The sequence below is a fragment of the Bos indicus x Bos taurus genome, chromosome 4 (assembly GCF_003369695.1).
Source record: "Bos indicus x Bos taurus breed Angus x Brahman F1 hybrid chromosome 4, Bos_hybrid_MaternalHap_v2.0, whole genome shotgun sequence".
Classification (NCBI taxonomy): Eukaryota; Metazoa; Chordata; class Mammalia; order Artiodactyla; family Bovidae; genus Bos; species Bos indicus x Bos taurus.
Genome location: NC_040079.1, coordinates 54,352,816 through 54,496,994, shown reverse-complemented (window position 1 = coordinate 54,496,994; position 144,179 = coordinate 54,352,816). Strand labels below are relative to the sequence as shown.

General features: G+C 48.6%; 1 protein-coding gene across 4 annotated transcripts; it reads right to left on the bottom strand.

Annotated features, from left to right (window-relative positions):
- Positions 1–43,920: 43,920 nt before the first annotated feature.
- Positions 43,921–105,989, bottom strand: ADCYAP1R1 (ADCYAP receptor type I). 4 transcript variants are annotated; one of them, XM_027539474.1, is made up of 17 exons: positions 105,535–105,989; positions 94,084–94,222; positions 92,215–92,320; positions 76,432–76,539; positions 74,369–74,389; positions 73,089–73,130; positions 70,546–70,655; positions 69,814–69,911; positions 69,218–69,350; positions 68,160–68,313; positions 67,668–67,728; positions 67,053–67,122; positions 62,778–62,869; positions 55,289–55,372; positions 51,802–51,931; positions 50,334–50,375; positions 43,921–48,829 (listed from the first exon to the last, which is right to left on the bottom strand). In XM_027539474.1, exons 2-17 carry the CDS (start codon positions 94,183–94,185, stop codon positions 48,641–48,643), a joined length of 1,542 nt encoding a protein of 513 aa, XP_027395275.1. In that variant the 5' UTR covers positions 94,186–94,222; positions 105,535–105,989; the 3' UTR covers positions 43,921–48,640. The 4 variants fall into 4 exon arrangements, with proteins under 4 accessions (XP_027395275.1, XP_027395277.1, XP_027395276.1 ...); XM_027539476.1 differs by having other exon boundaries at positions 55,289–55,369; positions 105,535–105,840; XM_027539475.1 differs by lacking the exon at positions 105,535–105,989 and adding an exon at positions 105,045–105,157.
- Positions 105,990–144,179: the final 38,190 nt, after the last annotated feature.

The window sequence follows — 144,179 nt, the reverse complement described above, 5'->3', positions numbered from 1 at the left end:
CAGACAGACAGCACCAAGAAATGGATCCAGGCTTCCTGTCAAACCACAATTCTACACCTGGGGCAGGTGGAATAGTTAGCCTTTGGGATCTGCTGGGAAGACAAAATGGGAAGGAAACACACGGCAGTGTACTAGTAGCAGTGACCAGTCATACCAGTACGAGTCAGGGTGGTTCTGCAAGTTGGCTGCTCCATGCAACCAACCAAGTTGCAAGTCTTTCACCCCCAAGACTTGCAGAGGATTTTCACTGCAGTGATCCCATCCATGGGTAAAGGGGACAGCATCAGAAATTAGTACATTGTGCCTTGGGAGAATGTGATCATAAAATTGGAGAGGTGGTTGGTCAATATACATAATAGATGACTAATCTCACTCATTCATTCACTTTCTGGGCTAGCCACTGTGCTAAATACCAGAAACACAAGAATGAAGAAAACTTAGGCCACTTTCTTTGGTGACAATGATCTAGCAAAACAAGATAAGCTCTTGTTTACAATATATGGTAGGGGCCACAGTAGAGGCATGAAAAAAAATGTTCTGTGCCAACTTAGAGAAGAAAGCAGCTAACTCTATCTGGGGAAAAAGCAATGGTCAGGAAGGCTGCACAAAGAAAGTGACATCTGAATAGACCTCATATGAGATTAGTTCACCAGGTTGGGCAAAATATCCTTCCCAGGACGCAAGGATGCACCAAGCTTGGAAACAGAAGGAATAGCATCTTCAGCCTGTCGTTATAACTTCACAACCTTCCTTATCAGATGACTTGTAGCTCTGATTGTTGTCTCTCCTAAAAATATGCTTTAGGTCACTCATAAGAATTATTTGGTTCATGCCAACTCTTGTAATCACTCATTTATGGGCCAGTAATGGAATGAGCAAGATATTATAAATCCTCCCTTTAACTTACAAAAGTACAAGAAAATAAACTTTTAAGGTGTGGAGCCGAAATTTGTTGTTGTTTAGTCACTAAGTCATGTCCAACTCTTTGTGACCTCATGGACTGTAGCCCGCCAGGCTCCTCTGTCCGTGGGATTTCCCAGGCAGGAATACTGGAGTGGGTTGCTATTTCCTTCTCCATGGGATCTTCCTGACCCAGGAACTGAACCCATGTCTCCTGCATTGGCAGGCGAGTTCTTTGACACAGAGCAACCAGGGAAGCCCATGGAGTTAAAATAGCCACTGTTAAAATCCCTTCCAGTCAGCCCTTAGGTGCATCAGAAGAGAAGAAATATTTGTGGTCAAGTAAAGGCATTGCATTAGGATTAGGGGAGACCTGAATATAAAATATAAAGCACATATCCTTCTGACCATCTCACTTTATTGCAAGAAGAAGGAGATTATCAGTAGCCAGAGTTTTCTCATTTCCCACACAAATTTCCACTTACCTTGGGCAACCAGCTTGGATTGTTCTGTCATGCCATTTTTCAGAAAAGGCTCATTACTTCCTTATCCCTTCTTGTTATGCTCCCTGAAAAATTCTATTTTTATTTCAAATGCTCATTTGGGAACTTTAAACTTTGTTTTGCTAACTCATTTGTAACTGAAGCTGAAAAACAGCATATGAGTCGAATTCTATAAATTTTCCTCCTAGCTTCAAAGACATCTACTCCCAAGAGCTTGAACTCTGGCACTTTATACAGCCACGTGCTCAGAATGCTTCAGAGGACTCGGGGTCAAACTTTCTGTCAGAATAGCATTTTGAGCTGAAATAGTCCCACAGTCACAATGGGGGCCTCCCCGCCCTTCTGTCTGGATTTTTTCTGGCCTCACCCAGCCATCCTGGTTCCCACAGTGACCCCAGCAGAAAAAAGAGCTAAAAACAGAAGTGAAATATAAAAAGACTGTGGATGTTCCCTCGTGATAGTCATGCATAGAAGCTGCCAAATAATAGCATTTATTCACTGATCTCGGGGTGCCAAGTGTAGGGAATACCATGACAAAGAAACAACTAAGTCTGGGCATCATGGTGTAGGCATTCCTGTAAGGAAGACAGAAAATGTATACCATCATGTCAGTTACATAATGAAATGTAAAGCTGGCTAAGTGGGCAGAGTGATGGTGTGGGTGGAGCCTATTTTTGTTCAGATGATCAGGGACAGCTTCTTTGAGGAGCCAATATTTGAGTGTAGATGTGTCTGAAGGGAGGAAGAATCCAGATGAATATCCAAGAGAAGTTGCTGCACCACCTTCTGAGAAAGACAAGTCTGAATGCCTAAGCCCAGAGTCGGGGGACAGAAGTTAAGGGACTCTGGTTCCCATTAGTGACCTGCCCAGGCAGAAGCACTCCTGTTAAATGGTGGTCTACTTACTGTAAGAACTCCCAGTCTGCATCGAAAAAGTGCTTTGACTAGGTCAGTGCTTAAGATGAGTAGGGTTCATGAGTGCTCAAAGCATCCAAGGGATAGGAGTGATTCTGAGTTTCTAAAACCAATCATCTATCCCAAGGAGAGAAGACTCCATTCAAATTCAAAATGAGATAAACAAGATGGTTATCGGCATGTGTTTTCAGGTCCATGCCTTAACCATCCCTGGACCTGTCATAGGAAAGTCAGGCTGATATTCAAATGGAAACACCGAGTCAACAGTAAGCTGTGAGTCTGGAATTTGGAATAAAGATCAGGGCTATCCTTATGTATTTGAAGGCACTAATATGGATATGGTATTAACAGCCAAGGAAATCCATGAGCACACCCACCATCCTGCAAACAAATAGTGAAAAGAAGACTTCTAGTCTGCTAGAGCAGATTTCCAGGGCTGCCCCCATCTCAGTTCAGTTCAGTCGCTCAGTAGTATCCAACTCTTTGTGACCCCATGGACTACAGCACACCAGGCTTCCCTGTCCGTCACCAAACCAACTCCCGGAGCCTACTCAAACTCATGTCCATTGCGTCGGTGATGCCTCCAACCATCTCATCCTCTGTCGTCCCCTTCTCCTCTCGCCTTCAATCTTTCCCAGCATCAGGGTCTTTTCAAATGAGTCAGTTCTTCCCATAAGGTGGCCAAAATATTGAAGCTTCAGCTTCAGCATCAGTCCTTCCAATGAATATTCAGGACTGATCTCCTTTAGGATGGACTGGTTGGATCTCCTTGCAGTCCAAGGGACTCTCAAGAGTCTTCTCCAACACCTCAGTTCAAAAGCATCAATTCTTCAGTGCTCAGCTTTCTTTATGAGAGAAAACCTCTCATGTAGTCATGTCTCACACATGACTACAGGAAGAACCATAGCTATGACTAGACGGACCTTTGTTGGTAAAGTAATGTTTCTGCTTTTTAATATGCTGTCTAGGTTGGTCATAGCTTTTCTTTCAAGGAGCAAGCATCTTTTAATTTCATGGCTGCAGTCATCATCTGCAGTGATTTTAGAGCCCCAAAAAATAAAGTTTCTCACTGTTTCCTCATCTATTTGCCATGAAGTGATGGGACCGGATGCCATGATCTTACTTTTCTGAATGTTGAATTTTAAGACAACTTTTTCCACTCTCCTCTTTCAGTTTCATCAAGAGGCTCTTTAGTTCTTCTTCACTTTCTGCCATAAGGGTAGTGTCATGTGCATATCTGAAGTTCCCGGCAATCTTGATTCCAGCTTATACTTCATCCAGCCCAGTGTTTCTCTGCATATACTCTGCATATAAGTTAAACAAGCAGGGCCCCCATCTACAGGTCAGCAAAAGGCAAGGGAGAATGGGAATATATAGCCAGTGAAGAAAGGGGAAAATCACCTCATTTAATGGAACCAAAATGAAAAGGAATTCAAAAGGTGGGCAACGATAATTCTGACAAATGTTATTAAGGGATTACTTAGAACTGACATTTGAATTCAGTATCATGTTCTTTGGTGATCCTGATGGCAATTTGGTTATATTTAATCAAAATACATATTTATTTACACACACACACACACACAGAAAGTCAAGCAATTTCACTTATATTAACAGTGTGTAATCCAGAGTAGTTCCCCCATTGTCACATGGGGACTTTTAGTAGGATTCTCACTGTAGCAACATTTAGGGGGAATAAGGAATTGGCAATAACAACAAGAAAATGAATAAATAAAATAGGAGTTTAAGCAGGAAGAAATATAATATAGCAGTGAGAATAATGGACTAAATAATGTATGCACTTTGGATAGATTTTTAAAAATTGAGTGAAAATAAAGTAAGAAAAAGTTATTTAAAGCAAGAAATAGTTAGATTTAGAACATGAAATATTACTAAGTAAATTTTCAAATGACAAACTCAAAACAACATGACCTATTTTAAAAGAATATTAGGAAAGTATACTGAAAGGACATAGCTTGAATATACGCACATATGGGTACACATGCAGTAAGAATAAAATGATGAAGGGGGAACAATATTAATAATAACCACACCAAAGAGATGCCTTACATTGACCAATGATGTTCATTGCCATAAACTGTGGAGTCTGATGAGCTCAGTTCTGTTCACTTGTGGCCCTACCACACATCCTTGCAACAGGAGGTAACAAAGCTAGGAAACAAAGGACAGAGTGAGAGGGCAGTAATTTGTCACAAACTCATTCACTTTACTGGCATCACCATCCCAATCATCTCCCTCCTGTCTTCCTCTTCTTCCTGATCTTTCTAAAAGCACTTCTGGTCAACCACCACTGCTGGCTGTGTCTCCACCTTTGCCCACTTGGGGCCGCCTCAGATGTTCCCAGGGGAAGTCCCCCTCTTGTTAGGGCCCCAAGCACACCCTCTGTATACCACCTTTGCATTGATATTACCAGCACTCACCATAGTGTGTGTGATTATCTGTTTCTACCTTTACCTACCTATTCTGGGCTGCCCCCAGAAGTTTCAGAGCCTGGTTAGGAATTTTCCCAGGGATTCGTCTAACATTTCTCCACTAATTGAGAACCACATTTATTCTTTACCCTTTAGCTTTTTCACACAATGCCTGGCACATCTGTAGCTGTAACTTAATTTTAGATTTACGGTGTTATGGATAGGTTTATGGAGTTTAGGTTTAGGTTTATGGATTCACAATATATGCCTCAGATGGACAGATTAGTAACAGTGGACAAATGATACCGTATCTTTCTTTTAAAAGCCTTTATACTATTGCTTTAATAGTTTTTGAAAAGTGATTTCTGTGGGGGAAGAGACAAATTTCCCATACAAAAGAATTCCAAATCACTGATGTAGATAGCTGGCCCTCAGGGAGGAGAAGCACAACCCCTTATTTTTCACACAATGCCTGGCGCATCTGTAGCCGTAACTGAATTTTAGGTTTACGGTGCTGTGGTCTGCGCATAGTGGGTTTGGAAAATTATATCTTGACAGTGCTAAAATCTGACAAACACTGAATCATCTAGTTATCAAGGTCAATGTCAGCAGTCATAAATCACATTGATAGACTGTTCCTTGGTAATGATGTAATTAAAATAGCACTTTACCTCTATGATCTTCCTCCCAAAGCATATAATCCCAGTCTGATCACAAAGAAAGCATCAGACAAATGCCCAAACATCTGGCAACTGTTTCTCAAAACATTCGAGGTCATCAAAAACTGGGAAAGTCTGAGAAATGGTCACAGCAAAGAGAAGCCAACAGAAACATGATACCTAAATGTAATATGGTATTCTGGATAGGATCCTAGAACAGAACATTAGGTAAAAACTAAGGAAATCTGCAAGGAGACCAAACAAGTCAATCCTAAAGGAAATCAACCCTGACTATTCATTGCCAGAACTGCTGCTGAAGCTGAAGCTCCAATACTTTGGCCACCTAATGAGAAGAGCCGACTCATTGCGAAAGACCCTGATGCTGGTAAAGATTGAAGGCGAAAAGAGAAGGGGACAGCAGAAGATGAGATGGTTAGATAGCATCATGGACTCAATGGACATGAATTTGAACAAACCCTGGGAGATAGTGGAGGACAGAGGAGCCTGGCGTGTTGCAGTCCATGAGGTTGCAAAGGGTCAAACATGAGTCTAAACGATACCATGACACAAGGAAATCTGAGTAAACTATGGATTTTAGTTAATACTAACATACAAAATACGTTAGTTTCTCTTGAGAAACCTGTACGCAGGTCAGGAAGCAACAGTTAGAACTGGACAAGGAACAACAGACTGGTTCCAAATAAGAAACAGAATACGTCAAGGCTGTATATTGTCACCCTGCTTATTTAACTTATATGCAGAGTACATCATGAGAAACACGGGGCTGGAAGAAGCACAAGCTGGAATCAAGATTGCCGGGAGAAATATCAATAACCTCAGATATGCAGATGACACCACCCTTATGGCAGAAAGTGAAGAGGAACTCAAAAGCCTCTTGATGAAGGTGAAAGAGGAGAGTGAAAAAGTTGGCTTAAAACTCAACATTCAAAAAACTAGATCATAGAATCCAGTCACATCACTTCATGGGAAATAGATGGGGAAACAGTGGAAACAGTGTCAGACTTTATTTTTCTGGGCTCCAAAATCACTGCAGATGGTGTCTGCAGCCATGAAATTAAAAGACGTTTACTCCTCGGAAGGAAAGTTATGACCAACCTAGATAGCATATTGAAAATCAGGGATATTACTTTGCCAATAAACGTCCGTCTAGTCAAGGCTATGGTTTTTCCAGTGGTCATGTACGGATGTGAGAGTTGGACTGTGAAGAGAGCTGAGCGCTGAAGAATTGATGCTTTTGAACTGTGGTGTTGGAGAAGACTCTTGAGAGTGCCTTGGACTGCAAGGAGATCCAACCAGTCCATTCTGAAGGAGATCAGCCCTGGGATTTCTTTGGAAGGAATGATGCTAAAGCTGAAACTCCAGTAGTTTGGCCACCTCATTCGAAGAGTTGACTCACTGGAAAAGACCCTGATGCTGGGAGGGATTGGGGGCAGGAGGAGAAGGGGACGACAGAGGATGAGATGGCTGGATGGCATCACCAACTCGATGGACATGAGTTTGAGTGAACTCCCGGAGTTGGTGATGGACAGGGAAGCCTGGCATGCTGCAATTCATGGGGTCGCAAAGAGTTGGACATGACTGAGCAACTAAACTAAACTGAACATACAAATATTTGTTCACTAATTAATATACCAAATATATTTACATATAACAAATACACCATAATTATGTAAAATGTTACTAATGGGAAACTAGATATACAGTGTATGGGAACTATGTACTATGTTGTTAGTTTTTCCATAAATCTAACACTATTGGAAATGGAACAGTAATGGAAAGTAAACAGTAAAGTAAAGAAACAGGAAAGTAAACAGTAATGGAAAGTAAAGTCTATTAAAAAATAAATTGAATTTCTTAAATTGATGCCAATACAGTAAGAACAATGGCTACGTGCTTTCCATTATTATTAGGGTTGTTGGCCCATAACCATTGGCTACCCTCTCCTCACCCCTCATCCAGCCAATTCAGCCCATAGGTAATGAACATGGTCACTCGTCTATAAAGCTGATACAACCAAAAAAAATTGAGAAATAGATGCTGAGGAAACAAAGTGACCCTCTGGCTCTTAGAATGTAGGGCAGGATCAGGACTAGAAAGCCCCCCAGCAATACAGTGAGTGTATGAGGTGAGTCTCCTCTCAATGGAAAAGAGATCCCAGCTACTTTACTCACTAGTAGGAAGGAAATGTAATTCCAGAGCGGAGTAATAAGAGAGAGAGACCAGGAGAAACAGAGACAGAGAGAGAAAATAGAGATAATGTATTAGTAAGGGTTCTCCAGAGAAAAAGAATATATGTATATATATATTGCACATTTTTGCAAAGACAATCACATGTTTCATTAGGATTAAGGGAGATCTGAATGTGAAAGCAGTCTATAAACTGTGATAAATTATTCATAGATCAGTCAAACTGTGTGTATATGTGCTCAGACATGTCCGATTCTTTGGGACCCCATGGACTATAGTTCATCAGGCACCTCTGTCCATGAGATTTTCCAGGCAAGAATACTGGAATGGGTTGCCATTTCCTCCTCCAGGGGGATCTTTCCAACCTAGGGGTCAAACCCACATCTCCTGCATTGGCAGATCTTCTTTAACATTCAGTTCAGTTCAGTTCAGTTGCTCAGTCATGTCCGACTCTTTGCAACCCCATGAATCGTAGCACGCCAGGCCTCCCTGTCCATCACCAACTCCCGGAGTTCATTACTGCTTCCTTATTAGCATCTTAAAGTAATCAACAGAACCAGTATACACTAATCTACAGGCTCGTAGCTAACAAACCTTTGCTGATAACAACTAAGAAACCTCAATTTGGGAAAGCCACACTGGGAAGTCCAAGCAAGTTACATAAGGAGATTACAGCAAGTTAATGTAGAGTGATATTGGACACTTAGGCAAAGAGACTGTCCTTCCAAAGCAGATCTGAGAATTAAGCAAGGGGGAAAAAAAGCTGAGTCAGAATAGAAGTCATTTTTTTCATTAGTAGAAAGTGTTGGTTTTATTTCTTTTTTCTGGGTCGTTTCCTGCAAGAGAATGGACTGTTAATAAAACAGCAAGATGGTACTGGTATTTTATGTAGTGTTAACAGAAATATAGAAATGTAATCATTAAATGCTTAATGTGAAACTAGTTAATAAAACCAAACCCTCCCTTTTCCCAATAGCTTTTCAGAAGTTTTCTGCCAAAAAACAGTCACAACAGATAGCACTGAGAAGTATGCAGTTACTATGCAAGCCTCACTCCTGCAGTTAGCTGACATCAAAAGCATTCAGTAGGAACAGAGAGAGTGGCTTTGGATACTCAGAAACAGAGATGAGATTTTGTGCTTGGAAATGTGACTGCTTTTGATCTCTATGGTTTCCATTTTGTCGCCTGGTTTTGCGGCTGTGTAGTACTTGATGGTGTTAGGCCAGGATCGAAGGCGAGAGAAATGCAAGCTTTGTGAAAACAAAATGATCATTCAGAGACTTCCCTGTTGAATATTGCAAAACTCTAGGGGAGGGGTGCTTAAGAAAAGCCGGCGAGGAATCCTCATCCCTCCATTCCAGTCAGTTGCTCTGTTCTTCCTATCTTCTCAAGTTCCTTTAGGGAAAAGGAGACATCCACTAAGTGCCTCCTCGCAGAGTCTGAAACACCTAGCAAAGTGAATCCCCGAAGGTTAGATCTAGATGGTTCCTACAATCAGAATGAATTGGTTTAATAACTTTAATTGTTAAGAGTATTTTTGTTTTGCTTTGTTTTGTTTTTCTTTCTTAAACTAGCTGGTTCCTGTTTGTGAATGAATGTTTCTATCTGTTCCAGCTTTCTTCTCTGCACAGAAGCTGGAGGAGGTCTTAAAGCAGTATTTCATAAAGTTCTGTGGGGTAATGCGTCACCCTTCTGAGAATCTAAATCTCAGGACTCTTCAGATCTTTTCATAGAATTGTATGCACACATACACACATATGAACACACACATATGGATTCCATGTAAAAAACTCTTGCTGCAAATAATTTTCCCCAGTTCCTCATATTTTCATAGTTTCATATGTTTGGTGTACATTCCTATAAGCTTATACAAGTTGCAACAAAATTAAACACATTTCTAGAATCCCTGCTGGGATCATTCCCGCAGGCATAGAAGTGCAGGTCCGAGTGAGGAAACGGCACTAGGTGTGAGTAAATGGGGCAGCACCGTCCAGAGGCGGATGCACGGGTCTGGGTTCCCAGGCTAGCTCACCCGCTAGCCTGGCACCTTGGGCGAATTACTTTGGCTGTTTCCTCAGCTGTGTAAAGAAGATAAGCTAGCACTGCCTCACAGGATAGGTACTGCCCATCCCTGCCAAGCTCTCAATAAAAGTTTGCAATTATTATATATGCTTTAATTAACTCAAACTATGCTTCCTTTATTACTTGGCTACTCTATTCTCTTTCTTCTCCTAAATCTTAAGATTTGGAAACACAGATTTATGAGAAATGGAAGGGAATGGAGACTCCAGTCCAAGGATAGCCCAAACATGGGGTTGTCCTGTCTACCCAGTGTTTCCTCTAGGACAGCTAAGATCCCTGGTCATGCTACCCTGCCATAAGACCCAAAGCTACCCTACCATGAGGTCACACAACAGGAAGACTTGCTGACTCTTTCCATCTTGGGACAGGTGTGTTTATAAAGGCCCTTCTCCTTTTATTAAACTGAAATCTTCCTGTCTTTGAGCCACCGGTGTCTCTTTAGAAGCATGCAGAATCAGTCTCATTTTCCTTCCTGCATAAGAAGTGTCCAGAAAGCAGCACAAGTCCATATTCATCTACCCATCTCAGGCTCCATGCACAGGATGGGCTGTGAGCTGGTGCTCAGATTTTTATTTAATTCACTAAGGTTTTAAAGATTTGGAAGTAGCTATGAGGTACCTCCAGAGAAGGCAACGGCAACCCACTCCAGTACTCTTGCCTGGAGAATCCCATGGATGGAGGAGCCTGGTAGGCTGCAGTCCATGGGGTTGCTAAGAGTCGGACATGACTGACCAATTTCACTTTCACTTTTCACTTTTATGCATTGGAGAAGGAAATGGCCACCCACTCCAGTGTTCTTGCCTGGAGAATCCCAGGGAGGGGGGATCCTGGTGGGCTGCCGTCTATGGGGTCGCACAGAGTTGGACACGACTGAAGCGACTTAGCAGCAGCAGCAGTATGAGGTACCTCCACAGCCTTAAGTATCCCTCTTGAAATCAAACTTTCCAATTTCTTCAAAATTCTTCATTAACACGATTTCTAGACCACCACCATCTCAGTGGTCCTACGATTTGAGCACAACATTCCAGGTGCAGTCTGGCTAGGTCAGAGAAGGAACATCAACATCCTTGTTCTGTTCACTTCATGCATCCACTTGCACTTATTATTTCTGTCCCTAAGAAATTCTTGGAGTTCTAAAAATGGGAACTGTATCTAATACAGCCCAACACACTTGACTATTGATGTATCTCTGCATTCCCTTTAGGGACAAGCTCTCCTACTTCTTTCTAAGTCTGTCTTGGCATTAGTTTCAGCTCACGTGGATCATCATTTCATTTGCTGCTTCTTGCTTTGGGCACTGAGCTTTTTTAACTTTCCTGATTGACCTAATCTTTATCTAAAATTAATTTAAGAAAATAAAGTTTGTTTTCTTCCTTTCACGGTTGTTCCTTATTCCTTTCTATGTCTTATTTCTTCCAGTTGTCAAGCTTTCTATGTCTCCCATCAGTTGATGGCCAGCGTTTATCTCATCCTCCCTTTTGGCAGAAGATGGCAGCTATTCCCAGAGGAATTTGGCCTTTGGATACTAATCACCAGGAACGACAAGGTTAGGAGAGATAAAAGGAGAAGTATTTTGCTAACTTGAAATTAAAAGAAACAAAACCCTGCTTCCATACTTCTGCAGGCAAGTCAGCTACACAAATGCCTGAAACTTTGCGATTCTCCGAAGGAAGAGCCGACAAGTTTAATTTCAGCACAATCCTTGAAAGAGCTTAGGGAGCTCAGGATAACTGGTGCGCTGTAAACCCATGATACGACAGGACAGGAGGGGTGGGCATTCCCTAATAAATATTGATATTGGCCCTCAGATTTTCACATGATGACGGTTTTCAAAGGGAGAGTCTTTTATCTGAAGGATCAGATTGACAGGTAATGTTTTAGAAGCTCTTTCATCAACAAAATGGGTGGAGAAACACTGGCATAATTAACTCATTTAGCTGCTGTTTTTTTTGTTTTTTTTTTTTTAAGTTTTTCCACAACTCTCAGTTCACTATTCTCTTTCTGAAGTAAGTTCCATTTCCCAGGTGGTCAAAGAAGGTCTACGACTTCTTCAAGGTCAAACTACAAACCAGCGGGAGGTCTGAAGTCAGGCTGCTTCTGTGGGACTGCGGTTGAGTGAGAGAGGAGCATGGGGAGTGGCAGGTGTGGCCTCCACGGGGAAGGTGAAGGTCTAAGGGCAGCCCGGGAGGGGGCCAATGTGAAGACCCTCAAGGAGTAAAATCGACTGTCCTACAGTCTGTGCGTAAACACTTGTGAGGAAAAGCTACCAAAGCACCTCAAACCCACAGATTCCTCTCACTTACACAATTTCACAGAGAACAAACACAAAGCTGGGAGAAACGCAGAGTGCAACCTCAGGGAATCTCAGTGGAAAGCAGAAGGGAATTCAGGTGGTGTTTTCATCTCCTCCTCCCTAGAAAGTTCTGATTCTGGAAGAGAAAGAAGGCTGAGGTAAGTAACCAGCTGGACTGGATTTTAAGGTGCCTCCTACAACGCCAACATGATGACTACTGGCGGGAGTACATCTAACAGAAACTGGGAAGACATTGCTGGCAAGAGAATTCTGAATAAAGGGGCTTTAAATCAAACAAGACCGAAGAGCGCCCACACGACATGGTAAAAACAGAGTCAATAGAAGACAAATTCACATTCACGTACAAAAGAGAAGGGCATTTCACTTCTGCAGAGAACACAAAAATCCTAAACTCTTAATACTGTTGCTTTTATTAAATCTTTGTATAAACAATTGGTAGGATGACTTGAATGCAGCAGTGTAACAGTACATACATTTCTCCTTTCAAATGAACTTTATTTTAACAGAACCAAATGAGATAATGCATACAAACAGCCTGTCGGCTAAAACTCTGTTTATTCACTTATTAATTTATTGATTCTATGAAGACTGACTGCTCAGCATTCTGTGTTAGATCCTGTACTATAGACACTGCAGCTACTTAGGAAAACTAAACATAACTACTTCTGGCTCTTTTAAAGCTTACTTGCTAGTAAGGTCTCCGCAGTACATGTCATGTCAGAAAGAGAATTGAACTCAAAGAGGGGGAAAAATTCCTTTCTCTATTCTGAGATCCACTCCAGGATCCTCCATTGATTTATGTCCATTTATTGTCCACCAATCCTGTGGTCATGTATGGATGTGAGAGTTGGACTGTGAAGAAGGCTGAGCGCCGAAGAATTGATGCTTTTGAACTGTGGTGTTGGAGAAGACTCTTGAGAGTCTCTTGGACTGCAAGGAAGTCCAACCAGTCCATTCTGAAGAAGATCAGCCCTGGGATTTCTCTGGAAGGAATGATGCTAAAGCTGAAACTCCAGTAGTTTGGCCACCTCATGAGAAGAGTTGACTCATTGGAAAAGACTCTGATGCTGGGAGGGATTGGGGGCAAGAGGAGAAGGGGACAACAGAGGATGAGATGGCTGGATGGCATCACTGACTCAATGGACGTGAGTCTGAGTGAACTCCGGGAGTTGGTGATGGACAGGGAGGCCTGGCGTGCTGCGATTCATGGGGTCGCAAAGAGTCGGACATGACTGAGCGACTGATCTGATCTGATCTGATCTGAATTTGTGATAATTCCTCAGTCTTTCTTTGTCTTTCATGATCTTGGCCATTTTGAACTAGGAAGTTATTTCGCCTGAAGTTTACCACTTAGGGTTTGTCTGGTAATTTCTCATAATTATACTGAGATTATCCATTTTTTTAAATTTTATTTTATTTTTAAACTTTACATAATTGTATTAGTTTTGCCAAATATCAAAATGAATCCACCACAGGTATACATGTGTTCCCCATCCTGAACCCTCCTCCCTCCTCCCTCCCCATACCATCCCTCTGGGTCGTCCCAGTGCACTAGCCCCAAGCATCCAGTATCGTGGAAGATTTGGGAGAATGGCATTGAAACATGTAAAATATCCATTTTTATAAAAACAATTAGAAGTGATAATGTTCTCTTTTCAGTGCATGATATCAAGGATTATCAAGGTGTCAGTATGTCTTATTACCTGTTTGTTAACTGATTCCCTGATTTAGTGTCTACTGGGTCATTACAAAGTCACTCTCTTTTCCCTTTGTAATCAATAAATTTCTTGGGGAAAATACTTTGAAACTAAGCAAATATCCTGTTTCCCCTCAAAATTTCATCCAATGGATGTTTTTAGCATCCATTGGAGACTTTGCTTACAGTAAATATTATGGTGTTTGTCTAATGGTAACTTTCTATTGCCTTATGTCTTCTACATTTTTCAATATTTATTATTTATTTTGTCTAGCTGAGTCTTCATGGCATGCAGGCTTAGTTGGGATATGTGGGATCTTAGTTCCTTGACCAGGGATCTAACCTGGGCCCTTTGCACTGGGAGCATGGAGTCTTATCCACGGAACTACCAGGAAAGTCTTCTACATTTTAAAATTAGAGTTTTTCTGCAATATAAGGAAGAGCTATCCATCTTCCCATTTTTTAATTTAGCCAATGATTTATTTGTATCAGTATGAGTTAATAGTTATTTATTTTATTCTGTGGGTTATAACCCAATATGATCATTATTTATTTTGTTGCTCAAACTGTTTTGGATATTGGGAGCACCATCTGATTGGCTCTTGTGTCCCAGAAAAAAAGACTTCTTAAAAGAGACATAAACATCACTATTAAAGAAAAGATTTAAACACCAAAAATGAAACAAACTATATTTATCAAAAGAGATCACTAAGAGAATGAAAGGTAAGCTACAGAAAAGAAGTTTTTTTGCAATAACTATTACATCCAGAATAAGTAAAGGACTCCTAAGTCAGTAAGAAAATGTCAATTGACCACGACTGGAATACTTGAAATGGCACTTTGGGAGGGAAGAAATTCAAGTGGCTAATAAACACATAAAAAGGAGCTCAACCTCATTAGTAATCAGGGCAGGACAAATTAAAACCACAATGAGATGTCACTACACATCTGCTGGATTGCTTTAAAATGAAGTACAACCACTTTGGGAAAAAGGTTGCATTTTTCCACTACCTATAAACTGTTATGTGTTAATTCTATTCCTATACCTTACAGAAATGTATGCTTATGTGTGAGATATATATACACACACACACATACATGTATATGTGTGTATACACATGTATATATACATGTGTGTATACATGTGTATATATACATCATATATACATACATATATGTATATACATGTATATATGTGTGTATATACATATATATACATACATGTATATGTATATATATGATGACATTCATAGAAACACTATTCATAATAGCCACAATAATTATAAATAACCAATTATCTATCCATGTTGATGGATAAGGTATAGTACCTTTATTTAATGGAATACCATATAGTAATGAAAACGAATAAAATATTACACATAATAACATTGATGAATATTAACAAAGCACTAGACAAAAATTATATATATATATATATGTGTGTGTGTGTGTGTGTGTGTGTCTATACACACACAGAAGTAGTGATAAGTGCTGTGGTGAAAAATGAACTAAATAAAAAACTGAAAAATAATAAAGATGTAGAAGGTAGATTAGCCATGAACCCTGAAATTACACAATTTTAAATGTTTAGTGAATTATAAAGTATAAACATGGTAGAAAATGAAGTACAAATGATGTTTTTAAAAGAGAAGATATGTAGTAAAAATAAAATGATCATAAATCAATTTATTCAATTATTTAAAATTAATAATCATATATATGGTTATTACTCATAAATATTAAAATCACAAAATTAATAATCTTACAATAAAAACAAGCCCAGTAATTTCTGTATAATTTAATAAATTACTATTTTATATATTTTAGTAATAAAGTCATTCCCCTTTGTCTCTCTTTATCAAAACTTTCTTGGCAATTTCCTTCCATTTATTATTATATATGATTTTTCAAGATCATGTTGTCACGTTCCAAAAAAGGCACATATTTCATAAAACTTTTCAAATATATGATTATTAATCAGCTCCCCTTGAATTTGATGGCCAATATCCTTTTCTAATTTCTAACTCTGTCTCTGTGTTTTCTTTTTTCTTGACAAAATCAGCCAAAGACTTAATTATTTTACTTTCTCTTTCAGTGAAATAACTGTTGGGCTTGTTTATTGGTTTTGCTTATTTTCAATAAAGAATGTTAATTTTTATATTCATGTTTATTATCATTTTCTTGTTTGCCTTAATTAACTAGCCACAAATTGGGACATCTTCATGACTCCCAATAGTAGCTATATCTGTGCAACTCCAGACGCTTCCCAGAGATTACTGTAATTGTTCTTAATGTAAGATTATTAATTTTATGTTATTATAACAGACCCAACCCCTGGTCAGAGGACTCTGCACATAATTCAACCCATCCTGTTAACTTATCCTCCTGTCCACATTGATTAGTCCAGGTAAAGCCAGTCTGGATTCATCAGAATTCTCCCGGATTTGCTCTAGCTCTGGGGAATGTACCCTAGTCACTATAGTATTTGACTCATTTCAATGAAGTGAGGTTATGCTATAGTGCGTGCATACATGCATGCTTGGTTGCTCAGTCGTGTCCGACTCTTTGCTACCCTGTGGACTATAGTCTGCCAGGCTCCTCTGTCCATGGGATTTTTCAGGTGAGAATACTGTAGTGGGTTGCCATCTCCTCCTCCAGGGATTAAACCCAAATCTCCTGTGTCTCCTGCACTACAGGCAGATTCTTTACCAGCGGAGTCATCAGGGAAGGGCATGCTATGGTAACAAAGCTCAAAATTTGTTTCTCACTCAAAGTTTTCAGCACGTCCATAGCACTCAAGGGAAACCTCTCATAATTTGTACCTTAAGGATCCCTGTAGCTTTGCTTCTTAACAAAGCACTTCCAGGGTCACTGTGCAGGGGAGGAGAGGGAAAAAAGAGAACTGTTAAGTACCTCCAGCTAAATGTGGTTTGTGTCTCTTCCATGTAAAGTTCACGGACAACATGCCCCCAGACTAACTGCAAAGGAGGCTGGGAAATGTCATAGTCCTTTGTGCAAGGAAGAGGCCACAGAGTAGTAAGTGCATAGGGGCTTTCTCTGCTATAGCCACCAAGACGGTCCAAGCCATGTCCCCCACCCTGGGAGAAACCCTCTGTACATTGAACCAGATTATATGGGCCCTTTCAGGTCATTTTAAGGTCTTTGGAGGATTTTAAAGAGAGGAGTGTTATAGACTGAATTATGTTCCCTCAAAATTCATATTTTGAAGCACTAAATGTGATTGTACTTGGAGATAGGGTTCTCTTGAGTGGTAATTAATATTAAATGAAATCATAAGGATGAGACCTTAATCCAATATGACTAGTGTCTTTATAAGAAGAGGAAGAGGCACCTGAGACACACACAGAGAAAAGGCCAGGTGAAACAGAGCCAGAGGCAGCTACCGGCAAGCCAACGAGAGGTGTCAAGAGAAACCAGCCCTGCCAGTACCTTAGTCTAGACTTCCAGCCTCCAGAACTCTGAGAAAACAAATTTCTGTTGTTTGGGCCACCCAGTCCGTGGTATTTTGTTATGATAGCCCAAGCAAACTAACACAAGGAGTGACATGACCTGACTTCCACGTTTTCTGCTGGCAGTCATTTCTTCCCCACCTTCCCCTTCAGTGGAGGATGTCTCACTGTAACTCTACCAAAATCTTCATCTCTTACTTACAAGGATCTTGGTTTTTTTGGAATGGCCTAATCATTGGAAAAGACTCTGATACTGGGAGGGATTGGGGGCAGGAGGAGAAGGGGACGACAGAGGATGAGATGGCTGGATGGCATCACCAACTCAATGGATGTGAATTTGGGTGAACTCCGAGAGTTGGTGATGGACAGGGAGGCCTGGCGTGCTGCGATTCATGGGGTCGCAAAGAGTCGGACACGACTGAGCGACTGAACTGAACTGAAATATGGCCTGATTCTTTGTGGTCTTCTTTCAATCTGCCATTTTAAATCTTGCATAAAATTCCTTTCTGTTTCTGGCATGGGAAAGCATCTTCTCTAGTTTCCAAAGCTGTCATATTTTAGCCCTATTTTATGTTCAAATAGCCATTTCACTGAGAATCTACAAATATGGTATTGTGTACACATACTTCTTCAGTTTTCCAGGAAGTCTGATGGACCGCCTATTTAAATGAATATTGGCTATAGTAACAGATTTGTTAAAAATTTTTTGATGTAGCAAGGTTATGAATTTAATAGTCTTTCTAGTTTATGAAAATCTTCTAACCTACCTGGTAATGAAGCAGCAGACAAACAACATCTGGGCAGATATTTATCTTGTTAAGTTAAACATGCACCTGGCCCCTTAATTATCAACTGTAATTGACAACTTCATCATCGCAGAGTACTTTTCTGTCCATGCCACAGTGGTGCAAGTAATTAGGTAATAATTAATGATTCTTTAAGTGCATTATTTCCTATGAGCTCAATTTTCACTATATGTGTATTTCAAGAGCAACAACTCTGCTTGTTTTGCCCTTATAGATAAATGTTAAAAAGAATTAAAATCACTATGCTTATCCTAAGTATCTAGAGGATCATCTATAATCAATTCTGACCTTTTATCTACTCCATGTAGTGCTTATTTTATTTTCATTCAGCCCTACCAAATAACCATAAAGTATCAGAGCTAATTGTAGAGACCAAATGAATATACATTCACAAAGACACTTATTACTATGTTACACATAATAAGGAAACATGTAAATATATAAATGACCAACACTGGACAAAGGATAAGCAAATTTATGGTACATGAACTAAACAAAATATTATGCAACATTTTAAAATAATTTTGAAGACTATGAAAAATTTCTTAATAGATTCTGATTACAATTATATAAAATATGTATGATGGAAAGCAAAAAATGAAAGGAAATAAGCAGGTCAATAAAGCCTACAAATGAAAATGATTTTACTAGAGAATAGGAAAATGCATGTTTTATTTTTAAAATATTTTACTTACATTTCTGAATAGGTCATACATACCCATAGTACAACATCCCAAACATACAGAAGGATATGTTCAATGTCTGCCTTGAATCTGTCATTCAATAACCTTGTCTCATTCCCAGAAGTAACTTTTGTAGAAAGTAGTAACTTTTAACTAGTTTTTGTATGTATTCCAGACAGTTAATGCATTTATAAAAAGTATATATACATGTTTTTTAACACAAATTGTAGCAGTAATGTCATATTCACACCTTGATATTTTCATTCAATACATCTTGGAATAGTTCCATATCATTACATAGAAAGCCACCTAATTATTTTTAATGGCTATGATGTTTTATTATGTGAATTTATCATAATTTATTTAACCATTCTGTATTCATGTCATTTAGGTTTATTCCAATCTTTCACTATTTGAAATAAAATGTTCCAGACAAAAGCCAATGTGATTCATTTAAAATGAAAATGAGATCAGACTTCTGATTTGAAGATAGCATTATAGAGTTAGAATTTCCTCCTTCATCTCCCCATAAGTCTTTGTAAAGTAAAAAGAACAGGAAATATAAACATGGAACCCATAAACATTTTCTTTGTAGCAGTGGATAAAGAGAAAAACCTTACAGATATCTATCCATCTTAGGAAATTTATCTATCTATCTTAGGAAAAAAGATAAAAGTAAAATGAATTTATATACCAAATCCTGGATCATAAAGAAAAATCTACCTTGATACAGAACCCATACTTATCCTCCATGGAAACCTTATTAAAAATCCCATCCAGGAAAGTGATATATACTTCAAATTTTAGTAATTAGAGGTTTATGCTTCTGATAATTACATAGTAACTGGTTTCAAACCAACTTTCCCACTAAAATCAACCAAAAACAACACTTGGAATATGCTTTTAAAATATGTATTTGAAAGTTCTTGAATAGCTACAAAACAGTGAAGATTTGCAAAAACAAATCCTGAAAAGAATGAGTTTGCAATGAGGTGAGCTTGACCTTAATTTCATACTGCTTTTCTGATCAAGGAATTTGATGATTCACAAGTGGTGGCTAATAATAGAGAAGCTGAGCAAGTATTTCCTACACTTCCATAAGACTTCGGGCAAAACAAGTAGAGGAGGGACCCTAATAAACACCGAAGAATTTCAGTTGAGAGCCCTAAAGGATCTGTGTTGCAGAAGTAGAGATGAACCTGGAAAATAGTCCATCCCTTATAAAGACTGAAGCCTAGTTTCAAATTAACTCATTACCTGACTGGATTAAAATAATTCTATCCTACCCTGGATGTCTATCAGGGCAAAACAAACCCTTTCTAGGTATAGATAACACCATCCAGACCATCTCCAAAATATTTTTATATCCAATGTAGGGACTTAGTAAAAACTTGTTGCTACATCAGAAAATAAAGCCAGATGGTATAAATCATGAGGGAAAAAAAAAAAGAAAAGAAAAACAGGTAACAGACACTGAGTCACAGGTGAATCAATATTGGTTTTATCAGACACTGTTTTTAAAATCAGTGATTATTGGTGTTCAAGAAATTAGGTGACAAGATGGTAGGTTTAATTAGAGAACTGCAAACAGTACAATAGAAAAAATAGAATTTTAATTTAAAAACTAAAGTTTAAAACTCAAAAGTTGTGTTAATAGCAACATACATTATATCTACACACAGATACATACACATATATGTAATATATTATATATAATTATTATATATATGGTATATGTGTTTATATGTGTATACATACACACACGTGTGTGTGTGTGTGTGTTCAGTAGTGTCTGACTCTTTTGAGATCCCATGGACTGTAGCCCTCCAGGATCCTCTGTCCTTGGGATTCTCCATGCAAGAATACTGGAGTGTATAGCCATTCCCTCCTTCAGGGGGTCTTCCCAACCCAGGGATCAAGCCCACGTCTCTTTTATCTCCTACATTGGCAGGTGGGTTCTTTATCACTAGCACCACCTGGGAAGCCCTGATTGCATGTAGAATATTTTAAAATTTACAGATAATTAAGGAAAGTTATGTCCAACCTAGATAGCATATTCAAAAGCAGAGACATTACTTTGCCAACAAAAGTCCATCTAGTCAAGGCTATGGTTTTTCCTGTGGTCATGTATGGATGTGAGAGTTGGACTGTGAAGAAGGCTGAGCACCGAAGAATTGATGCTTTTGAACTGTGGTGTTGGAGAAGACTCTTGAGAGTCTCTTGGACTGCAAGGAAATCCAACCAGTCCATTCTGAAGGAGATCAGCCCTGGGATTTCTTTGGAAGGAATAATGCTAAAGCTGAAACTCCAGTACTTTGGCCACCTCATGAGAAGAGTTGACTCATTGGAAAAGACTCTGATGCTGGGAGGGATTGGGGGCAGGAGGAAAAGGGGACGACAGAGGATGAGATGGCTGGATGGCATCACTGACTCAATGGACATGAGTCTGAGTGAACTCTGGGAGTTGGTGATGGACAAGGAGGCCTGGCGTGCTGCGATTCATGGGGTCTCAAAGAGTCGGACACGACTGAGCAACTGAACTGAACTGAACTGAAGTAACAAAAATTAGAAAGTAAAATTTTAAAATATTATGCCATCTTCAAAAGTATCAAAAAACTAAACACCAGAAACAAATCTAAGAAAAGATGTCATCTCTTCACAGAAAACTATAAAATTTCACCGAAAAATATTTTTTAAAAAAGAAGAAATGGCTTAATATTATCATGTTTATGTTTTGGGAGACTCAATATTGTTGAAGGTGTCAGCTACTCACTCCCAAATGGACCTAAAAATGCCAAGAAATTTCAGTCAAAATCCTAGCCACAGTGCTGGGTCAACTGAATAGCCATATGGAAAAACAATGAACATTGGCTTTGACTTCACATTATAACCAAGCGTAAACTTGAGATGAATCAAAATCTTTTAAAATGATTTTTAAAAGAACATTAAAAAGACATGTAGGAGAACACATTCATGAAAATGAGATAGACTAAGATTTCTTAAATAGAACCCTGATAGTAACCAAGAGAAAGTACACAAGAGAAAAAGATTAGTAAGATGGCCTATATTGACATTAAGAAGGTCTATCCATCAAAAGATTATATTATTAAGAGAGTAAAATTGAAAGCCACATAGTTGGAGAAGATATTATCGAATATATATAACTCTCAAGAGATTTGTATCCAGAAAATATTTTTGAAACACCTCAAATCAATACAAGAAAGGTTGTCAACTCAATAGAAAAATAGACATAAAATTTGAGCTGGCATTTAAAAAAAAAAAGATAATATCCAAACTGTCCAAAGAAATACATAAAAATATGCTCAGTGTCATTATTATACAGAGAAATGAATATTGAAACCATAATGAAATATACTAATATATACCCACAAGAATAACTAAAATTTTAAAGATTGATGCTAAGTGTTGGTGAGCAATTTTAAATTCCATATACCGCTGGTGGGAGTGTTACATTGTACAGCCAGCCACTTTGGAAAAGTATTTGGCAGTAGCTACTAAAATTTAACATTTACATACCTTACTATGAGGCATCCCTGGTGGCACAGTGGTTACAGAATCTGCCTGTAATGCAGGAAATGCAGATTCAATCCCTGGGTCAGGAAGATCCCCTGGAGGAGGGCATGGCGACCCACTCAGATATTCTTGCCTGGGAAATGCCATGGACAGAGAAGCCTAGCAGGCTACAGTATATGGGATCGCGAAGAGTTGGGTACGACTTAGGGACTAAACAACACCACCTTCCTAAATCCGTGCTGTCTGATATTTAGGAGATGACTCTTCCAAGTTCTGTGTTCTCATCTGAAAAAACAAGGATATGAAACAAAAACATTCCTACTACATAGGGGTTGTTGGGTAGATGAAAGGTAAAAATCTAATGGAAAGCTTAGAACTGTGCTTTGGTATGCAAGTTTAATTCATCCATTTATTTGTTTAAGGAAACAAATGACTGTGATTACTTCTAGTTTATTTTGGAAGGATCACAGCATATCAATATTTTTTCTACAAGAGGCCTGGACAAGAAGGCCTGGTTCAAATCATTGGCTGAAATTGGGCCTATTCATTCACTAAATATTTCTGAGGTGCCAAAGTTCCCACCATTGGCTCTCAGTGACCCTGAGAATAAGGTCTGCATTGGCACCAGCGGCTTCGAGAACTGTCCATTAGACATGGGAACAGTCTAAACTCCTGAGTGCAACTCTGCCCACTTGGGTCTCTGGCCACCTCTCCCCAGCACTCCTTCCCATCATAATAAAACCCTTCCAGTGCCTAGAAAAGCCATGTTCTCTCACCCCTCAGCTGCTTCTTCTCTCACAGGGTTCTCAGCCTCACCTCTAGTGACCTATGAGGGTGGATAATTCTTTGTCTTGGGGACTGTCCTGTGCATCGTAAAATGGTCAGCAGCATCCCTGGCCTCTCCCCACTAGATGCCAGTACCACCACCCCCGCCCTCCAGGATGTAACAACCAAAACTGTCCATAGACATTACCAAAAGATCCCTATGCAGCAAAATCTCCCCTTGTTCCCAGCTGGGATCCATTGCTCTGTTAAGAATGCCTTTACCCACACTTGCCTGGCTAACTTCAACTCATCTCTAAGATTTCAGGTTAGATGTTACTGTTGAATCCCCAGTGTCAACACCACTGCTGCGTTTAAACACACAGGTGATCAGACAAAGAGCAGCATCAATCAGTGCAGATGCACAGAAAGGGAGGGCTGAGGAGGCAAATGTGAAGTGAACGGGTGATTGGTAGCAAGTCGCATAGGAGGGTAAGAGTTGTGTAAGAAAACAGGATGAGTTTGAGGTTCTTGAAATGATTGGGTTATGAGAGTGTAATGAATCAGGAGGGAACTGGAAAGACAAGATTGAGGTTGGAGAGGAAGGCAGAAGGAAATAACGAGTCAAGTTTTTGAAACAGTAGAGGTGCCTGTGGAACAGCCCAGTGGGGGTGCTCAAGAGAGGTGAGAGTCGTGAGTAGTTGTGGTTTTATCTTCTTTCTTGTCCAGAGTTGCATCTATGTCCTTAGAGGGCCCACAAATTCCCTCTCCCTCCCCACAACCCCAATCCATCACACACACACACAAATACACACACACACACACACACACACATTGTTTTCCTCCTTCAGAATCATTTAAAATTTGCTGCTGGAATAAACCTATATTTTAAATGGGGTTGGGATGCAGTGAGAAGATGGAGGGAAATGTAGGAGAAAGAACGACAGTGGCAGAGAGGGGAAGCCGTCTTCAGATCCTGCCTTCTTTCTCAGAGGAAGGACCCGCAGAGCGGGCCCAATACAGCACTTTAATCTGAACAGCTGGTGCCATCTTGTGGCTGATTCTTATAACTAGCGGAACAGTTACCTGCTCTGAGGACCAAAGCCGGCAAAGGCAGCCAGAGGGGAGGAAGGCGGAAGGTTCGGGAATCAGCAAAGGAGATGGGAAGTGATTGGAAAGGCAGACATGAGCTATTCTTCAGGGACCCAGGATTCATACATCCAGCTCAGAACAGGGCATCTTAACTATATTCTGGCTGCCCACTGGGTGTCTGCCGCCCTTCCCTTGGGAGGCCGGCTTCTCAGAGCTATATTATTGCCCTATCACATTAGTGCTCAGTCGCTCACATCCGACTCTGCCACCTGAGGACTGTAGCCTGCCAGGCTTCTCTGTCCATGAGATTTCCCAGGCAAGAATACTGGACTGGGTAGCCATTCCCTTCTCCAGGGGATCTTCCCAACCCAGGGATCGAACCCACGGCTCCTGCATTGCAGACACATTCTTTACTGTCTGCATATACAGACAGTAAAGAACTCCCAAGGAAGCCCTATCATTGCCCTAAATCCTCCCCAGACCCCTGGTCCCTTATCTTTGCCTGATCAGAAGATTACTCATGTCTGATTGATGTCCCTTTCTGATGTTTTCTTCCTGATTATTAGCAGTCTTTATTACTAGTGCCAGGATATAGTAGTTCTTGTTTGGATATCCAACAAGCTTTTAATTAGAGAAGCAACAGGAAGAGATATTAAGCTGTATTAATGCAACTGGAAACCCAGCACAGCTAAAAGAAAGATAATCTCATAGATAACAGCACTGTTGAAAATTACAGGGAACAGCTTCCAATAAATAACTAAATGAAAATCCCATAGAGGGTCAATTGTTGTTATTTAATATTTGCAGCAAAGCACAGCACTTAATAATGCAGCTGTTTCTTATCCTTGTGGAAGGCACATAACAAGAGCTGGGATTTCCAATTTAAATCTTAACTCTGGTTCTTTTTAAGGGCTCCAGGTCCTGCAATAATGAGCGTAATAAAAGTCTGTCTTAGAAATAATCCTTTCACTGTCAACTCCCAGAAAAAGGATCTCTAAGATGCTTTTCATCTCAAGAAATGTCACAAAAATGACCTTATAGCAGGACATCAGATAGACACTGAAATAGATTGTCTGCAAAAATGGTCACAATTATTCTTCTCCCTATATTCATTCCTTGAGTCTCGACTGGCTTTGACTTGTTTTGTCCCCCCAAAGCTCAGTGGAAAACACTTGCCAATTCTGAGTCTGGATCTTACAAGGCCTTGTGTGCCTCACCTCCATGTCTTGGAACCCTACCAACTGCCAAGCAAACTGTAGGCAGCCTGCTTGGAACTTACAAGAACACAGAGCAGAGACAATCATCCCAGCAGAACACCATGACACATGGGAGAACCCTAAGATGAGCAAGATCAGATCAGATCAGTCGCTCAGTCGTGTCCGACTCTTTGCGACCCCATGAATCGCAGTACGCCAGGCCTCCCTGTCCATCACCAACTCCCGGAGTTCACTCAGACTCACGTCCATCGAGTCAGCAATGCCATCCAGCCATCTCATCCTCTGTCGTCCCCTTCTCCTCCTGCCCCCAATCCCTCCCAGCATCAGAGTCTTTTCCAATGAGTCAACTCTTCTCATGAGGTGGCCAAAGCACTGGAGTTTCAGCTTTAGCATAATTCCTTCCAAAGAAATCCCAGGGCTGATCTCCTTCAGAATGGACTGGTTGGATTTCCTTGCAGTCCAAGAGACTCTCAAGAGTCTTCTCCAACACCACAGTTCAAAAGCATCAATTCTTCTGTGCTCAGCCTTCTTCACAGTCCAACTCTCACATCCATACATGACCACAGGAAAAACCATAGCCTTGACTAGACGGACCTTTGTTGGCAAAGTAATGTCTCTGCTTTTGAATATGCTATCTAGGTTGGTCATAACTTTCCTTCCAAGGAGTAAGCGTCTTTTAATTTCATGGCTGCAGACACCATCTGTAGTGATTTTGGAGCCCAGAAAAATAAAGTCTGACACTGTTTCCACTGTTTCCCCATCTATTTCCCATGAAGTGGTGGGACCAGATGCCATGATCTTCGTTTTCTGAATGTTGAGCTTTAAGCCAACTTTTTCATTCTCCACTTTCACTTTCATCAAGAGGCTTTTGAGTTCCTCTTCACTTTCTGCCATAAGGGTGGTGTCATCTGCGTATCTGAGGTTATTGATATTTCTCCCGGCAATCTTGATTCCAGCTTGTGTTTCTTCCAGTCCAGCGTTTGTCATGATGTACTCTGCATAGAAGTTAAATAAACAGGGTGACAATATACAGCCTTGACGTACTCCTTTTCCTGTTTGGAACCAGTCTGTTGTTCCATGTCCAGTTTTAACTGTTGCTTCCTGACCTGCATACAGATTTCTCAAGAGGCAGGTCAGGTGGTCTGGTATTCCCATCTCTTTCAGAATTTTCCAGAGTTTATTGTGATCCACACAGTCAAAGGCTTTGGTATAGTCAATAAAGCAGAAATAGATGTTTTTCTGGAACTCTCTTGCTTTTTCTGTGATCCAGTGGATGTTGGCAATTTGATCTCTGGTTCCTCTGCCTTTTCTAAAACCAGCTTGAACATCAGGAAGTTCACGGTTCACAAATTGCTGAAGCCTGGCTTGGAGAATTTTGAGCATTACTTTACTAGCATGTGAGATGAGTGCAATTGTGTGGTAGTTTGAGCATTCTTTGGCATTGCCTTTCTTGGGATTGGAATGAAAACTGACCTTTTCCGGTCCTGTGGCCACTACTGAGTTTTCCAAATTTGCTGGCATATTGAGTGCAACACTTTCACAGCATCATCTTTCAGGATTTGGAATAGCTCAACTGGAATTCCATCACCTCCACTATCTTTGTTCACAGTGATGCTTTCTAAGGCCCACTTGACTTCACATTCCAGGATGTCTGGCTCTAGGTCAGTGATCACACCATTGTGATTATCTGGGTCATGAAGATCTTTTTTGTACAGTTCTTCTGTGTATTCTTGCCATCTCTTCTTAGAGATGAGCAAAGTCATTCACAAATCCATGGGAGGGCCCAATAGCAAACAGAAAGTGAAAGTGAAGTTGCTCAGTTGTGTCCAGCTCTTTGCAACCCTGTGGACTGTAGCCTCCAGGCTCCTCTTTCCATGAACAGGCAAGCATATTGGAGTGGGTAGCCATTCCCTTTTCTAGGGTGGGGGGGTCCTCCAGACCCAGGGATTGAATCCAAGTCTTCTGCATTGTAGGCAAATTCTTTACCATCTGAGCCACCAGAGAAGCCCAGAAGAACCACCCAATTGATTTCAACCCAAATTGCCAGTCTTCAGAATCATGAGCTAAACAAATGCTGATTGTTTTAAAATTCTTTTGGAGTGATTTGTGATACAGTTGTAGCTAACTCATAAGTATTATTGCTAAATTACATCTTAGAAAATTTATGTTTCCTGGCTGAATAGGAAATCATTAAGAAAAGACATTTGAGGATGGACCAGATGGACTGAAGGAAGTTGGCCTTCCTCATTCTGCCTCTCAGAGGACTCCTGATTTCCCTCTGGAGTCACCCCACCCTGGCCTGGAGTAACCCCCATGTAATCATTAGTACATTCTAGTTAAGCAGAGAGATAAAATTTTAATAAACTACAATTCTTGTTGTTCCTATACTTACTTAAATTGTTCTTTATTTCATACCTTATTTATTGTAACAGGTGATTTTTCTTACTCTAGAATTATTTGGACTGCAGTTTATATCATTGTCTACTATCAGACCAATTTTTGTTTTAATGTCTCTTTTAAGATATTTCTCACCTGCACAAAATCCTTCAGAAGCCATTTCCTTCACACGAAATCCCTCTGAAAATAATATTAGTAAAAATAAATTTAAAGATTGATAAATTGGACTTTATAAAAAATTTTAAATGATTGTTTTTCTAAAAATGCTATGAGGAAAATAAAGACAAGCCACAGACTGGGAAATGCATTTTTAAATCATGTATCTGATGAAGGATTTATTTGAAAAATGTGTGTTTTTTACCACTCTAACAACTCAATAATAAGAAAACATCCCAATGTTAGAGGAAAAAAGATACAAACAGATATTTAACCAAAGGAAAGAGATGAATAGCAAATAAACATGTGAAAAGTTGTTTGTCAGGATAATTCATTAGGGAAATACAGTTCAAAACTTCAGTGGATATGACTACACACCTATTAAAATGGCTTCAAAATAAAACTAAAACTCAAAAGGATACACGCACCCCAATGTTCATAGCAGCACATTTACAATAGGCAAGGTTGGAAGCAACCTAAGTGTCCATCAACAGATGAATGGATAAAGATGTAGTATGTGTGTACAATGAAATACTCAGCCATTAAAAAAAAAATACCATTTGCAAAAACAGGAATGGACTTAGAGAATATTATACTAAGGGAAGTAAGTCAGAGAGAGAAAAGTACTGTATGATATATCACTTAAAACAAATTAGAGAATATGACAAAAAGACTCATAGAGAAGAAGTTAGTGGTTACCAATGGGGAGAGGGATGAGAGGCAGGTCAATATAGGGATAAGGGATTAAGAGGTACAAACTGTTTTGTATAAAATAAGCTACAATGATATATTGTACAGTTCAGGGAATATGGTCAATTGTTTATAACAGCTATAAATGGAACATAATCTTTAAAATTTGTGAATCACTATATTGTACCCCTGTAACTTACATAATCAGAGAAGGCAATGGCCCCCACTCCAGTACTCCTGCCTGGAAAATCCCAAGGACGGAGGAGCGTGGTGGGCTGCAGTCCATGGGGTCGCTGAGAGTCAGACACGACTGAGCGACTTCACTTTCACTTTTCACTTTCATGCATTGGAGAAGGCAATGGCAGCCCACTCCAGTGTTCTTGCCTGGAGAATCCCAGGGACAGGGGAGCCTGGTGGGCTGCCATCTATAGGGTTGCACAGAGTCGGACACAACTGAAGTGACTTAGCAGCAGCAGCAGCAGCAGCTTACATAATATTGTATATCAACTGTACTATAATTTTTTAATTAAATTAAATTTCAATTCAATTCAATTTAAAAAATAAAGTGGAGTATTGTGGTATGCAACTATTATTTCTGAATTGCCTATTTCTCCCTGAATTCTTTCAATTTTGTTTCATATACTTTGATATTCTTTATTAGGTTCACATACGTTTATCCTTGGTATATCTTCCTGATTGACCCTTTTATGCCCCTCCTTATATGTCTATTTAGGTAATATCAGTAGAGCCACTCCAGAATTCTTGTGGTTGCATTTGTATGACACATCTTTTTTCATTCTTTTACTTTCAATCTGCTTATTTCTTAGAACCTAAACTGTGTCTCCTATAAGCAGAATATAGTTGAATCATGTTTCACAAACTGAAAACATGGCAGAAAATATTTTGGCCAGAGAGGGATTTAATAAATGGGGGGCGATGGTACCCTCAGTTCCTTCCCACCCCTGCTGTCTGCCAGAGAGTGCCAGTCAAAACTGGTGCCTGAAGACAAGAAACAGATAAGTTCTACACTCCACCCACCAGACACAACTTTCAGAAGCAGAAATCAGGAAAGTAGTCACCTCAGTTAACAAGGAGAGGGTGGGACAAACTGAGAGAGTGATATTGACATATATACACTATATACAAATGGGCAGTTGCTCAGTCATGTCCAACCCTTGGCTACTTCAGGGACTGTAGGCTCCTCTGTCCGTGGAATTCTCTAGGCAAAAATACTGGAGTGGTCAGCCATTCCTTTCTCCAGGGGATCTTCCCAACCCAGGGGTCGACCCTCTGTCTCTTGCATTCACAAGCAGATTCTTTACCATCTGAGCCACCCGGGAAGCCCCAAAGGCCACAATACAGCATAATTTGAGGAACTGAAGTGCAGAGAACAGAGCTTCCAGGATCGGATTGTCAATCAGGATTAATCAACACTAGAAAATGGGGGTCAGGATATACATATCCTCAAGATCAGCCCCTGGTTTCCAAAACCACGCCAACAGGAAGTGAGTGAAGTGTAGCAGTACCCGGTGGAGGGACATCCTGAATCTCGCTCTCAAATGCAGCCGTGGAAAACAAGGCAGGAGGGGATCCCTTCGGCAAAGCTTGAGGTCGGCCAGGTGCGGTGAATTGTGGGTCGCGGGGAAGAGGAAGGCACAGAGGGCCACACGGCTCTGGGAGTGCCATCCTTTCCAGAAGCATGGAAGAGCATGAGCTGCCTACAACGTGCTCCTGTTTACCATAGACAACCCATCTCAGCTGAGCCAGCCCAGCCCTAGGCCCGCCATCTCCTGAACCGCGTCTGGCCATCTGAGACTAGCACTAACGGGGAGGCACTGAGATAGGGTGGAAACTGCAGAGATGATCATGGGAAAGGACCTGTGTGATGAGCTCGAACAAACAAACAAGGAAAAGTTAGGGACACTCAGAACATCCACGGTGTTTGAGGGCATCTGCGTATCCAGCCCTGAATCACAGGTCCTTGTGCTGCCATCAGAGATAGACCTGTGCAAAGGGAAAGTCGCTCAGTCATGTCTGACTCTTTGCAATCCCATGGCCTATACAGTCCATAGAATTCTCCAGGCCAGAATACAGGAGTGGGCAGCCTTTCCTTTCTCCAGGGAGCTTCCCAACCCAGGGATCAAACTCAGGTCTCCCGCATTGCAGGTGGATTCTTTACCAACTGAGCTAGGGTCAGGTTAATCATGCAGCTGGTGTTAAGAAATAAATCAGCTTAACAGAATCAGCTTAAAAACCAGCTCAACAGATTTTTAAAAGAAAGCTACTTTTAACTATTAATAAATCGATGCTGGGTGGTAGGGATTCTGAGAAAGTATAAAACAGAGTCCTTCTTCAGAAACACGGAGGGAAAAACCAGCGTCTGTGGGCTACTTTGGAAATTTTAGGTGGGTGAGCGGGGATGGATATTTTATCATCATAGCAATTGGAGTTGGGGTGCAACTGGCATTTACTGGGCAGGGGCCAGGGACAGTAGACATCCTGTAATACATAGGGCAGGTGCACACTAAAAATGAATTGTCCCATATCCTGCACAACTTTCCAACATCCTAACAGACCTTTTGCCTTCTGTTATGTAGGCAAAACATGTAGGTTTTTACTTAAAACCTGGGCCGACTGTAGGTTACATTTAAACCTGGACCAGGAACACAACTCCTGTTTATACTTAAACACAAAGTATTTGGACTGCAATTTCAAAATTCATTGCATTTTCTCAGGAAGCCAACTGCTTTGTTAATCAAGGGAGGATTAAAGTCTCATCAAAAACCTTACTGAGATTTGTTCCTATTTTTAGATAATCATGTCAACGGCAATAGTACTGCCAGTGGTGTCTGAGTCATTGGCATAGCTCTAAGAGCCTGCATTCTCAGCTGCTGTATTCCTAGTGCTAGGATGGATAAGGACAAGCATCTGCCTCTTTCTGTCAGCGAGTGTCATTTGAGAGCATTTCCTATTGAACATATATCATTACAGTTTGCTGCTGCTGCTGCTAAGTCGCTTCAATCGTGTCCGACTCTGTGCGACCCCATAGACGGCAGCCCACCAGGCTCCGCTGTCCCTGGGATTCTCCAGGCAAGAACACTGGAGTGGGTTGCCATTTCCTTCTCCAATGCATGAAAGTGAAAAGTGAAAGTGAAGTCGTGCAGTCGTGTCCCACTCTTTGAGACCCCATGGACTGCAGCCTACCAGGCTCCTCCGTCCATGGGATTTTCCAGGCGAGAGTACTGGAGTGGGTTGCAAGTGCCTTTTCTGTCATTACAGTTTAATGCCCCTTTATTTCACCCTCATATTGCAGTTAGACCATTATATAATTCCTTTAAATTAAATACATATATGTGCATACTATATGTATATGTGTATGTATATGTACATAGGCATGTAGGGCTTCCCTGGTAGCTCAGTCAATAAAGAGACCACCTGCAATGCAGGAGACCCGGGTTTGATCCCTGGTTTGGGAAGATCCCCTGGAGAAGGAACTGGCAACCCACTCCAGTATTCTTGCTTGGAGAACATGGACACAGGAGCCCAGTGGTCTTGTCCATGGGGTCACAAAGAGTCAGACGTGACTGAGCCATGAACACTTATGGGACTTGTGGATACATACATATAGGGGCTTCCCTGGTGGCTCAGATGGTAAAGAATCCGCCTGCAACGCGGGAGACCTGGGTTTGATCCCTGGGTTGGGAAGATGCCCTGGTGGAGGGCATGGCAACCCACTCCAGTATTCTTGCCTGGACAATCCCATGGACAGAGGAGTGTGGTGGGCTACAGTCCATGGTGTCCCAAAGAGTTAGGCACAACTGAGAAACTAAGCAAAGTACAGCATATATACACACAGACACACATGTATACTATTAATTTCATTTTAGGAGACTAAAATGGGTGCTTCCGTCATTATGAGCTACATTCTGTGGCAGAAATGAGCAGCTCTGGGTTAATCCCTGTGACTTAAAACAGCCCAAGTTTATTTCCAGTGCAAATTGTAGGTCCATATTGTTTGCTCCAGCAGAGGGAACACAAAGATGACAAAGCTTACAGGACTCTTTAATACCTCAGTGGCAAAGTGGCCGAGCTCCCTTCTGCTACAGTTCATTGGCCAGTGTGTGTCACATGCCTATGCCTGACTTCAAGGACTTTGGAGTTGCCATGCAACTCTGTTCTCAGAAACAGAAGGATCAGGATACCCAGGAAAGCCTAACACCCATGGCGTTATGTAAAAGGAAAACTGAATTTCATAGGAGTGTTTGCCACAGCATTGGGAAGAGCCTGTCCCACGCAAATTAGAGAAAAATAACTGGTTCTAAGGTCAGTCTATGTCACAGCAATCATGGGAGCCTTTGTGAAGGGGGTGAAATTTGAAAGGTAGATGCTGTTTGGTTATGAAAATAGAGGACATTTCAAAAGCAGACTGGGTAGAAGATGGGAGAGCTGGAGAAAGACATATATTGAGTGCCTACTTACAGGCAGGAGTGGACACTGTGGGTAAGGTGTCTGTGGGAGTCCTCTGCTCTAAGTCACACACTTTGGGATTCCAGTGCAGGCCTGGCAGCCCTAAGAGCCCAGAGGTGTCTTTCAGTGACCCAGTTAGCCACTGCTCAGGAGAGCAGGCTGCACAAAGGCACGGTGGCTAGAAAGGGCTTGAGATTTGTCGAATGGAGAAGGGATGATGGCCTGGCTTTAGGAGACCATGGATAGTAAGGCATGAATTTAAAAGGGGCCTGGAATTCACGAATTTCCACAAATGTCACTGGTTAAGCTGTGCACCAGGCTTTGTTTGTGCCCTTGGGACACAGAAAGATGAATCAAACACTCTCTGCCTGGGGAGACCCCGCAGGCCAGAAAGAGGCGATGTTAGCGCCTAAGGCTACAGGCCTTGGGAAGGCACACTGGATCAAAGGTGGTCCTGGAACAATGGTGCAGAGAACGGACCTGAGTCATGCAGGACAAGTCAAGTCTGAGCTCCCAGGAAAGCCAACTTCTCATCCCCCGAACCATCTGTCAGGCAGTTACATGTATTCATCTCCAGTAACACCAGGGGCTTGCCTCCTACAGTTTACGGCATTCCCAGTCCTCTAGAGGGACTCTCTGCTCTGAAATCAGACTAAGTGAAACTCTTCAAGGTTTCGATTGTGGAAAGCCTAAAGAATGCTCCCAGACCCCAAATTCAGGCTTTGAAAGTGTTTGAGAAAATGTTTGGGGCCAATGCTAAGGTTTAAAATAATTATCTACAATAGGAACTCAGTGGGAGTTGGCATTGACTGAAATCTGAACCACTGGATGTAAAGAATTAGAACTGCTAAGAGAAAGGTTGAATTACCTGTTCTCATGGGTAAGTGTTTGCAGAATGCTAGGAAAGAGAGCTGGAGATATTATCATGTTTGATTTTTACTACAGGACTTACCTGAATTCATCTAATCGTCCATTATTTGTGTTCTTATTTCTTTCCTTCCCCATCACAGAAGGTAAGTGCCAGTGATAACAAGACTGTCGTGTTTGCTGTTGTGTCCCCAAGGCCTGGAAGAGAGCCCAGATCATGAAAGGCACTTGTCAATATGTGTTTGTGGAATGAATGAATAGCTCAAATGTGCTCAAATCTCAACTAATCTTCACGGCACATTTTCCCTGATCCTGACACTAGACATCATCTTCTCTGGGCCTCTTTGAGAGCACATGTCTTTGTCTGGATTCCCAAGAAGTCGAGCCTGAAACAGAGATTCTTCAGCAAGTGATTCATGGAAGGATGGCCTGGGGAGAAACTAGAGAGGGGTGAGGAAAGCAGGGAAGGGAAGAGGAAGGAGGCAGGCAAGGATGTCATTTTAGGAGCATCAGCCTCCTCCTGCCCTGCAGTGTACACCACCACAGAGGCTGCTCCACCCAGGGGCCTGGGCCATGGAACCCCTACATTAATCAGTTTCCCGCTGCAGGCAACCAGGGATAAGAAGTATGGCCTGGGGTTAGTGTTACCCCTCAGGCATCCCCCAGTGAGCATCTGGAGAGGGGACAGATGCATGCCATTAACAGCCCACACCTGCAGCAGCTGGACTGGCCAGGAGCCCGGCTGGGCACCGATAGCGCCTGGACAGATGTCTCTTGCCTTCTTTTAGATATTTCTTAACTTCCCTGCAAACAACGTGCTCCTTGACACAAGCATCTTTATCTTTTTCACTTTTGTGCTCCCCAGAGTACATGGGGAGGGCATGTCAAACATCTCATTGAAAATCTGAGGAAGGAATGAATGGATATATGTGACCACTCATGCTTACAATGAAATGTGAAAATTCTTAGACATATATTCACTTCCTAAATGACACCAAACATATATTTCTTATATTTATGTGACCTTCAGAAATAAATAATAAATTTTCTGTATGATCAGGAAAAAAAAAATGTAAGGGTATGCTTCATCTACTTCCCTGGTGACTCAGTGGTAAAGAATCTGACTGCAATACAGGAGACCCGGGTTCGAACCCAGGTCGGGAAGATCCCATGGAAGAGAGCGTGGCAACTCACTCCAGTATTCTTGGAGAATTACACGGACAGAGGAGCCTAGGGGGCTACAGTCCATAGCGTTGCAAAGAGTCAGACATGGCTGAAGCAACTAAGCAGCAGCCACATGCTTTATCCACAGGGAATGCAGAGGGTTAAACCCATTTCAGAAATCTCTCTAGGCCACAGTCTTTCCACAGGAGACTTAAGATATAAGTTTTCCCACCCAATGTTAATTATAGTAAATATTTTAACTTGCTCTTGCCCACATGATCTCATTTATGAGTCACCATATGCCAACAAGCCTGGTAAGCAGAACTTCACTCGGTGCTGGGAAGCGTTCCTGCCTTTTCCAGGTTAGGGCAAGACTGCCCATGCCAATAACCAAGTGACCGACAGAGGGCAGCACAGACCTATGCACCGATTTTTTGACCAGGACAAATCAAGATATCTCGCCCGCAGACATTTTGGTTGGCGTGGGGAAGGATTGGCTCTTGGTTCCCAGACCTTTTATATTTGCTGCTGCCTCGCCTAATTTAGGTTAAATGACTGGTTGTGTCAGGACCTGTTTTCAGTTTTTCTGTGCTTGTGATGCAAATGAATGGCAAGGCAGGACCACTGGCTGTCTGTAGAGCCCACGATGCCTATCTTCTCCCCTCCGTGTGGCCTACCTGTGGACCAGGGCCCAGCCTCAAGTCGTGGGTTGCTGGGAGGCCTGGTGCAGCCTGCATATCACATAGGCCCTCAGAGCAGAAACCTTGGTGTGTGGTTGCATTCAGGGATGGGGCTCTGGTCCCAGGCTGGTCCTGGGATACTGGTCGAAGCTAAAGAGGCAGACATTCTGGGGCCAGGGCTGGATCCAGTGTTCTGGGTGCTTGAGTGGGCCACATAAGGCAGCATCTCCTTGCACTTGCCTAAAGACAAAACCCATCGAATCTTCAACTCATCTGTTACCCTGCATCCTTTTCACTCCAGCAAAAGGATTGCTTTCCAGCAAAGTTCCTTCCTGGGAGAGAAAAAGGACTGATAAAGGACCAGTCCCTTTGCCAGCAGGGCCTTTCCACCACCATCCCCACTGGTTCATCCAGAGCTTGGTTCTCAACCTAGCAGTCTCCCCTCCTTCCTTCAAGAGGCAGGCATGCGGACTGGACTCTCCATGGCTTCTACCAATACTGGGCCTGACCCAACCCATCCTGGAGGAAGATAGAACTCCTAACTGAGCCCCTTCCCTGAGCCAGCTGCCAATTCTTCCTGCCCAGCCCTTTCTGCTGCCTGGACTCAGCTCTCTAACAAGAGGGCAGGCTAGGACAAGTCCTGGATTTTGGTGACAGAGGCTCATGGTTCCTAAAGGTACTGGAAACTGCCCATAATAACCGGGGTCAATAAGGACTGCAAAGTGATCAGCTGCCTGTCCTGCCTCCATCAGGTGACTTAGGTCACAAACCCCTGGGAGGCTGGGATAAGCTCTCATGTGAAGAGACCACTTGCCACCTGCCCTGTGGAGCGTGGGGTGAGGGGTGCTTCCGAACAGACCCCTCCTCCTCCCAGTCGGCCTTTGGCATCTGTTCTAAATCCCATCATACATAGTAACAGTTTAGGGACATATTTGTTTGCCTATGTATTTTCTGCTTTCTTGATTAGAATGTATTCCCTGTAAGAAAAAAATTCTTACCTCTAACTCAGTTTTAGTCCCAGGCATCTAAAACACATAGACACTAGTAGATGTCCCATTAACATTTCTTGTATACATGCTCAGAATTCAATGTGGCTTCAGTACAGAATTTTATGGGAAAACATCAAAGATTTGAGCTCATGAAAAGCTGTTTGGAAGAAAGTGAAAAAGTCTTTGCTATAATTTCTCTGCCTCTAATTTTTTTTTCCTTTTCTCTCTTTTTTCCCCCCATCATTAATACTCAAGCCTAAGAGCAAAGTCTCATGGAAAAGTTTGCCTGCCAAACCCCTCCTGAAGCTGCATCAGATGACTCTAACAGTCAAGACATAATACGAGACAAGAGACCAAACACTGAACACTGAACACCATCTCACACGTGTGGTAGTGTTGAACTGACCACTGACGGGAGATCTGCTACGGGGAAGTTATGTGGAGGTCAACTTTAGTTTGGGTTACAATTAAGTAGTATACTATTACTTCATCATATAGACTATTAATATCCTATATTCCACTTAGCATTACATACAAAGACAGGTCAGAGATCACATCATAACATGGAATATTCTACAGTGTATGGCACTCTGAGTAATGGTAGAGACACAAATATTGACATATATAGAGCCAGGCTTTGGAAAATTTTTCCAGTCATCAGATATGTAAGCAAATTTGGAAAACTCAGCAGTGGCCACAGGACTGGAAAAGGTCAGTTTTCATTCCAATCCCAAAGAAAGGCAATGCCAAAGAATGCTCAAACTACTGCACAATTGCACTCATCTCACACGCTAGTAAAGTAATGCTCAAAATTCTCCAAGCCAGGCTTTATCAATACGTGAACCGTGAACTTCCTGATGTTCAAGCTGGTTTTAGAAAAGGCAGAGGAACCAGAGATCAAATTGCCAACATCTGCTGGATCATGGAAAAAGCAAGAGAGTTCCAGAAAAACATCTATTTCTGCTTTATTGGCTATGCCAAAGCCTTTGACTGTGTGGATCACAATAAACTGTGGAAAATTCTGAAAGAGATGGGAATACAAGACCACCTGACCTGCCTCTTGAGAAATCTGTATGCCGGTCAGGAAGCAACAGTTAGAACTGGACATGGAACAACACACTGGTTCCAAATAGGAAAAGGAGTACGTCAAGGCTGTGTATTGTCACCCTGTTTATTTAATTTCTATGCAGAGTACATCATGAGAAACGCTGGACTGGAAGAAACACAAGCTGGAATCAAGACTGCCGGGAGAAATATCAATAACCTCAGATATGCAGATGACACCACCCTTATGGCAGAAAGTGAAGAGGAACTCAAAAGTCTATTGATAAAAGTGAAAGTGGAGAGTGAAAAAGTTGGCTTAAAGCTCAACATTCGGAAAACGAAGATCATGGCATCCGGTCCCATCAATTCATGGGAAATAGATGGGGAAACAGTAGAAACAGTAGAAACAGTGTCAGACTTTATTTTTTAGGGCTCCAAAATCACTGCAGATGGTGACTGCCGCCATGAAATTATGACCAACCTAGATAGCATATTCAAAAGCAGAGACATTACTTTGCCAACAAAGGTCCGTCTAGTCAAGGCTATGTTTTTTCCTGTGGTCATGTATGGATGTGATAGTTGGATTATGAAGAAGGCTGAGCACCGAAGAATTGATGCTTTTGAACTGTGGTGTTGGAGAAGACTCTTGAGAGTCTCTTGGACTGCAAGGAGATCCAACCAGTCCATTGTGAAGGAGATCAGCCCTGGGATTACTTTGGAGGCAATAATGCTGAAGCTGAAACTCCAGTACTTTGGCCACCTCATGCGAAGAGCTGACTCATTGGAAAAGACTCTGATGCTGGGAGGGATTGAGGGCAGGAGGAGAAGGGGACGACAGAGGATGAGATGGCTGGATGGCATCACTGACTCGATGGATGTGAGTCTGAGTGAACTCCAGGAGTTTGTGATGGACAGGGAGGCCTGGCGTGCTGCGATTCATGGGGTCACAAAGAGTCGGACACGACTGAGCGACTGAACTGAACTGAACTGAACTGAAGGATTCTGTTCTTGATGCTGAGTCAAAGCTATGAACACATAAATAAAACACATATTTTGATTAATCATATGACTGAATTATATTTCAATAATCTGCTGCTGCTGCTAAGTCACTTCAGTGGTGTCCGACTCTGTGCGACCCCATAGATGGCAGCCCACCAGGCTCCACAGTCCCTGGGATTCTCCAGGCAAGAACACTGGAGTGGGTTGCCATTTCCTTCTCCAATGCAAGAAAGTGAAAAGTGAAAATGAAGTCGGTCAGTTGTGTCCGACCCTCAGTGACCCCATTCATGGACCAGGCTCCTCCATCCAGGGGATTTTCCAGGCAAGAGTACTGGAGGGGGGTGCCATTGCCTTCTCCGAAATTATCTGTCTAGAAAACAATATAAAAACTTTTGTCCAATAAGGATGGAGTCAAAGAATATATTGCCAGAAAGTAGGTTAAAACTATTATAATTAATACAAATATGTTATTTTTTCTGATTTTGTAATATTTATGATAGCTGTCAACTTTTCTCTTTCTAAAAAAATTCATCTTTACACCTAATCCTGAATTTTAAATTCTACATTTTTTATTAAAGAGGACCTCCCCAAATTACATGTTTCAGGCCCCATAAAACTTAGATGTGTCTTTGTTCACACAAGATAAGTTGGCCACAATCTGCTCTCAAGTAGGTACAGTGTCCTGGAACTGTCTGTGGTGCTAGAGCCAAGTTCACTCAGCTCTCTCCATGGTACTAACTGCACTGGCCCCGCCTGTGCCAGTTGCTTGTGCTGGAAAGCAGAGTCAGGATTACCAACTGAGATCAAGGTTAATGCATAGGAATGGATGTTTCTGCCCATGGGGAGAGTGTCTAAAGAGAATAAGGTTGAGGATAAAACCACAGAAAATTCCCAAGTGTCAGGGAAACTCAAAAGACAGGAGGTCCAAAAAATATCAGCGCAAGGAAAACATTGACCACCCAGCCATGCCTGCGTCTAGATCAAGTGCAGAGAGGAGGGACCCGGGATGAGGGAGGAAGGGATGTCTGTAAGGGGAAGAGAGAAGAGAGTGACTTAGTGGGGTGGCCTGGGAGAAAGTCCTGAGCTCCAGAACAAAGATGCTTCCCACCAAGTTTGTGGGGGATAAGCCAGCTCAAGCTGAGGCATCACTCCCAATCCCTAAGAGAGTCTATGTGAGTCAGAATAAAAGATGTGAGTGATGATTTTATACACGTCTTCTGGCATCCACGAGTGTATGTGGCTCTCAGGCCATTGTTTTGCTTTTGTTTCTGCTTGGAAATGGGCTCTCAGTTTCTTTGACAGTTGGGGTTGTTTGAACAGTGAGAGGTCAGTGTTCAGCCTGCTTGAATGAACTTCTTCCAGCTTCACCAGCTGAGACTGAGCCCTCTAAGGATCTGAATGCTGCTGTGTGGCTTGTGATCTAGCAGGCAATGGAATATTAGGAGCCAGTCAATTTCCATGAGAAATACTCAAAAAGGGACCAAATCAGGGCCAGGGCGAGTTAGGGCTGATATATGTTTTTACTTTTTTAAATTATTATTATTATTGAAACCCATCGGTGGTGCCAGGAGGTGATGGTGGGTGAGAGGAGGCTGTCTCTCTATCTTACCCCACATATCCATCATCAACTCCCATCTCTTCCATATCATCTCAGTCAAAGCATCGTGAAGTTTGTGAAGCTTCAGACTCTTTCCCTTCACTGGGCACTGAACTGTGTCTCCACCCCCACCCCCCAAAGACACACTGAAGTCCTAACTCTAGGTACCTATCAATGTGGCATTATTTGGAAATAGGGATTTTGAAGATGTAATGAGTTAACACGAGGTCATACTGTATTAGGGCGGGTCCTAGCTGCTTTATTTTCTTCATAACATTTTCCTCTATCTGAAACTGTTTTCTTTTCTTCTCTACTTAGAATGTAAGCTCCTGAAAACAGGGCCCTCATCTCACCGGTGACGCTCACCAGTGACAGAACAGCTCCTGGCACATGGTAGACTGTCACGGAGTAATTGGTGAATGGAACGTTAGATGCTCAACAGGTTTTTGTTGAATAAATGAAAGGTACAAGCTTTATTGCCACCATCCTCCTTCTAAAAATATTGACACCCAAAGCCTATGCTTTAGAGAAATTTAGGGAACAATTTCAAGAGGCCAAGAAAAACTATCTTCATATGAGCATTTACAAGACCACATCCTAAAAGTTAGAAGAACTTTTAGTGACTGAGTTTCACACATTAAATTCTTAATCTTTTATCTAGGATTGGGCTGGGGAGGGGGGAAGGGGACGCTGATCAGAAGAATGGCTATGACAGGCATCCACCAGAGGGCAGTCTAAGATAGTTGAGAAGTTCAGAAGCTCCTAAGTTGGGTTCACTTGAGGACAACTGACAAAAATTAAAAAACTGAAAAAAGTAAAAAAAAAAAAAAAAAACCTGAACTACATCACCACTCTGATGATTCTCCAAATTAAAAAGAGACGAAATAATGCAGAAGCCACAAGGGCGCAGAATCCACTAGGAAATGCAGCCGTGGGAGAGAAAGAAGGATGGAGGAAACCAGAAGTGACCCAAACATACCCTCACACCTCACACTTCACATCAGAGTAGGTTCCGGTGAGTGGGTGCAAGCGGCTCCCTCAGTGCTGACTGGGGACCCTCTCGAGGTATTCTTTGGTCCAGGTTGGAGACTGCATCCTCCAGTTTGCTCTCAGTGAGATATCAATGTCATCAGTCAGCCTCCAGTTTCTACCAAGTGTGGATGAGCTCAGTGACCACCACCTAAATTCTGAAAAACCTGGGGTTTTGAGACTATGGCACAAACCACTGTTCACCAGCCAATATCCATTCTCTCTCCCCGTTTTCCTAGGGGGGCATACCATCACCCGTGTTGAAATGTGGCCCTGTGGTTAACTGTGAGCCAACGAGATGTAAGCAGATGTGAGGCTTCTTCCAAAAAGAAAATTTTAAAAACAAGAAGGAAGGACCTTTTGCCTTATTCCACTCTCCCTTGAGTCTGGAGACATCCAGATCTCCAGGAGACATTCTTGGATCATGAGGTGACCTTGAGCCTGGAAGTCTTATGCTAAGATTAGAGGAGCAGAAAGGGAGAAGCTTGAGTCCTTGGAGAGACCACACAGCCACCATACAATTCTGGAATGCCTCTTCTGGACTTCTTTGATGTGAGAAAAATTAAATTCTATCTTCTCGAAGTCACTTTTCATTGGAGTTTTTCATCTATGGCATACTGAACTCGATCCTAGTTGAGACAAAGATGGTTTTATACTTAATTGAAAATAAATGGAAAAAAAAAAATAAAAAAAATAAAAAATAAATAAAAAAAAAAGAAAATAAATGGACATCCATGGGTTGATTTTCTCTTGGAGCTTTCTGCTTTTCATCCCTAAAACAGTGACCTGGAAAGAAAAAGTCAATTAAAGTTCATGTTGTGGATGTTCCTGCTTGTCCTCCCCATAGGGGGAAGTTAATCACTGTCAAGCTTCAAGGTTTCCTAAAAGGGGCTAAGATGTTATACATTTTTTTTTAGATGTTATACCTTAACAGGTAGAACGTCTAGGAACTTCTTACAATTGCAAATTATCATGCCCTGCCTCAGACTTGGATCAGAAATTCTGGAGGTGGGCCCAGCAATCTGTATTTTATTAACCTCCTGGATGATTCTGATGCATGCTAAAACTTGAGAACCACTGAATTCCCAAAAGGAATTGCTCATACTACCAGGAGCAGAGAGCATCAACAGGAATAACTAGGGTTGAAGGTACATTTTCCTGGGTTTGGGAAAAAAGAGAGCTGGAATAGTTGATATGTTGGGGGGAATGGATAGAGGAAATGGGATTTAATCAGTGTTCATCTGTACTAAGTCTTTGGGTGATCTTCACAATTGCCAAGAAATTCAAGTCTAAGATGGAATTCAAGACTTTATCTTTACTTCTTGAGTGTGACCTCTCTCTGAGAACGAAACATGTAGAGTCTCAAAGTATCATGGTCACATCGGTAAGAATATTTTCTAAGCTCTAGGAGAATCATCTGTGTGGACCTGGAGAAGGAAACAGCAGGGGTGACCCCAAACAGCAGAACCAGCCTGCACCCCAGCTGGGGCGTACCCCAGCTGGGAGACCTGGGAGCTTTTGGCAAGTAGTCTGTCTGGTTGTAGAGACCACATGCAGGTGGGTTGGGATTCATCCTTCCATTGACTTGACTTCCTCAGAGTGGCCCACCGGAACACTGGAGGGAGCTGGCTCTGCAATTGCCATAGATCTCAGGCCTGTGGTGGTAGGCATTTATTATTTCAGGACTTTTAAACACTATTTTTAAATCTAGAAATTCTCCAGATACATGAGGCTGACCTCCCCAAGGTAGAACCCAGAAAAGTCAAATTTCCAGCCTCACTGTGGAGAGAACACAGCCAGTCTGATGGACTCATGTGAGACTTTGATTCAGACGTGAGCAGCTGGAGGCAAGGGGGCTGCTGGTCACTGTGAGTTTGGCTCCCTAGCACGGAAGAGCCATGCCTGGGTTGAGAGCAGCAGTCAACAGCTCTGTCATCAGTTCCAGAAGACAGTAAGGCTTGAGACACCTTTTCTGGTTTCTCCAGCCTCAAAAGAATTCTATGAGCTGCCCAGTATTTTTTATCCTAAACTATTTTTTCTTATATATCAGCCAAAATGATATCCTGTTGTTAGAAACTAAAAAGTGTAACATAACTATGGGCATTGGAAGTCGTGAAAATCAATAGAAGCTCACGGAAATGAATTGCTTATCTGTTCTGGTCGGGCTGATGATTTGAAGAGCCCAGAAACATTAAGGGTTGGGACTCTGGCAACTTCTGATTACCTATAGCACTAATGAAGCGCTCAGTGCAGGCAATCTTTGGGGATATTCGGGGGCCACTTTCATAAAAAAAATACATATAAAGGCCATGAGGCAAGAAGGACTGTGAGGTGAGCTGCTTCCATTTCCAGGAGCCCCCAAAACATCCAAGTGACCTCAATTCCGCTCAGGTTGCATGATCCTTGCAGGTCCTTTTGAGGCCAGGACTTTACTTTCCAAGTACACTCTAAGCTCACTGGAAAAGGCCACAGGACCTTGAAGACTGGATTCCTCTAGGGGATCAGACTTCCTCCCCTTCCATCTCCCCTCCTTTCGGACCTCCACATCTGCCAATTACAGCCAACAGGAAAAATGATAAGATGTTTATTGAGTCATCTACAGCAGTTTGACATCCTTAAAATCCCGGACAAGGTTGTGAGCACAGCGGTAGCAGTGAGGTCTGTGGGGCTTATCTTTATTGTGGGAGATGAGACCCAGGCGGGTGCAACTCCCACAGCGAGCCTGAAGTCTGGGGTGCCAGTGGCGTCCCCACTCCAGCCCTCACGGGGGCAAAGCTACAGAAGACAGACATAAGACAAGACGCACAAGGCCAAGCATAGACACATCCCAGGACATCGAGTTCAGGGGAAGGAAAAAGGCAGGCACACAGCTTACTTGAAGGATGTCCCAGATCCTTGAAGGATTCTCATGGGGTGGCATGGAAACACTGACATCACCCATATGGGAGTCTCCTCATTCTCTCTCCAGAACAACCAACCAGCTGATGGGAATAAACTTGGAATTCTGTGTCCATCAGAGCCCACTGGCCTTCCCTTACCGCCCGCCCCCCCCACCCCCCCCGCCCAAGTGCTGGTGGTTTTACAAATGAGGCAAAGGTTAATCCAGGAGGGCTCAAAGCAGTTGACAAACAGCATGGGGTCCCCCTTTCAGAGGTCTTCACCCCAGAAACAGCTCACATCTGTGCAGTTTCCCTTTTACACACCAAGGCATCTCATTTGAATCTCACTCTTGACCTGTGGGTCAGATTGAAAATCAGGTCCTCCCATTTCTCAGATCAAGAAGCAGAGGCCCAGAAAGGATCAGTGCTGGAGCCCAGAGCAGGTGGTGAAGCCAGGCTGGAACACAGTTCTCCCATCATGACACCAACTCCACGCTCCTCCTGCAGTCTGGAGTCCTGACAACCTCCGTAACCAGAGCCCCTCTCCTGCGCAAGGCTGAATGTTTTCTGGTCGGAAGCTTTATTGGGTGTCTTGTTCTGGCTCATGTGCAGGGCAGGCACACACATCAGCAGGCCCATTTCCCCACTCAGGTTTGTAAAGCATCCTGGGTCCCCACATGGCACAGGCACCATGTTAAGCCCACCTGTCAGTGTTTTCTCAGCAGCCCAAGGGGGAGGCTTGACCTGCAGATCGCCAAGTTTCCTCCCAGCTCTAGTGCTCTGTGAGTCTCCCCAGAGATACATGAGGAAGGAGTCCAGGCCAAACAGCAGATCAATGGCAGAGCCAGGAGATGCCCAGGTCCCCTGTTCCCGGCTCAGAGCTCTTCCAGCAGGCATCCATGGTCACTGGGCCCCAAGTAGGAATTTATGATGAAGCACTCCCTGCTTTGACTCTAGGGTGGCCTTGAGTGGGTCAAGAGTACTCAGAGAATTACAAAGAAAGCCTCTTCAAGCTTTCCTCCCGCGAAGGGAGAGTGTCAGGTGAAGGCGGTGAGTCAGCACTCTATTGGTGGGTGATGATGGACTTGGGAGTATTTCAAGCCTTGAGCCTGGCTCCAGCTCTCTGGTCCTGTCCCCCAGGGAAATTGGTTCAGGGAGGGGTGGGGGTTAGAGATGGAATGACTGTGGCCCACTGGGTGTGTCGAGTAGGGTCACAGAGCTGCCCATGGAGACAGAGAAGGTGGCTTGGCCTCAGGCATGGTGGGGAGTCATGAAGTCTGTCATGCTGGGAAACACCAGAGAGGCCCTGAACCCCTATACCCACACTCCAGCCCCTCACAGGCTCAGCATCCTTTACTTGGTGACCCATCTCCCCCAGGGCTGGAGTCTCTCCTAACACTGCCTGTTCCTTGATGGGACAATCATGACTGAGGATGAGAGATTTCTTTATCCCGAGGAAAACTCAGCCTCCCCTGGACGAGTTCTGTTCTTCAGGATTGCATAGAACAAAAACAGCCCCCTTCTAGAGACATGGAGTTGGATAACTCTGCTCCTCTCCAGCCTGCCCTTCCCAAGTCCCTTTAGCCCCTCATCCTTCAGCAAACACCGCAGTCTTTGCCTGGAGCCATTCCCAGTAGATAGCTGGTGTTTTGACAAGAATTTCAGAGATCCAGTGGGCTACATAAACCGTCTAGTCTTTTGGCCCATTATACAAATTCAAAAAAAAAAAAAGGTCAGAGAGGGAAGGGTTATACCCAGACTTACACTATCCCCCCACTGCCGTGACCCTGAAGGACAGCTGCCTATCCTCCTGGAGCATTCAAAATACATCAACTGAGTCTGCTCACAGGGCTGGCAATCATTTGTTCAGAGAGAAAAACCAACCAACAGAAACCTGGAGCCTCTACAAGGATGTGGGCTCCAGGCTCAGGTGGCAGCATGGCATGGGGATTTGGGATGGATTTTGTTTTTGCTGTTTTGTGACAATAGATGTATAAAACCAAAGCCTCCTCTTCCATGGTGAAACAGACCTGCTGGTGGGTGTGAGGATGAAGAAATAGGGTCCATACTCAGGGGACTGCTCCTAGGATCTGGCGGTAGCCGTTGCCCACCCAGTCGTGGCACCCTGACCCGGCCGGGACACAGAGGGGTCTGCACATGGTGCTGCAGGCACCTGGCCGACTGTCCCTGGCCTGAGCCTTCCCTCCGGCCCGCCAGCTTCCACTGCGGGGTCCAAATGGAAGGGACAGGTGTCCCTTTTCTAAGAAAGGGAAAATATACAGAACTCCCCCTTCCCTCCACATGTACACAAACACGGACACTCCAGAACCAGAAGCGATACACACAACAGTGATGAGTGCCCTTCTACCACCTTGGCTTTGAACCGGAGAATTACTGGGGCACAGAGCCTGGAGAAGCCCTGGGAGCCGCCTCATCTCACAAATGCAGACACTGAGGCCCAAAACAGGGAGCGCTATGTCCATGTCCACAGTCTGAGCCCCACTGGGACAGACGCTGTGTCTCTGAATTGAAGCCTGTGAATCCTTCCAACCTGCCAGGAACAGGTCTCCCAACAGGGCCCCAAATGCAAGGTGGCCAGAGGAGAGCCCCTCAGGTAATACACGAGGCACCCAGACAGACGGAAAGGCGTCATGAGGCAGACGCAGGATGGAAGGGCCACCACATACCCCATGGCCAGCCTGAGTTGCCAAGTATGCCCAGGCAGGGCAAGCAGGCCGGTTCTCCCTCTTTACATGGGGCTCATCTCTAAAGCAAGCACTAAGCCCTTCCCCAGTCACTTCACAGACCTTGAGGAACAGGTCACTAAGCCCCCTGGGCCATCTTCCTCTTCATAAAGCCAAGCAAAGCAACATTCCCCATCCCCCCGAACTCTCCAAGCATTCCAGAACGCAACCACAAAACAAGCCCACAAAACACTTGGACAGCAACACCACAAGCTGATACAAATGAAGTGGGTCCCACATAGAGGCCATGGCACTCTAGCACTTTCCTCCACCTTCCCTGAACCTGGCTCTGCCCCGTTTTAAATTCCCAGGCCGTGGTCCAGTAACTTGCAGCTACACAGTCAGGACAGGAGTCGGGGTGCAGTCACTCCTCCCAGCAGCAGCTTCTGCTAACAGGCATGGTGGGTGGGGTTTCCCACCTCCCTCCACCAAGCCCTAGGACATACTGGTGTCCATGCTGACTCAACATCCAGAGGGAAGTCTCTGCAGAGGTCTCAGATTTCAGTAGCTAAACCCAAGCCAGAGGCTAACTAGGGCTCCTCATGGTCCATGAGGGTGAGGGGGCATGAAGGGGAGCCCCAGTCCCTGGACTTGGGCACATGGAGGTGTAAGGTGCTTCAGGATTCACAGGAAGGCGGCTGGTTCATCCTAGTAATGGCTTTGACTTCAAGAGAAATGGGAAAGGGGAGGGCTTAGGGGCTCTGTGTGGTAGGTATTGTTGGGGAGCAGTTTCTCTGAGGCATCCATCTCTCAAATTTCTGCAAGTGATGCCTGGGGACAGGAGGGGGAAGAGGGAAACTTCCAGAAGAGCCCTTGCCTACCTTGAGTCAGGGATAAAATAATGAAGGTGGGGAATGTCTTCTTTCATGGATCCCTCCAAGCTCTTTGCATCTAAATTCCACTCAGATCCACTTTTCTGGATCTTGGCAGTTTTTTCTTGGGCCAAATGAAAAGCTCCAGAACTTTTCTCTGGCCTTAGCCCTACATCCAAACTGAAGTCTCTGAATGGTAGATCCCTGGAGCTTTCCCACTGTCTGATGCCCAGGAGCTGGGCACCTGGGCACCTGGGCACCTGGACACTAAAATGTTGGGTGAGCATGGGTCTGCCTGTGCCAAAAAGCTGTCTGGCCATCCAAGCTGGACTTCCAGTAACCTCGGTGACTGGACCAGGCCTGCAAAGGGCCACGGGGTGGCGAGTAGACTCAAGGAGTCCACACTGAGAGTCAGACATTGCAGGGGGGAGCTGTCAGGCAGGCCCCAGCCCAAGGCCCCCAAAGCCAAGTCAGCAGCCTCAGCCCATGGGAGGCCTCCCACGCAGTGTCAGGTGGTTACTGAGGCTGGTGGGGATGGGGTGGGGTGGATCTGTGGACCTGCTTGAGATGAGCAGGGACCTTGGGGAGAGGGGGAGGGATGGGATGACTTTCCCAAAATTAAGGAGTATTTACATGTCTGGGGTCAGGGCCCAGGGGCCCACGGTGGGTGGGGCCAGCGCCAAAACAGGGAGGCTAAACAGCCGCCTGTGCCCCGCATCCTTCTCCCACCTCGGGGGGCCAGGCGCCCAGCCCAGGGCCTGCCCGAAGGGAGAGAAGAGGCACAACATGCGTGGGCCGGCGCCCCACCACAGCCCCAGCCTGCGTACAGAGGAGAGGAGGGGGCAGGGTGGGCTCAGGTGGCCAGGTTGTCGGCCGGAAGCCCAGACATGCGGATCTGGGAGCTGCTCTTGCTCAGGATGGAGAGCTGGGTGCCCCCGTTCACCCCGCTGCTGGCCAGGGATGGGTGCCGGTGCTTGAAGTCCATGGTGAAGTAGCGGTTCACCTTCCAGCTCCGCCACTTCCTCTTGATCTCCGCCTGCACCTGCGGGTGGCAACTCAGGCGGTCACTTCCGGGTGGACACCCTCTCACACCTCACCCGCCCATCTGGGCACCCTGGGGCCCCTCCCATGAGGGCATGCCCATTAACAGCAGCTTCGGATGAGGATCTCCTGGAGAGCTTTAACAACCCAGATGCCCAGACCATTCCCCTGAACCATGACACCCAGATCTCTGGGGTAGGGCTCCCACATGTTTTAAGGCTTTCTAGGGGATTCCAATATGCTGTTAGGGGTGAGGATCACTAAATAAAGCAACCTTCTGGGTGAACTCCCAACACATTGCTCTTAGTATGGTGCATGCGGGGCACATCCAGTTTCAGAGGCCACATGCCAACCTCCTCCACCCAGCACCTTTGTGTGGCACCAGTACCCACAGCCTCCAGTTCCAGCTCCCACTTCCACCGTTGGCCCTGACAAGCTGCTTGGACTACTTCTTGTTTCTACTTCTTGTTTCTCACAGCCGCTACCTGCAGGGCTCTGTCTGCCTCCTTATCTAACCCCTCTGTCGGAGAAGGTGATGGCAGCCCACTCCAGTACTCTTGCCTGGAAAATCCCATGGATGAAGGAGCCTGGTAGGCTGCAGTCCATGGGATCGCTAGGAGTCAGACACGACTGAGCGACTTCACTTTCACTTTTCACTTTCATGCATTGGAGAAGGAAATGGCAAACCACTCCAGTGTTCCTGCCTGGAGAATCCCAGGGATGGGGGAACCTGGTGGGCTGCCGTCTATGGGGTTGCACAGAGTCAGACACAACTGAAGTGACTTGGCAGTAGCAACCCCTCTGTAGGTTGTCTGAGAAAGTCTTCTTATTTCTCAGATACAAAATCAGGGGAAGCCTGCCACAGTCATGCAGCCAAGACCCAAGCGCTTGGTGCAATGACTTCTGCCCACTCTCCAAAGCCACCCACCCACTCAGCGCCCTCTCCCATCTCAGCATCTCTGTTCTGGGTTCTACTCAAAACATCATCCTAACAGGCTAAAGCAGGAGGCCTGGCAAGGGAGAATTACTAGAAGATTCCAGGCCTCTCCCCAGGATCAATCAAGTCTACTCTACAGGGGACAGGTCTGAGCAAGCAGGCTGGCATGCTGGGGCAGTGTCAAGCATTGGATGGCTCCCTTCTCAGCATCCCTGCCCAAGAGCAGCCTCATGAGCTGTAGGTACCATTTCCTGTGGCTGGTACTGTAGGTACCATTTCCTAAGGTTTGTCTTACGGTGAGCCCTCCCAGGTGGGTTTGCACTCAGAAGTTGATGCCTTTATGGGCGGATCTCTGCTCCTGAGACTGGGCCTCAGCAAAGCGGGAGGGAGTCTGGCATCAGGAAAGATGGCAGGGTTGGGGGGAGGCTGTCATCTTCCTCCTGTAGGCACTGTAAGTCTGCAGAGCCCTGGTCTAGAGGATCAACCCTGTGTGGCCAGCTGGTCATACCCCTGTCTGCTCCCCAGCAAGCTGCACCTCCACCACTAAGAAACCCAGGATCTTACTTACCTCTCCATTCAGAAAGCAATAGAGAACAGCCACCACAAAGCCCTAAGGAGAGAGAACAAACAGAACCTGAGAATGCTAGCAAGGAACCTCCCACTCGGGGTGTGGGAGGCAGCAGGAGCCGGGAGTGACACCAGGAAGCAGAGAAATAAGTGACCGAGATGCGAGCACCTGCCCAGGAGCCTGCAGTAAAGCAGTCAAAGTTCTGCTCCACTGAGATGGCCACACCCCTGAAGCCAAGTGGCTGGTGGCGGCATTCCCTCCCACCCACAACCCTGGCTTTGGATCTCACATTCCCTTGGTCAAATCCTTCCCATTCCCAAGGGCCAGCTCTGTCCCACTTTCTAGAAGAGGCCTTCCCCACATACCCCAAAGTGTTCAGGCTCCCAAGCCAGCCTGCAGGCCCCCTGAGGGCAGCACGCCTTCAGGACAGAACAGCCCTGTCTTTATCCACCACCACCTCCCCACCCCGTTGGCCAGACAGCTTCGTACATGGAACGTACGGAACACCACGTGGTTCCTGCTACCTAGTAGGTGTTTGGCTCTTCTACATATATTCTTGACTTATAGTCTGGGCATTTAGAATTCCTGTGCTGAGAGATAGGAACCCAGGCTCTGACTCCCAGTCTGGGGCTTTGCCAATAAACCCCTCAGCCTTGCCAGGCTAAGAACCTTATCAGGTAAAACAACTGAGTTAAAATGGGAGGAGGGAGAGAATCAAGTCAGATAAACAGAATAACTTCTCAACCATCAAGGTCAAATACTCCTCTAATGAGTTGGGCTTGGAAGAGGCACTGTATCCTAGGGACATTCAAAGGAGCCAACCTTGCCTTCCCTGACCCACTCATGCACCCATCTGTTCATGCACTCACTATGCATCCTTGCACTGACTCACTCTGCTTCACTCACTCATTTACAGCCCTGTCTGCTGATTCCTTCAAGAACAGACTTACTAGTCCTCCAGTTTTCTCATTCCCTGGATCACTTATTTATGTAACTGTTCATCCCCCTGTTCAGCTCATTCAGCTCCCTGGGATCAGATCCTGTGCTGGGGATCTCGACCTGGGTAACTCAGAGCTCCAGCACTCAGAGAGGGAAGTCAGATGTGGAGAGAGAGGTCTCTTGAGGACACTCCACCCATCCCCAGGGCTAATGCTGAGGGACAGGGAGCTGCTGTCTGCTGTCTCTGATGGCCCAAGGGAGGCCTGGCTCAGGACTCCCAGATGCACCAGCAACACGAAAGCACCGGCATGTGTTCTCATGGAAGCCTAGAGGGCAGAGAGTATGAAGGGCCCTCCCAGGTGTCTTCTAATCTAGTACTGTTATTCCAGAAGGGGAAACTCAGAGCTGAGTTTAGGTTAACGACTTAGGACCACCAACAAGGTAGAGGCCAGGGACCTGGCTCCCCACAAGCTCTTCCCTACACACACACACACACACACACACACACACACACACACACCACGCCTACCTGGAAGGAGCCCAGACCCAGCTCAAACACCAGTCTCTCCCTCTTGCTGACGTTCTCCGGGGAGAAAGCAAAGACAGTGTAGTGGATTCCAAAGAGTGGGATGAGCAGCAAGGTGGACCTGGCGAGCCGTCTGTAGGGAGAGAGCAAGCCGTCTACTCCGGGGGCCACCAGGGCCTGAGGCCGGAGCCGTGCAGGGCAGAGAACTGCAGTCCCAACCGCTCCTCTCCCCCAGCACCGGAGCCCCTGCCCATGGACACCCTCAGGATTCTCTCCCAGGGCGTGGGTCCTAGGGAAGATGGTCAACAGAGCCCCAGCTTCCAGAACTCCCTGGGAAGTTCTGGGGAGACTTCCCTCAGTCTGTGGGGTGCCCATCCCTCTAGGCCACACAGGTGTCCCGTGGAACCACTGAACGTGCACAGGTGAGTATGTGATTGACAGAAACCTCTCTGGGGAGGTATGAAGCCCTCTGGAAAAATGAAGTCAGGGCAAAATCCTGCAGTGGGATTTGGACGGACAACGTGATGCATCTTCAAGCAAAACAAATGTTTTTCACTGAAAGGAAGCTCTCTGTGCCTGGAAAGGGCAGCCCTATGGGACCACAGAGACAGTCAGCTTCTCTGAGTCTGGGGCTGGCCAGGGATGCTCATGAAGAGTGGTGGGGAGGTGCTGACCACTGGGAAGGTGTGGGCCCAGAGGGTAGAGCACAGGAGACTCATGGGAGGGATGCTAGGAAGGATTTACTGACCCTGAACGTAAACAGCCACCATCCAGCAGGAGGAACCTGCCACCTGGGAAACTGCTTCAGAGGTGGTGAAGAAGGCTGTCTGCGGGGCTGGGAGTGGAACCGGGAAGAGAAACGGCCCTAGGGACCTCACTACCTGCCTGTGGCAAGCTCTCCTGGGGTTCCTCTGACTGCAGCTGGCTCCTAGGCCCAGTGGGGTGGGACCATAGTCTGAGAGGGTGGACCGCAGAAGCCACGGGAAAATGTCAAGAGGAGGCATGGTGACACGTGCTCTTGTGGGTCCTTCCCAGGGCAGGGGGGCACCCAGAGGGTCTTCAAGAGTGGGACCCCATCTCCGCCTACCCCAGCAGACTGGTTCTCTTTGGACCTCCTGGAAGAACCGGCCCCACCCTGCAGGTGCAATGTGCCCCCTGGGGCCCTCTGAGCTTCAGCCTCACCCTCTCCTGGCAGAGCTAGTCCATGAGGTGGGCAGCAGAAGATGGGGGCAGGCCTTCAATCTGGGGCAGTTACACTAGATGCCCCTCCCTCTTCCTGACCCCAGCCTTTCTGGGAGAGACTATTCCACTGAGTGTGAGGGCTCCAGATTTTCAGGAGAAGCGGAGTCCATAGAGTCTGAGTGACGCCTACTCAGAGGGAAAGGATAGGGAAGGGGAAGAAAGAGAAGCAGAGGGGAGGTACACTAAGAAAGGGGAAGGAATAGCCCAGGGAAACCTCCAGGTGGATCATGGCTCAGTACTGGAAAAAGGCCCCTCGACTGCCCAGCACCCACCAATCTTCCACATGCTCACAGGTGGCCGGTTCTGCAGGACCTGGGGGTGCCTGGACCAGAGTGGGGGCCAACAGGATCCCACTCAGAGCCTGGCTGTGGTCTCGGAGTGTCCTAGCCTCTCACCTCTCTTCTGTCTGTCCTCTCTCAGAAGTGGCTCCTTAATGGCAGGTGTGGTGCCTCACTTATCTGTCATCTACCCTGGCCAGCACCTACCAGGCATGGGGCCCATGCTCAAAAAGTGTGTGTCCATTAAGGTACAACCACACAGGCCTGGGATGATACACCTCAGAGCCCTGAACACTGGGCATGACCTGGGAGCCCGGGTCCCGCTCACCTCCAGGCACCCAGAGCCTCACTCCAGAGGACAGCAGGGAGTGTTGGCTGAAGAATGAAAAGCAAAGTTGTCTGGAAACACAGGAACATGGACATCTTGAGGGCCCCTCTGTGACCCTGACTAAAGAAGTTACTTTAAAGAGCAGCTTAAGAAGTTGAGGAGAGAAGGCAGCCCGGCCTCCTGTGGTCCCTTTCTCCTCTCCCCAAATGGGTCTGTTTCCAGGGATCTGTCTATGCAGTTTGACAAATGAAAGTGTTAGTCGCTCAGTCATATCTGACTCTTGTGACGCCATGGACTGTAGCCCACCAGGCTCCTCTGTCCATGGGATTCTCCAGGCAAAAGTACTGGAGTGGGTTGCCATTCTGTTCTCCAGGGGAACTTGCCGATGCAGGAACTGAACCTGGTCTCCCGCACTGCAGGCAAATCCTTTACCATCTGAGCCACCAGGAAAGCCCTAGAAATCAAAAGGCCAACCCTCTCCAGCATTTGTGGTGGCAGAGGATGGGACGGGTTCAGTATGTGAGAAACACAAGCCTTCGAGCACTTCCCACCCCCTAGCATCCCAGAGTGCAACCCAAGGGCCCTGCCCTCCCTCCCCCGCAGCCCTGCGATGGCCCAGAAAGAATGAGGGACTTCTGCCAGGGACCCAGGCATCCCAATGACTCCTTCTGATAGATGCAGCAGTGGAGGTGGATGAGGAAGGCACGGGTCTCAGAGTTCGAGGACCTCTGTCCCTCAGAGCAGGGACCAGAGGCCTTGGAATGGGGACATAAGGTTTGAACCTTAGAACCCCTCCTTGGGGAGTCACATAATTACCCTATGATCTGATTAAGCCAGAGAGACAATGACACAGCCTTTAGCCTTTGTCCCCCTGCCCCAAGGAGGCACTGATGGGCAGAAGGGGCCTAAAGAAACACAAGGGAGAGCTTCCTACAGCCGAGATGACCAAATGAAGGTGGGATCCCCTACTTAAAGGGCTTTCCAAATAGGGGCTGAAGCTCCAGCTAGAGATGCCTCAGGGTCTAGTGCTTAGGACTCCCTGGGTTCAATTCCTCACCCTGCCAACCTCTGGCCTTGAGTGAGTCATTTCACCTCTCTGTGCTTCAGTTTCCTCACCTGTAAATAGAGGATAATACAAGTACCCATCTCAAGGCTTGTGTGGGGAGTAAGTCACTCTGCAGGTGAAGTGTGAGCGAGGCACCTGGGTGAGGCTCCCACCCCTTGCAGGGGGACAGTCTAAGTGAATTCAAGCTCAAGGCTCTTAGAAATCATCTAATAGCTGCAAAGGCTGAAACCCAGAGAAGTGGGGGGTTGGGGGAAGACCACACGTCGAACCAGCATCTGCAGAGGCTTCCAAGCTGTTTCCTCCTCAGAACCAGCTGCACCCCGGCTGCTCCCACGACGTCCATAGCCCCATCCCCGCCACCTCCCCTCATACCCCAGGCCACAGGGTTGCAGAGAACTCACAAGACGCACAGATGTCAACATGCAACAGCCGGGCAAGGGCTCAGGGCTGGAGGCACAGGCTCACTCCCCGCTCTCCTCCAGCCTGGGAAGACGGGAGCTCCAGGTGGAGGCAGCAGCAGCATGCGTCCCCCTCCCATCCAGCACACCCGGCCACAGCCACGCCACGCACACTTACAGAGTAATGGTGGACAGTTCTGACATCTTGCAAGAGTGCTGCTGAGCCCGCTGTGGCTTGCAGTAGCATTTCTGCACGCAGCTGCTGGGTGTGACAAGATCAGCATTTCTGTCAGCTGGGGGCATTGGGCCAGGAGAAACTGAGGTGGGGACTTAGAGTGACACGGCTCACGGGGAGGGTAGAGCAGCTCGGGGTGTAGAGATGGAGCGGGGGCGTCACATGGAGGAAGCTGAGGGCCGAGATGTGGTCAGCTCTGGACACAGAAACATACACACCCCTACATATACACGTGTGCACACAGACACACAGGCATACACGAGCACTCACACTGGGAAACCAAAAGGTGGCGGTGGGGTTCACGGGAGAACGTGTGTGTTTATAAGCCGGGCCTGGCTGGGTCTCAACACGGGACCATGAGCTGTCTCCAGAGTTAGCTCCAGGCTTGGGGCATGGCCTTGCCAGAGATCCCAAGGCAAGAGGGGCAGCTGGAAACCCCTGGAATCAGGCCAGCTGTGGGCTTGCTTGTGAAAACCAACTGGAACATCCACTGGTCATCCTCCCACCCTCTCCCTCCTCTGCCCGCGCCTTCCTCTGACAGAACCCTGAGCACCGTGGCGTGGGCCTAAGTGGAGAAGAGGTAGGATGGGTGGAGCGGATGCAGATGATAGACGCTACACACCCACCATGCAAGCTGAAACAAAATGAAAAATCCACTTTCTCAGTGGACTGAGTCACACCGCAGCAGCTCACGGGTAGGTAGCGGTTCCCAGATTGGAGGCTCTGCCAACACTGCTGAGGTTCTACTGCACAGCGCTGGCTAGACTTCTCCATAAAAGTTCAGCGGGCAGGGACTGAGGGCTGAGGGGGACACCCTTCGGGCTCTGCTCCACTGACTGCAGAAATGAGCCACCTTAAGGAGCCATCCACACGTGGGTCCAGGATGCCTGTCCAGCTCTACCTGTCCCTGGGGGAGACACAGAGCTCTGTCTCCTCAGAGACATTTCCTCAGAGAGGCTCAACTTCCATCTCTTTTAGCCCCTCTCAGTCCTGCTTACCCCTGGCTAACACTACCCATTTTTTTTTCCCATCTCTGACAAACATGTAAGAGATGGAAGAAGAGCCGTGTCGTCTTGTCAGACTGCAAAGGAGAGGCCCATTTCACACACCCTCGTCAGGCACGGTGAGGCAGAGCCCCTAGTAGCTGCTGGTGACCTGACAGCCCTGCGGGGGTCTGAAGCAAATGAGAATGGATCTGCCCAAAGAGCCCAGACCTTCGGCATTCATGGATTCGGAATGTGTGACCCCAGCTCTGTAAGAGTAAGTCTGAAGGTCCCTGACATGTAGTGACATGTCGTTTAGCTGAGGTAGACATCTGAATCACACATGTCATAGATGTGGCAAGCTGAGGTCCACACAGCATCCTTGCCTCAGTCAGGTGTGTGGTTCTCCTTTAATTAACATCTTTCACTTCGTGCCAGACTCTGAGGTGGGTGCTACTAGATCCTTCTACAGATGAGGGATGGTATGAGGCTCTGCTACCCAGACTGCTACATCAGTACCACCTGAGAACTTCTTAGAAATGCAGAAATTTAGAGTTTCAGACCTACTGCCTCAGAATCTGCATGTCAACAAAATCCCTAGGTGATCTGCCTGCAAATCAAAGTTTCAGAACACTGTTGGGAGGAAGTCATGTATCTGAGAAGTTTCTTCACTTGCCTCAATGATTACCAAAGGTCTGTTTCGTTACAAAGAGACACATGGACACATAAGTATGTTTTTCTCAATCATTAAAAGAGTTTAATTGGATATTCAGAAATGGAAGCCATTCTAGTCTTCAAATTTATTCTCTACCTTGCCCAGATTGAAAGATTGACTACTCTCTCCTAAGGCAAGTGGCCTCACCCCTCAACCTTGGTCTGGGTGAGCCACAAAAATCAAGTCAGGGAGCCTGAGAGCCCAAACCTCACAGGTCACTTCATACACACTAGGTTTAAACTCTCACCTCTCAGAACCTTCAGCTGTTCTCCTCCAAGATCTCTTCTCCTTGAGTTTCCAAGTTTTCCCTATTCTTTCTGGGCCCTGGATACAGTAAACATAGGCCCTTCTGATTTCTTTAAATATTACTAAAGGCCATTGAGCAACAAGTAAGCTGGGAAATCACACCCCAGTAAAGATGTGTGTCTCTTCGGGGGAGGCAGGAGGGTGGATCAAAAATGACACCTGATGCCTGGGAGGGCTCCCGGGAGAAGGGATGAAGTTAAAGGACCTTCTTCCCAAACACCCTCCTTCCCCCAAACCTCCAGTGACTGTTCAAAAGGATCCAATGAAAAGAAACCGAAAGGAAAGAGGGTGGCAGAAAAGCCAGAGACAGGCACGAGAAAAATGTCCAAATCACTGAAAAGTCACTACAGTTAGTGAAAAAAAAAAAAAGAAATTCAATCAAGAGGAAGAGATTAACCTGGGTGGGCTGATCAGCTCAGTTCTGATTTGGATCCAAGGGAGGATAAGCAACTCAGACAAGGATACCGGGTGGAGGCTGCATGGAGAGCAGCATCGTCAGCCTAAATCAGAAGGCAGCAGACCCCTACAGCGGGTGCAAGAATGACACCCACATCTGGAAGTCAGGGGGCCCTGGCTCCCAGGCCTGGTTCTGCCACAGCTTTGCTGGGTGTCTGCAGGAAGGAAAAACACTGCCATCTATACCTCAGGGATGCAGCACATGGGTTCTTCAGACCTTGCTTTGGTCTCAAGCTAAATAAACCCCATGCATGTTGTAGTGCCTTTTGTATGTATGGCTGCCTGGACTGTAGCCCCCAGATATTAGACAGAGACCCCTGCAGGGGAACCTTTTATAGGCAGGATCCTTGTCTATCTCACCCTGATCCTACTGATCAGCATAATGCTAGACACACAGCAGACCCACAGAATGTCGTGACCTCGTGACCTGAATTGAACGTTCTCCATAGTGTCCCTCCTGCTGCTAAGATGCTGTCCCCCTTCAAAGCTTGGCCCAGTCCCCAGAGAAGCACTCCCCACCACACTGGCACTCCAATCAGAAGCCCAGCTCAGCAGATCTTGGAGGTTTCCCTGCCCTCCCTCATTTCCCCCCACCACTGAGGACTTGCCAGCCCCCTGTGCCTTGTGCCTAACCTGCGGCTTGGGGACCTGAGTTCAAGGCTTTGTTTGGCCACTGACTTGCTGATCTTAGGTGTTGCCACTTTCCTTCTCTGGACCTCAGTTTCTCCACCTGCGAAATGGGGGCAACCATTCCCTATTGACAATCCCTAATAGGAGTTGTTAGGATAGGGTACTCCTAGACAGAGGATGGGGAGAGGGTGTTTTGGAAGGAGAAGACAGAGCCCCATGTGAACTGGGAACCTCAGGCTGTGGGCTGAGTTCCTGGACTGAGAGCTTCCTGGCTGGACTTCTGCCTAGACAGGGAAGAGTCTGTCTTCAGAGGCGAATGTTGTCTCTCTGACACTGGGTAGGTCACAGCCCTGCTGAGCTATGTACTATATCACAGTATCTGTTCTCTTTCCTTTACCCCAAGGGGCCATGGAGATCTGCTCTGTGGGGTCCCTGAAGGGAATAAAGACGAGGTTTTCCTCCCTGACCCAGACTCAAGAGGCTGCTCCAATGCCCATCTTGCAACAGGAAGACCGCTGGGAATAAAGCCAGCTCCCCGCAGAGACAGGTCTGAGATGCTCTCAGCACAGAAACCTCACCCTCCTTTTTCTGAGCCAGTCAGCTTCTCACAGAGGTTAACTCTGCTCCCGAGAAAAGGAAGGTTAACCCTGACCCCAGAATGGGGCTGAGCCCTAAGCCCTGGCTTCAAACAGCGTTGAGCCTAAGCACAAGCTTAACCCGGACTCAGGCCCACACTCCATGCCTGGCCACTGCCCAAGTTCTGAGCCCAGCCATTCCTTCTCCCAGCAGCCAGTGAGAGTGGAGGTGGCTCAGGGCTGCTGCCCCCTGCAGGAACCTCAGCCCCCAGCAGGTCCTCTGATTGGGTCTGGAGCATCATCTTGGTCTACAGAGGAGGGCAAACGTCATCATCTGAGCCGCTGGAACAAACCTACAGGAAAAGGAGTGAGTGCCGGTCTGTGGGCACAGGCAGGAGGTCCTCTCCGTCTCTCCTGGGGATTCCCAGGCTTAAATTTGTTCTGGGAACAGAGGGAAAACCCAGAAAATTGTTGTGGGCAGATCTGAAAGGGTCTCAGCCCAACACATAACTCTGCTGACCAAGGGGATTCAGACACAGCTCTGAAATCTCCCTCTCCCATCACATCCTGCCCCTTTTTGAATTCCCCCATTGTCCCCTCCTCTCCCCACCCAGCAGTAGATACCTCCCAGCTCAAAGCACTCCAGGTAGGGCAGTTTTGTACAAGACTGGAACCCACTGGGGCCTTTTCTTCCAGGAAGCCTTGTTTAATATCATCTTGCCTGTAAATTCCTTGAGGGGAGGAATAATGGTGCAAGCAAGCTTGGAGTCAAGGGCCTGCCTGCCTGCACTGTAGCTACGGCTTCATTCTTTCCCACTGGATTCATCCCACTTCATTGATAACTAGTTCCCTCAGCTGTAAAATGGGGATTATATTTAATCCAGATTTGTTGGGTGTCTGTGGGCATTAAATGAGTGGCAAGTGTTTTTAAATGCTTGGCAGCATGGCTGCTTTGATTACCCCTTACATTCACCAATAGAGTCTCCTTGACCCTGGCAACACTCAAACATGTAGCTGCACTTAAAACCGATCCCCGTTGTCCTGCGTCAGGCCTTCCACCTGGCTTACAGACCACATCCTCCTGAGGTTTAATCTGGGGCTTGAGATGAGCTCAAGCTTAGATGTCTCTAAAAAAATTTTAAAGAATTTGCTGAGATTTCAAGGGGATTTTTAACACAATAAGAGCAAACCGACTATAGGCATACCCCTGAGATACTGCGGGTTCAGTTCAGACCACCACAATAAAGCAAATATTGCAATAAACTCACATCAATTTAGTGGCTTCCAAGTGCATATAAAGGTTATGTTTACATTATCCTACAGCCTGTTAAGTGTACAATAGCAAAATGTCTAAGAAAATGTACATCCCTTAATTTAAAAACACCTTATTGCTAAAAAACACTAATGATCTGAACCTCCCGTGAATCACAGCAGTAACAAAGATCACTGATCACCACAACAAATATAATTTTTTTAAAAGCTTGAAATACTGCGAGCATTACCGAAATATAACACAGAGACACCAAGTAAGAAAATGCTATTGGAAAGATGGGGCCGACAGACTTGTTCAACACAGACCCAGGTTGCCACAGGCCTTTAATCTGTAATAAAGGCAGTATCTGTGAAGCACAGTAAAGTGAGGCACAATAAAATGAGGTATGCTTGCAGCTGGTTCTTTAAGCATTTTTACTTAAATGTATAAGCCCTGTGTTAATTACAGACAGTTCTGATCTATGCATTCGGAAGGTCTTATAGGACTCCACGGCTCCTAGTCTACAATACACCTTCAAAACCCTGGCCCTACACTTCCCTCCCTCTGCACTCTGGGTTTCTTGCTGCCTGGGGCAAGATGTCCAAGCTGGTAAAGAATGTTCTGGGGTCAGCAGAGTGTCCTTACTCAGGCTGCGGCTGAGTCCCTGTGTGTCCCTGCACAGACAGAGAGGAAGCTAGGGGAGCCCCAGGAGAACAAGTCCCAGGGACCTCAGAAGAAGAAATAGATCCGGTGGGATGCCTGCATGTAGGATGCACAGAGTCGGACATGACTGAAGTGACTTAGCAGCAGCAGCAGCAGGAATCAAGGTGGCAGGGAGGTGGGGAGGGGAGCCAAGGTTGCTTACGAGAGATGATGCTCAAAGGAGAGATGACGCTGACTTAGTTAGCTACCTGCCAGCTTCAGAGGACATTTGCGACAGCTAACTGCTAATGCAGGAGCAAAACCACCCTCAAGTGGGAGAAACAAGCCAGGCACAAGGATGTGGTCTCTGACGCTGGACAAGAAGGTAGGGGGAGCGGCAGGGCCCTGTTTCATGGCTCCAGGAGACAAAGGCAGGAATGATCTTTCCAGGTCAGTTATCTGCAGAGAGCTGGCCCCCGCAGTCCCTCAGTGCAGGGGACTTTATATGGATGAGCAATTTTATGTGCTACGTAACACGCACATATAAGCAAAGGTTGGTAAATGTTCACAAAAGCATGAAAAAATAAAAGACAATAAATGGATAGCCAGAAAAAGGAGAGGAAGCAGCGGTCAGGGTAATCATCCTACATGCAGGGAAAACAAGCCTGACCGAGCCAGGCCCTGTGCTGATCCCCACTCCGGAGGAAGGGCTGCCATGGAAGAGGTACCGGACTGACCGCAGGGACCAAGGACAAGCTCCACAAACCCAGGGAAGTCTCAAGGAGGCTGAGAGAAGGATCCGGGGCTGGTTCCCAAGCATTCCTGCCTCTCCTTCTCTCCAGGAGAATGGCTGGGTGAGGGGACCCTCTGCTGGAGTCTCTCTGCTGTCCCACTTGCCCTCTGGGCAGCCATCAAGGTTCTGAACCCCAGGTTAGGGTCTCTGACAAAGTTCCTTCTCGCCTGTTCTCTTCTCAAACTGAGGAAGCAACACAGAGGCTTCCACCTCACAGACTGTTCTCAGTCTGTCCCTCTCTGGCCCCTCCAGCCAACCACAGGGGATCAAACTGCCTCCCACAGCCCATACACCAAGCTGGTCATGATGACAAGGCAAGAAGGCTGAGATGGAAGATGCTTGGTCTGATTCAGCATAGGTGGAGGGCTGGGAGAGGGGTGGGACAGAGCTAGCAGGGATAAGCTGTGAGGGACCTGGCTGCAGAGACACTGGGAAGAAACAAACCGAATGGCCGTGGAAGTGGAGAAACCAAGAGGTTTCCCCCGAACACCATCAATCCCAAACATGTTAGATGTCCCTCTGCCCAGGGAGGAGGGAGTTGCGGGAAGACGACCTGACCTAGAAGTAGAGCTGCCCCGAGAGAAGGTGCAAAGAGAATTTCTCTTCCAGTACTCAGACCAGGGAGACTGTCTGCCCGACTCACTCACTAGTGGGGACTGAGCAACTTGTACCCACTGGTCTGGGAACGGGGACTTCAGGCACTGTATCCAGCAGCAGTCATGCGCTCCCCTGAGAACCAAGACCCCCAAAAGAACTACAGTTTCTAATCCAACAAGACCCACCCTAACTACCTTAAGGAATCTGCCTTTTCCATCTTGATTTTCCTAGCAAGACACAGGATCTGTCCATCTTTTTCTCTCTCGTTTCCATGTTGTCACTATGTGGATTAGGGGCTCCTGGGTTGGCTGAAGGATAGATGGACAACTATGTTTTCAGGTCACTTTAATCCAAAAGAAGTCCTGCCAATGCCCATGTAGGGTACCCAGTTAGCAATGCCCAGGCCTTCTCCTCCTGTGTCCTGAGTGCAGGCCCCACCGAGCTGTTGGAATTTAACCATGGAATTCACCCAGTGGTACTTACAAGTAGATGCTGGACTCGTTGCCTCCCATGTCTGGAGACTGAAGTTTCTGCACAAGGATGACAATGATGCCGATGAAGAGCACAAAATTAACCTGAGAAGCAAAGAAAAAGCAGTGAAAATGGTTCTGAGCAAAGACTTTCCACACCCCTGCCACTACACTGGCTGTTATTCCCTCAACAAGGCCCTCTTGCCATCAGTCAAGATGCCATCTAGACTTCTAATGGCAGCATTATAAGCACATATAAGGTGGCAGCATGAGAACACTCCAGCCTCCTTCCATATCACTGAAACCACAGAAGAGACGCATAAAAAGATTCCAGGAGAATACTGAGAAATAGCAAAAACTGTCATGCGTGAGCCGGAAAAGCGAGCAGTTTCTGGAAAAGACGGAACAAACAGCGTCAGGGTGATGGAAAAACAACCATGCAAAACAGAGAAGAGGCTATTGCAGAGGTGAGAGCTGTCCTCTGGAGAAACTCCAAGTTCAGAGTCACTGAATACGGAGAACCAGAATGGAGAACAATAAGGATTATTAATTAAAGGACCACCTTTAAATAGCAATAGCATTTACCTTCAGACAAAGGTCAGGGACAAAAGCTCTCTGAACAAACTAGGAAGCTGTGAGGATGGTGAGACAGCAGGAGGGAGGGGAGTAAATAAATAGACAAGGCAGGAGGGGAGTAGTAGAGACAATGGGCTTCCCTGGTGGCTCAGATGGTAAAGAATGTGGGAGACCTGGGTTCAGTCTCTGGGTTGGGAAGATCCCCTGGAGAAAGGAATGGCAACCCACTCCAGGACTCTTGCCTGGAAAATCCCCCTGGACAGAAGAGCCTAGCCGGCTATATTTCCAGGGATTGCGGAGGGTCGGACATGACTGAGTGACTAACATACACATAACAATGGGGACCACACAGCAACGCCTGGCTGGAGTGAAGCAGGGCTCAGGGAAACATTAACTTATTAAAAGATAAGAAATATTGAAGATAAAATAATTAAGCATTCAAATCAAAATTTAGGGAAAGAGTACCACAAATTAAATGTCTACTTCCTCTAAAGAAGGAAGTTAAAGATAAAAATTCATTAAAGAAATATGAAAAAAAAGTAGATAATAAATATAACATTTTTTGGTTTTGTTTTGCTTTCACAGATCAAGCAGAATGATAAAGGGCCTTCCTGGAGGGCAGCTTCTGTCAGTTTTGCCTTCTCCTACATGCCCAGTGTCTAATCAGTACTTGGAATTTAGCATAGTCAGTACTGTTAACTGCATACATTAGTCCCTCCAAAAGGAGAAAATGCAATTAAACAAATTCAAGGATGAGAAAGAGGACAAGACAACAGCTGTGTAGAGTATTTTGAATCATCACAAGGAAAAAGATCAGACAACATGGTAAAATATAAATTAATCAAGTCAAATCAAGATCTAGAAATCAGAATAGCACAATGACCTCAGGAAAAGTTTAAAAATAATCAAAGATGCGTGTATGAAAAGGCACCAGCCTAGATCCTTTGACCAGCCAGTTTCATAAGACCTTTAGGGAAGATGGAATTTACATGCTACATCATTATTTAAAAGCAAATAAAAAGAAAACCTCCCAAATTACCTATGAGGTGAACAAAACCCTGCTACAAAACCCAGACAAGGACAGAAACCATGCTCACACATATGATCAGACACATGTCTAAAACCAGAGAACTTACAAAGAACAATGCAAAAGCTATAAACTGAATATTAACAAACAAAAAAATTAGCAGTGCATTAAAAGGACAAACAGATCAGGGCCATAGAGGCTTTATGCGAAGAGGAAAAAGAATCCAGTAACACTTGTTGCTGCTGTTTAGTCACTAAGTCGTATCTGACTCTTTGCCATCCAACGGAGCCCGCCAGCCTCCTCTGTCCATGGATTTCCCAGACAAGAATACTGGAGTGGGTTGCCATTTCTTTCTCCAGGGGATCTTCCCAACTCAGGGACTGAACCCACATCTCCTGCACTGTCAGGCAGATTCTTTTCCACTTAGCCATCAGGGAAGCCCAATATTTGTTACATTAACAGGTTAAAACAATGAGCTATCTTTATCCCCATAAGATTGGTGAACAGTTCAGTAATCGAAACACCAATGAAAACATGAGAAATGAGCACTTTTATACTCCACATGTGGAGGGCAATTGATGTCCATGAAAATATTAAATGTATATATCCTTTGTCCCAGAAATTCTACTCCTGGTGATACATTCTAAAGACACATTCATACATACTCAAGGGTATGCACACATATATCCACAGCAGCATTGTTCATCATGAAGATAAACTGGAATATTAACAATGTTCATCACTAAAGGAATGAGCAATTAATGTCTCCAAAACACATTTGATAAAAGTTGACATCTATTCCTTATTTTAAAAAATACACACTGAAACAAGTCAGAAATAGAAACTTTCCTAATTCAGTGAAGGGTAGCTGCCCAAAACTGTAGCAAACATCATCCTCAACAAAACCAAGGAATAAACAGTATACATATTGGAAATGAAGGAGAAAAAATATTTTCATTTACAGATTATATAATTTTCCATGAGAACCAACTGAAAAGGGATAAGAACCAATAAAAGAGCTTCAAAGGTAACCAAGAAAGGAAAAAATACACAAAAACTAATAGGTTCCCTAAACACCAGCACAAATACACCCACTAGAAAATCCGACAAAAGAATAATTCCTACAGACGAGCACAAACTCAAAGACACCATAAAGGTAAACTTACGAAGACAACTTAACAAAACACTATACAAAATGACTCTGTGAGAAAGACTAAATAAATAGAGGATCGTGCCATATTCTTGGAAAGGAAGACTTAGTATTTTAAGAAAACCACTTCTCCTCCAAATTTGCTTATAAATTCAGTGGCATTCCTATGAAAAAATCTCAACCGGTCTTTTTCCTTCAACTTCACAAATGTGCGAGTCCATGTGAAAAAGTAAATGTGCAAGAAAATTCTGAAGGGAAAAAATAAGGAAAGGAATATTAGCCACAGCAGATATCAAAACATGCTGCCAGAGTATAGTAACCAGCACTACGGGGTACTCGCCACAAGAACAGCTGCATAGATAGTAACATGGAGCAGGAAGCCTGCAGCAAAACGTAAGTAGAGTACATGGAGTGTTTACAATAAAGTTCCATTTCTACATAATGGAGAAAGGATGACCTATTCAATAAAAATATTTAGAGGGAAAAAAAATATATTTAGAGGGTGGGATGTCTATCCATTGGGAAAAAAAAACTTGATAAGATTAGATATCATTTCAGATCACAGAAATAAAATTTCAGATGGATTAAAGACATACATGTAATGGAAGTGGAAGTGTCAGTGACTCAGTTGTGTCCGACTCTTTGTGACCTCATGGACTGTAGCCCGCCAGGCTCCTCTGTCCATGGGTTTCTCCAGGCAAGAATACTGGAGTGGGTTGCTGTGCCCTCCTCCAGGGGATCTTGCCAACCTAGGAATCGAACCCAGGTCTCCAGCATTGGCAGGCAGATTCTTTACCATCTGAGCCACCAGGGAAGCCCATCATATGTGTAATAATCCAATTTATAAAATCGTTATAAAACAATTAAGATTACTTTTATATTCTCAGGTTGGGAAAGACTTCCAGAAATAGGAAATAAGCCTCAGAATTCATGATGAAAAGGCCTGGTGGTCTGACTGTATAAAACCATGCAATGTTGGAATTATATTTACAATATGTGTAACAAATGAAGCATTACTATCTATCAAACAGTAAGAAAGATAACTGGGCTAGAAAAAATAAGCAAAGACATAAACAGATAGTAACCAGAAAAAAAGTAAACTGCCAATAAATGTGTTAAAAAAATTGTTGCACAAGCAATGTGGAGAAATTAAAACAATGAGCTACATTATCTCCCACAAAGCTGTGCAAAAATTTAAATGATTGAAATTACAAGTGCAGACAATGATATGGGATACCCTTTTTGACCTGGCAATTCTACTTCTAGGGATTAATTCTAAAGAAATATTCACACATTCTCAAAACTATGCACAGAACTCTTCATAGCAGCATCTTCCATAATGAGGTAAAAGGGAATAAAGGCAAATGTCCAACACTCCTGAAATAGCTAAATAACTTGGACATCCACGTTGCAGAACATAACACAGCCATGAAAAAGGAGGTTGGTTTGTGTGGTGACCACTTTATTTCTCCTCTCCCGGACCTTGCAGCCCAGATCTCTCTCTCTTTCCTGCTTCTTGTCCAAAGCACACTCACCATTATGGAGCCGACTACAGGGCCTTTGATCACCCACCACAGAGCCGTGTTGTCATTCATATCCCAGCAGCTGTAAGACAGAAAAAAGAGAGATGATGCTTGGGAGCCGGGAGCCCTGCAAGACAACGGGGTGCCACTTCTTCCCCTGTGGCTCTGAAGGAGGGCTGGCTGAAAGGAGAGCTGACGGACTGTACCCCCAAGCCCAATCCTGGTCCCAGTGCTTTGGGCCTCTCTTCTGCTCCACTGTCGAGGCAGCGACTGGAGCCCAGGAGTCAGGGCACTGCTGGGCTCCTGGGCAAGGCCACTTTCCCCCTTGAGAACTCAGGTTCTTGGGGATGCTGTCTCAGCCTCATTGTTCCTCCCCTCCTCCCTGAAAGGAGAGCAGTCACTCAGAGCTGAGCCCAGAGGCAGTGTGCACTCCCTCACTGGGTCCCAGTTGAGACCTGGCAGGGTGGGTCCACCCACAGTGGGTTCAGGGCATAGGCAGTGCCCAGGGCTGGTGGTGTAGCCAGGCCCGGCATCGGATGGTTTATCTGAGACAGTCAACATGAAGTTCAGGACGTTAACTGACAGCCTACCTGGGGCTTGGGCCCTGGCTCTCGAGCATGTACTCACCCTGTGTCATCGAAGTAGAGCCTCAGCATAGCCCACACAGACACACACACAGTTGGTGTCCCTGGATACAAAGAAAAGGAGCCCCATGATAATAGGAAGACTAATAGGCCCAGTATCCCCCTCAGACCTGGGGCTTCTGGGGGCCAATGGACCCCTCAGACATGGGGTTCTGATCCATGGGGCATATGTCCCTCTCAGACCTGGTGTCCTGGGGACCCTAACTGTCCCTCATACCCAGGCCTTCTAAGGGTCCATGTCTCCCTCAGACCCTGGGCTACCTTGCCTCCCTGCACATATCCCCTCCCTCAGCCAGTAGGCTTTCTACAAGGAGAAGAGCAAGATAGTACCCAAGATCCAGCAGTATGCCATAGCTGTGAGGCAGGGCAGCACCTCCCTCTGCCTCCCTCCTCTGACTAATACTCCCGGATGGCGGGACGAAGGACATCCTGCTCATGGGGCCTGAACCTGTCCAGGCTACAATCAGAGACCTACCCCAGCCAATGATGATGTACCAGTAGAAATATCTCCTCTCGGGGAAGAAGGTCTCCACCAGCAGGGTGAAGAGATACAGGCCCTCGATGAACAGCCAGAAGTAGTTGGATACAACACAGTAGTGGAAGAAAACCATCACAGCCTTGCATTCCACCTGCAGGGTGAGTGGGGAAGAGGAGGGAGGTGCAAGCCCCCAACAAACTTTGAAAATCCAGCCCAACAGGACCAGGGGGAATCCTGAGGGCCCTTAGCTTAGGCATGTCCGGCTTAAACACCCCTTGGGTCTGAAAGACTCAACATTCCTGGATTCAGAGTCTAAAACTGCAGCATCCTATGAGTCTGAATCAAAGTTGCCCATGGAGGCAGCTCTGCATGTGTAAGAAAAGGATGGGGATGGGTAGGGTCAGGGGGTGCACACAGAACCCTCTCTTCTCCCAAGGCTAACTCTCCCCCACTTTCTGCCCCTTCCCCAACACCCATAGAAGAGGAAAACAAAGAGGAGAATAAAGAGAATAAAGAGGAAGGAGCCTCCTTGGTACAATAAAGGGTTCAGATATCACACAGATAAATAGGATACCCTTGGTCCCCCCAGAAGTCTCATAGACACCACCTCCAAGTGTGCCCTCTCAGGTCAAGGCATTGTGCTCTGGGCTGTTCTCTCATCCTGCCCCCATCAAAGCCTGTCTTTTCTGCTTACTTCCAAAGCTATCAGAACTGGGTAGGTGGTATGGAGGGAACCCCAGTCAGTCAGCCCCTTGGCTCCGTCTTGGGCTAAAGCACCAATGACCAGGCCAGTCCTCTCTCTGAGCCAAGTTCCCTCCTTAGTCAAGTGGGACTTGACATCTCCACCTGACCTGCCTCAACTGCTCTGCCAAGTATACCCACAGGCCAAGGAACAGGAAGTGACGTCAAGCCGGGGTCTCACCGGCTGCTAGTAACCTCATGGTCATCCCTGGGTTTCTGTGCTCACTGGGGCCAACATCTCAACCTGCAGGAAAACACCTGGACAGCAGGGCGTTGCAGGGAGGACCAATTGTGGCGGGGCTCAGCGCACTCACAGTGGAGACAAAGCAGTGATTGCTGTCCTGCTCAGCATAGAGGATCCAGTCTTTGATGAAGACGGAGATGGCCCTCAGCATAAACGACACGAAGAGGTTCATGTGGATGAAGTTGCGGGTACAGTGCAGCTTCCTACACCCACGGCAGGGGAAGACACATGCCTTGAAGTAAGGAGCCCCACAGCCTTCCACCCTCCACCCTGGGGTCCGCTTTGGGCTGACTCCACAGCTTTGTCTCAAGGGGGTCGTCCACCTAGACCACCCCTTCTTCCCAGCTCTCTAAACCCTCACTCAGTCCCAGGCTCCCACCACCTGGCCCCACTACTGGGGGCCGTACTTCTCCCTGCTGTGACCTCTCTCCATCTAGACCAGGAAGATAATGCGAGGGGCATAGGTCTACTGCCCGTGGTCTGCCTTGCTGTGTGTGGCCCTGGACAAGTTAGCTGTGCTCTCTGGGGTCCTATCTCTTACTGTAGGTCTCTTTCAAGAGACCTCCAGGGCTGACATCCAGGGCAGGAGTCGGGGGTGGGAGGCACAGAGCCAGGGCTCTGTACGGCAGTGGGCTGCAATCACTCGAAGGCTGTCGGGAATCTCACCGGAAACGACACAGGATGACCATGGCAGTGGTGAGGGTGACGAGGGACGTGCTGTAGCCAACTGTGTACAGGGCCTTCACTGACAGGTAGTAGTAATCCTGGAGCAGAGCACAGGACATGCAGGGCTCAGTGTGGGGCCTGCCTCCGGCCCCCTTGGGATGGCACCAAGTCTCCCAGGCCAGGCCTGCCCACCTCTGGGCGTGCTACCCAGCTCCTCCTTCCCCTCTTTTCTAGTTGATCACATTTCCTCCCCTCCCCCATCAGTTCCTCCACCACCCCAAGCTCCCCAAGCCCATTCCCACTGAGCCACCTCCTCCTGCCCATCTGCATTGCCAGAAGCTAAATGCTGGTAGAGTGCAGGAGCACTGACCAGCCAGAATAGAGCCAGCCTTTAGCCTGGAGAAGGATCCAGGGGGCCCCCTGCTGGGCCTGCATTAACCCTACAATGGCCGGACCACAGAAAGGCAGGTGTCCTGGAAAAGCCACCAGGGAGGTGGTGGACATGTGCTGGGGGCTGGAGGAGCTCAGGCAGCAAGACAGTTGTTTCTCAGCCTAGAATGAGTGCGCGAAAGTCCTGCCCTGCATGCATCTGGCTACACAGCAGGCACTCAGAATGCTGCCGGGGACTCGAATTTCTGCAGTTCATCAGGAGTCAGGACCCCTGGGGGACACGTGCTTCCACAGGCCTCCTCGGCCCCTCCCTCCACCTTCAGGAGGGCAGCAGATACTCACCTGGTCCCCAGTCTCAGATTCGTACTCCTCAAACCCACAGGCATCGAAATAATGAGGGAATGGCTCCGACCATCCATCCTCCGTGCAATTCCGGCTCACCACCCTCATGTCTGCAGCAGAACAAAAACGCGGTGAGGCACAGAAGTGATGTAAGAGGGGTCTAAAATTCTTAATGGCCAATTACTCCTTAAGTAGAAATTCCTGGAAATCCACATGTCCATCTGAGAAGCATGGCAGTGTCCAAGTGAAAATAATAATTGTTTAGTCTGTATACTAAGAACGTGGGGTGCAGGGGGGCTCAATGAAAGCTGACTTCTAAACAAGGAGTGAGAGGACTGAGCCAGGAAGAATCCAGCCTCCTTCCCTCTAGGAAAAGGCCTGAGCCCCTCCTGAAGGCCCTGGAACAGAGCAAGAATGATCTGGGATCACAAATGCAGATTCCAGGCCCAGAGCTCCTGGCCCAGGAATCATCTTGGGCAGTGGCGTGGCAGGAGCTCTGGTCATATCTGGAGAAGCTCCAGGTGAGGCTTTCACCGGGAGTTCTGGGCCTTCCAGCAACTTCCATGGTGTCCAGGGGGCACGAGGCTTGCTTAATTAACAGGGACCAGACCTCCATTAACCTAGCATCAGATCTTATTAAGATACATATTCAGGTTAAAAAAAAGACTTCTGCCCTTTCAAGTTTAGAAGTCTGTTTCCTATCACTAATGTACTTTAATTTTCTTTAGCTTGACTTTAAAGGCCATTTTGTAGGACACCAGAGGAGGCAGGAGTCATTTGTTGTCTGCAGAGTGGAGTCCAGTCTGGTTTTCACCCCGCCTGGGGCCTTTTAGCCTTTAACGATTGTTCATTTTATCCTTTCTGCTCCTGACTGTCTAACGGTGAACCACGATGTCTAGGGGAGGGGAAAAGGCAGCAGCCCCCTCTGCCTCCAGCCCAGCCCCTAAGTGTGGCCCTAGGCTGACCCCCCTTCCCCGACTGGCTTCCTGGGAGTTTACCTGGTGTATTAGAACACCTGGGGGTGGCTCTTCCTTTCACAGGATTCAGGGGCCAGGAAATCATAAACAAAAGACATCTGCATAAAAGGGGCCCCAGCATCCATGCTGCTGGAAGAAGCCCTGCTCAGAAGGCCATCTCTGGGGCGCTCGGACAGGGACAAGGGCAGCAGCCAACACAGGAGACGCCAACACTTTTCCAACCTCGTGTCCTGCTGATTGAGTTGGAAGATCCAAGGCCAGTTCTTTTCAACCAAGAGTCAGAAATGCACTTCCTGGGGCTTTGGGGAGCAGCAGAGGGTGGGTGATCCTGCCATAAAGAGACCTCTGCCCAGAGCAGGGAGACTGGTCTCTTATTGCAGCTCAGATTCTGAGTTGTATGTGACCCAGGACAAGGAGGACGTCTGGCAGGCCCAGGAGAGACGAGGTCACTTCTGTCCCACAGTTTGATGCCAAATGGTTTTTTCTTCCAGCAAATCTGTTTCAGGCTGCTATTGGCACCCTCCTTCCAAGTCCCTCTGAACATTTCTTTCAGAAAGTCTGCACGTCCTAGGGGACCATGGCAGTGGCCAAGCCCTTCCCTTCCCTGGGTCTCCTCTCTGCTCTGCCCACATCAGGGTGGTGGGAAGAGGAAAGGGAAGCTGCACTGAAAAACATTTTTTTTTTAAAAAGTATCCTGGAGATACAAGCCATTTCCTTTCTTTTATTTTCCTTCTTACCCTTTTCAAAACATAGTGTGGGCTCAGAAAAGTATAAACCTTTTTGTTTAGAACTATTCCATGAATCTGCTGGTCTATTGTTCTGATAGAAATCTCCGGAAGATGGAGTACTCTCCAGACTGCCCACACCCTGCAGTGCCTGCGCCTACTTCACTAGGCTGTTTTGCTCCAGCAACTTCATAGAAGCACAGAATCTTAGGCCAGAGGTTCTCGAAGTGGGTGCCCTCCCTAGACGGGCCCATTAGCATCACCAGGGAGACTGGCCAAAATGCACACTCTCAGGCCCCACCCAGACTGCTCTATCAGAGACTCTTGGGGTGAGGTTCAGGAATCTGTTTTAACAAGCCCACTAGGTGACTGTGCTGGAGAAGGGAATGGCAACCCACTCCAATATTTCTGCCTGGAGAATCCCATGGACTTCTGTGAGCCTGGTGGGCTATAGTCCACGGGGTCACAAAGAGTCAGACACAATTGAAGTGACTTAGCATGCCCGTGACTGTGATCACAAAGTATGAGAACCACTGTTCTACTTGTGGGAGCTCCAAGCTATCACAGGCCATTTAATCCAGGAGTTCTTTTACTGAGATCTGTCCTTTCCTGAAATTATATGCACAGTGTTCTGTCTGAGCACTTGCATGCAAATTTCCATGGAGAAAACCCACAACTTAATCAGATAAGGAAAGTGAGCTACCAAAGATCACAGAGCCACAGAGGGGCATAGCCCAGCCTGGAAGGAGGTTCCCAAGCTCACAGGTTAGCTCCCTGTGACCTCATATGTTAGATGTTCTCCCTCTAGCCAGCCCATGGTCAATTTTAGCTCATCCCTTACCTGAGAGATCCAAGGATTTACTGTCTGCAAAACCGAACTCTCCTGCAAAACAGACGTGGATGTGAGTCAGGACACCTGACCATCAGCTTGCCAGGGCTATCCACTGCTTACTCTGCTCCCTGGAAGGTCAAGGCTGCCCCTGGTCTAGAGAAGGGGAGCTGGGAGGAGGTGGGGTCTCAGCCAAGAGGAAGCATCGCACACAGCAGCCACATACACACTGTACCTTCCAGGGCCATCCCATTTGCTTTGTATTTCTATGATGCTAATGGTGGCTCAGTTCTCCCCACTGGACAACAGGGTATGGAAATGAGACATTGTCAGGAGAAGGGGAAGGCCTCTGAAGTGAGAGAGGACTGGAAGAGGGTGACTGGCCTTTTCTCTTTTTTGTCTTTCCTTGTTGTTTGTCTAACTTGTATAAAATAGTGCGTATATGTTCGTGGAAAACTCCTAATTTGCCTCTACCTCCACCTCTGCTATCCTCTTTGATAATCTTAAGTTTGTTTTCTATCTCTGAGTCTATTTCTGTTTTGTAAACAAGCTCATTAACCGGCTCTTTTCAGGAAAAAGGACATAGAATAGCAATATGGGTCCTGCTCTTGGGTTTTTTGTTTGGTGTTCAACCTTCCATCTCAGCCCACAAACTGCTCCCACCAAAGGAACCCCAGAACTCCAAAGATTTCCTCCTCAGACATATTTTTCTCTTTCTCTCCCAATTATTTATTTCCACCTCCACCTTTTTTTAGGCTGAATCCTCTGCTAGCAATGAACCCCCATTTCCCTCTACTTTTCAAAATTGTGTTTTCAAGGTCCAACTGACATGTCACCTCCTCCGGGAAGCCTTCCCTGACAGCATCATTAGTTTGCCTGCACGTCACCTTGGTAGGTCTCTTCTGCTCCAGAGCCTGCCATACATTCCAACTCCATGGCCCCGGGGATGTCAGTATCGGCATGGGCTCACACACACAGTCAGGCCTGTGTGTACAGAAGCTCATGCCAAAGCACACAGGTGTCCTTGCTTGCTGCCCCTCTATAGGCAAGTCCCATCTTCCCAAACAAGCCCATGACCACCCTGAGACCAAGGGCTGCAATTTTTCATCTCCCTGTGTCTCCCCAGCCTCCAGATGGCCAAGGGTGGAGGGAAGGGAAAGCAAGGATGAGCCCAGCCCCTGATGAACCTCTCATTCCATCCCCACCCACTCCTAACAGTCAGAGCTGGGCTCCTGCTGGATGGACAGATGGACAGATGATCAGCAGTCTGTCCTCTCCAAGGTTCCTCTTACCGATGGTTTCCGTCTCCCAGACTGAAACAGAGCAAGAGAGAAAACACAGAGGTGAGCGAGGCTGGCTAAAGTCAATCTGCTCTCTGAGCCCTGCTGATGGCGCCCTCCTCCTTCCCACTCTCAGACTCTGAAGAGAGGTTGTGCTGGGGCCCCAGAGGCCTGAGAACTACAAGCTGGGATTCTACTGTTCAACTAGAGACTTCTATCTCTCCTGCAAGAACAGGGCACAGTTACTGAGAAAGTGAGGCATTCCAAAGGAGGAGCGAGATCGCGTTCCTGCATCTCCAACAGCTGCAAAGCAGCAACTATTACTATGAGCATGAGATTCGGCCCTGGGAACCAGGAAATAAAAGGAAAACTGCGGTTCTCAGCTTTCTAAGTATTTAAGTCAAGTCTAACTTTGTGAATGGAGATGCTAAAAGGCCCTGCCTTAATGAACCATTAAGAGGCAGGTGTAAATAACACATTCATTGTGCAATTGCCAGAGGGAGGCATAGAATCTGAAAGAAAGCGTATCTTAAGAAAATTTTATTTAACGGCTGATTCATTTTACCTTTTCTGTGCGTGGTGGAAAAGTAGTCCTGCCACGGTACCTGACCCAGAGTAGATGTTCTGTCAACTTTAAATAAATGACTGAATGAAAGGAGTACGTGAATGGAGGAAGTGATTAATTGGTTTCTATAGGAATGAATTAGAAATTGGAGCTGAATCACTGGGCTGTCACCCCGCTTGATGAACCACCATTCACACTGTGCCTCTCCTTTCAGCACTTCCCGTTCTGCTCTGGGTTGGATCCAGTCCTCATGCCACTGTCAGGATGGGAGAGTTTAACTGCTGGACTGGCCTGGACTGATATTCTGGAGGTGGGAGGTATGGCTAACGGGTCCAAACGGAAAGTCGGGGAGGCGAGATGGGGGCAGCATAGCGAGACCCTGCCTTCTCTAGTCCTGGGCGGGGAGCCAGGGACAGGGCCGGGCATCCCCAGGACGCTGCCTCTATCTCCCCGTACCACCTCCTCCAAGCAGACTCCCCTGCAGGCAGAAACAAGGTTGCTGGACTTTCAGGTGTGAAAAAAATTTGCCTCTGCCTCTGACGTGGACTAGAGGACAGTGGAGTGAAGCACAGCCTGGAGACTCTCTACTTCTAGAGGGACACTGGCCGAGGCCTTAGGCACGTGAGGGAGGAAGCTGAGGACCAGGTCTCAAGGGACTCATGCATGGCTACACAAGTGTCTCAGAGCCTCTAGTCCCTGTAGGAGTCCCTACCCTCCTTCCTCAAACCAAGACCCCAACCCAGGACTAGGTGGTCCATGCATGGTTCTCAGTACATCACCTGCCTGGAGCCCAGTCCCTCCATCTCCCTCTACCCAGCCTAACTCTGGGACACCCACAGAGTTGGGGCGGAGGGCCGGTCTGGCTCCAGGCCCCTCCCAGTGTCAATGTGCACTAAAAGCAGACACCAACCTTCTTTTGGGATTCATGAGTCTCTGCCAAGGCAGAAATAGGCCTGGAGAGCCCTCCAGACTCACATCCAAAGGAGAGATCCCTCGGAACCCTTTCCCCTCAGGCCCCTCCCCATGGAGAACAGTCATCTGGGCCTCCCTGTATGAGTGATGGTGGTCATAACATCAGCTCACACTTTCGGCTGACCATCAAGCTACACCCAGTCCTGCTAAGGGACTTCCACCAGCATCTTCCACTTAAATTCTCCCAGTCACCATTCCACATTCCCATCTGATAGACTAGGAAATGGGGGGACAGAGGGGTGACTGCCCTGCTCAAGGTCCCCAGCTGGGTTACGCAATGGAGCCCACATCCGAGAGCCTAGCCTTGCCCCTCTGACGTACCTCTACGGGGCTTTGCCATGTGTGAGGGGTGCTTCTGTGTCCCTCTGTGCACAGGGGTCCCTGATTTCATCTCACCAGCACAGAGCTCTGAAATGGGAACCACCTCCCTGCAGGTTACCCCGGTCTTTGGTGCTTGTCTCCCAGGAATGCCTGGGGTCCGACTTGGGGGAACAGGCTGGACCGAGTGTAGCCTAAAGAGGCCCTGGGGGAAACCCACCTTGGTCTGGGTTGAAGATTCGGAAGAGTTCAGGGCAACTGACCAGGACCATCTCACCCACGTGGGCGGGCTTCCAACACGTGATGTTGTCCCACATCCCAGGGCACCCTGTGGGGATGAAAACCATGGTGTCCAGCAGTCCAGCAGTCCCTGCCCACACACACACACAGAGCACACACACTCACAGAGCACACACACACAGCACACACCCACAGAGCACACACACAGAGTGCATACACACAGAGTGCATACACACACACACACACACATACAACACACACACACACAGAGCACACACACTCACAGAGCACACACAGCACACACAGAGCATACACACAGAGTGCATATACATATAGCACACACACACAGAGCACACACACTCACAGAGCACACACACTGACAGAGCACACACACAGAGCACACACAGCACACACACACACAGAGTGCATACACACACAGCACACACACACACACACACAGAGCACACACGCACAACACACACACAGAGCACACACACACAGACCACACACACTCACAGAGCACACACACACAGAGCATACACACAGTGCGTACACACACAGCACACACACACACAGCACACACACTCACAGAGCACACACACACAGCACACACACTCACAGAGCACACACACACACAGAGCACACACAGCACACACACAGAGTGCATACACACAACACACACACAGAGCACATGCAGCACACACAGAGCATACACACAGAGTGCATACACACACAACACACACACACACACACAGAGCACACACACACAACACACACACAGAGCACACACACAGAGCATACACACAGTGCATACACACACAGCACACACACACAGAGCACACACACTCACAGAGCACACACACTCACAGAGCACACACAGCACACACACAGGGTGCATACACACAACACAAACACACAGAGCACATGCAGCACACACAGAGCATGCACACAGAGTGCATACACACAGCACACACACACACAACACACACACAGAGCACACAGAGCACACACAGAGCACGTACACACACAGCACACACACACAGAGAACACACACACAGAGCACACACAGCACACACAGAGTGTGTACACACACAGAGCATACACACACAACACACACACACACAGAGCACATACAGCACACACAGAGCACACACACACAGAGCAAATATACACACAGAGTACATACACAGAGCACACACACACACAGAGAACACATACAGAGCACACACACACAGCATACACACATAGAGCACAGACACACACAGCACACACACACACAACACACACACAGAGTACACACAGCATACACAGAGCAAACACACACAGAGTGCATACACACACAGCACACACACACACAGAGCACACATGCAACACACACAGAGCACACACAGCACACACAGAGCATACACACAGAGACCATGGTGTCTCATACAGAGCACATACAGAGCACACATACAGAGCACACATACATAGAGCACAGACACACACACAGCACACACAGCACACAAACACAGACACACATACACACAGAGCACAGATACATACAGCGCACACATGGAGCACACACTCAGCACACACACACAGCACCCTGCACGAGCTCTTCCACATCCCCAGGCTCCACGTCACTGTGAGGTCCAGCTTCAGATCTACCTCCTGGATGGAGGGAGAGGCAGGAACTAGCTGGCCTGAGGATGCTCCATTGCCACCACTACCCCGTGCCCCGGCCACCCACTGCCTTTTGGGACAGGCCTGGAGTGGAGAGATGGAGTGAAAATGAAGGAGGAACCTGAAGGAGGAGCACAAACTGGTCAGATGGGGGTGGGGAGGAGGGCAGAGTCAGCCAGGCAGAGACCTACACAGCCAACCCCAGGACTATGACAGGACTCGGAGCACAAAGGGATAGGAGGCAGGGATCACCTCAGAGGCCACCATGGTGGGGACGCACGCCCAGATCAGGTGAGCACCGAGGGATGGAGAGGAGTAAGAACAAACTGAGAACTATTTAGGAATCATTAAGACAGTGACTCACAGCACGTGAGCTGCCAGGAGGAGGAAGAGGTCAAGTTTGAAGACTAGATTTTCAGATTTGGGGCGCTCAGTAGATCCTCCAACCCCTGTGCCCACTCTCCTCCCAGCCCCTACCAGCCTCCTGGTGTTCTCTGCACTCCTTGTCACTCCATCCTCACCTCTCCTTCATGCTTCACCCCTCATCTGACGTCATCCCTCCTCTCCACTGAGATGCCTCTTGACCTTCCTGGCCCTCATCACTGGGACCCACCTGACCGAATGCAGGAGCTAGCATCTGCCCTGCCCTCGGCCCTTTGCTCCACTCATCTTAGATGAGATCAACAGACTCAAAACTTTTCTTCCAAGGAGCAAGTAAAATTAAAAGACATTTGCTTCTTGGAAGAAAAGCTATGACAAACCTAGACAGCATATTAAAAAGCAGAGACATTACCGACAAGGGTCTATATAGTCAAAGCTATGTTTTTTCCAGTAGTCATATATGGCTGTGAGAGACCATAAATAAAGCTGAGTGCCAAAGAATTGATGCTTCTGAACTGTGGTGTTGGAAAAGACTCTTGAGAGTCCCTTGGACTGCAAGGAGATCCAACCAGTTCATCCTAAAGGAAATCAGTCCTGAATATTCATTGGAAGAACTGATGCTGAAGCTGAAGCTCCAATAGTTTGGCCACCTGATGCTAAGAACTGACTCATTAGAAAAGACCGTGATGCTGGGAAAGATTGAAGGCAGGAGAAGGGGACAACAAAGGATGAGATGGTTGGATGGCATCACTGGCTCGATGGACGTGAGTTTGAGCAAGCTCCAGGAATTGGTGATGGACAGAGAAGGCTGGCATGCTGCAGTCCATGGGGTTGCAGAGTCAGATACGCCTCAATCAGTAAACTGAACTGAACTGAACCAGGCTCAAGGGCTTCCTGACAGAATTATACACACAGCTCCCAAGCCTGTCTCCTGTACAACCTGAGGGCTGCCTCTCACAGCCAGGTGCCTGCTGGATATCCCCACCTTGAAAGGCCCAAGACAACCTACACCCAGCCTGTCCAAGACTCATCTGAGCATTTCCTACAAAACCTGATTTCCTGTCTCAGCCCCAGTTGGAATCCTGGAATCATTCTCATTTTGTCACCTTCTTCGTGCTCTGTAGACCCAAGTCCTGCTGGTCTGACAGTCAAATATTTGTGGAATCCATGCACCTCCACCAGGTCAAGGGCAGACCACTTTTCCCTAGGACCCTGGTTACAGCTTCCCCATTGGTCTCCTTACTCATCCCCACACACCTGTGACTGCGAGCTCTTCCAAAGAAAGATGTGACCGAGTCACATGGCCACCACTATCAGTGAGCACCAATCAGTGGCCCTATCACCTCAGCTCCTTAACAGCTCCTTGCTTTATACTCCAGCACAAGGGGCACGGGCGAGGCCATGGGGTGAGAGGTCATCCAGGGAAAGGACACAACATGAGAGGAGCAAGGAACTCCACGTGTTCCAGGTGGGCAGAGAAAGTGCATAGAGTGATACAATCATGCAAAGGCAGAGACGGGAGGCAGTATGTGGCGTGTCCAATGGCAGAGTGCAGACTTCCAGGAAAGGGACCTCACCTGGCTGAGCAGGCTCTAAATCAGGACTTTGGAGGGCTCCTCTGCCAGGTGCAAGACAGCCTGTGCCTGTCCCACCCCCAGGGCTGTGGGAAGGATCAATGAGTTCATACATGAAAAGTTGTTGGAAGAAAGGCAGACTCACTCAGTGCCTGGTCACCACTGTTATTACCACTAATCTCATTATTTCACTGAGGTATCCCTGGGAATCATTCCCCTGAGACAGACCTAGGCAGAGAGATGAAATAGAGCCCAAGCAGGTGAGAAAGGCCGGTAGAGGGCCCCTGGGCAGACACAGAGGAAGCCCGGCAGGCATTGGGCAGGGGTGGGGGCCTGGGGTGGGCCTCCTGAGCTCACAGCCACTCTGTTTGGGCCCACAGTTTCAGGTCATGTTTAGATCCGAAAGGGTCCGAAGTTACCATATGCAAAAAACCCTATCTCTTAGAATTCAGACCTGGCTACTTTAGAATGGTTAGATAGCATCACTGACTCAATGGACATGAGTCTGAGCAAACCTCGGGAGACAGTGGAGGACAGAGGAGCTTGTTGTGCTGCAGTCCACGGGGTCACAAAGAGTCGGACACGACTTAGAGACTGAACAACAACAACTTTAGAATTCACATGCAGTCACATTAACCCATAGTATCCTGCTTCCAGAATGACTGCATTTGGGAGGTAGAAGCATCACAGAAAGCTCTGAGGATGACAAACCAAGATGATGAGGATTCTGGGGGCCACATGAAGGGAGATGGGTACCAAGCCTGTTACTGATGACTCTTGTCCGCCCATTACAGCAGGACTCCCCCCTACACATGGCTAGTCATGACAACATGTCCTTGAAAGAGACCTAACAGTACATCTTTGGCCGACATGGCCCGTGCTGACCACAAAATGGCCATAGAGTGTGGCTGTGTCTGGCCCACGCCCTGGGAGCCCTCACCAACAGATGTTCCTTAATGTGGAACATTAGGCCCTGGCACAGCCAGCTGCTTCTGCCAGCTGACGTTCCCGGGGCCCAGAACTTGTTAGATGAGTGAGGGAACATAGTCACAAGGGCCGAGGGGCTCAGGCGTAGGTGGCACAATGGGGCAGGGTTCCCAGGTTGAAGGTCAGAGACACGGAGGCAGTGAGGGATCCATCCTCCCAACAACTGTTTACTGAGCAGCTAGCATGTGCCAGGGCCCATCAGGCCCAGGGCTACAGTGGTGGAGAAAACAAATTTGAGGAGTTCGCATTTGAGGGCAGTGGGAGGGAAAGGACAGGGTGCCCCCTCCACATCGGCAGGACGTCAGTGGCTCGAGTTTTGCCAAGGGCTCACAGCATGATTCTGGCAAGTCTCCACACCCTCCAGCCTGACTCAGTTTCCCATTGAGCACATCAAGGGCTGGGTGACTCTGAGTGGTCTCCCAGCTCCTTGAGTGATCAGAGCTCAGATCCGGAAGAGTCACTCAGGACCTGCTGGAATCTGGAAGGATGGCCAGTAGGCTGGGGCTGCTTTCCCTGGCCCCACTGCCAGGACAGACATCCTCAACAGGGCATCTGCCAAGGTCCCCTCACCTGCCCCATGGCCCACCACACTCTACAAGCCCTCCTGGTTCCTGGCCTGCCTCCCCTCCATAGACTAAAGATCCTAGTGGGATAATTCCTATAGCACCAGAGCAGGTAGGAAGCCTAAAAGTAGAACCCAAACCTTAGGGCCCAAGTCTAGTGTCTGGGTTTAGGAGACTATGATATTGTGATAAAATAAATTTGATATCGTGATATAATAACTCATAATGACTTTGATATTGTGAGACTATGATATTGTGATATAATAAGAATTACACATCTGGTCTTCATCCCAGATTCCTGTTTGGTGCTGTTCAGTCACTAAGTTGTGTCTGACTCTTTGTGACACCATGGACTATAGCACACCAGGCTCCTTTGTCCTTCACGATCTCCTGGAGTTTGCTCAAACTCATGTCCATTGAGTCAGTGATACTATCTAATCATCTTATCCTCTGCTGGCCCTTTCTCTTTTCACCTTTAATCTTTCCCAGCATCAGGGTCTTTTCCAATGAGTCAGTTATTTGCATCAAGTGGCAAAGTATTGGAGATTCAGCTTTAGCATTAGTCCTTCCAATGAATATTCAGGGTTGATTTCCTTTAGCATTGACTGGTTTGATCTCCTTGCCATCCAAGGGACTCTCAAGAGTCTTCTCCAGAACCGCAGTTCGAAAGCGTCAATTCTCCGGCACTAGGGCGTAGAGCTCCTAAAATCCTGGGAACAACCTGAGTGATGGGGTCAGAGGAGCAGCTTTCGTTATTCATAAGCCCCTTTCAGCCATACTTGAGTGTATGCTCATGACATGGCTCTTGGAGGATAGGGACTGGTCCACAGGGCAACCAACTGTGGGGTTAAGGAACTGGAACTTTCAGCCCCACCTCTCACCTTGGGGCCGGAAATCAAGTTAATCATCAAAGGCCAATGATTTAACCTATGGTGCCTACATAGTGGAACATCCCTAAACCCCTAAACAGTGGGATCTGGAGAGTTTCTGGGTTGGTGAACATATCCACATGCCAGAGAGTGGCACATTCCCCAAAGACAGAAGCTCCGACACCTGGGATTCTATTGGACCTCAACCTATGGACCTCTTCATCTGGCTGTTCATTTATAAAATCCTTTATAGTAAACTGGTAAATGTGTGAGAAGGAGGCCATGGGAACCCCTGATCGGTAGCCAAGTCAGACTGAAGTGTGGGTTACCTGAGGACCCACGATGTGCAACTGGCATCTGAAATGGGGGAGCAGTCTCCTGAAACTGACCCTTCACCTGTAGGGTCTGTGCTAACTCTAGGTAATTGGGGTCAGATTTGAATTAAATTGTAGGGACATCCAGTGGGTGTCCATAGAAAACTGGAGAATTGCTTGGTATGGAAAACGCACACATTTGGTGTCAGAAATGTTGTGAATAGATACACAGTTTTGCTTTATGGGACAATGTCCCTGATCCCATAGGGAGCTCTCAGCCCTCCACCCACCCCTCTGGCTGGCATCACTGGGGTCAAAGGAGATGCAAGTCTCCTCAGGGCTTCCCAGGATGCCTCGCGGACATTTTTCCTACAGTTATCACCTCTCAGCTGGACCCGGATGAGAAGGGAGGTGGGGTCTGTCTTCTCTCCCATTCTCGATGGGTAGGCTCTGGCCTCAGGAGCCTTAGAGCCGAGTGCTCCCAAGAACACTTTCCAGGGAGATGAGAACTGGGTCTGGGCTCCTGAGAGCACCTTGGATTTTTTTTTTTTTAACTAAGGACGACGACTCATCTTCCTTCCACACCCACGCAATACGTCCAGCTTCTTTCTCCCCATCTGTTCCAGACTCCAGCCCCAACAAAGCTTAGTGCTGTTGGGGCTAGAAGATTTCAAGAGGCCTTTTCTCCTCCTCCCTCTCCTCCTTTTGTCTTTTTTTCATCTTCTCATTTTCTCTTTCCCTCCCTGTTCTTCACTCACATATTCAAGAAATATTAAGTGTCTGTTAAAAGTCAGATACTGAAAAGCAAAAGTGGGATGAATGAGCACCCCTGGTCTTGGCTCGCCCAGGGCTTATAGTCTGTGACCACGGGAATAAATCTGGATTTAATGCCAAATGCTGAAGAAGACCCTGGATGGTGTATTACTTTCCCATTGCTGCTGTAACACAGGGAACTAAGTGGCTTACAATGACCTGATTTCTTATCTCACGGTTCTGGAGGTCAGAAGTCAGAAAGGGGCCAAAGTCAAGGTGTCAGCATTTCTTCTGGAGGCTCTAGTGAAGAATCTGTTTTCTTATCTTTTCCAGATTCAGGCGCCCACCCACATCCCTTGCCCTGTGGTGGGATGATGCAAAGATGCCCTTCCTCCATCTTCCAAGCCAGTAGCATAGCATCTTCAAATGTCTCTCCTCTGACCCTCCTGCTGCCTCCTGTCACTTATAAGGATGCTTGTGAATATACTGAATAATCCAGGCTACTCACCCATCTTAATATAACTATACCTGCCAAGTCCCTTCTGTCTTTTAAGGCAACACAGTCTACAGGCTTTGGGGGATGAGGCTGTAGGCATCTTTGGTGGGGACATTATTCTGCCTCCCCTAGAGGGGTTTTAAGACAAGGAGGCACGTGGACTGATTTGGCTGTGTGGGAAGGTAATACATTTCAAGAGCAGGAAAGCAAACACGAAGACACGTCTACCAGGATGTGGCAGCAGTTGGGAGGAGGGTGGTGGGGCTTGATGAAGAGCCATGGCAGCCGAGATAGAATGGAGTGCTGTGTAGGAGGGTCTGGAGGCAGGACTTGGTGACAGACTGGCTGGACACAACTGGTGAGTGTGCCAGGGACCATGCACGCTCATCCATCTCATGGGACTGAGTGCTCACTCATGGTGAGTGGGGCGGGGGATAACAAATGGGTCTCAAAAACACCCCTTGCAGACTCCGCAGCCTTTCTCTCTCTCCCCTCCCTGCAGCATCCCTGGAGGCCACATATCCAGGGTGGCAGTGTCCCGAGATGGATCTCTGAAGGACTAAGTGGAGTCAAACTCACCTCCCCACTCTTCCCACCACACTGGCCTGTGATGTGCAAGCAATAAATGTTACAGTATTAAGTCTCTGAGATGTTAAGGTTCATTTGCTACTGCACCATGGTCTAGGCTACCCTGACTTATGCAGCGAAGGGGAAAGAGGCACCGAGGTTGGCACCTGGGTTTGAGTGCCTGGATGGCTAGCTGACTAAGCCACCGGCCATGGTGGGGAGGGCTGGATGAGAAGCAGGTGGTGGAGGGAATCAGCAAGCTGGAACTCAAGAGTGTCATCTGGGGTGTGTTTAGCTTGAGATGATGCAAAGAGCCAAGCAGAACTAGATTTCAAATAGGCAGTTAGATAAAATTCTAGTGTTCAGAAGGGAAGTTGCCACTGAAGGAAGAGAACAAGAAGCGGTCAGCACAAGGAAGTTATGTAGGGCCATGGGCCCAGATAATATGTCCAATGAGAGGGTGTAGATTCGAGAGGAAAAAAAAAAAAAGACAAGAGACTAGGGCCTGGCCCCAACAAAAGGAAGGTCACCACTCAGAAGAAAAGTTGGCAAAGAAGACTTGGAGGGCTGGCCAGAAACACAAGGAAAACTGGAAGATACTGATGACGCAGCTGCAGCGAACTCTGCTTCAAGGAGGAGCTGGTAAAGTGCATCAGACGTGGTTTCAGGGTCAAGAGCGTTCCGGTCCTATTCTTCCCCATGCAGAGGAAGTCAGAACAGTGCTCTTCCCTGGGGGAACTCTCCACTCTGACACCCCAAGCCTCCCAATTCTCCACGAAACCTGCCTACGCCTTCCTGACTCAGTCTATCCCACTAAAAGTCTCGATGGGGACTCGGTGAGAGGAATTCAGGCCCAGGGGGATTTCTGCTGGGGTGGGAGGTGATGGTGGGCACACTCCCTGGGGCTGCTCCCACTGAGACGCTGAGACGCACAGCAGCCAAGGAGACGCAGTGCCTTGTGACGGCAGGAGGGGGAAAGACCACTTGGGCAGAAAGCAAGAGCCATTAGCCCCGACTGGAACAAAATAAGGAGCTAATCTCCGGTTGTCATGGCGATGATTCCGTCCAGTTCCACACAGCATTCAACACTCGTGAGACCGGGGGACTCACACAAAAGCGCGGTCCCCTCTTCTGAGAAGCTGCCCGAGGGTGCCCGGGTATTGTTAGAACAAGTTCCTCATCTCGGCACATGATTCAAGGGCAAAAAATGATTCAACATACTGAAATTTACTTTACAGCCAATGTTGCTGATCCATAAAATGCAGACCAGCTGTGAATTCGGTGCTAGGGGAGTGGAGAGAGGACTAAAGACGCAGCCCTTCTCTGTGGGAGTCAGTGGTCCTCAAAGTGTAGACCCCCAAGCAGGAGTGCCACTGGGACCTTGCCAGAGGTACGGACACTCCGGCCCCATCAGATCCACTGGGTCACAAACTGGGGCTGGGCCCAGCAATCCGGGTTTTAACAAGCCTTCCAGCAAGTTCTGATGCAGGCTTACGTCTGAGAACTACAGGACCAAAGGAAAACAGGTTTGGACAGAAACTGAACCCTTTGTCAGATCTGGGAAGTGAGTTCCTCAGAGGGAGGGTCCCTGCAGACCCCCATCTGTTCATTCTCAGAGCTGCTGGGAGGTGCAGACAAGAAGCTGATCTTGCTTCAAGGATGGCGAGCCTGGGCCCAGCCTTGCAGAGGTTCCCCGCCCCCAACCCCTCAGGCTGCTGGCCTGGTGAGAGTGGAGGTGGGGGCTGGGATATGCACTCTGCACCCTGGACAGGCCTCAGCGGCTGGGTCAGAATAGCAATGAGCAGGCTGCTTGTGTCTCCTCCAAGTCACTTTCCTCCTGCTCATGCCAAAGCCACTGCTGGCCTCCCTCTTCCATCTCCTCCAGAGTATGGGGCGGGGGACCCCCAAGGAGGACCACACCTGACCAGCCCACTTAAATGCAGGGAAGGCCTCCAGACTGATGACAGCCTGCAGCCCCACAAAGAAGAGGTGCTGGCAGGATTCACGGGGGCTGGCAGGGCTGCCTGGGCTGAACCGAGAGAACAAAGCGGCCAGCCCAGCGGGTGGTGCCTGTGCCCTGCGTGGGCCTGGGGACGCTTCAGAGAGGCAACTCCGGTTCCCACGCACAGGAGTCCTTTCTCCTTGTCTCTTGTCTCCTTGTTTCCTAGCGCTCCCCAGCTGGGACAGCAGACCTGGGGCCTGTCCCAGAGCTGACTCCAGCCCTCAGTGTGACTTGGCCAGTGATGGCCACCTCTGGCCTCGGCCTCTCCGTGCGTCATGATGAAGCCGGACTTGGTGTTGTCTCAAGATCTAGTTCGCATGCAGGGGTTTGGAACGAGGGACAAAACCACTAAATATATCGCCTCAACAACAGTCCCAATAAACATCCTTAAAACCTGCCAAGGATGGTGCGGATGAAACCACCCAGTCAGAAACTTGCTTTAACTCTCCATGATCTTCCCTGTATTTTCTACTCGCTAAAGCCCCCGCCGAGCTCCAGTGCCCCTCCCCAGCCTATCACTGTCCCTCGGCTTCCACTCTGAAGGCCACTATATACGTTACCATCCCATATTCTCTTTGGGGGTGGGGGGTGGGTATCCCAGGATCAGTGAGGAGTAAGGATTTAAGCAGACGCAGGTGCCCTCCTGGGAGCCCCCCACCTACAGCTACACAGCTACAACATGCCACAGACGCATCTCGTCTCTAACAGACCAGTGTCCTCATTCCAATGCACTCACTTTCAGTCAGTTCAGTTCAGTTCAGTCGCTCAGTCGTGTCCGACTCTTTGCGACCCCATGAATCACAGCGTGCCAGGCCTCCCTGTCCATCACCAACTCCCGGAGTTCACTCAGACTCACGTCCATCGAGTCAGTGATGCCATCCAGCCATCTCATCCTCTGTCGTCCCCTTCTCCTCCTGCCCCCAATCCCTCCCAGCATCAGAGTCTTTTCCAATGAGTCATCTCTTCTTATGAGGTGGCCAAAGTACTGGAGTTTCAGCTTTAGCATCATTCCTTCCAGAGAAATCCCAGGGCTGATCTCCTTCAGAATGGACTGGTTGGATCTCCCTGCAGTCCAAGGGACTCTCAAGAGTCTTCATGGGAATATACAAGTAATATGCTATGCTGTGCTTAGTCACTCAGTCGTGTCCAACTCTTTGAGACTCCATAGACTGCAGCCCGCCAGGCTCCTTTGTCCATGGGGATTCTCCAGGCAAGAATGCTGGAGTGGGTTGCCTTGCCCTCCTCCAGGGGATCTTCCCAACCTAGGGATTGAACCTAGGTCTCCCGCATTGCAGGCAGATTCTGTACCATCTGAGCCACCACGGAAGCCCAAGAATGCTGGAGAGGTAGCCAATCCCTTCTCCAGGAGATCTTTCTGAACCAGGAATTGAACCAGGGTCTCCTGCATTGCAGGTGGATTCTTTACCAACTGAGCTACCAAGGAAGCCCACAAGTAGTAAATATATAAATATTAGTACATGCTCCTGCTCAATTGCTTAGTCGTGTCCAACTCTGTGACCCTTTGGACTGTAGCCCACCAGGCTGCTCTGTCCATGGGATTCTCCAGGCAAGAATACTGGAGTGGGTTGCCATTTCCTCCTTCAGGGGATCTTTCTGATCCAGGATTGAACCCACATCTCCTGCATTGTAGGCGGATTCTTTACTGCTGAGCCATCAGCATAAATATATATATATAAGTGTTGCCGTGAATTCACACTCACAGTCACTGGAACAGGCTGACAGATTTCCTTGTTCAGGTGTGTTTCAGTGACGCTGGCTGACCCTTGACCAATGTTCCATGCATAGCGTGTGTGCTTGGGACAGAAGGGGCAGGGGAAGTGCAGAGAAGGGCTATAGCAGGAGAGCTGGTCTCTCTCCATTCACCCCAGGCACAGATTTCAATACCAGAATGCACAACTGCTGACTCTTGCTTACTGTCAGACTGGACTCTTGTCTCCCAGACGGGTTTGCCTGGACCCTGAGCACTGCTCTCTGCCCTGAGTTGACATGAGCACCCTGGAGGATGGTCTTCTCTGACCAAACCAGTGGTTCTAAAACTTGGATACACTCTAGAATCATTGAGAGGCTTTTAACACACACTCTCAACAAGCCACCGTGCCCAAATGCTCCCCTCATTGCTTTGGGGAGGGCCTGACCATCAGCATCTTTAAATGCTCCCAGAAGCTCTACAAGGCACGATGGGATGAATGGCTACCCATGGTTCATAAATGTGTTAAACCTGAAGCCAAGGATGCCCCGAGGACCCAGCCTGAGTCCTGAGTCAAGCCCAAGCCCTGGCAGCTGACAGGATAGCAGGTATCTCCCAGGACATCTGCACTGGAGTGCCCAGAGGCCCCCTGCTCTGAAGGACCCTCAAGGTGGGGCTCCTCCAACCTCAGCCAGCAGGAAGGAGCCCTGAAGTGAGCTGAGCTGGACACTCATGCCTCCCCTCTACCTGCCCCTCTCCTTCCACAAGGCTGAAGCTGGGGCCTGGGAGACCTAGCCAAGCAGGTCACTAGAGGCTGAGGCCTCCAGCCAGCCCGGCCCTTAGAAACACAAACACCCTCTGGCCTTTAGTAGCCAAGAAAATTGCAGGCCTTCGGTGGCCGGGGGCGGGAGCAGGGTGGGGCGGGGATGCGGGGGAGCAGGGTTGGGGGGTGGTGCTGTCTGTCTCTTCCCTCCTTTCTGAACCGAAATGCAGTCTAGTGATCAGAGAGCATGAACTCTGGAAGGATCAAAGGCGTGTCCTGGCTCCACCCTTCCAGGCTGTGTAACTTACTAGGTAACAGGTAGTGACCTACTTACTCTCTTGTGAGTCTGTACAACCTCATCCAGAATATGGGAGGAAAATGCTACCCGGCTCGTAGGTTGGTGAGGTTTAAATGAGCTATGCTATGCAATTGTGGATGTGTAATAATTTAGAACCTGGCCCCTGGTATCTGAGTGCCAGCTGTCACAATTCCCTCCGACCATACTCACTGCCCCCTTCCTACTTTTACTGGGGTCAGTCCCCACCTGGAACTTCCCTGGCTTCCCCATCTTCCCCAAATCTGGTCCCTAATCCCTCTCTGCTCTTCCAGAAAGCCTTCCCAGATGGTCTGAACTTCACTGACCTATTCCGTAGAGATGTCTGTACACTCCCCAGGAGAACTCTACAGGTAGGGCTATCAGTGTGTGAACCTCTCTCTCGGCAGGCCCCCATCCTTGCCCTGACCTTGCCTGCACTCCACCAGGAAGGATCCAAGATGCCAGCTTGTCATGGAAGTTGAATGAGTGAGAGGGTGAGGGGATGAGTGAGTGAGTGAATGAATGAGCCAGTGGGTGGGTCAGTGGAATTTTTCCATAGGCTTGAGATCCCTTGCTCAAGTTCAGGTTTGAGGGTAACCTGACTCACAGGGTCCCCGAGGCAGGGTTAGAGGAGAGAGGTCCAGGTGGTATCCTGGGAAAAGCTGGAGAGATAGTAGCTTGGGGGAGAAAGCCCCCAGTGCCATCCCCTCCTACCTCCGGCTCCAGGGGCAGTGGACACACAATACACACATACCTGCTCCCTGGCCCTCAGCCATACCTCCCTCTAGCTCGCCCCCACTGACTTCAATCCAGGGTTCCAGATATAGGGACCTACTCACTCCCCTTCCCCACCCACCTCTTGCTGCTGTGGTTCCCTCAGCCTAGAACGTTCTCCCCAATCATCCATCCCTCAGCTCTCACCTACCGTCAAGAGCTGCCCCTCCCCAGGGCCTAACTCAAGGATTCTCAGCCTAGCTTCTCATCAGAATTGCCTGGGGGGCCTTTAAAAGTCATGGCGACTATGACAGACTGAGGTTCTGGTTGAATTGGTTTGGATTGGGTCTTGGCTACGTTTTCCTAAAAGCTGCCATGTCTGAGGCACACGCAACCAGGTGTGAGGACCAAGGATCTGGCTTAAACGCTAACCTTCTCCATGAATCCTTCCCCACAGAGAATTCCTTTCATCCGTCCTCTCCTGAGAACACCTGGAGGGGAGAGCCCCTCCCAGCGGTTCTGGCCTGCCCCTCTTGGGTGGCACCCATCATTACACCTGCCTCGCCCACATTCACACTTCTGCCAGGATACCCATGCAGGCAGGGCCTCTTGTCCTCCTCCTGCCCAGGGCTCCATGGGTGCGATTAACTTGCACACCTGTGGGCCCAGTCCCCACCCTACTTCCCATCTCTACCTGTCCCTACCTGATGCTTCCTACCGCTCAGTCCCAAGTATATCTGAGACCTGTGATTCAGGAACAATGGCCTCGTGCTGGGAGGCAGGGTGTTTGGGTTCCAGGCCCACCTGAGTCTGACACTCCCTCTTCCCATGGTTGCAAAGAATCACTTCCCTCTGGGTCCCACGTTCCCATCCTCTAGACAAGAGGCCTGGATCGGCTATTCGTTGAGTCTCTTGCAACTGTGTGCCCGTCTGGGCCCCTCGCCTTGGTTTCCCTGGCTGGTGGGGCCTCAGATCCACTTTTGGCCTCAGGGAGGGCTGAACAAGAGCATGGCTGGAGGGAAAGGCCAGCATGGCTGGGAGGGACTCCATTACTAGTTAATGTTCGCTGAGCTGACTGGCTAGGGAGTTCAGCCCAGAGGGACCATTACAATTAACTGATCTGCAGGCTAACTAAGTATTTAAATAAATGGTTCTCAAAAGAGCTCCCTGAGAATGGAGAAGACCAAAGAGAAAGGTAGATCCCTCTAGAGGGGGCAGAGAGTCCCACCTTCCACTGACTGAGGCATGGGAAAGTCTAAGGAGTTCTCCAGAGATGCCCCCTACCCTCAAGTCCCCAGCTTCCCCTGCAGACCCTCCTGCCTGTGCTGGGGTCAGGGTGCCCTTGCTCTATGGGCCTCGGTGTCCCATAGGAGGAAAGGGTACACAGGACCACTGGCTGGCAGCCAGGGGCCAGGCCCCTCCCTTGGGACACCTGGTAATGTGAGGTTTGGGGGCTGTCACTGAGATTAGGGGTGGCACAGGCATCTAGTGGGAGAGCGAGGGCCGCTAAATGTCCTGCCATGTGTGGCAGCATCTGACCTAAGGGAGCAGCCTCCTGCCCTCCACGCTCATAGCAGCCCAGAAGAACAGCAGCACAGACACACAGGGCTGGGTTTCCCGCTGCAGCCTGTTCTCTGCCCTCTGATGGGATGAGCAGAGGAGACGGGCATGATCCCATACCTCATGCTCTGAGCTGACCAGGTGCTCTCTAACTTGGCCACCAGCAACAGCTGTGTCCCTTCTGCCACAAGACCCAGGCTGCCTGCTAATGAGCTCTCTGACAGCCGCTGGCTGCCCAACCCAGATACCAGCTCATTCTCGGCCCCCATGTGAGTGAAGGCAGCCACGTGCAGTCACCTGGAATAGCCCCTTTCAGAGGGAGGCATCTAGGCAGGCCATCCCCAAGGAGGGCAACTCCAGCATCACTGCCCAGAGCAGATCCAGGGCTCCATCGCCCCAAAGGGCTTTCTGAAGGACCCAAGGACCTGTACCCTCCACCACTTTCTGTAGGTGGCCAGAGGTGGCAACATCAGTTCTAAGGCTGACCTTAGATGTTCCAGAGGTGGTGGCCCTCCCCACCACCATCCTCACCTGGGGAGGAGTCATTCAAGCCCATCAGGTCATTCACCCTCTGGATCTTCTCCAGGCACATGGCTTGCTCCTTCTTGAAGATGCAGTCGGAATGCATGGCGGTGGCCTGCAGGGGACACAGGGGATAAATGGTGGGGAGGAGCAGGGAGGTTCACTGCCAAGCCCGGCTACTTAAGCCTCAGGGGCAGTGGGGGTGGGGAGCAAAAGAAGCAGGAAGAGGACAGCGACTGAGAGATTTCAGAAGCAGCAGTGCCTCCGCTTTGTCACAAATGCCATGAGGACTCTTCCACTTTACCAGCTCAATGCGGGACCCGGGCAGATCCCACCCCCCTCCCTGGCTCTCAGTTTCCACGTTTTATCATAACATTAGCAAATACATAGATAGCACCATACTAAAGTGCATGCATTACTCTGTCCTATCCATGCATACATATATACCAAGAGTCCTACAAACAAGGCACTATTTTTACCATTTCCCATTCAACAGATGTGAGACCTAAGCACAGAGATGTTAAGAAACTTGCTCAGAGTCACACAGCTTAGTAGACTGAACAGCCAGAATTCAAATTCATGCAGTCCAGCTTCAGAGACCCCGAGGCTATGACTGCATTTTAGGGGAGCAAGCAGCAGGTGAGAGAGAGGAGGGAGTTGGTTGAGAGAGTTCATCCTTTCTCTCCTCTTGGGGCCCAGGAGCTGCAGGTGAAGGACAGTGATAGCACTGCATGGCGCTTACTAACCATGCTCATTTACTCCTGCCCCATTTTACAAAAGAGGAAAACTGAGGCTCAAAGAAGTTAAAAACAACTCCTGCTCAAGGTCATACTGCCTGCTGGTTAGTGGCAGATACTGGATTTAAGTGTAGGATCAAATAACTTCAAAGCCCATGAATGCTGTCATGACAGCTGCATACTTATGCTGTCACTTCTGCTTAAAACTCCAGGGCAGGGATAGTTTCACAAGGGGATGTTGGTAAGTGTGGAGGCAGGTGCCAGGCATCACAGGCTGCCAAGAGCAGGGCTCAGGGATCCAGTCTAGCGCTGACTGTTCACAGTTGTGTAGGGAAAGAGCTGAGCGTGTCTATAGTCACACAGTAAGGCAAGCCAGAGGCAGGACTGGCATCCAGGGCTCTGAAGAGAGCTGCATCTATGCTGGTCAGAATTCCCAGATAGAGGAGCAGGGGGGCAATGCCTTGGAGCCCCCCACCCTATCCCTCTTGGTCAAGGAGAGGCTTCTGAGCTCTAGCTAGAGGCTTCTGAGCTCTAGCCTGCCAGAGATTAGCAGGCTGGGAACCAGGATCTAAATTGCCTTATGCAGCCCTAAAGAGGGCCCATGAATACAGCTGAGCAGGTTGTATACTGCACACCTCTAAAGGCTGCCACATATGTGTGTGTGTTAGTCACTCAGTCATGTCCGACTCTTTGTGACCCCATGGACTATTAGCCTGCTAGGCTTCTCTGTCCATGGAATTCTCCAGGCAAGAATATTGGAGTGGGTAGCCATTCTCTTCTCCAGAGAATCTTCCTGAACCTGGGTCTTCTGCATTGCAGGCAGATTCTTTACCGTCTAAGTCACCAGGGAAGCCCACATATATTACTATCATAATCAATTTGTAAATTATGTAACAATTTCTTGTCAAACCGGTACAAGATCTTCAGGAAGAAGCACCCTTTTCAATGCACACAATGGTGCGGGATGGTCCAGTTGGGGTACAGGCAGAGATACCAGCCATGTGAATTGAGCTTGGCTGAGACCACACAAAAGACACAGGTTATCTCGGGTGGGAGCTCGAGTGAGCCTGGGGCTCTGGCTGGTCATGGCGGGGGCGGCGGAGGGGTGGGCGCGAGGTCAGCTCAGGTCCTGGGTCCTTACCATAGGCAGCAGGAGGAGAGCAGCCAGGGAGACCTGAGCGATGCTGGCCATGACGCTTCTCAGCCTGCAAGGCGGCTCAGGCCAGTGCCGCCCGCCTCTCATTCACAGCCGCCACTGCTCAACCCCAGGTGTCTACAGGCTAGAAAGAAAGGAAAAGCATGTCTCCCGCAGGTTCGGTGGCACAGGAGGGACAGGGACACTCCCTCTCCCCTACGCACAGCAAAGCCTCCAAGGGCACCCCCGTCCACGCCTTTTTATGTGCAGTTCTTTATTCTTCTAACACACAAGCATCTGCCAAGCACCTGCTCAGTACCAGGCGCTGAGGCCACAGCAGGGAACCCGCTGGCCCGGGTGCCCATCGGACTATGAGAATGGTCTGGATGGCTTTGTCCTCCGCAGCAGATGACTGTGTCCCTGGATCTCCCTCCACAGTGGCAAAGTTCTAGCTGGCACATACATGCCCACCCGGAAAGGACATTTCCAGGTCCCTCCTGCTCTCGGGTGCAGGCATGTGATGAATTTCCTACCTGTGGAATGTGGGTGACATGACACGTGCCACCCCAATACCACCTATCCCTAAGGCAGCACATGCTTGCCCCTGCTGCTCTTTCCCCTCCCCAGACCCAGTCTGGATGGAGCAGTCAGGATAATACCTGAGGGATGGGGAACAACTCGCCAGGGGCAGCCAGGATGACAGAGTGGGCCCCAGGGCGCTGAGCCTCCCTGCCAGCCTGAAGGACCACCTAGCTGCCGGCTACTAGGTGACAAGGAGCTGCTCTCCTCTCCAATTCACTAGCTCATACAGGGCCGCTTTGTTCCAGCAGCCGAGCCTGGTCCCCAACAAACATAGCATCCTTTCACCCTGCCTCAGCCCACTCGGCCTCCAGGATAAAACCATCACCAATGCAACAGACAAAACGTGATGCTACGGAGGATGTGCTCAGACCTGGAGGATCTCCCCCTCAGAGCTCCCAGGGACCAGACAGGGCAAAGGGAGTCGAGTGAGGAGGTTGAGGGAGCCCCAGCACCTGCCCAGAGGAAGAGTTTAGTCTGCTTCTAAAATCAATCAGTAATTGATATGCCTCACATGCCAGCAATTTGGCATCTGGGTATCTATCCTAGGGAGATATCTGCACTTGTACAGAAAGAAGCATATGCAAGAATGTTCACTGCAGCATCATTTAAAATAGCATCAACAGCAAAAAAAAAAATGGGGTAGCCAACCATCCATCCGACAGGCACTGTTTATAGACCCCTGCATAGCCATACAATGAAGTACTAAACAGTAATTAAAAGTTATTGTTACTATTAAATTATTACTAAAAATATTGACTAGGCCCATATCAGGGCCACCACTAACCCATAGGTGCCGGGGTTGCATCCATGGGGAGACCCAAGGGGCTGTATCCCAACCATGAGTCCTTGCACACCCCCATCAATGGGCAGAGCAGCCATCACTCCAGGGCCCTCTGTGCCCCCAGAATTTCTGCCTCCTCATACCTCCCTCCTCTCCTCACCTCTTCAAGCTCAATCTGGTGACAAATAAGCACCCAAAGAGAAGAAAGAAAACCAATTTTAGGAAGGTTCAAGGAAAGGGGGACCTTCTCTACCTACCTGCTGTTCTGCCTTTTGGGGATCACTTGGAAATACTGAGGAGGGCCTGGGTATCCCCAAGAGATGCTCTGAGGCCAGGGGTGCCTTAGGGATGCTGGCCCAGTCTCTCCCCTGCAGGTCAAGAAGGACTGGGCAGGCTGGGGGAACACTGGCCCCAGTACCCCTGGGCATCCCAGGCACAGGCTTCAGCCTCTGTATCCCCTCCCAGAATCCTCCAAACACCTGGCGCCACACTACCTCTGGCACAACTTGGCACTGGTGGTCCCCAGGGGAATCTGTCATCTCCACTAACCCTAGGGAGGCCCAAGGCCCTGTCTTCAGAGAACTGGAGCTCCCTACACACCTGGCTGGAAGACAGGAATGCTGGGCCCACAGTGCCTCAGCAGATGCTGGAGACTAAGGGCTCAGAAAAGCTCCTAAGGCAGGAAGCCTCCGATATCTGGGCTAATTCTCCCGCACATGCTACAATGAGGAGCAAAGGCTGATGGGGCCTGGGGTCAGAGAAGCTTCCACCCAGGACAAGGCTGGTGCCCCCCATACCTCTGTCGACCACCCTGGCAGTCCTCAACTTGGGCTGTCCAGCAGAATTGCTGAGGAGCATTTAAAAATACCCCCACCCAACTGAGTCAGAATCCCTCAGGCTGGGCCCAGGTACCAGTGTTGTTTAAATTCTACAGGAGATTCTCATGTAGAGACAGGATCATAAAGCCTTTGCTTTAAGCCTTTGCTTTAACTTTAACTTAACAGAACCAAGAGCATTAGCCTGGAAGAGCAAGTGGCTGGCCCTGTTGCGGTTGTTCTAGGGGGCAAGTGGGTGGCAGCAGGCAAGCAGGAGTTTGTTTTTGAGGACTGGTGCTCTCTCTCTCTCTCTCTCTCTCTCTCACACACACACACACACACACACACACACACACACACACACACAGAAACAGGTCTACAGAGAGAGCATGACAACACATCAATTCCACAGAGAGAGACTTTACCCCCAGGGCACCCACCTGAAGGCATCAATACAAACACCCAAGTGTGGAATAATGAAGGTGGAAACTCCTTGGGGGATCAACAGACAACTCCACACATGTTCACATAAATGCCAAGGCACCCTCACAGAGCACAGAACAAAGGTATGTGCAGATGCATCACCCAGAGATTTACATCTTCAGGTACATTTATCGGATTATTAACGCATGTAACCATACACGCACTCATTCTGCAAAAGCATTCAGATATTTAGAGGCAGCAGATTTATCCGGATTCAGATGGGACTGTAGGTACACACGCATATGAGCATATGAGCATGCACACACAGACACATAGACAAACACATCCATACACACACACGCACACGCACACACACACACCATGCCCTGACTTGCAGGATGCTTATCCCTGCAGTGAATTAAAAACAAGCTGGAGCAGAGGCCCCAGCCTAACTGCCTAACCATCCCCCAGCTCTCTGCTTTGTCACCAGGCTGCTCAGACAATGATGAGAACCAAGACAGCAGTGTAAGCCCCCACCCCACCCCCACCCTGTGCCGCATGGTAGAGGGGTTACTCTCAATACAGGGCCTCCTCTGGAACTAGAGCTGGGTTCCTGATTCCCACTTTTGCTCTCTCTAGTTTACCTTCCCCAACTACAGTCTACCCTCTGCCCAACAGGACACAGACATCTCTCACCAAGGCATGGAGAGAGGGAACTTGCGGGCTCCCAGGCCTTGATCATCCCTCTCCCCAACCTCAGCTGGGAACCTGGTCTCAGGATATAATCCCAGGCCCACCTCTTTTCCCAGACCCCCACCCCAAGACCACTGTACAACCCTTAGAGCTTACAGTCTGAGGCCACCTGCCCCAAACCTCATATACATCTGGACCACATGGGGCGGGGGGGGTCCTCTGTCCCAGGAAAGCCCTTCCAAATGTAACCCCTGGGTCTGCCACTGCCAGCCCTGTCCCCTGCTTCCTGTCAAGGCTGCCTCCCTTTTCTGGACTCCCCCAAGCTGTCAATGACCCTCATAAGGGCCACGGTCAAGCCTGGCCACTACAGCCCGGGGTTGGACTCTCCCCTCCCTCAGGATGGATGCTGGGCTCTTTCAGCCCCACCACACATGTGGCTCAGGATGACCAGCTCACCGATATTCCCAGGCTCTGTCTCTTGGGTCCAGGCTCTGCTGAGGTAAAACAGCTTTTGCAACTGATCTGAAGGCAATTAAACTATATACTGGCATTTAGTATGGTGGACTTGAGAACCATTTTGCTAGAGTTTTAAGCCTAAAGACCTCAGGCAAGCCACTTAACTTTTCTGTGCCTTGATTCAATTATATGTGAAATGAGAATAATAATACCTACTTCATAGATGTTACTAAGAGGCATCAACCAATTCATGTAAGTTAACTATAGACAGGGCTTCCCTGGTGGCTCAGTGAAAAAGTATCCACCTGCACGGGGGACCCGCGTTCAATCTCTGGATCGGGAAGATGCCCTGGAGAAGGAAACAGCAACCCACTCCAGTATTCTTGCCTGGGAAATTCCATGGACAGAGAAGTCTGGTGGGCTATAGTCCTTGGGGTCCCGAAAGAGTTGAACACGACTTAGCGATTAATAAAGCATACAAAAATACAAACAAACAAACAATTTAAAAAAAATACAAACCAAACCAAACAACAATAAGCCATAGACAGTAGAGTACATCCTGGCTCCCAATAAGGACTAGCCATATGCTAACTATTATTATCTTACCACCTTGTGTTCAGGCTTTTTTTTTTTAATCATCTCTTTTTACTGTCATCTCTACCCCATAAGTGTTAGTCCCTCAGTCATGTCTGACTCTTTGTGACCCCATGGACTGTAGCCCACCAGGCTCCTCTGTCCATGGAATCCTCCAGTCAAGAATACTAGAGTGGGTTGCCATTCCCTTCTCCAGGGGATCTTCCCAACCCAGGGATTGAACCTGGGTCTCCTGCAATGCAGACAGATTCTTTAGCATCTGAGCCACCAGGGAAGCCCTCTGTCACATTCAAAATGGGAACATCAGGTCTGCACTTTTATTCACTAATGGCTAACATTTATTAAACAGTCAGTACGTGCCAGGCACTCTTCCAAACAATAAATATACATTATCTCATTTCACCTGCCCCAAACCTATGCCATCTTTACTAGCATCATCCTCACTCTACAGCTGAGAAGACTGAGGCACAGAGAGGGTAGGCAACTTCCCCAAGGTCACACAGCAAGCATGTGGTAGAGCTGGGGAGTGAACCGAAAGAGCCTGGCTTCAAAGCTTGTGCACTCCATCCCTATGCTCCCACCACTCTCTGTTATTGCTAACAGGAAGACCAGCTCAGAATCCATTGGTATCCTAATAGCAATCCCTCTCACATGCCCTGGACTAGTGAGGCCGTCTGCTACCCCTCTACCCACATTTCTATGTCTGAAGCTCCCTACATGGAAGAGTTCATGACAGACATAGCATTTCAGACCTGAAATGGACTTTGAAGGCCACCTCCCCATGGTACTGAGCTTCCTGTGGGGAAACTGAGTCCAGAGTTGGGGAGACACTTCCCAAGGTCACCCAAAAGAGAGTTCCGGAGCCTTGCCTGGCAGGAATGGATGTGTGACAAATATGCAGACTACAGGGGAGTCGGCTCCCCCCTCCAGACTTGGGAGGGCCTGCCCTCCTCAGGACCTACAAGCCCAGTGACTGGCCTGGAGCAGGAACAGCAAGAGCAGCCGTGTCCTGCAGCGAGCCACTGCGCCAGGCACACAGGAAGATGGCATCATCAGTCAGCACACCGGAGCCAGCAGTGACTCACTGGGCTCTGCATGAAGTGGGAGGGGACTTGGAGACCCTGCAGCATCTCCCACACTGCCCCACACCCTGCAGGACCCTCTCTGTAGCCCTCCCTGCTGAGATGGTCCAGTTTCTAGGCTTGGGAGCTCAGCCCTCTCTACGGCCCCCAGGGGAAGCTTTGATGTCTTTCCACCACATCCTTCCAGGCCAGCCCTGAGCAGCACAGGTTCCTCTGTCTCCTGGGAGTGCCCACTGGAGGAGGGCAGCATCTCACTCTTCTTCTCCGTGGAGCTGCATAGCCCTGTGTCCTTCCTCTGTCCTCATGGGGTTGGGGCATCTGCTATTGGCATCTCCTCTGGCCGTTCAGCATCCGTCCCCATCATGAAGCAGTGCCAAGCCTGGACACCAGATCGAAGACGACCCAGAGAAAGTGGACCATTCACCTCCCTTACTCTACACATGCCCCTTTTACTTATGAAACCTGAGCAGCACCCACCCCCGACTTCCTCCTCTCCCTCCTAGTACAGGGGACCAGAGAGGGAAGGCTGAAAAATGAAACACTGCCCCTCCAACTCACCCCTCAAATGGAGGGAACTTAACTTGTTTCTGGGAAAGAAGAACCTCTTTTCTCACCAATAAGGTCAGAGCTGATAAAGGTCAGTGCCCAACGCTGCAGTGAGGGGAGTTCTGGCAATGGACAGATTAATCATGAATGCAAATGTTCTTCTTTGATGTTCAAATGTTCCCCTTTCAAAGTCTAGTTCCTGTAGGCCTATGCACAGCAGAAGACAGAAGTCATATCCCTGAAAGGGTCTCCTACTATTCTTACACATAGGGAATCCAGGCTCAGGAAAGGCTGGGCACACACGGGCACTGGTGGCATGTGTGTGTGTGTGTGTGTGTTCGTCACTCAGTTGTATCTAACTCTTTGCAATCCCATGGACTGTAGCCTGCCAGGCTCTTCTGTCCATGGGGTTCACTAGGCAAGAATACTGGAGTGGGTTGCCATTCCCTTCTCCAGGGTAGAAGAGAATGCCTGAAGCGTCTGCCTACAATGCGGGAGACCTGGGTTCTATCCCTGGGTCGGGAAGATCCCCTGGAGAAGGAAATGGCAACCCACTCCAGTATTCATGCCTGGAAAATCCCATGGACTGAGGAGCCTGGTGGGCTACAGTCCATGGCGTCGCAAAGAGTCGGACACGACTGAGCGACTTCTCTCTTCTTCTCCAAGGGATCTTCCCAACTCAGGGATTGAACCTGGGTTTCCTGCATTGCAGGCGGATTCTTTACCATCTGAGCCACCAGGGAAGCCCACCCATTGTTAATAATGTCTCATTTCATAAGTGAGGGTTAGAGGCTCAAAGTGACCCAGAGTCTTTCTCAAGGTCACGCTGCCAAACCCTTCCACACTAGCTAGTCCAGGCGCATCTCCTATCCCTGAAGGGTCCTAGGAATGCTCTGTCAGGGACAGCCCCCCAAGGGCCTGGAAGAGGAAGAAGGGAGAAGAATGGAAATCAGGAAAGAGAAGATAAAAGAAAGGGGAGAGCATGAGGAGGGGCAGGAGGTGATGGAAGGCAGTGGGAGGCAGGGGTGGGAGGAGAGGGCATAGTGCGGGAGGGGAAACAGGAAGCAGGCACTGGTTTGCGGATGGGTGACTGTGCCCCTCCCAGGCCGGTCCTGAGGCTCGAGGCCGGTGGGATGGAGAGCGTGGCCATCTGCACTGACCCTCTTGCTAACCAACCGTCCCTCTGGAGGGGATGCTGACCCCCGGAAGGGATGGCCAGCTCTGACTGGCACCTGGAACAAGTAGGGCACTCGGTGGGGACCCTAAAACTCGAGGGCTGCCTGGTGATGAGCTTAGAAAGGTGACTGAAGAGTGTTGAGGGACCCAGCAAGGTGAGGGGTGGTGAGATGGTGGAAGGTTGGTGCCAGTCTGGAATGCCAGGGACGCAGCAGCCTAGTTACAGGAGAGAGGGCTGGGGCACTGAAGAGTTTCAGGCAGGGGACTGAAGTGCTAGGCTTCTCATTTAGGGAATATTTCTCAGAAGGCTGGTGAGCTCAGTGGAAGGAGAAAACACAAGCAAAAACCCTGGGATCCAGGTAGAGGAGATGGTGGTCTGGGCAGGGAAGGGCAGCTGGAATGGGAAGTGGAGGACAGAATCCAGAGACTTGAGAAAGTGGAGAAAGATCTCCCATGCCTCTCCTCTGGGGAAACGGCAGGAAAGAAATGTCAGAAGGGGACAGGAGGGATAGGAGAAACTGAGCAGGACCCGGTCCACCATACAGCCTTAAATCAGAAGCTGGAACATTCAGGGGTACCCACAAAGGGACTCTATGTTTTATTCCCCAGCCACCCCTCTGTGGTGCCCATTTGTCATGGGAGAAAGGTGAGCACTAAGGCAATGCATGGAGCTGGGATAAGAGAGTGCAGGTATTCCACAAGGACAATACAACCTCCTATCACCACTTCCAGGAAGCCCAGCCTGGCTGCACCCACCTCCACTGGCCTCACCCTCCTCTGACAACCACCAGACCTAGATGAGGAAACCCCTCACCCCTGCCGGGGCTGTTTCAGGTCTCATCCTTGTCTTTACGAGTTTGAAGTCTTGTCTGAAAACAAGGGGCATGTCCTGGTTTCCCTGTGGGTTTTCCTCCTGGTGGAGATGGGCATGTCCTTGGCCAACAGGGTGAATAGGAGAGGGGCTCAGGACCTGTTTGGTGAGTCCAGTGACATGATATCCTTTCATTTTCAGGCATGAACACCATCTCCAGGTGTCCTTAGCATGGGAGATGTATAACATGAACCCAGCAGAAGCTTGTCTAGGATGCTGAGGTCAGGCATTAAATAGACAGGTACCCTGAGCTCCAGGCAGGGTGAAGACAGGCATCCAGGGGACCCTGGAGCAATGTGGGCTCCCAGGACTAAAGCTCCTCCCTTCTTCCACCTCTTAAACCACTTCTCTTTGCTAACCTATAGCCCAGAAGATCACAAACCCTTCTAGCAGATTGGATCCAGCCTGTCACCTATTTTTATACAGTCAGGGAGCCAAAAATGGTTTTTACATTTTCAAATGGTCAGGAAAAAAATCAAAAGGCTCATATTTCATGACACAGGAAAACTGTGTGAAAATCAAATTTGTGGCCATAAATAAAGCTCATCAGAACACAGCTCTGCTCATTTGCATAAGTAGCATCTATGGCTGCTTTTACGTTATGACAGCAGAATGAAGCAGTTGCAACGGAGTGCACAGCCAGCAAAAGCCTAAAATAATTTACTATCTGGCCCTTTGCAGAAAAAGCCTGCCAACCCTCGTTCCAGCCTCACGCAACACACACACACTTTCTCCATTCAGTGTCAACGTCGTGCACATGGACACTCGTTAGTGTCTAAGGCAGACTTTGTGGTCTTCATGGAGCAGACACCTCAGTCCCCAGGCGTGTCCAGATTTGTGTGACAGGGTGTGTCTCCATGTCCATGTGCGTGTCCCCATGTCCCTACGTATGTTGCTCTCTGCTGTTGTATGTTTGCCCTGGCTTTCTGGCAGGTGCCACAGGAAGTCTTGATGCCACCCCAGCGGTGTGTCACTCCCTCTCTGTGTGTCACTGTGGGGGTGGCTGTCACCATGTGCCTCTGACGGCATCCAGGGCTTAGTGCAAGCATGCTGCAGCTGATGAGTTTCCAGACTGCATGTTGCCAGGCAGCCAGACCACTAGTCCCAGCCCATTCAGACCCCAGACTCATAGGCCTCCATGCAGGGGTAATCGAGGCTTCCAGGGGCTCTAGGCCTACCTGTCTGGGGCACGGGATCTCTGCTCACATACCTCCCCAGACAGGAAACCACCTGTCACCCGCAGGTGTCGGCTCCACGCTGGGGTGGCTCCTGGGGAAGCGAGGCCTCTCTGGCACCGAGCTGAGCCTGTGCTCTGTGCTCGGCGCTCCTTGGTTCTGCCCTCTAGCAGACAGCACAAGGTGTCCTCCCTTAGTGCCAGCCCTGGTCAGGGAAATCCGGGAGACCGGATACCTGGGACACATAACCTGTGGCCACATCCCCAGGAAGAACGCCACTTTGCGGCCTTAAGTCTTGTCTTTCCTAGCCTTCCAGGTATCTATGTTGATCTGTAAACCCCCATTTTGTTTTATTTGGATTATTCAACAGGAATCGAGGGAGTTTCCCAAAGTAGGGGCATGGCAGAGAGGGGTGGCCGCATAAAAAGGGTGGATTCCAGTGTTTCTCCAATCAACTCCCTGCTCACCCAAACCTGACATAAAACAAGACTTAATGGATCTTTCAGCCTGATTAGTTCCCAGAACATAGGCAAAAGTCCTTCAGGAATCTCCCCATAGACATTCCCTCTCATTGCAAACAGGGGCAAACAGAGTCATACATCCCGTTCCAGGCACAGAATCACGGACGAATGACCCAGGGCAGGGGCGGGAAGGCACCGGTTCAGCTCCCTGGCCACCCACACACACTTGTTGATGAACTGTTTGGAAGATCTGGCCAGGGCCTGCTCCGGTGTGTTCTATTTCTAATTTATAAACTCAAATTTTGACTGGTGTCCAGACTGGCACCTCTGCTTGTCCTCCCCAAGGTCAGAAGGGTAGGATTCATCTGGGTAGGGACTAGGGGTTCTGCCAACCCCACCTGCACCCAACACCAACTCAGACTGGCCTTCTGAGATAATCTGAGTGCTGCTCCTCCCCACTCCCCACAACCCCTCCAAGGCTCATATAGTTTTTTAACCCCTCCAGACGCCCACAGCCACTCAGAAGCCTCTAGCCTGACCTTCAGAATGCTTTTCTGCCTCTCTCCAGGGAAAGCTGCCCCCCTCTGACTGTGTAGCCCCCTCTCACTTCCCAGCTGCCCCCCACCCCACGCAGGGCTGCTCACTGGAAAAGCCAAATGCCATGTCTTTTCTTTTGGTAGTCGGGAGGAGGGTGCTAGAGGAGATAAAGGAGACTGATGCACCTGTACTAAAAGCATAGAAATCCTCTGGAGAATTGGCAGGGGTCCACCCTCCCTCCCCCAGCAGCTTTCAAAGGGGGTCTCAGCACCTTCCAGGGGTGAGCTTCCACTCCCAGCTCCACATGAAATACAATCAGTTTGTGGCTGGGCTCCCTCCTGAGTGTCTAGCTCCATCCAGTGGCACTCTGGCCGCTTCTAACCCACCACCCCCGCTTCCGGCCCCCGAGCCCCCTCCTGCAAACCTGCAAAGGTCCTGCCTGCCCAGGTTGCCGGCCCCTGCCTCCCACAGCTGCAGCGGGAGCCTGTGCCTTTAAGGAAGCCGGCAGGGGTCTCATCTCAGGCGGGCCCACTTCAGCCAGGGGAGACCGACACGTTTCTCCCACAGGCCCTGGTGGGCCGTTTCCTCCGCGGAACCGCAGAAACCCAGGCATCCCGACCCCTGCCTCTGCACCGCGGGAAACCCAGAGACAACGCTCTTTTGAACCATTGCGAAGGTGTCACTACTCCGGAACGTTATATACGCTGTAGTACTTCACCCTCTACACAGCATGTCCCGAGCCCACCCCTCAAAAACCCCATGAAGACTGCGGTACCCAGCCCCCAGGGAACCCTCCAGCGTTGCCTTCCCGATCGGATCCGCGTAGCCGTCTGCTTCAGGAGTAGGTAGACAGGTCCCTCTGGGTCCCTCCGGTCGCAGTGCCTTCCTGCCCTGGTCCTCCCTATGGCACGAGGAGGGGCGCCCGGGAGCTAGCCCATCCCACCCGCTGCGGGCTGCAGGGATCGGTATCTCCGGGGCGCGATCCCAGATACCGGGTGGAGGCGGGGGGGCGGGGGGGTGGGTTCGGGACGGAGGGTGGCAGAGTGTCGCGCAGGAAGGAAGCAGCGGCTGGAGAGGGCTTCATTTCGGTTTTGGGAGGTTGGCCCCGCTCTGGCCCTGGCCCGCTCTCCGTCGGTGAAGGACGCGGCTGGCGGAGACAGCTGAGCTGGAGGAGGGGGTCCCGTAGCCCCGGAGGGGCGAAGGTTCTGAAGTCGGGGGAGGGCGGATGAGGCGCAGAGGGGCAAGGGCGGAGGGGCGGCGCTTACCTGCTCACCCAGGGGCCTCGCGGCGGGGCCGCGGGCTGCGGGTCTGCCCGGGGCAGACTCCGCGGGGAGGGCGCGCAGCGGCGAGTCCGCGCCCCGCTCCGCCCAGGGATGGGGAGCTCGTGCGCTGAGTAGCGCGCGTAGAGCCCGATCTCCGCGTCTGTGTGTCCGCCCGGCGCCGGTGTCCGTGGGTCCCTGCGCGGCGGCGAGCTTGTGCGCACGCGGGGACCACGCTCGCCTGGAGCCGCTGCCGCCGCCGCCGCCGCTGTCAGTCGCCGCCCGGGGCCCGAGCGCGAGGCCCCCGGCCTTCCCTAGCCCGCCCCGCGCCGCGCGTCCGCCCAGCCTGGTCTGCCTTGCCGGAGAGGCACCGCCTCCACCGCGAAGCCAGGCCGGGGGCAGGAGGGAGGCGACCGACCACCGCCTCCCCCCGTGCTTCGCAGGCTGGGGGGTGGGGTGCAGGCCAATGGGCGCCCGGGGGAGGGGTTAGGGGAGCCGGACCCCGCCCGCCGCAGACCAGAGCAGGAGCTTTGGCGTGGAGACCCGGGGGCGAGGATGAGGAGGCGACAACCCCCCTCTGTCGCCCGGCTTCCGGGACTCAGTCCCGGGGCTCACCTCCCTCCTTTTAACCCTCCCGAAATACCCAGAGCGAGAAACCATCAGTCTTCTCCCTCCCACGTCCTTCTGATTCCCTGTCAGAACCAGTTCCTCCTCCTCCAGGAAGCCTTCCTTACAGGGCAAGTGCCAGACTCCCCTTGGGATTTTTCTTTGCCCCCACAGCCCTGGACTGGGAAAGTCAGCTAGCTTCTGGGAGCCTGTCCGAATGTCTTCAAATGTGATCGCCTCTATGGCCAGAAAAGGGAGGTTGGGGTGCCTTACAGGGGCGCCCTACAGCAGCTTAAAACAACAGTGCTCTGGGCTCAGATTGCCTGGCTCCAGTCGAGGCTGTGCCAGGGGTAGCTCTGTGCGCTGGGGTTAGGTGACTGGGTGTCTCTGAGCCTCAGCTATTTGCCTGTACAGGGGCATCACAGTACCTCCCCCCCCAACCCCCCACCTCTTGTCAACAGCATTAAACAAGACTAGGACTAAGTAGGTTTTCACTGATTTTATTTCCTCACTAATGAATTAATTACTATTGCTACACGAACTCAATGGACATGAGTTTGAGCAAAATCCAGGAGACACTGAGGAACAGGAAAGCCTGGCTTGCTGCTGTCTGTGGGGTCACGAAGAGTCGAACATGACTTAGAGCCTGAACAACTGTCATTGTACTGCTCAACCTCCTCCTGGTATAGATGGATAAGCTGAGGCTTAGTGAGGGGAACTGACTGACTCTTTGCAACCGTAAGGACTACAGCCTTCCAGGCTCCTCTCCATGGCAGCCTCCAGGCAAGAATACTGGAGTAGGTTGCCATGCCCTCCTCCAGGGAATCTTCCCAACCCAGGGATAGAACCTGAGTCTCTTGTGTCGCCTGCATTGGCAGATGAATTCTTTACCACTAGTCAACCTGGGAAGCCCCAAGCAGGTCAAGGTCAGGTAGCCAGTTGGTGGCAAAGCCAAAGCCCAACCAAGAACAGTTAGTTACATACTCCCATGCCAAGCACTTACCCTCTGCCCACCCCCACCAGCCAACCACTGCTCCTACTTGCCCCTGCTCATGGCTTCTTGGTCCCACCCCAGGTGTCAGCATCTGAAGAGCTCCCTCCATACCCCAGCCCACAGCTCTGCAACCAGGCTCTGGCTTTCCTTATTCAAGAGTTTTGGGTATGCCACCTTCTTAAGGAAGCTTCAAGAAGGAGGAGGAGGAAGAGAGAGACTTGAGCTCCTTTCCTTGGGAATTCTTGCTCAGCTGAGGAGGAGAGGACTGGAGGATGGAGCAGGACTCCATAAGGGAAACAAAGGAAGTATTGGAGTGTCCAGAAAGTCTGCTCAGTGAGTTGATGGTTTCTCTCTACAACACAGTGAACCCTGGCCCCCTCTGGTACACCACAGTGTTGGTCTGCATGGATCACATCTCTTTCAGTCCAGGAAAGCTTCCTGGAAGAGGAGGATGTTAGTTCTTATCTGTATCAATAAAGAGTGAGACCCCTCTGGAGAGAAGAGGGCTCGGTGCCTTGGTCAAGTCAGACAGACAAGACCAGCAGGACTTCCCTCCAGACCTGAGTAGACCCCTTTCTAGACTGTTGCCTGACCCCTGGCAGCTTCCTTTCATCCGTCTCTTTGAAAATCAAATGAGATGTTGTGTGTGAAAGTGTTCTGTAAACTGTGAAACGTGAGGAGAAAGGAGGGGCTACCGCCGTCTCAGAGTCAGGAGGGAAGCATGGAACTCAGGACACTGGAGGCACGAAGTGTGACGAAGGTCACCTGCGGCTGTCCGGCTGTCCCTGGAAATGTCCACGGTCAGGCGACTAGAGGAGGACCCTTGGCTCAGAGCCAGCCTTCATTTCCACATTTACTCTCTTTTCCATACCTCAGGTCCCCCTCTGGGCTCTGGAACACCTGCTCTCTGTTTTGTGTCCCAGATGTGTGTCTTGCTTGGTGTGGGCAGTGAGCAGGTTGAGCATCCCTTCCCCCCTCTGCCTGGGCAGCCAGTGGACAGGAATTAACCTGAAGTCCTCCACCCACATCCCTTTCCTTCACCTCTTCCCACTTTGCCGTCAGGCTCCTAGCCAGAGGGCAGGCTCCTAGCTGACCACAGCTAGGGGTCAGCCAGGGCTCCGGGTCCCACTGTGCCATCCATGCCCAGCATGGAGCAGGTAGGGGTGGAAATCCAGCTCCTGCTCTGCCTGCTGCCCACTAAGCCAGGCACATAGAGTCCACCATAAGGGACACTTCTTATAGTTGGTTCTGGACAGGGCACCTCTCTACTGTCTCCAAGGTGTTGCAGTCCTTATAGGTGGCTTCTAATCCCTACCGTACCTAATGACATCAGTTTAGATGAGCCACAGGAATGAGCATCATCAGAGCTGGGATCCAGGAAGGCTGACTCGTCCCCTTCTCTATGAATGAAGCACCCAAGCCTGGAGGGGCCACAGGATGAGCCCGAGGACGCATTTAGTCTGGGGACTAAAGTTTGTGTCCGTGTGCCCAGTTTGGTGTTGTTTGACCTAGCTAACAGCCCCAGTCATTCTGGAGCAGGCTGGGTTCTCATGCCCCAGACTGTTCTCCACCCATGCAGACATACAGCTCTGGTCTCTCCAGACAAGCCTGGTTCTCCTTCAGCAGGAGCTATGCCAATTCTGGTCTCCCAGACTGGGCCTCCCCAAGGACAGGACCAGACTTTCTTTTTCCTCCTCACCCTGCCTGCCTGGCTTCATTCAGGGAGACTGGAGGCCAAGGGACCACCTATGGGACCACCCGCTCCTCCCAGAGGACCCCTGGAGTTTCCTTCTCTCCCCTGGGGTGGGAGGCTGGGGTCTCCTCAACAGTTTTTCCCTCCCCTGAGGTGCTCATTGCCTCAGCTCCCTTCCACAAGCCAGCCAGCCAGGCGGGCAGCAGCCGAAAAAGATGGATTTTAATTCAATTTTCTGAGATGTGGCAGAGGGAGATGGATGCCAGGCTGCCATATCCAGCATTTGTCTCTCCTGAGCACTGGTTCCCTCCGTGACTCTCAGCCCCTACCCACCCCACCCCATGCCAGCCACACCAGTCCAGCTGCGCAGGCGGGGAGAACAGCACATTTGAGGACACCGAGGCGTTTTTATTGTACAATAAACAGCTGACATTTGCTGAATGCTCACCTTATCTTGAGCCAGTGGTTTCCAACCTTCCGGTGCTACAGAATCCTTGGGGAGCTTTAAAAATGTCCCCATGCCTAAGTCTCACCACCAAGATCAGTACAGTCTGTGGTAAGGCCTGGGCAAAAGGATTTTTTTAAAAGCTCCCCAGTGGATTGTAATGTGCAGCCAAGGCTCAGAACCACTGTCATAGCCCTGTGTTAAATGCCTTCCTTGTGCGTGTCACAAGGTGGCATGCTCACATGTCTGGAACCCTGAGAGGTATGCCAAGGGACCATCCCTCAGTGCCCTCACAACCATCAGCAGCCCCTTTTACCTCCTCTGGGAACTATTCATATACATATGTTTTTGTTTTCTACATGCTCCCGGCCATGAAAAGGATGGGAAAGTAACTGCCTTCTGTACATTTGCCCATCTAATTCCTATTTGGGGAATATGCTGGGCCTTGCATGGCAGGCTGTGGAGTCTGGGTTTCTTTCTATGAAGGAGCAAAATGCTGACCCTGGGTCACTTCTCACGCAAGCCCGTGCACAGTTCCAGGGGAAGTTTGATTCTGAAGGGCCTCTGGTCACCCCCTGCATCTGTGCTGGAGTCAGCCCAGAAACACAGTGGGGTGAGCAGGGAGGCTCTGGAAGGTCAGTCCCATGATGGTGCGTAGGGCAGGCCCAGTGCCTCTAAAGCTCCCCTCTTCAGCAGATAGACAGTCTGTAGGGACATCCAGGTAGCAGGCCTGGGCTCCCCGGGGAGAGCACAATTCCAGAAGCAGGCTTGCTGCCCTCTCACCCAGGGGGCAGCATCCTCAGCGGATAAACCAGTACCCTCCAGAGCCTTTTCAGCTACCCCAGGGACCCTTGAAATTTTCTAAGAAACCAAGGCAATAAACACCATGCTACTTAGACCCATGGTTTTCAGACTGTTCTCCAGGAACTCTAGAATACTTGAAGCTGCCTCACCAGAAACCTGGCGCACAGACGGAAGGAAGGCATGTTCTCAGAGCCTCCTGGGAGCTCCTCAGAGCTCAGGAGTTCTGCATCCTCTCTGTTCCATACCCACAGGGCATGGTGATGGATGAGGGTGAGCAAGGGGAGAACTGTCAGAGGAAGAGAAAGAGACCAGGGGTCACCGATTTGGGAATCCTAAATTCTAAGTGCAGACTTGACTGGTTAAGCACCCCATTTCACAGAGAAAGCAAATGAGGCTCAACAGGAATGACTGGCTCAAAGTCATAAAAGCTAATTATTATCAGAGCTGGGGCCACATACCAGATCTCTGGATTTCAAGTCCTGAGTTCTGTCCCCTGAACCATAACTCTTAGAAAGGAAGAGGATCTTCTTGGGAGGTGGAAAGTGTAGGTAACTGTGAGTAGGCATCAAAAGAGGTAAAAGTGAAATGGAATATTACTCGGCCATTAAAACAATGAAATAATGCATCTGCAGCAACATGGATGAGCCTAGAGATTGTCATACTGAGTAAAGTAAGTCAGACAGAGAAGGAGAGATAGTGTTTGACTTCTCTTATATGTAGAATCTAAAAAGAAATGATACAAGTGAACTTACAAAACAGAAAGAGACTCTCAGAGGATGAACTTAAGGTTGCTGGGAGGGAAGGATGGGGCATGGGATAATTAGGGAGTTTGGGGTGGACATGATACACTGCCAATATTTAAAATGGATAGCCAACCAGGACCTACTGTGTACACATGGAGCTCTGTTCAATGTTATGTGGCAGCCTGGATGGGAGGGGAGTTTGGGGGAGAATGGATCCATGTATATGTATGGCCGAGACCCTTCACTGTTCATGTGAAATCATCACAACATTGTTTGTTAATTGGCTATATCCCAATACAAAATAAAAAGTTTTTTAAAAAGAGGCAAAATTGAGAGATACATGTGAAGAGCCAAATGTCCTATCTCTGTCCCCCGTGTACATAAGTACCCAACTGCAGCCTCTGGCCTGGAGAAGGATTCTTTACTAGCTGAGCTACAAGGGAAGCCTCCCACACACCCAAATACACATACTTATTGCTGCATTCAGAGCGTGGTTCCCAGGTGGCACTTGTGGTAAAGAACCCGCCTGCCAATACAAGAGACATGAAACACGGGTTCGATCTTTGGGTGGGGAAGGCACCCAAGGCACGGGTTCGATCTTTGGGTCCTTCTCCCTTGAAGAAGGACATAGCAACCCACTCCAATATTCTTGCTTGGAGATTCCCATGGATAGAGGAGCCTAGCAGGTTACAGTCCATAGGGGTTGCAAAGAGACAGACACGACTGAAGCGACTTAGCACGCATTGCTGCATGGGAGTGTTCGCCACACAGGCGCACGTGTGCTTCTCTGTCCATTAGGTATGCCCAGAGGTGCATTCGCCTAGGGTCCAAACATGCTCTCACACACGCACACGGGCACCATCCACAGATCTGCCGGGCAAAAGTACACCGTCTCTACCAAGAGAGGCCATTTCTCTCTTGTAGAATTGAGCCAGGCAGTGGGCCACTCTGCACAGGCAGAGCTTCATCACTGTCAGGCAGTTCTCCTCGTAAAGCAGAGTTTCCCATTCACCTTCCGTAGTCCCCTCCTCAGGGACTCAGCTGTTTACCCATGAGAGCCAAATACCCTGCGGGAACTCTGGTGGAAGGAGAATGCGTATTTCCATTCCATCTCCAATTCTCTATTCACCGGACTTTCTTTTCTTCCCTGCACCTCCATCCTCCCCATCTTCACTGGCACACTCTGGAGTTGGTGTGAGGTTTTCCACTGCGAGACAGGCCCCTCCTGGGGCCTCTCCAAAGGGCCTCACTGCAGGTGTTCAAGAGCCACGTTGCTCACTGCCCTCAGTCTGGCTCCAGCTCCTGCTGGATTGGGCCCCCACACCCCTTGCTGGCCCTCCCCACCCCTTGCAGGTCCCACAGAAAAAGGCTGGTCCTGCTTGCTGTTGTTCCAGTTTCCTCAGAGCCTGACTTGTCTGCCTGGAAAATAACAGTGCACCCGGCCCAGCACAAGTCCTAGCTTTCACGCGGGACCCCAGCAAGCAAGCACGGAGGTGTGGAAATTACAGATAATTCATGTGGGAGGAGGCAGCAAGCGTGAGGCATGGATCCAGCCGTTCCCAGAAAAGCAACTCAGGATAATAGGGGGCCTGTGATGGGCTGAGCCCTGACTCGGTGTCGTGCAAACGATGCTGATAATTATATTAAAAGTAGGGCAAATAGAACGTTCTTTGACAACCAACTTTGGGAGCAGGTTGGCAGCTGATGAAACAATTCTTTGCCACGGCTGATGGGAGCATTGTCTGCTGGGAATTCACTGGGGGTGCTGGGGCTCTGGGCCCTGAGTGGGGGCTGGGAAGATAGAGCTGGCAGGATGACCTTGACCCAAGACCTTGTAGGTACTCAGGGGCAGAATATGTAGATCAGGCTTCTACTGCAGGGTAACAAGTTCCCACCAACTTGGCAGTTTAAAATAATGCACATTGATTATGTCATGGTTTCCCTAGGGCAGGAGTACAGGTGGAGTCCTCTGCTCAGGTGTCTTAAGACTGCAAAGTGTCAGTCAGGTCTGGGGTCTCATCTGAGGCTCAGGGTCTTCTTCTAAGCTTGTCGATAGAATCTATTCCATATGGTTGAGGGGCTGAGCAGTCAGCTTCCGGGACCCCATCTGGTCCTCTCTAGAACATGACAGTTTGCTTCTTGAAGGCCAACAGGAGAGAGACTGATGCCTCCGTCTTTGAAGTCTAGACTCTCTCTTAAAGGGCTCATTTGATTATCTCAAATTGTCTTGGGCTAATCTTCCTTTTGACAAATTTAAAGTCAAAGCATCATGTGTGTGTGCTTAGTCACTCCATCCTGTCTGACTCTCTGCAACCCCATGGACTGTAGCCTGCCAGGCTCCTCTGTCCAGGGAATTCTCCAGGCAAGAATACTGCAGTGGGTAGCCATTCCCTTCTCCAGGGGATCTTCCTGAACCAGGGATCAAACCCAAGTCTCCTGCATTGCAGGCAGATTCTTTACCATCTGAGCCACACAGGGAAGCCCAACAACCTCTACAAAATCTTTCCCCTTTGCCATGTAACTAGCCTAACCAGGAAAGTAAAATCCATTATATTTCTACATCCTGTCCATATCTGAGAGGAGGGACTTGTGTGGGCTTGTATCCCAGGGCACCTTACAATCCTGTCTACTGAGGTCCCTGTCATCTAGAGACTGAATGTGAGAGATGGGGTGGGAACAACTTTGACCAAAGATCTCTGAGGTCACAACCCATGTTAGTCTTGTTCCATCCAAGTGTTTGGCATGAAATCTGTGCTCAGGAAATATTTTTCAGTTGAATAAGTGAGTCACCAACTCCTACCTCCAATATACAGGTGGGGAAGCCAAGACTAGAGAAAGGAAAGTACTTTTTCAAGTCATCCAAGGCAACTGATGGCTAAGTCGGAAAACAATAAGCACTGCCGTTAATTGAGCAGTTACTGTGTGCCAGACATCACGATTGGTTATTTTACCAGCTCCTTGAATTGTCATAAAGCTGTGTGATTAGGGATGATGAATACCCAAGGTTTACAGATGAAGAGACCAAGTCTCAGGGAGGCGAAGTAATTTTTCCAAAGATGCTGCTGGCACCATCACAAATCAGGACTCAAGCTCGCTCAACTTGATCCCCACGTCCCTGGGGCTCCCTTCTCCATGCTGAGTTGTCTGTGTCTGCAGGTGGGACAGACTGACAGCAGCAGGAGGAGGCTGTGTGTGTACTTGGGGATGCTTGGTCACCTTCCCCCGTGACTCTGCCTTCCCGTGGGGATTAAGTCATCACCGTTTCACACTGGGCCACCCAGAGCCTGACAAGGCAGGGAGGTCTTTCTAATTACTCATAATTAGCAAGCTGATTAGTGCTGTCACATGGGACTGTCTCTGTTAGCGCTCTCCTTTGTGTTCTGGGGACAATTCTCTGGAAAGGAGGGGACCTGTCTGCATAACCAGGGAGAAGAGGATGCAGGGGAATCTGACTGGGATTGGGCAATCAGGTCATTTATCACCACAGAGACAAATATCTCACCAAGCCTACCCCTCCCACCAGATCCCCATGCGAGCTTTTTTTTTTCTTTTCCCAGATCCAGAGCACAGAAAACACACGTCGTCCATTGTGGGAGACAAGACCTGCCTTACTCCACAGGGGAGCATCCTTCCCCAGCGATCCTCATGCATCACTGCCTCTCCTTCTGTAAGTGAAAGTTGCTCAGTCATGTCTGATTCTTTGCAACCCCGTGGACTATACAGTCCTTGGAATTCTCCATGCCAGAATACTGGAGTGGGTAGCCTTTCTCTTCTCCAGGTGATCTTTCCAACCCAGGGATTGAACCCAGGTCTCCCGCATTGCAGGCGGATTCTTTATCAGCTGAGCCACGAGGGAAGCCCCTCCTTCTGTAAGGCTCTGGTCAAATGTCACTGCATTCATCATTGTCCGGCTCCTGACCCCAAGTTATAACACAGTAGGTAAGCACAGATTTTGGAGCCAGACCACTGGGTTCCCATCCTGGCTCTGCCACTTGGACAAATTATTAACCTTCTGTGCCTCAGTTCCCTCATTTTTAAAGTGGGACTGAACAGTAGTATCACATTGTTATGGCTGTGAATAAGTTAATATATGTAAATCATTAGACTTCCCTGGAGGTCCAGTGGTTAAGACTCCATACTTCCACTGCAGGGGACCTGGGTTAGATTCCTGAAACTGAGATCTTGCATGCCATATGATGTGGCCAAAAATAAATAAGAAGAACATTAGAACAGACTCTAACATAGAATAAATACAATAAAGTGTTAATAATTCCTTTGTTCTTCTTTTTCTTTATAACACTTATCACTATCTGCTATGCAACAAATATGTTGCATGTTATTTGTCTATTTGTTTAATATTTGTCTCCCCCAAGAGGATGGAAGCTGCTTGAGGGCAGGGCTTTTCTTTGCTCATTGCTTTATTCCAGCACCTGTTGAATCAGTGAGTGAATCCTACCTTCTCTCTTCTTGGGCAGAGGTTTCATTTCTCTCTGTGCTCTTCAGAAGTTCTCAAAGAGAATAAAGATGCAACTTCCATGCCCTCATCATCTTCTAACCTGTCACCTTGATTCATGACCACAGACTTTACTTCTGGAACCACAAGGTGAGTCTGTCCCATAATAACCAAATTCTACCCTGTGATGAAATGGTCTGAAACTTATGTCATAAAATCCTGGAAGCCTAGAATTCATGAATTCCTAGAATGGACTCCAGGCCTTGGAGAATTCCAGAATGGAATTCTGGAAGCTCAGAATGTAATTGCAATTTGTTGATAGAACCTAGGAATCTTGGAGAGAACACCAGAATTTCAGAACCGGGTCTTTGAGAGAACCCGGTGAGACCAGATGGCCCTGCATTGTTGACTTCTTTGCAGTGATAAAAACAAACATAAGTTGTGCTGGTGTTCAGAGCTGAGGGGCATGGAGAGGGGCCAGGACAGTGGTGGGAAAGGGCTCCCCTGTGAGGGTTGCTAGGCGCTGGCACTGGCTGAGACAATGAGGCTGGCTAGGTAGGTGGAGCCTAAGACTGCATCCTAATGAGGATGCAGGAGGAGAAAGGAAGGGAGGGGATTGGAGCAGCATGCAGGGCATGGGCGTGGCCTGCTCTAATCCGATTACAGCTGGCCATCCAACTGCCAGGGCCGGCTGGGCCCCAGGTCTGGCTCTGCCCTCCCCTCCAAAGGCAGGCTCAGGCTGCACAGTGCTTGGAGTTCAGACAGGTGCCCTATCCTGTTCTGAAGTCCACACCCTAGAGCAGAAGTGTGGTTAGGTTATGAGCCCCAGGAGACCCAGGGCTAAAAGGGGGAGGTGGCCAGGGGGCAGAGAATGGAGGTATCCCTCAAGAAAATGGGATTGACCTAGGGTAGAATGGTAGACCTAGGGTAGAATATATGGTACTTGAGAAATTGTGCATATTAAACAGAGGTTCAATTAATGAGCCCCTAGCACTACTTCTACCCTGAATATTGACTCAATCCCAGCCAGCCCTTTGACCTGGGCTAGACACTGAACCCTGAACTTCTCTCAAATTAGGCCTCAGTCCCAGTCCCATAGGAAGCCCCTATCCCAGCTACAGACTATCCTCTAGATTGAACCCTGATCCCAGCTAAGTGGGTGCATGCTAAATCACTTCAGTCTTGTCTGATTCTTTGCAACCATATGGACTGCAGTTCTCCAGGCTCCTCTGCCCATGGAGTTCTCCAGGCAAGAATACTGGAGTGGGTTGCCATACCCTCCTCCAGGGAATCTTCCCAACACAGGGATCGAACCTGCATCTCTTATGTCTTCTGCATTGGCAGGCGGGTTCTTCACCACTAGAGCCACCTGGGAAGCCTGATCCCAGCTACACTTTCCTCCAAACAATGTTTCATGAGTCTGCAGATCTCTGAAAATAGAATTCACCTCAAAGAATCCAAAAGCCAGGAGGATTCCTTAAACTGTAAAATAGCCCCACACCTCTAAAGCTCCAGAAACAGCTACAAAGACCCAGGTTGTCTCCTCTCAAAGCCCAGAGCAAGTGGACTCTCCCCTCCCTGCTGTGGGAAGGGCTTCAGTTCAGAGGTAGTCCTGCTCCAACCTGGAAGAGAACCTGGAAGGCTGTTGGTGGACCAGACCCTGTCAAGACACTGCTGGGGATGGAGATGCAAACTGCAGCATGAGAGCCAGAGGAGCATCGGCAAATGGCCCTGGTGGTATTGGAGGTGGAGATAGCTGTGGTGATGCTTGCCTGGGTGGTCTTGACAAATGAAGTTGGTGATATCGATGAACATTTGTAAGCCTAGTGATAGACATGTGCCTCATGCAGGTCTCCCAACCTCTCTGCTCTTTCCTCAACTGCACTCCTTTCTGCCCTTCTGCCACTCACCATCTTGGCTTTGATTGGCCTGGTGTTAGTGTCTTGGAATAGGTCACTGTTCTTCCTTAATGAGCCCAGCGCTTTTGAAGGAGGAACTCTGTAATAATCCAAATAACAAATAAAGTGGAGTCTTTGTGTATTCCCTGCTTCTGCTTTTAGCATCTCCAAGGTGGAAGGACAGCTGCCTTCTTCCCATCAACATGGTGCCCAGCAGAACTGGAGGCTCCCCACCTTAGGCACTTTAAAATGTCTGACACACACACTGCTCACTCCCAGGAAGGTAAGGCGGTGAAAGGACAAATGGACAAAGGACAAAGCTCCACCAACCTCTTGGAGCTGCAATCACCTGGATGAAGAAGCCAGAAACTGTCCCCCATATTCCAGGGGCTGTGGCAGTTCCTCTACTAAGATCCAGCCTCACTTGGCTCAGATGACCGCAAGATATGAGGGTCACAAGGAAAAACCCTCTATCCCCTGGGCAATCTTCCCTGTTCAGTGCTGCACAAAAATCTTTCCACTGAGACTCATTTTCTTCTGGAAGATAGAGGAAATATACAGTGCAAAGAGCTCTGGTCTGATGAGGAGAAGCCTTGCATTCTAATCTGGATCACGTACTGCTTCTAAACCATACCTCTGCCACATAACCTCACATGGTGGGCATCCTGGTTAGGCTACTTCTTCTTTATTGCCAGACTTTCCCTTGCCATGCACACCATTAAGCATTAGTTCAGTCCCTAGTTCTAAATGCTAATGGCATTGCCCAGTCACTGTGACATTAAAAGCCCTCCCATGCATACCCACCACTACCCATTCTCTACCCGCTTGAGAACTATTCAGAGACATCGTCTATGCAGTAACTGCAAAGGGAAGAGCCTCAAACCTATTTAACCAACATCAGCCCACCACCACCTCCAAGCTATAAGAGAGAAGATGAGGAAGACATGTTAAAACTACTAAGGATGTGTTTGTGGGGGGGGTGTCCCAAAGGAAGGCACATAGAAAAGGGCACTTGCCCTCATCCCAGCCCCATGAAAGGAGCTTGAAAAGACTCTCTTGGAAAGCTTGGCAGTTTTTGCTGAAATTGGGTGGCACAGAGGCTGACAGCTGACTGCCCCTCAGAGACATGTCCCAGCCCAATGTGTAGGGAGAATTACACCAGGAGATTGACCTTATTTATGGAGGATATAGAGCCAGGGAAGGGCTTAAAGCAAGGCATGCTAAACAGAATCATTTGGACAGCACAATAGAGGATGCATGAGAGGCAGGGAAATAGTTAAGAACCTATTGAGGTAGTCCTGAGGACAGATGATGAAGGGCTGAAGGGACTATGACAGTGGACATAGATGTGAAAGGATAGGGGTGGATCTGAGAGAAAAAATAAGATAAATCAATAGGAACTGTTTGTGAAGACTCCAAGAGGCAAGACCCATAAGAGGAGCTTTTGTTATCATTATTGTCATAAAATATAAAACTTTCTGGAGAGGGAATAGCTGAGTGCCACTATCAGTCATTAACACTTTAGTATGAATTAGCTATTCATCCATGGAGCTGTTGACATTTAGCAAAAGCAGGTTTTAAGAACACCTGGTAGGGAAAGGCAAAAGAAAAATGTACCACCAGGAAAATGAAAGACACAAGTGGAAATGAAGCTGTACATCTGGAGAAGGTGATGCAGACTGCTCTGGACAGAAAGTCTGGGGAACAGAGTTTACATCTCTAATGGATCCACAACTTAGCAGCCCCACAGTCCTGGCAAGTCACCTAACTTCTTAGAGTCATATGTGCCTCATAGATGATACTATTTATCTCACAGGATTGAGTTCTATAAAGGACCTTTTAAACTGCCAAGCTCCGTGAAGGATTATTATCCCAGCAGGTTGCTGAAAGTTAACTTTGCCATGATCACCCATCACCTTTCACTGAAATGCAGACAGCCCACCAACTGTCTTCTTAAAACTAATTTTTTCCTGTTCCAAAGAAAACTTGAGTAGTCATAATGGGTGCAAAAGGGAAAGGGCAAGAGAAAGGCAGAGAGGATTAATACAGCTAGAAAGTGTTACAGCCCCCAGATCTTCTTCCTCATCTACCTAAGGGGAGTGATACTAGCTAGCCTCACTATATAAGATAATCCCAAGTCTCTAAGCATTTTTAAACAAAGGGGCTATAGTTGTTCTTCTTTTTGCTACCAAGTAGCTGTGATCTTGTTTTGACTTTTTTTATTGCCTTGTTTTCCCCTGGGCTTCCCAGGTGGCTCAGTGTTAAAGAATCCACCTGCCAATGCAGGAGACGCAAGAGACTGTGGGTTCAATCCCTGGGTCAAGAAGACCCCCTGGAGAAGGAAATGGCAACCCACTCCTGTATTCTGGCCTGGGAAATCTGATGGACAGAGGAGCCTGGAGGGCTACAGTCCATGGGGTTGCGAAGAGTCAGACACGACTGAGCAACTGAGCACGGTTTCCCCAGCTGTAAAATGTGAATAATGGCACATGAAGTTGTTTTAAGGATGAAATGTTTCTATGCCTAGTGCCTAGGGTGATGTCTGATATGAGTGAGGCTTTATAAATAGCAGCTATACTATTCTGCCACTGCCACCATCATGATTGATCCCCAGGCCTCTGGCATTCAGTAGACATCCCGTATGTGTTTGCTGAACAAGGCTGCTCATGGGTGTAGAGCGTAGTGAGAAGTGTGCCCTGTCACCACCATTCCAGCCCCTCCATGCTCACTGTGCTTGCTACCCAGACCCTCAGCTTCCCTGACAATCTAAGGCCTTGAACAGGCCCTTTTGAGAATAGCATTCAGTAGAGAAAATTGCATTAAGGAGTTCTTCTGGTACCTCTTTCCCAATTCCTCTCATCTAAAGTTGGACACAAGACCAGGACCCCTATTCTTACCACCCCCGGCCCCCGCCAAATGATTGCCTTTGTGGCAGCCTTGACCCATGATAACCTTGAACCAAGAGGAGAATCCAGTGTCAGTTGATTCAAGTTATGCATCTTCCTGGAAGTCCAGGGTCACTATCCAACAGCCTAGTCGACATCCCTGGCCCGCCATTTCCAACACTGCACACAGGATCCTACTCCAATCTGCACCCACCTCCCTGGGCCCTGACTGCACGTTTGGCATTCAGTGTGAGCCAGAAACCTGGGAGTCATTCTTCACACTTTGCCATGCCTCACAATTCACCCAGGCAGCCAACATTTAGTGAGGACCGTTGTGGGCCAGGCAGCATGCCAGGCACGGGGGTCACAACAGTCCCTGCCCTCCTGAAGCTTTGGGTCAGATGAGGGGCACCAAAGTTAAGCAATGATCACACAAGTAACATTATCCAACCTGTAACACTGAAATAAAAGAAAAGGGTACAGTAAGCCTAAGTAACAGGTGGCCTGATCTTAGCCACGCCATCCAAGAGGCTTTCCAGAGAAATGGTCCACTTCTCTTGGTTCTAAAGGACAAAGTCTGATGCGGCTGTGGGCGGGGGTAGGTAAGGGGTCAGGGTGGGGAGAAAATATTTTAGCAGAGAAAGCAACAAGAACCAGGAACAGAGAGACTGAGCCAGCTGCTCTCAACCCACTGGACTGAGACCAGTATGGCTGGAAGACAGACAGCGAGGGAGAGAGGCTTGATCTGAGGCCAGAGGACCAGGTGAGATCATGAGGGCCTCTGGGACTTATCCTGAGAGCAATGGGAAGCTGCTGAACAGATGATCTGGTCTTGTTTGCTTTTAAACCATATCACTCATTTGCATTTAAAACCAGGCTAGAGGATGTGGGGAGACCCACTAGAAGGCTCTTGCAGTCGATAAGGTAGGAGATTATGGGTTGGACTAAGGGGATGGTGGAAGAGGAAGTGGAGGAGCCAGAGACCATCAGAGCAAATGAAATCAATAAGATACATTTCCCACTTTTCCTTGCAGCCAGGTGTGGACCTGTGTCTAGATTCAGGTCAATGGGATGTGAGCAGGAGTGATGTGAATGACATCCAATGTGTGCCCTAAAGGGCCGTGACCTCCCCTTCCCCCTTGCCCCTTCCCAACGGCTGGAATTGGGACATGACAGTGGGAACTAAAGAAACCATCTTAGACAAAGAGAAGAAATCTGCTTATGCTGGAGAGCAAAGACACAATTGAGAGGGAGATGGGGCCTCCGGTGATTACGGAGTGGCCATGCCAGCCCTGAATTTTCTGCTCACCCTTTTATGTAAGCTTTATTTTGTCTGGGCACTGCTATTTGGGTCTCTCTGTTACAGCTGCTGAATCATATCTTCATAGAACGACAGGTTGGACATGAAGAATATGGACGAGAGAGACAGGGCTGCCATCCGGTCACTGGCTTACACCACTGGATGGTGTGAGTCAAGCTCACTAGGACAGGGATCCTGGGGGAAAAACAGGCTTCAAGGTGGCACGAGGTGGGATTTGTCCATATTGTGAATGTAACTTGGGCAAGTTGTTTTCTGGAAGGAAACAAAAAGAGATGTCCAGGGAGCAGGTGGGAAAGATCGGAGTTGGAAGAAAGTATGATCAGAGAATGAATTTGTGGTTCTCAGCCCTTACTGCACAAGGGCATTTAACAAATTCAGATACCCGGGCCCAACCCCAGAGATTCTGATTTGTTCAGTCTGGGACAGGGCTTGGAATCAGCATCTTTAGAAATCCCCTCTGGTGGTACTAACGTGCAGCCAGAGATGAGAACCAGTAGTGTGGATGGTAATGAAGCTGTGGGAATGGATGAGATGGCCAAGGGAAGGAGTAGAGAATGACAAAAGAATCCATCTTCCAGTCCCATCAATTCCAGGCCCTCTCACACCACCTGGACCTACTGGGACAGGCGGAAGAGCAGACAACACAGAGCAACTGCCCAGCCGTCTCCACCCCAGTTCTTACACGACACAAAGAGACGACGCAGTAGCCCTCTTGACGTCACCAGGCTCTGGAGTGACAAAACGGATCCTCCTCCCTCCCTCCCTCCCTCCTGGGGTTGCCTGGCTGCCACTCAGGAAGCTGCTCCAGTCCTCACAGCTGAGCTGGCCAGAAGCGGCAAGGGAGGAAATTCCACCTTCCCTGATGGGTGGAGGCCCTGCCCCCGGGAACTCCACCAAGGCTGTCACCAGAGCTGGGCTCGCTGCCTGTGACCTCACACACAGGGAGCACTCCGGGTATCTACTGCTCCCTTTCTTTCCAGCCATTTTGTTTTCCTGAACCTCCAATTTCTCTTCTATAAAATAGCCTAGTTCTACTCATTCCTACCAAGACGGTAAGTTTTTGGAGAGCATCAAAGCGGCCAGTAATGAAATTATAAGGATTTATGAACACCTTTCATCTCCCCATCTCTGCTGCTCTCCAGGTTTGGTGGAAGACAGAGCGAGGGAGGGAGGCAGACAGAGAGAGGAAGGGGACCCCGATGCTTACAGAAGAATGAGCCTGACTTCAGTGAAAACCATGAAGCATTTGGTCAGGAGGAGCCTGCAGGTCAGGAGGGCAGAGGTCATGATAGGAAGTCCCCCAGAAGGATGTCCCAGCTGCAGCATTGTCTTGGAATCAAACATGTTTTTCCCTCGTCTGGGTCCCCCACAGCATGTGACAACCCACGTCTGTCCTGGGAAGTCAAGGGGGAAGGTGGCAAGGATCACCAGACCCATTTGAATATCAGTGCTACCAACCTTTGGTTATGTGACATTAAGCAAGTTATGAAGCACTTATCTTTCTGAAGATGCTTCTTCATCTACAAATCACCTCGCATAAAGCTTAGACCAGTAGCCAAGAGTAAATATTAGCTATGTTTGCTGTTGACAGATTACACAAACGTCAGGAAATTGTGAGTGAATCAGGAAAAGGCCTGACTCAGAGTAGCTGCCTATCAGTTCCTCTTTTTCCTTTATATTAATCAAGTAACTTTTCAGTGTGGTACAAATGTAAAGTCTGAGGACTATGAGTTCCCTGTAACCAGGAGATTTCTGGCAATATTATGGGCTGGCAGGAAGAGGGCTTACTGATCCAGCACCTGAAATGACCATCTCCAAGGTGAGAAATCAGTTACCCCACCTGGGGTCTCCAGAGAAAATGTGAAAGGTCAGACACACGACCAGGAAGTATTGCCTGACACACGGGAGGGTCCGCAGGGAATAGCATCGACAGCTTGTGAGTGGGGAAGGAGCCCCTTGGGCAAGAGGCAGTGGGGGTGAGGGTGGTGGTGGCAAAAGCAGGGCAACTAGGAAATGTTCCCTGGATGATCAGTGGACAAATGAATGGGATGATGGAGCCCATGTCTGGCTGGGACTAGAAGACTTGACAGGCTTGGACAGCTGATTCTGAGCCCCTACCCTGATGCTGACAGGTTGTCCAGCCGCCGTCTTTGATTGTTGCTGCACCCATGGGGCCAGGGTGGCCTGTCCTGCCCTGTGGGAGTTGTTCTCCCAGTGCCTGGACTGGGCCACTCCCTGGAACCCTGAGTTGGGAGGCTCTCCCAGGGCCAGCTGCAACCCCAGCCCCCAGTTCCCACACTCAGGCCTGTGGCAGGACCTGAGTGGCCTGAAGGAGTGCTTCCTGCATCCTACTCCAGATTCGGCTCTGCCTGCCCTCTCCATTCTTTGCTCCTCTTTCTGCTCCCAGAGACGGTGAGTTAGGGTCCCAGATGTAGGTCATGTCTCCTTGCCCTCTGCCTCCGCCCTGCAGGGCATCCCCTGCTTCCATCACTCTGCACCTGGCCTGCCTTCTCAGTGACCCAGTCTCCTCCTCTGGGTGCAGAGCCCAGCCACAGTGAAGTGCCTTGGTGGAATCTCAGGGGTTCTCAGAGAAGACACCCAATACCCACCTGAGCCCAGTGTCCCTGAGGCCTCCTGGTGTTGCAGGCACTTCCAAAGGTCTGGGCCAGTGAGCTTGTGAGCTGAGTGGCAGGTTGAATCTGGTCTCCGCGGTGGCCAGACTCAGGAGGTTAGGGGAGGCCGCTACTGCCTGGTTGACTTGAAGCCCTGGGAGCTGTTGATTGAGGCTCCTGAAAGTTCTGGCACATGGACAGAGCTCAGCTAGCATTTGTTGCATCAGTTATATACCCAAAGGACCTTAAACACCATCAATCCAAACTCCCTCATTTTACAGACTGAGCCATGGAGTCACAGAGCAGCACTAACCCACTGGGACTAGGAGGTAGGGCCATGGTCCCCTCGCATCCCTGGAGAAGGCAGTTCCCCTCACACTTTACACTCAGAGTCACAAAGCTCTCCTCTGGAAGGACATGTTCTTGCCCAGCTGACCATGGGTAGATCCACTCTAGGTATGAGCTCTGATGGTACCCTGAAGGCTCCCTCCTGCCCAGGACATCCTGCTGACCAGGTGGCCAGCCCTACAGCCCCAGAGGCACAGACATGGATGGTGGAATCTCAGACAGAGTCATGCTGTCCTGGCGATAGCACCTCCTCTGGCCAGGCCCCTTGGGTGTGAGCTCCAACCAGGAGATCCTAGCCAGTCAGCAGAAGCCGAAGCAATCAGACTGAAGAAATCTATGAAAAAGAATGGATTTTCTTACTGCACTCAGAGTCTTTAATTTCCTGTGTTTGCCCCCAAAGGAGTTTTTCATCGACAAAGCACTTGGTTCTGTGGGCAATGCGGTTGAAGAGAAGCTGCTGATGAAGAGATTAGTGACTGGGGACATGCAGGGGCTAGAGCACCGGGGAGATGGAGCTAATGAAACCGCAGGAGAGCCCAGACTAGGCATGGGCTCCTGGCGGGGACTGCCCGAAATGTCCACGGTGGGCACACTGAGAACAGAAGCGAGGTTGGGCTGTGGTCAGGAGCCAGCTGCCAGCGAGGAGGTTGCCAAAGCAGAAACAAGTGCTCTTGAGAACAGATTCCTGGACACAGAGAACTTTCAAATCAACTGAAAGAGACAGTGGGAAATAAGGCTGGGGGCCAGAAGCTTCTAGAACAAGAGACAGGACACTGGAGGCTCAGATCAGTTTCTACCTATAAATCCCCATGTGTCCTGAACTCCAAACTCTGAGCTGAGTTTATGGGCTGTTGCAAAGAGGAGCAAAAGAAGCAGGAGTAGCCCAGGAGAGAAGGGCTGATGGATTTATGAGAAGGTGGAGGGGAAAAGAAGCATCTTCTGTCTCCAACCATAAAAAGATGTGTATGAGGGCATCTGCTCAGCTTAGCTACCAAGAACTGTTAGGCTAACTTTGAAGCCCCTAGGATTATAGTCAGGCATAAGGGAGGACTTCCTGGTTGCCAAATAAAATGAGCTGTCTGGGTCCCACTCCCACAACCCAGGGCCTGCCTCTCACTTTAGCAGGGTGTACTTGGCGTGGCCCCTCCCTGATCTTTTCAGGAACCAGGGATGTCTAGCTCTGGAGCTCACCATGGGTCTGGCCAGCCTGCAGGGCTCCAGCTCACGGGTGAGCCCAGTCCCCCAGATGTCCTACCTCAGGCCCATGAGTTCTCCTCCTGTCTTGCTCCAACCGACCAGAAGCTCCCAGGTTCCCAGGTCAGCCTGATCACACTCTTTCTTGAGACATCTTCTTTTGCTGCCTAGTTTTCCTCTTGCCTCACTTGCTTCTCTCTCTCAGCCTCCTGTTGGGGCTCCTTCTCCACGTCTCTACCTCAAATGTTGGTGTGCTTCAGGCTCCGTCCTAAGAAACCCTCTCTATGAGATCACATTGCTCCCTATGGCTTTAAATTCCATTTTTCTACTGCTGACCCCCAGTTGTGTATCTCTACCCCGAATGTCTCCCCGTAAACCCCTTGCCTTCTTGATATCTCTGGTTGGATGTCCACAGTCATCTCAAGCTTAGCAGGACCATTCAGAACACGCGAGTCCACTTACATGCCTGCTTCCTCCCCCAGCTTCCCCAACTCAGGGGTCAGCATCACCCTCCACCTGCTGTTCAAAGCAAACCCAGTGAGTCAGCTCTACACTTACTCCCTGTGTGCCCTTGGGCAAGTTAATTGACCCATCTGAGCCACAGCTTTCTCACATGGAAGTGAAAATAATGGCAATATACCCCTGATGAAGTCATTATGAAAATTAAGTCAAATGGTATATATGTAAAAAGAGTAGTGCTTGGCACATAGGAAGCAATTAATATCATCACTGTCCAACTCAGCACCACCCAACAGAAACGTAGTAACCTGAGCTACAAACAGAAGTTGTACATACGATCTAAAATGTTCTACTAGCCACATTATAAAAGATAAAATGAAGTGGAATTAGTTTTAATGTTTTATTCAACCCACTATGTAAAATATTATGATTTTAACATATAATCAATTTTAAAAGATGAATATTTTACATTTTTTGCACTATTTCTTAAGTCCAGTGTTTTACGCCCCCAGCACATCGGCTGGGACTATCCCATTTCAATGCTCTAAAGCCCCTATGGCCAGTGGCCGCCACGTGGACCTGTGCAGGTCTAAATAGTCTCAAGGTTTCCACTTTTCCTCCATGGCAGAGTTTTTAATCCTCTGCACCATTGATGTTTTGGGGGGCAAGTGGTGGAGACAGAATTTGAACCCAGAGTATATATAGAAAGTGCTGGAAATGTGAGTACAGGGGCCCTGGATTATCCAAAAAGAACAGCAGCCCTGGGGAGCACAAGCTCAGCACTACTGAAATTTTGGGGCAGACAATTCTTGGTTGTGGGGACTGTCCTGTGCCTTGTGGGATTTTTAACAGCATCCCTGACCTCTACTGGGGCTTCCCCAGTGGCTCCAATGATAAAGAATCTGCCTGGAATGCGAGAGACACAGGTTCAATCCCTGGGTGGGGAAGATCCCCTGGAGAAGGGAATGGCAACCCACTCCAGTATTCTTGCCTGGGAAATCCCATAGACAGAGGAGCCTGGTGGGCTACAGTCCATGGGGTCGCAGAGTCAGACATGACTAAGCCACTACACTTTGTTTCTTTTCTGACCTCTACTCCCTAGAGGCCAGAAGCAACCCCACTCCCACCTTCCTTCTTGTTACTCAGGCCTCAGTGTACGGCTCTATGGAAACTGTCAGACATCTCTACCCACCTCCAAGCTCCCACTGCTCTTCACTCACTCCCCATCCCTGGAGTGTAAGTCTTTGCAAGCTGTCTCATGTTTTCCTGGGTTACTGTCATCTGGTTCTTCACTCTGAAACGTAAGCTTCGGGACCACAGGGACCTTGTCTGTCTTGATGACCACTGTCCTCCCAGCATCCTGAGGGGAGCCAGGCAGAGTAAGTGCTCTCAGCTAGGACTGAAGGAACCAATGCCCTTTCTGACCCAGCCTCCAGGCCTCACTCCAAGTCCCCAACCCTTCCCCACACAGCTGTGCCAGGAACCACCCTTGACTCTCCAGGGAGTTGGTCGAAGCATCACTGCCTCTCCAGTTGCTGCTCGGCCAGCTGCTCTGGATGGCAATTCAGGTTCAGCCCTGAGCAATGACCACCTGCACACGTGGCAAAGGGAGAAATCCATGCTCTGCAGGGCTAGGTCTGCCCAGAGAAGGAGTCTTTCTCTAATTCACACAAAGGGGCCACAGGGGCTGGCAGTATCTTGACCTAATGCTGTCAGCTGCCCAGTCCCAGTGGAACTCTCCATAACAGCAATGGTCCCTTCTCATGCCCCAAGCCCGGCCCAGGACCCAGGGAACTCAGCCTGGGTGGGGAATCCCTGCCTCTGTGCTCTGAACCTGGCAATCTGCTGGGGGTGGAATGGCACCTCCTTTCCCTGTCCTTGTCTTGTGGGTGCTGGGAGTTCGCTGCTCCCGCTGCCCCAGCTATTCATATACCAAGGCAACCATCTGCAGGACTCTCTCCTCTCTGTCCATCCCCCTCTGGTCCCAACTCCCTGGGCCAGCTCAAACTTCCACTCCTCCCTGAACGGGAGTGGGATAGTGTCCTTAATGCAGGAGTGACTCTAAGAAACAGGTATCTGGCCCCCAGAGCCTGCCAGTCCTTGGACTGGCAGCTAGGAGAAGGCTCGTCACCAGCGGTGTTGAGTGAGGAGCAGAGGGTAGCTTCTGGACCTTGGAGCAAATGCTCCTGGAAACTTTGTCTAGTAAATGCCATGGAGAGATACACCCTCTGATGTCCTGCTGGGGCAGCTGTCCAAAGACTGTTCAGGGCCCATTCCCTAGATCTCTGATATCCCAACTGGGCTCTTGTCTCAGGCCATTAATGTATGAAGGGCTACAGATTGGCCCCCACCCCTTTGATATATGGGGAAACTGAGATTTCAGATGGAGTGTTCTAGAAAGCAGGGGTCACTGAGAGGGCAGTGTTAAGAGGATGAGGTAGGCGGAGGGTAGCCCAGCCTCTGAGTTGCTTTCCCAGGCCCCCTGCCCGGCGCCGCCCCTCTCGACCCCACTCAGCCTTTGTCCGATTTGCTCCTGTGACAGCTGGGGAGGCTGGGCCTCGCCCTGGCTCCTGCCATCAGCCATCTCAGTGAGGCACTAAAGATGTGTGCAGAGAGCCAACCCTCGGCAGCGAGCTTGGCAGGCAGCTCGGTGTTGCCTTGGAGACCACGGAGAAGGAGAGTTGCTTCACATGGCTACCGAGGGCCGATGGCTGCTGGTCCCAGAGGTACCTCTCCAGGGGGCCCCGGGAGCAGGGAAGCCATGCAGGTCCCTCCTCCACATGCAGGAGGCAGATGGGGAAACTGAGGCGCTGACGGTGGAGGACCTGACAGGTTGACACGCTGAGGCTCACTGGTGGGGGAACCAGGACAGAGCAAGGGGTCCTGCCCCTCAGCCTTGGACTCTACAGACCTCCAGGGGCCGCAACCCAGCAACACACAGCCAGGGAGCGTAGTGGTTTCCACGGCCAGGTCTCCCATCTGCATCCTCAGGAAAGACCTTAGGCTTTGTTAAAGGTCCCCACTAAACCTCACTCCCTGGGACCGCCGGCATGTGCACCCACAGAGTCTGAGGAAATCTCCCAGCTCTGGATGCCCTGGAAGTGAATACGCAAACACTGAGAGATGGAAGCTGGGCCCCAAGAGGGGAGCCAGAGAAGGGGTGATGAGATGGGGGCAGCGGGACCTTGGAGCCAGTCAAGTTCGCCCCCTTCCTTCCACACAGGGGGAAATCAAAGGGTATGTTGGGTGGAGGGAAAAGTGCAAGCCTCTGAGAAAGGCTATATGTCCAGGTTTGCCTCCTTAAAGCTGGTGAAGCAGCTATGGGGCCTCCCACAGACCTGCAGAGACGAGGTCGAGGTCGCCATGCTCAGGGTACATATGGTTGTTTTGCTGAAGGTGATTCTAAGATAGCCATCCTTGGCCCTGCTGTGTTCAGTACTCAAGCTCTCCAGTCAAATGCTTAGCTGTGCCGAGCAGGACAAGGGCGTGGAGCTGACCCTCAAGCAGAAGAGTGGCTCATTTGTGGCCTGCCCATGGAGACCCCAAGGCTGGCAGGTGCCCCTCTTGCCCCCCAGTTTGTGGGTCCATGAAAGTTCCTGTCCGGGCTGGAGTCTGAGGCTGGGCCTCTCAGGGTTGTGGGGGCACATGGGTGGGGCCATCAGCAACGGATGTCTTCCCAGAGAAGGGGGAGGGAGAGGAGGGCATCAGGTCCTTCCCTGCAGGAGGTCTGAAAAGACCTGGCATAGCTCCAAGCATAGATCTTGATGGATGTCTTTTCTTGGAGGAAGGGGTGGCAGGACTCAGGCATGAGACGCCAGGCAGGCTCTGGGGTTCACATAACTGAGCTCGTTGCCCTGCAGCCTACTCCTCCATGGTGCAGACAGAAGTCCCCTCCTGCCCCGGGCTGTCACCCAGACAGCAGCAGCATTTGGTTCCCTCAGAGCTGCCTGCAGCCCAGGGCCTCCCACCCCCAGCCCCTGCCTGCTGCCTGAGCTGTCAGCCTGACTCCCAAACAAGCTGATTATCCTCATCTGGGGAAAACAGAACTGCCATGCCTGAAAAGAGGCCTGTCTTCTTAGTGAGAAGTAATCTGAGGGAAACTCTCAGCTCTGATATGCAGTACGAAGTAAATGATCATCTGTTTAGCTTGGCTTTCTCCTGACACAAGGGCAGGTTTCCATATATAGTACCTCCTCCAAGAAGACTTCCAGGCCTAGGCTGACTCTACCCAGGCTCACCACAGTCTTCTTTGGACCCTCCCAAGGCCTGTGATGAACTTGCAGTCCATACTCCCCTGTGCAGTCCTACAGCTTTGGTCTGTATATTAAGAAATTCTTCCAGGAAGAATTCTGATCCGGTTAAATAGGGTTATCTAAGTAACTGGTGGGGATGGAGCAGAGTTTCAGGCTTGCCTCCTTTTGAGGAAGAAATCTTCGCAATTTAGACCTTCATTCAGTCTACCAAACACCCTTCATAATTCCCCACCCCTCCCCTTGCCCACGAGCTCCCTGCACCTGGCATGCCCTCCAACCTACCTGTCCTACCAAAATGTCTCCTATCAAAGCTGTCTCTCAAACCCCAACCAAACAAAACAAAGAAAAACCTCCACCATCTCCAGCTTAAAGGGCCCTCAGCCCCCATTAATAGCTACACTTGACATGATATTCAGTTAAGGGGACATCTTCACCCGGCTTCCTCCAGGCCGGGAGCTCCCATAGGTAGAGATTATATCTGCCCAGGACCCAGCCCAGGGGCCAGACACAGTTCTTGTCCAGGTGCTCAGTGAATGAAAATGAAATTTTCCAATGTCTCACCGGATTTCTCCACTTGCTCCCATCTCTATCAGCTCCTGGTGCTGCCACTGCCAGCTTCTCCCCAAACTGTGAAGAGGAACCTTGTGTGATGCATTACCCAGGGTTCGCCTCCCTGTTCTCTTTGGGAGGGGAACTAATATTTTCCAAATGCCTCTTCCAGCATGCCAGGTAAAGTGATAAGCATTTCACACATTAATCTAACACTCACAGCACCATGGTGTGTTTGGTATGATGCTCCCCATCTTACAGATGCAAAAACTGAGGCTCAGGAAAGAAACAGACCTGCCCCAGTGGCAGAGTAAGGATCTGAGTTCCAAGCCTCTTGCTTCTGGGGCCAGCACACTTTCCTCTATATTCAATCAAGGTTCTAATGACCAAGCCTCGGGCGAGAAGTGCTGCCCCTGGGACAGCTCATCCCATAGCCCCTCCTTCCGGGTAGACACCCCACCTGAGCCCGCGGGAAGCCAGTCATATCACCATCATCAGCTGACTGTTAGCAGCATTTACCACCTGCCAAGTGCAGTGCTAAGTGTTTTGCATGAACCGATACATGATAAATTTCATAATAGCTCTTTGAGGTTTGTGCTTTTATCATCTTTACACTCAGATGAGGAAACTGAGGCACAAAGATGTGAGCAAACTTGTCTGAGGTCATAGCTATTAAGTGGCAGAATCTACATTCTTAATAGAATTCAGGCCAAAGACACAGGAACTATGAATATGCCTCTTCTCTGCAGCTAGCCAGATGCCCTGGTGGTGTCTGCCATACTGCCGCCCTCCCCATCTGTCTGCAGCTTCTGAGGGTGGACCCAGAGTCTGCCACCCTCTCTCCCCCAACACCCCACCCAGACTGTGAGCTTATCAAGGGCGGGGACCAGATTCATCCTTTTATTTCTTCCCAAGGGGGAAAAAAAGGAACATAATGATTTTACATATGCATTGACGACCTTCACTCTGCCTGCTTCCAAAGCAGATGTAAGATGGTTTAGAATATTGAGATGCATAATTAGGACAATAAAATTATTCTTTAAAACAGAGCTGTTGGAATCCAATCAGCAGTCAGGAAGATGGAGTTCTCTCAGGCAGCTGGGAGGCCCCAGGCTGGGATGCAGGAACCGGGGTTCATGTCCTTGGCTTTGCCACAAACAACCTCATGTAGATCGTTCCTCCTCCTCAAGTCTCAGCGTGCCTCTCTGTAAACCAGGGAGGCTGAATATATCATGCAGAGATTGAAGCTGACACATACGGCTTTTCAGACCTGGAGTTGCAGGTGTTAATCAGAGACACTCGAGGGGCTGCTGTGGGGTCAACAGGGACCCCAGCCCCTCACCCCCCAGGGCAGTCACTGTGACTACTTTCATGTACTTGAGCCACTGCTAAAAATGTTTGAAAACCCACACCAGGCAAGACATTCTCCAAGTCTCCATATTTAAAGCTCTCGACCTCTCTCCATGTTGCCAGACCACCTACCCACAGCAAGCCTCCATTCTGGGCATAGGTAGGTATTTCTGATCTTGTTTAGCCCAGGGCGGGAGATATGAGTGTCCCTTAGGGAAGGAGCTATAGTTTGGAGCTATCTGGCAGGGGTTGCTGAAATAGAAGCAAAGGGACTTTGGATCTCTTTGGATGAGAACGCACCCTGTGCCTGTAAGACCCGAGTCTTGTGTGTTGGTCCTGGGCCACAGGTTTCAGGGGCCTCCTCACCACCTCCGCCAAGCTCTGCAAGGCCTCCATGCTGCAGACCAGTGCCAGGGACACAGTCTTCTCCAGGAGATCACGTCAGACACAGGCCGGCAGCGGGTGGCCCAGATAAGCTCCTGTCCACCAGTGGGCACTGGATGTTCCAGCTACAGCAGCTTCAGAGATGACTCAGCCGCTGCCCAGACAGCCAGGCTCCCCCTATGCGGACCTCAGGAGCTGTGCCTTCAGCTGCCCAACGCCCCTGGTGCTGGCTGCCTCCCTCAGCCATCGGGCGGGTGGCAGAGACCATCCGCTTTCCCAGCCAGGGTCCCAGTGGCCAACTTACTAGTATACTTCATCACCTCAAAACTGGGCCCAGCCTATACCTGCCCACAAAGTCTATTCACTCCCTCACAAGACCAGGAATGGCTTGTTCATGCCATAGGAGGTCAGATCTGCAGCATAAAATTTGAGTTCAGTCTGCGTGGTACTTCTGCCTCCCTGGAAAGGGGGAGCTCTGGGGCCCCGGAATGGGGTGCAGGAACTGGTAACACACTCAGGCCCAGTGGCCTAGTCTTCTGGCTCTGAAAGTGTGAGGCAGGGAGGAAAGGGACTAGGAGGGCCGAGAAGACAGATGGCAGAGACCCAAGACAAATGGGCTAGGAGAGGGAGAGATGCTGGCTAGTCAGCTGCCTCTTCCCGTGAACACAAGATGGAGGGCATCCCTGGGGCTTTGGGGGCCCACAGTAGTGTACCCCACATTCCTTCCAGGACAATTTGCAGAGCCAGTGGGAGCCAGCCACAGCAGAAGTGACTTGGCTTCTGGAACATGGGCTCTGCCGTCAGCTGACCCCATGCTATAACCCACACCTCACTGCACTCCCCTTGGCCACACAGACACCTATGACTCTGACCCTGAACTTCCTTAACCCCACCCACTGCCACTCCTCCTCTGCTCCCCCATTAAACGATGGTGGCCCTGGGCTGTGTCCCCACCCTCTTCTCACTCTGCAGCAGCACTTTTAGTCATAGCACGGTCCCTGTGGGAGGGGGTAGAGATGTCCCCCATGGACTCTGATACTCCTACTGTGCACCCAAGCCCACCCCATTGAGCACCACCCTGTTTCCCAATCTATTTACCAATGAGAACAAATCCATCATTTGAGCCCCACTCCTATCTATCCAACTATCTATTGGGCATCTCCACATTGATGCCTCACAGATACTTGGCAGTCAGCCAGTCCAAAATCCAGCTACCTCTGCATTCTTAGTCCTTGTAAATGACCTAATTGCCCAAATCAGAAACCTAGTTAAGAATTAGCCTCTTCTACATAGATCACTCCTATTCTGATCTAATCCAACTAGTCCTGTCCCTCATTTACATTAGAAAGGCATTTTGTTTCTCTTTTCTGACTATAAGGAACTGCGCAAGCCAGGGACTGTTACCTTCTACCAGTTGCAACATCTTCCCCACAGGTACCAGGCCTCTACTCTCCGCCACTGTTCCATCAGGAATTGAATGAGTCTTGCCACCTGTTAATCTGACCAAGCCATTCCCTTGCTCTAAAATCCTCAGTGACTCCTTATTTCCCATTGCATCACACCTAACTCTCTCTGCCATCAGCTTCCAGGTCTGTTTTGTCTTTCCTGACTTACTCTCCATGCCAAACTTCCTTGATCCAATCAGGTGAAGTTTTCCTTCACCTTCGTCCATCCTTTCTCAGTTTATTCTCAACTTTTGCCCCAACTGATGTTGCAAAATGATAGCCTCCAATGAGGGTCTTCTGCCTCAGTTCTTCTGTCCAAGTCTTGAAAGACCAGCTCTATCCACCCTCCTAGAGGAGTTTCCCAACAGCCTCAACCCCCATGGACCTCCCTTCTCTGAACTCCCATGTCCCAAAGGGCTGAGCTCTCCCCTGCAGCCTGGCTCTCACCTCAGCCTGGGCTCTTCTCTGACTGACAAGCGGTGAGGCTGGTCTCCTTACCAGCCAGGGGCTTCCTGAAGGATAGGTCACAGGTCTCCATCCCAATGTTTCCAGGAGGCCAATAAAGTGAAGACCAGGATTTAGAGGACAGAGTGTAGAGCAGGGTCTCCAACATTCGGACGGCCCACTCATGCCCTCCACCTTTCCTTGGCCTGGACAACTACATTTATTGTTCTCAGAGGAAAACTCTGGGATCCCAGTGGTCTTGGATGGGTTTTACACCGCATCTTCTTGGGGGAGCAGTTTGGGAGCTCAGGTCTTGCAGCTGGGAGCCTGGGTCTAAGTCCTCTGACTCCTGGCATTTACCTCCTCCACAAACATGGACCTGGGCCTGGGACTGCTACCTTCTGAGGTCCTGGCAGTGCAAATATCACTTCAGAAGCTGCTCTCTTCCTCCCTGATCCTGATCATCCATCCCCACCCTCGCTTCTCCTAAACTGTAGGCTGAATGCTCCAGACCATTTTATACCAATTTTCTCCTCAATAGACAGGTGATTGTGGCAGGGAGATCTGAGACCTGCTGCTCAGAATCAGCAGGGAGCAGTGTGTGGGACACATGGAGAGGGTTACTGGGCAGGGATGAAGCAGAAGCCCCTCCTCTTCCTCCTGCTCTCACGCTAGACACCCCAGTCCTCTCCCCAAGCGGGAATCTAGAGGAGCCCTCCCTGCTGTCCCCAGCAGGGCCTGTGACCCTGGGAAAACCACCTACCTTCCCCAAGCCTCAGTCTCCTCATCTGTTTAATGGGCATTTACATCTTCTTCAAAGGAGTAAGTGAAGATTGGAAATAATATAAAAAAACAAAGAGGAGGCCATTGGAATTATTGGAAATTATTAGTTTTCCCATCCATCATCAGCTTGAGTTCTCTCACCATTTTTGGCAGGCAGTCTGAGCCAGGGTCATTCTCTCTCTTTTGGTGGATATGATCTTCAACATGCAGATGTTAAATGTTTGCCTGTTGTCCCAAGTCCATTCAGAGAGCCCCAAGTAAAAATAGCACATATTTACGGAAACCTTATGCTGTCCCAGGCTCAGTGCTCTACTTGGATTATCTCATTCAATTCTCACAACACCACCATGAAATAGTCTGATTATTATCTCCAGTTTACAGATGGGCAAACTGAGGCAGATTGTGCTTAAGCAACTGGCCCACAGAGGCACGCAGTGAACAACTGTCAGGGATTAGAACCCAGGACCTCTGATCTCTCAGCATGCCACGCTCTTCACTACCTTGGCCCCCTTGAGTCTAAGGACTAAGAGGGTGAGCCTGAATGGCTCTGGTCAGCCACCCCCCAGGCATGGATCAGTGCCTTCCTCGGAGCCCACAGCCTACAGAAGGCACTGTGGTAGTCCTCACCCGTCTGCAGAGGAGATGGCCAGGGTCAGTGAACCAGGAAGTGGTTCCTGAAGGAGAGATACACATAGGCAAATTGTGCTTTGTCAGCCAAGGCATGAGGGACTGGGAGAGGAAACCTCTCCAGATCCCCCATCCCTGCTTCAGTCTCCCTCCTTCTGAGTCTCTCTCCTCTTCTGGTCTCCATGCCCGCCTGGTCCTCCCCCTGGCTTCCTCCACCTGCCCCCCTTTCTCCCCAGAGCAACCCCTGCCCCCCACCCCTAGACCCGGGCAGACTGAGAGGAGTGGGGCTGAGCTGTTGCCCTCATGCTAGCGGCAGAGCTGTCAGCCTGGGGCAAGCCTCACACACTAGAGCCGGGAGCCTTATCCTCAGAGCCTACCACCACCACCCCCATATTTCCCGCCAGGCAGAAATGAACCCAGCTGGACTGAACTGGGCTCACACCCAGCCCTTCCTCCAGGGCTCCCGCCCCTCCCCTCTCTCCCCCGCTCATCCTACCAAATGTATTCACTCATTCAGCAATGAGTGGTCAAATGGCCACTCTGTGCCAGGTAGGAGACCTAGGGCTGGAGTCTAGGAGGGGAAACGGATACAGCCCAGCCCTGGGCCTCAAAGGAAGATGACCGTCCCTAGAGTGCTCGAGTGTTCTTGCCTGGAGAATCCCAGGGACGGGGATTCTCTGGGCTGCCGTCTCTGGGGTCACACAGAATCAGACACGACTGAAGCAACTTAGCAGCAGCAGCAGCAGCAGAGTGCTCGAAGGGCTGGACCAGAGGCACCAGCAGGGAGGCCTGCCAGAGCCTAGGGGGTTGGGGCAAAGGTGTCGGGGGGATTCTTCCAAGTTTCCAGGTTAATCTGACCTGCCCCATCTCATCTAAGAATCCATGTGGCTTCCTGGCCTCAATGACACAGCTGTTGAGTCCTGGGGGAGGAGCAGGAACTCCTGGTGATGAGCCCACTCCCCAACCTTACACCCCTGTACCCCACATCCAAACACTGATATGGCCCCTTGGGGTCCTCACCTTCCTCCATGGCCAGTTTACCAAGAGCAGGGTCTCTGCCTGGTGACAGGGTGGGGTCAGGAGATGGAGGACAAGAAAGAAGAAGCAGTCCAGAGACCCACCAGGCATCAGCTCCTGCCCCTTCCTTACCCCACAGTCAGCGGCTTCCCTTGCTCCACTCTTGGTGCTGGGGAGGAAGTGTAGGGGAGCCCAGGAGCCCAGTGCTTGGAGGGGCAGGAGAGACCTCAGAGATTGGGAGGGGCCCCCCAGGCAGGCAGCGGAGAGTCTCGTGGGGACTGGAACTCAGAGTCCTTGTGAAGGGAATGCCCAGGTGGGAGCCAGGAAAAGAGGTTTCCTCTCTCGCCCATGCCCTCCAGAGGACCCGGCTGCTCCTTACCAGCAGGAAGGCAAGGTATGGACCTCTTTATGTTACAGATGAGGACAACTGAGACCAAAAGAGATTACCCAAGGTCTTTAACAAGGTCATGCAGTGGGGAAGTGGTCCTGGCATAAAACATTGACACAGACCAAGTTACTGGGGATAGTCCAATTGATCGGGGGACCCCTGTGGCTAGGTGGTGGGCTGTGGGGTGGGCATTGCTACCCACCGTGATTGGTGCCATCTCCTTCCCTGGGCAACAGAATAGAGATGGCCCCCACGCAGGGACTGCAAAGGAGGAACTGGCTTTACCCATCTGCTGAGCTCAGAGAATACAAGGTCAGTTCATGGTGGTGCCAGCTCCAGCAAGACTTTTCCTCCCCTTGTCAGCCCCACCTCCCTCCTGTCCTCCCACACCCAGGAGGAGTCGGAAACTGGCTAGCGAGCTGGACAGTGGCTGAAGGAGGGGAGACGCACTAGCAGAAGAACAAATTCTATCTTCCCACGGCACATTCCATACCTGAGTTGGGCCAGGGGGAAAGTGCTGTTAAATCAGTTTCAGAGTTTTAATTCATGTCTCCTCTGTGGCCTAAGAGTGAGTGGAAAAGATATAGGACCAGCCTGAGTTTTCACTGCAGCAAGAGAAGACCTCCTTAAAAATACATTTTAAAGAGGCTATGAGAGCCGAAAATACATTTATTTTCAATAGGCAGGTCCTGCTCATTCAACATATAGTAAAAAACCAAGACGGATGCCTATCCTAATAAATACGAGCTAAAATGATATGATCCCTAGGTCTTCTCAGCCAATCTGATCCTGACAGGGCCAGGTCCTCATCGAGTGGTCCTGCAGTGCAAGTATTCCTGGGCTGTCTTTCTGTTTATCCACCTGAGTACCTCCAGCTGCAGCCCTGCCACTAACCCATTCAGTGCCATTAGCCAGGCAGGTCCCTGCCCCAGTTTCCTCTGTCTGTAACAGGACGAGGCAAATGAGATCATTTCTAGAGGCTTGACCCACTTCAACTGTTTAAGTGATCACAGGGGCCTCTTTGTCTATGATCTTCAGTTAAGTCCTGCATCTAGGTGGGCACAGGACTACAGTGAGGAAAAAGGTAAAATTCAGGAAACTTCACATAAAATGGATTTCTGACTTCTGAGCAATTGACCCAGGATGTCCACACGGCAGCAGTCAACCGGAGTGGGCAGGCACAGGGTCCATCATCCTGAAAAAGGGCTCTCCATTTGGCCATGGTCCCCACCATTCCCCATCGTCCCTCATCCCTAATGCCAGATGCCATTTATCACCAGTCATATGCTGTTGTTTTCATAGAAAGCTGTTACTCTGTCAATGTGTCACTGTCAGAAGTGGAGAATTGAACGGGAGGGACATATGTTTTAAGAAGAAAATAGTAAAGGAGACGATTTCCTTAGAAAGATATTTAACCATCAAACAATGGTCCTGTGATCTAATTTGACTTCCTGGCCCAAGGCCTATAGTGATTGAGTTTATGTTCTCAGGCTACCCAGAGGACTTCCTAGCACTGGCCCACCCCATGGTCACTGCCCCAACAGGATTAAGAGGTCAGCACAAGTTCCCAGGTCCTGGATGTTTCTCTGGGGCTCTCCCTCCCCTTTCTCCACCCCCACTAGGGTATCCTTCTCTAGACCCAGAATGTCATGTGGTGGAGAAGTGGTGGTGCAGAAGCCAGCTTGGAGTCGGGCCAGGAAGAAAGGCCCCTCAGTCTCCATCCTCAGCAGATCCCCTCTTGGAGAACCAGCTGACGGTGGAATAAATTCACTTCCCTCAAGCCCTCTCCCTGCTTCCCTCTGCTGGGGTTGCCATGACAACCAGAGTTCACCCTGGATGCCAAAAACACCGCAAAAACAACAACAAAGGCTCCACCCTCAGCTGGAAGGAAAGAAGGTAACAGCCAGTGTCAGAACAACAGCCAGGGAGGCACGTGGAGGCATACCCTCTCCACAGCCCCCCAGAAGAGTGGGAACCAGGGATCCGCAACCAGCTCAAGGCAGAGTGGGTGGGGCGGAATTTTTCTCCATTTCCCGTATCCTCCCCCATAACTTACATCCGTCCCAGACACTTCTCCACAGTCTCCACCTAGTCCACCTCCATCCTGGGGTAGCAGGCTGAGGACAGAGTGAGTGGTGCATGGCCCGGAGGACCACTGTAGGTTCAGGCTCCCTGTCTCAGCCTCGCTCCTGCTGTGTGACCTCCAACAAAATCATTTTCCTCTCGGGTGCCCTGCATTCCCACCCTCATCATTAAGAGCTGAGCTCGGGAAGGCGGGAGCCCTCTCATTCACACCGAGGATGACATGAGTGGTAAGGCTTCAATCAGGTCTTTCCCGGAATTGAAGCATTTTAGCATGGCCTTACTCTGAGGAGTGGACCCCTGAGAGTGGCATTTATTTCTCAAAGGTCTAGGCTGGGGACTGGATTTCCATCTGAGCTGGGATAGATGAGGGAGGGAGTCCTTGGACTCCTGGGCGCCACCCACATACTCCCTCCAAGGGAGACTCAGGGCAGCCACTGTTGTGTTAACACAACACTGTTTTCCCAGAGTGTGGCCAGATGCCAGAATGGTCACCATTGAAGCTTTAGGGCATCTACCCTCAGAGGCATCCCCTTGGGATGGACCAACTTGTGAAAGGCAGCTGTCAATAGCATGAGGGCCCTGAATACCTGTGGAGGGAGGAGATGCGGGGGCGGGAAGGCTGGGATTTGATGGGTGATGGAAGAAGGGCAAAGGTCAGCAACGTGTCCTTTAGCCAACTATTTCCCCTCCCTCAGCTCTATTTCTTGATTCCGAACGAGACAGGTATGGACAGAAGGATCGTGGAGAGCACAGCTTGAGGCAGTATGACACGGTACAGTTTGGGAAAGGGGAAAGTGGATGGCCCAGCAGTAACTGCCTTGGCAAAGTTGAGAAAGTGGATACGTACACGCCAGTAGAAAGCAGCAAGAAGCGAGCCAGATTCTACCTCGATGCCTGGAAAGCCTCAGGACAGAGAGGGGCCAGACGCCTCTGAAAGCAGACGTGAGGATGAGCAAGACACAGTGAAAGTCCCTTTAAGAAAGGACTTAGACCCACCCTCTCCCACCCCATTCTCTCTGCAAATTTCTTCCCTACTAGTTGAGGATGGAAAGAGAATTTCTTAGTGACACTGGGTCTGAGCAGTGGGGGCAGAAGATGAAGTGCCATCCTGAAAATGAGGGATTGCCTACAGAATGGTGAATCTCCAGTCCCAGCTGCTACTCCACTGAAAAGACTCTCAGTTGGATAGGAGAGAGCCCCTCTCTGGAGAAACCCATCAGCTCAAGAGGAAAGATATAGAGATAGTAGCATGAGCTCAGCACCTGATCCCCCCAGGAAAGCCCCTCTGAGGACAAGCCCTGTCCACAGAGTCTGTGATCAGATGGTGGGTGCCTCTTAAATGAACTCCTGCCAAGGATCCCCAGACATACTAGAAATGCCTTCAACGTGAAAGGCACTAAACAAGGAGTGCGGAGCGAGAAGGGCATTGGGCAGATAAAGAAAGAAACTTAGAGAAACAGAGATAAGTAGAAGGAAAAAACAAAAAGTATAGATAATATCCTCTGAAAAGTGATAGACTGACCATATTGCATCTTCGGGAGGAAAAAAAGTAAGAGTGCTAATTTTTTTTTAAAGGAAACTTTCAAAAAATAACCACTAGCTCGTGGAAAGTAAAAGAGAAAAACATTTTAGCTAAAATCAGTGGAAGAGCTAAAAGAGAATTTGAAAACATTTTTTCAAAAAATAGAGCAAAATGACAAGTTGGAAAGTAAGAGATAAAAAATAAGAAATTGGAAGTTCAAGTTATCTTAGTGACAGGAGTTCTAGAAAGAGAAATCAGAGAGAATAAAAGGGGGAGAAAATTTTCAAAGATGATACAAGAAGCTTTTCTAGAACTGAAGGATATGAGTCTCTACATTGAAAGCACTCATGAGAACCTAGCAGCAAAGAATTGTAAAAGATTCATTCATTCAAGGCATAGAGCAGCAGAGACAAAAGGAAAAAAAATCCTGAAAAATTTAGGGAAAAGGAGAACGACAAGTCATGTGCAAAGGACCAAGACTTAGAATAACACTAGACTTCTCAACAGCAATACTGGAAACTAGGAAACAATGAAGAAATGTCTTTAAAGAAAATTTATTTGCAACATAGAATTCCATATCTAGCCCAACTATCCATCATGTAAGTAAAACAAAGAGCAAATAAAAGGTAAAATAAATACATATTCAGACATTCAATGATTCACAAAATTTATCTCCTGTGTACATTTCTTAGATAGTTACTGGAGAATGTGCTACCCTGAAACAAGGAAGTTAGCTAGGAAATAGAAAGGCATCGGATCCAGGACACAGTGAGGTCAGCTCATGAGAGAGAGAAGTAAATCCCCAGGATGATAAGGAAGGACAGCTCTACAATGATTCTCCTTAGCTGGGGGCGAGACATGGAGAGCGTCACTTCCAGGCAGGAATAGGAGGTTCTAAGGGGCATGTCTTTCAAAAAAAAAAATCACACTTTTAGCTTATCTAAGGAGGTTGACGGAATCGAGAGCATTTTTATGTTTTGTTGGAAATTTGAGGAAGAATTTGTGGTAGGTATGTGGAAACTAAGGAAGAAGCCAACAAAAAATTAGTAACTTCAGGGAAAAACAAGTCCTGTGGATTCCACTTCTGAAACCTCTCTCAGGCGTTTCCCCTCTGTCAGGGAACGTTTAACAGGAGGATTCCTGCGTGCTGTTTTCTGTCTCTCATAAATCCTCTGTTCCTTATCAGTTCCTGGTAATGGGAACGAGTGGAGCAGCACGCTGCTCCCAGGACTGAGGTCGTGAGGTAAAACACACACGTGGATTTCCTTCAGTAAACATTCTCCTTACAACAAAACTGCTTAGTCACCACCCTCTTTCTTGAGATACGGATTGTCTTCTGACCTTATGACCATTGCTAATTCCTTGTTTCCTTGATAACGTTACTGTACGTTTGGTTTTCTGGTCTTTATCATTGTCAAAAGAAATTCCTTGTATAACAGCCTATATATACTCATAAAAAGATCATTAAAACACCCTTGCTCCACCAGAGACTTGGGTCCCCGTGTCTTTCTCTCTCGCTCTCTCTTTCTCTCTCTCTCTCCCCTTCCAGCTAATGCTCTGCAGAGTGGAAACCCCACAAGCTCACTCTCCTGCCTGGGCTTTCAAGACCTCCTCGAAAGGATGCCCTGTGCCTTTGTGAGCAGTGCAAGCCCTGTTCTAGGGTTTTACTGGTTCTCTCCATAAACTAGGGAATACTAGCTTCTTTCTCTCTTTCACTTTCTTATCGTCGACCCCAGACCAACAGGTTCTGGTACATTAAAGGACCGCAACACCCCTCCAGTCCTCCTGGATTCTGGGAGGCCAACAGCCATACACAGGATGTAGGAGTCTTCTAAGGAGATCTGAACAAGCCCGTAAAATAGATATAAACAAAATCTGACATATAGGTATTCCCCAACAGAAAAGCAGGCTTGCCATCTGACCACCTCCAGTGGAGCATATCAATAGCTGAGCCTGGCCAGGCACACAGGGCTTTAGTAAGCATCTGGGGAGCTCTTCCCAGGTGGCTCAGTGGTAAAGAACACATCTGCCAATGCAGGAGCCACAAGAGATGTGTGTTTGATCCCTGTGTTGGGAAGATCCCCTGGAGGAGGGCATGGCAACCCACTCTAGTATTGTTGCATGGAGAATCCCAGGGACAGAGGAGCCTGGCGGGCTACAGTCTGTGGGTCACAAAGAGTCGAACATAACTGAGCTACTGAGCATGCACTTAGTAAGAAATGGTACCCAAGGGTCACTAGACACTCAACATTAAAGACCAGACATCTGACATTAAAGACTACAGTCCAAACAAAATACAAGATCCAAACTGCAAAGAAAGAAACAAGAAGGATGGAAAGAAGAAAGAGGGAAAGGAAGGAAGAAGAATAGAGACTATGCAGAGAACAGAAGAAAACTTTAACAACGCTAATTATAACATTCCTAATGAGAAGAAAAATATCACATCCAGACACAAGGGAGTTTGGAACAGGGAACAGAGAACAAAAATGAGTTCTCAGAAATTAAAATAAAAAGAGTGATAAATTTAAAAACCAATATATGGGTAGAAGATGAAATATGAGGAATCAATTCAGAAAAAAATTCTCTTTAAGAATACAGGGGGACAATGTTACAACAGAATTAGAGCTTCATTTTAAGAAGTCCAACATATAGCTAAAGGTAATTCAAGAAAGCAAGGACAGAGAAAATGGAAAAGAAGAAATTACCAAAGAAATTACACACAAAACCTCATCAGGGTTGAGGGACAAGAATTTCCAGAACAAAAGGGTTCACTTGGGTCCTAGCATAATGGATGTGAAAAAAGTCATGAGCGAGAATCAGGATGGTTACGAAGAGATCTTAGGAGCTTCCAAGTGACAGAGCAGGTCACAGGAGACCAGAAATGGCCTTGGGTTACCAGCAGTCCTGGAGTTTAAAAGTCAATGGGCAATGCTTTACAGTGGAAAGTATTTCCAATTAGAACTTCATGCTCTGGGAAACTTACAACAAAATGTGAGGATAGAATAAAGACATTTTCAGATATAAAAGGATGGAGAATTTTACTTCCCAGGTCCCTTTCTCAGGAAGCTATTGGAGCATGGGTACCACCCAAACAGGGAAACAAATGCTGTTTTGGAAGAAAAAGAAAGAGATTCTAGAAATGAGGACGTGAACTGAGATGTGCAGTGAAGTATGTCTCAGCGTGAAGACGAAGACCAAGCGTCCTAAGAAGACATTTGAGTCCCAGGCTTAGCAAGCAACAAGTCCAGCTTAAAACAAGAAAACAGAGGGAAAAATAAAACCAACGTGTTTGATTGATATTGATAGGTAAGAGGCAGAGACACTGAAAAGGTTAACAATAGATACCTCA

Coding starts and splice junctions, on each gene's coding strand:
- ADCYAP1R1 (XM_027539474.1), bottom strand. CDS start 94,185: ATGAGAGGCGGGCGGCACTGGCCTGAGCCGCCTTGCAGGCTGAGAAGC. Junction 76,540..92,214: donor CTTGAATGACTCCTCCCCAG/GTGAGGATGGTG, acceptor TCATCCCCACAG/GGTGCCCTGGGATGTGGGAC. Junction 74,390..76,431: donor AATCTTCAACCCAGACCAAG/GTGGGTTTCCCC, acceptor GCTCTGTTTCAG/TCTGGGAGACGGAAACCATC.